Source organism: Oryzias latipes, chromosome 17 (assembly GCF_002234675.1).
Source record: "Oryzias latipes chromosome 17, ASM223467v1".
Classification (NCBI taxonomy): Eukaryota; Metazoa; Chordata; class Actinopteri; order Beloniformes; family Adrianichthyidae; genus Oryzias; species Oryzias latipes.
In genome coordinates this window covers 3,131,381-3,248,705 of record NC_019875.2, presented here as the reverse complement: position 1 = coordinate 3,248,705, position 117,325 = coordinate 3,131,381, and the positions used below count along the sequence as shown (strand labels likewise).

At 41.5% G+C, this 117,325-nt stretch overlaps 6 protein-coding genes across 10 annotated transcripts; 5 read left to right on the top strand and 1 right to left on the bottom strand.

Annotated features, from left to right (window-relative positions):
• The first annotated feature begins 320 nt into the window (after nucleotides 1-320).
• pex19 (peroxisomal biogenesis factor 19) lies at nucleotides 321-5,969 on the top strand. 2 transcript variants are annotated; one of them, XM_023965204.1, is made up of 8 exons: nucleotides 321-412; nucleotides 1,486-1,574; nucleotides 1,678-1,840; nucleotides 1,924-2,009; nucleotides 2,088-2,261; nucleotides 2,342-2,512; nucleotides 3,074-3,118; nucleotides 4,581-5,969. In XM_023965204.1, exons 1-8 carry the CDS (start codon nucleotides 349-351, stop codon nucleotides 4,665-4,667), a joined length of 879 nt encoding a protein of 292 aa, XP_023820972.1. In that variant the 5' UTR covers nucleotides 321-348; the 3' UTR covers nucleotides 4,668-5,969. The 2 variants fall into 2 exon arrangements, with proteins under 2 accessions (XP_023820972.1, XP_023820971.1); XM_023965203.1 differs by having other exon boundaries at nucleotides 1,924-2,024.
• Nucleotides 5,970-10,731: 4,762 nt separating this feature from the next.
• Nucleotides 10,732-25,370, top strand: copa (coatomer protein complex subunit alpha). The gene is made up of 30 exons (XM_004078581.3): nucleotides 10,732-10,938; nucleotides 11,248-11,361; nucleotides 11,444-11,517; nucleotides 11,634-11,714; nucleotides 12,206-12,282; nucleotides 12,375-12,484; nucleotides 13,914-14,023; nucleotides 15,256-15,355; nucleotides 15,576-15,794; nucleotides 15,912-16,062; nucleotides 16,196-16,262; nucleotides 16,356-16,431; nucleotides 16,598-16,680; nucleotides 17,210-17,435; nucleotides 17,898-18,036; nucleotides 18,389-18,551; nucleotides 18,632-18,778; nucleotides 18,924-19,113; nucleotides 19,220-19,315; nucleotides 20,300-20,388; nucleotides 20,506-20,629; nucleotides 21,674-21,757; nucleotides 21,855-21,955; nucleotides 22,494-22,640; nucleotides 22,733-22,873; nucleotides 22,966-23,148; nucleotides 23,278-23,388; nucleotides 23,472-23,633; nucleotides 23,729-23,923; nucleotides 25,030-25,370. The coding sequence occupies exons 1-30, from the start codon at nucleotides 10,899-10,901 to the stop codon at nucleotides 25,087-25,089; spliced, it is 3,660 nt and encodes a 1,219-aa protein (XP_004078629.1). The 5' UTR covers nucleotides 10,732-10,898; the 3' UTR covers nucleotides 25,090-25,370.
• Nucleotides 25,371-25,588: 218 nt separating this feature from the next.
• On the top strand, nucleotides 25,589-37,778 carry ncstn (nicastrin). The gene is made up of 17 exons (XM_004078580.3): nucleotides 25,589-25,717; nucleotides 26,626-26,727; nucleotides 26,979-27,102; nucleotides 27,349-27,470; nucleotides 28,017-28,162; nucleotides 29,546-29,690; nucleotides 29,775-29,887; nucleotides 30,504-30,650; nucleotides 30,733-30,837; nucleotides 31,090-31,167; nucleotides 32,514-32,683; nucleotides 32,763-32,865; nucleotides 33,060-33,158; nucleotides 33,700-33,787; nucleotides 33,864-34,027; nucleotides 35,576-35,788; nucleotides 36,458-37,778. Exons 1-17 carry the CDS (start codon nucleotides 25,660-25,662, stop codon nucleotides 36,578-36,580), a joined length of 2,100 nt encoding a protein of 699 aa, XP_004078628.1. The 5' UTR covers nucleotides 25,589-25,659; the 3' UTR covers nucleotides 36,581-37,778.
• Nucleotides 37,779-40,757: 2,979 nt separating this feature from the next.
• vangl2 (VANGL planar cell polarity protein 2) lies at nucleotides 40,758-67,763 on the top strand. Of its 3 annotated transcripts, none has more exons than XM_023965012.1 (8): nucleotides 40,758-40,900; nucleotides 52,936-53,289; nucleotides 54,232-54,355; nucleotides 55,586-56,193; nucleotides 58,157-58,290; nucleotides 59,546-59,681; nucleotides 63,407-63,650; nucleotides 65,491-67,763. In XM_023965012.1, the coding sequence occupies exons 2-8, from the start codon at nucleotides 53,219-53,221 to the stop codon at nucleotides 65,749-65,751; spliced, it is 1,578 nt and encodes a 525-aa protein (XP_023820780.1). In that variant the 5' UTR covers nucleotides 40,758-40,900; nucleotides 52,936-53,218; the 3' UTR covers nucleotides 65,752-67,763. The 3 variants fall into 3 exon arrangements, with proteins under 3 accessions (XP_023820780.1, XP_004078627.1, XP_011484319.1); XM_004078579.4 differs by lacking the exon at nucleotides 40,758-40,900 and adding an exon at nucleotides 40,932-41,268; XM_011486017.3 differs by lacking the exon at nucleotides 40,758-40,900 and adding an exon at nucleotides 41,309-41,424.
• Nucleotides 67,764-84,279: 16,516 nt separating this feature from the next.
• Nucleotides 84,280-106,608, top strand: LOC101169484 (nectin-4). Of its 2 annotated transcripts, none has more exons than XM_004078687.4 (11): nucleotides 84,280-84,660; nucleotides 90,085-90,285; nucleotides 91,347-91,514; nucleotides 97,096-97,374; nucleotides 98,785-98,902; nucleotides 101,204-101,355; nucleotides 101,747-101,891; nucleotides 102,118-102,193; nucleotides 102,409-102,450; nucleotides 103,771-103,935; nucleotides 105,310-106,608. In XM_004078687.4, the coding sequence occupies exons 1-11, from the start codon at nucleotides 84,609-84,611 to the stop codon at nucleotides 105,580-105,582; spliced, it is 1,671 nt and encodes a 556-aa protein (XP_004078735.1). In that variant the 5' UTR covers nucleotides 84,280-84,608; the 3' UTR covers nucleotides 105,583-106,608. The 2 variants fall into 2 exon arrangements, with proteins under 2 accessions (XP_004078735.1, XP_011484318.1); XM_011486016.3 differs by having other exon boundaries at nucleotides 101,744-101,891.
• Nucleotides 106,609-108,431: 1,823 nt separating this feature from the next.
• LOC101169233 (zinc finger protein 287) lies at nucleotides 108,432-112,765 on the bottom strand. The gene is made up of 2 exons (XM_004078686.4): nucleotides 112,315-112,765; nucleotides 108,432-109,596 (listed from the first exon to the last, which is right to left on the bottom strand). Exons 1-2 carry the CDS (start codon nucleotides 112,604-112,606, stop codon nucleotides 108,701-108,703), a joined length of 1,188 nt encoding a protein of 395 aa, XP_004078734.1. The 5' UTR covers nucleotides 112,607-112,765; the 3' UTR covers nucleotides 108,432-108,700.
• Nucleotides 112,766-117,325: the final 4,560 nt, after the last annotated feature.

Genomic DNA, 117,325 nt, shown 5'->3' with positions numbered 1-117,325 from the left:
AAATCTCTTTTTTAAAAAGGTGTATAGATATATATTTTTTTTACTTCAAGCACATTTTGAAGACAAATATTTCCGAAAAAGACTCACTTAAGTTGCAGAGCATAAAACTGTGCCACTGAACTTTTGATTGTTACGTTTTTAAGTTGATGAAACGGTCGGTGGTCACGAAAATGAGGGACAAAGCGTCACATGTTGATCCTCCTGCATGTGATCCGCAGAGAAAAGCTGTTATGCCTACTCACGCCACCAGGTGGTGCCAGATTTCGGTATGGGCTTGTGACGTAGAGTATGTGCGACGTTTTTTATAGCCAGAACGTCAATTTTGTGAGACAAAGCTGTCTTAGCATTATGGCGTCCGGAGGAGAAGAGGTGTCCGGTGGAGTAGACGCAGAACTGGACGAGTTACTGGACAGTAAGTTCGTCAGGAAGGAATATTAGGTTCACCCTTTTACGTGTCTGTCTGTTGCTAGGAAGATTTCGCTGCTTGGACACTTCTGATGACCGTGTATAAGCTTCAGGTGCTCGGTAGCAGTGACAGTTACCAAAGTATCGCTGACTGACAGCTCGCACGGGCTTCAAAATAAAGCCAGTTTAAGCCGTTTTCAAATGTTTTTGGATATTAATTGTTTAAAAAAAAGTGGATTATAGAGATATAGTTTATAGAAAATGTTAAAGAGGTGTTGTTATTTTTTCAATATTACAATATTGTCAAAATTTTCAGGAACATTTTATTGTTGTTTTTTTCCTTGTTGATTTATAAATACTTCTAATATGTCATCTGTGGTTGCTTTGTGTTACTTTTATAGTTTTGTCTTCTGCTGTATTCTTAAATGTTATTGTTCAGGTCTAGTTTTAAAATAGAAATTATTGACAAATAAGATAGATAGATATCTTAACTTATACTAGGGATGTAAAAGAAAGATACAGATGTTCATCAAAAAGGGATCAAGCACAGAGAATCGCAGTAGAATTGGTTGAAAAACCACAGATACAAACAAGTGTGGGTAAAAATGTGTTAAACTGTTCAGGAAGTTATAAATTCTTCTGATAACCATTTTTCTCACATCACATAAAACAATACATGAATAAATTAATATGACACCTTTTTATTTAAGAAACGAAGCAGCCTACAATGCAGGTTTAAATATTCATTGAATGAATAATAAATATTCAGATTGTATTTGTTTAGTCAAAAGAATTGGACTTTATCCTGTCGCCACAAAGTTAGTTGAACCTTTTATGCATCGATTCATGGACCAAATATTGAGATGCGTCTACTTACTTATCATTTTGTCAGCTTGACCTCTTCACTGCTGCTGCATTTTATGTTTATTATCTGATCAAAAGTAAAACAGACTGACCATCCAAACAGAAACTAAACAATTACTGAGCTGAAAGTATTGCTTTTTTTTTTAAGGCAATCGATCAAATATTTCATATATTGCTTGGATAATAAATGCCTACTGCTGTGTCTTTTTCCTTTAGGCGCTTTGGATGACTTTGACAAAGCCTCCTCTCCTCCGGCCCCTGAAGCTGCAGCAGCCTCTTCCTCAGCCAGCAGTGGTGCAGAGAAGGTCTGTGTCTGCTTCTGTTCATTAGGATTCAGCTGCCTTCTGCTTGGACTGAAAGACCCCATCAATAGTACGATCTTCACAAGTCTTCCATTTCTGCCTGTAGCCCCCCCTGCTTGAGGACTGCAAACTCTTTGAGAGTCTCTTTGAGGGGGACATGGCGACCCAGGCCAGGGACGAGTGGGAGAAGGCCATGTCCGAGCTGGCCCAGGAGGAGCCAGAACTGCTGCAGCACTTCCAGAAACTGTCAGAGGCAGCAGGCAAAGTCGGTAAGAGGAGTTATTTGTTGTGAATCTTTGTTATACTGAATGTGTCGGTCTTGCAGTCTAAGTTGCGTGTTTGCTCCAAACAGGGACAGACACAGCTTCCCAGCAGGAGTTCACTTCCTGTCTGAAGGATACCCTCCGTGGCCTGGCGAAGAATGCAGACAACCTCCAAGTTGGCTCCTTAGACGTAAAGGAATATTGGTGTAAAGCTTTTGAAGGAAAATAATGACAATTGTTTTGTTTTACCCAGTCTTCAGGTCTAGCTGGAGATGACCTGGTTAAGGCTCTTGAGGGTCTTGGGTTGGATGAGGGTGGGGAAGGGGGTGGAGACGATGGGAACATCCTCCCCGTCATGCAGTCCATCATGCAGAACCTGCTCTCTAAAGAAGTGCTGTATCCTTCTCTCAAAGAAATCACCACTAAGGTCTGCAGATGTTTCCTCTGAACCCATCAGACTCTGAATCCACTCTTCCAGCTTTGACCGTTGACGTCTCACCTTCACAGTACCCAGAGTGGCTGCAAGCAAACAAGCCCAGCTTAAGTGCAGAGGACTACCGCCGCTACGAACAGCAATCCAAAGTCATGGGAGATATCTGCAAGCTCTTTGAGGCCGAGGAACAGGGAGTAGAAAACAAAGAGAGAACTTTTGAGAGCATCATGGACCGGATGCAGCAGGTGATGCAGCTTTTTTCTTTTGGGACAATATTTACAATTGATTTGTTTATTTAAATTTGCTTTTTATGTTTTCTGTTTTGACATCATCCACATTATTCTGAATCATAGTAAAAGTCACAACACATCACTTTTTCGACGATCCAGCTGCAGGATGTCCATCATTTATGGATGTGATGGTTGCAAAGCTCTTTTAATATCTTTAGGGACTGTTGATGGCTAAACTGTTTCCCTGTAAAACTGATTTTAAAAAGGTCACTGAACACACACTGTTATTGCCGTTACGGCTAACAAGCAGCATTTAAAAGTTTAGATATTGTAAGCTCAAAAAATACCCTTCAAACACAAATTTCCCAGTTATTATCTTCTTACAGAGATAATAACTACATTATAATTATATTATAATTTATACTATAAATTAAGTTATTAATGTAAGCTTATTAAAAATGCGCCTTTAAGCATATCCATGGACAAAAAATGTTGTGTTTATTAGTTCAAACATGCAAGGTTTTTGGTTTTTTGGACAGGAACTCAACTGTTTTGTGTTTAATTATCTCCTTATAGCTGCAGGATCTAGGCCAGCCACCCAAGGAATTGGCAGGAGATGTGGTAAGTTTGGCTTGTTTCTTGCATTTCTTTTTTTATATATACTTTTTTTTAAATTTTCTTATAAATACTGATTTCACGCAGTATCTCAAACATGCTTACTGGTGTCTGTTAATAGCAGAGGCTCTTTGATGAACAGTGGGAGAAAAAAGGTTTTAGTCAGCCACCAAGTGTGCCACTTAAATAGATGAGAGTGTGTGTGTGTGTCATTTTCATCTGACTTTAGATGCTTGCTAATGAACACAACAGCCTCCAAACTGTCCCCAAAATGATCAAGACTATTCATTTCTTATACATTTATTTATTTTTCCAAATTAGCTCAAATAGTCTATTTTTGTGAGGCTCATTTTACCAAAACCTCCCAATGTTTTTGCTGGATCTTAAGCTCCAAGATGAGGATGTCAAGCCAGCCTGATCACAGACCAAACAATCCAATATGGATGGCACTAAAATGTGTCACATTGTTAAATCAAATGTTCTTTTGCTTCAAATTAAAACACTGACAGACTAGAACGTTAAGTCTGGTCCCTGTCTGCTGCAGAAGGAGCCACAGTAGCACACGTGTTGTGAGGAAGGACAAGTTATTTCAGTCTGAAAGTTTAAAGAATAAACTGAAGTTTGATCATAGGTGCTAAAACTTGCGGCGCCTCACCTTATGCACAGGTGCACCTTGGGTAATTTTTATTGCATGTTCCCTCATTTGTCTTTCTTGTCTTGCTGACTCCACACGTTTTAAAGAATTTTGATGGACTCTTATTTTATGCATATTTTAGCGCACAGGTCCCCAACCTTTTTTCAGGCCACAGACAGTTAATGCTGGACAATATTTTCATGGACCTGTCAGTACGAGGCTGAAGTAGACGTCTGATTTTATTTTATTTTATTTTAGCTTCCAGTTTCCCTTAACTTTTGAGGGTAAAGTTTACCTTCATCCTCTGTAAAATATCTGCAGCTGCTTTCAAATTCATTTTTGCCCTAGATTTCTTGGAGGAACCAATAAACTGTGATACAGATTTCCCCCTAACCAATAACTGTCAAAGGGAAAGATGCCAACTTCAGAAACTTTCCAAAATTTTTTTGCTGAATTTGCTACCTTCTGGGTTTTCATTGTAGTTGTTTCAGCCGTTTTAAGAAAGCAGTGGGTGGATTTTCAAAAGTGCAACCAAACGACCTGACGTGCATCAAGAATGAGTCGGATGTGGAGAGAATCCAGTAGTTTCCCAAAATAAAACTTCAGTCAAAATCAGACTATAAATAAAATGGAAGAAATTTAGATTTTTTTTTTTCTTTTTTTGTACCTACCGTCTCACAGACCGGTACCAGTCTTCAGCCCAAAGACTGGGGGCTACACTTCCAGAGGATGCAAATGATAGAATTTTAGTTCAAATTTTCAATGACTTAAAAGAAATGTCTCCCAAAATAGTTTCTGCTTTGCTCCAACTTTCCTTTGTTTTTCACCGTTTAGCCTCCAGGCTTAAACTTTGACATGGAGTCCCTGAACCTCCCTGGAGGCCTTGGAGCCGGGGCCCCGGATCAGTGCTCCATCATGTGAGGGGGTGGAGCGGTTCGTCGGGAGATTTGGTGCCGAATGGTTCCTCTGTGTGAGTCGGAGAACAACAGACGGAGAGCCAGAGGTCAGGCAGCGGTGTGACCTGACAGTCAACACTGTTGACCTTTCAGATGGGTGTGAAAACAAGCAGAGGAGCTGCTGAAATCAACACTAAATGCCAACACACATTCTCTGTAAAAATCAAAATGTGAACACAGAAAATGTAAAGATTTCTACAGTAGTTTGTCGTCAGAAGCCACGCCTCCTTCAGAGTTATTTTAGCAGAATCTCTCCAATAAGAAGAAATGACCACTGCCGCTCTTTGTGTTGTTTTTACATGGCGTTTAGTCTACTTCACAGGTTTGAACAGTGCCTTTTAACAATAACCCTGATTATTTTAGCCTCTGAAACATTGAATAATCTGCTCTTTCAGCTAAGCAGCTCACAGTTAGTCTTTAAAAGTCAATTTGCTGTAACTTTTTTTTTTTTCCAATCAACAGAACCCCAAATTAGTGTGTGATAGAAGTAACAGGTTAACTCTTAATATGCAAAGAAGTATGTGTGTTTTTGTTAATTATTTTAAAGAAGAGAGTGTTTATGAGAAGAGACATTGGAGTACCTTAGAATGAGAACGGTTCTCCCTGGTGTTCCTCCTATCCAGCCACTGATTTGGAGTGATTTTGACCCCAGAAAACCTTAACTGTGTTCACAGCTGAGATCCGTTTTGAGTGGCTGTGCAGATGGGAATCCCTGTGGAGAAGATTCCTAAAAGGTGAAATAAACACCCAGGAGTGGATTTCAAAGTGTCTTTTTTTTTTTCCTTCCTAAAAAGCGGCAGAGCAGTAAACATCATGTTGATATGGGGGTGCTGAAAGCAGAGGCCCTGCTGAATAGAACCCCCTGATGTTGGCACTTTTTTGTGACGGCTGCCGGGTTTGTTGACTGGTGGGCTCTTTTCATGGGCTGCGATTATCTCTGAACTTTTGTAATGGCTTCTCTGCGGTGTTATCAGAGGGAGAAGTCCAGAAACGCCGGGTCTTCATAACTGCAATGAAAGGGTTCCGTCAAAGGCCTTTGTCAGCTCTGCACAGAGAAGAGGTCAGATTTGCATCCAGCACAGCTAAAGGGAGGCAGCTATGGGGGGGGGGGGGGGGGGGGGGGTATTTAGACCTGTGGTTTGCAGCACAGGGAGACTGAGAGCGGTTCAGTTCTCAGGACAAATGCTCCATATCATGCATAAAATGACCTACTGGACACTTTTTCTTGTACATATAGTAATTAAAAATAAAGATATGGTACAATGTGTCTGTGACTTGTGTTTTAGTAGTTCTGCTTCTATATCAGTTTCAAATTTCAGATTGATTACATTCATTTTTAGATATTGCACTCTTGTGCATGTGAGATTGACTGCTGTGAAGATCAACACAATGAACTCATTTCCATTTGAAACACGTGCTGCATTGCTTTTATCCTAAATTCCAACCCACTGTCTAAATATATATGATGTCCGATATTTCTAGTATTTATGTAACTAAAAGGTAAATAGATTGAAATATTAAAAATGAAGAACATTGGCATCTTTTTTTAAAAGTTACAGATGATTGATGACAAAATTGATGACAGATGACAAAGTTGTGGAGATTAAAAATCATTCTTTATTTCAACAGGTGAATAAATGAAACTTTATGTCAATGTGGCATTCCAGCAGGAAGGATGTTGGATATTGATCCCAATGGAAATGGTTATGTCTGCAGAAAACCACACTGAAGCTTTGACAAAGGGGGGAAAAAAAGATAAAAGAAGTTATTTGGAATTAATTTAATAATAGGAGTTAAAAGATATGAAAGTCACAGAGATACATTCAGGACCATAAATATTTGGACAGAGATGCATTCTTTCTCATTTTGTTTCTGTACAATACCACAGTTAATTTTAAAACAAAACTCAGATGCCATTGAAGTGCAGACTTTCAGCTTTTATAAATGGGTTGAACAAAAAGATTGCATAAAAATGTGAAAAACTAAAGCATTTTTTAAACACAATCCCTTCATTTCATGGGCTCATAATTAATTGGACAAATGAAATAGCTGAAAATAAAATGGTCATTACTAATATTTGGTTGAAAACCCTTTGTTGCACAATCCCTTCATTTCATGGGCTCGTATGTAATATTGCATGGACAGGTGTGGGCAATTCCCTTGTTATGTCATTATGAGTGAAGCAGATAAAAGGCCTGGAGTTGATTAGAGGACTTGTGCTGCATTTGGAAGATTTAGCTGTGAACAGACAACATGCGGTCAAAGAAGCTCTCCATGCAGGTGAAAGGAGCCATCATTAAGCTGACAAAACAGAAAAAAACCATGCAAGAAACTGCTACAGTATTAGGAGTGGCAAAATCAACAGTGTGGTACATCCTGAGAAAGAAAGAAAGCACTGGTGAACTCAGCAACGCAAAAAGACCTGGACGTCCACGGAAGACAACAGTGGTGGATGATGGCAGAATCATTTCAATGGTGAAGAGGAACCCGTTCACAACAGCCAACCAAGTTGTTGGGTTCAAACAACCTGCAACATCAGAGTTTACAAAAGGAAAGAAAGACAAGAGACCAAGGTACCTTTTAGGAGGAGAACGAACAGAGAATAATACCCAGTTACAATCTCTCTCCACTCTGGCACATATGCCTGTCACCTCCTCTTTTATTAAGTTTGTTGGGTTGTCCCTAAGTTACACATGCGCTGACCTCTAAGGAGGAGAAACAGATAAAAACACAGCTGCAGCGATATCAGAAAACATTTATTGTAACATGTCCATCCTTTCACAGTCTTCCCACATCATCTCTGGCCCTGCAAAGTCTTTCCTCACGGATAACTGACACAGAGCGTCCTTTTATTCCGGTCTGGAAGCAGATAACATGCTGATGTTGGGAAGATGTTAGGACAATCGGTTTCCTCCCAAGAGTTTCACCTTCACCTCCCTGTGAAACAGAACTTGGACACAGACACTTCTGCAAACATGATTATATCACCTATATAGCTAGGTAATTCATTAAAGCAAATATGAGATAACTTATATACATTATTCCAACACAAGTGAACAACACTCTCCAGGAGGTAGGCGTATCAATATCCAAGTCTACCAGAAAAAGAAGACTGCATGAAAGTAGATCCAGAGGATACACTGCAAGATGCAAGCCACTCATGAGCCTCAAGAATAGGAAGTCTATACTGGACTTTGCTAAAAAGCATCTAAAAAAGCCAACACAGTTCTGGAAAAACATTCTATGGACAGATGAAACCAAAATCAACCTCTACCAGAATGATGGCAAGAGAAAAGTCTGGAGAAGGCGTGGAGACGCTCCTGATCCAAAGCACACTACATCATCAGTAAAACACGGTGGAGGCAGTGTGATGGTCTGGGCGTGCATGGCTGCTAGTAGCACTGGGACACTAGTGTTTATTGATGACGTGACACAGGACAGAAGCAGCCCAATGAATTCTGAGGTGTTCAGAGACAGACTGTCTGCACAGATCCAGGTGAATGCAGCCAAACTGATCGGACGGCGTTTCGTAATCCAGATGGACAACGACCCAAAACATACAGCCAAAGCAACTCAGGAGTTTATTAAAGCAAAGAAGTGGAATATTCTTGAATGGCCAAGTCAGTAACCTGATCTTAACCCAATTGAGCAGCATTTCACTTGTTGAAGACTAAACTTCAGACAGAAAGGCCCACAAACAAACAGGAACTGAAAGCCGCTGCAGTAAAGGCCTGGCAGAGCATTCAGAAGGAGAAAACCCAGCATCTGCTGATGTCCATGAGTTCAAGACTTCAGGCTGTCATTGCCAACAACATCAACCAAATATTAGTAATGACCATTTTATTTTCAGCTATTTCATTTGTCCAATTACTTGCGAGCCCATGAAATGAAGGGATTGTGTTTAAAAAATGCTTTATTTTTTCACATTTTTCTGCAATATTTTTGTTCAACCCATGGAATAAAAGCTGAAAGTCTGCACTTCAATGACATCTGAGTTGTTTTATTTAAAATTCACTGTGGTAATGTACAGAAACTAAATTACTGGTAAAAAGTGTCTTTGTCCAAATATTATGGTCCTGTCTGTATGCATTGATATATGTAAATATCTGCACATATAACTGTATTGATATTCCACTCCTATGGTCTCCTCTTCGAGTGACTGATTTTCTTTTTTTGTTTTTTATCTTTTTGTAATTGGTCTCTGTGTTAGATCATACAAAATCCCAATTCTAAACAGACATGAAGATAGTCCACCTGCTGCTTTGGGCTTCCATCATTGTGAGTTTAATAGGTGTGATGGGCACCTGGACAAAAACAGCAGTGCCCTTTGTCCTAAAAATGCCTTGTACTTTCAAAACCAAACAAAACCCTTGAAAATAATTAAAAGCTCAAAACAACAAGAACATTTATTATAACGGACTGTCAATGGAATATCTGCCAATGTGGGTTCATCATAGAACTTGAATGGAATGGTTTTTTTTGCCACTTGTGTGTGGCGTTTGGAGCTTGAGTCACCAAAAAAGGAACAAAGTCCATCTGCTATTCATAAGAACTGAAAATAAATAAGTTAATGATTAAATATGTACAGTACAGACCAAAAGTGTGGACACACCTTCTCATTCAAAGAGTTTTCTTTATTTTCATGACTATGAAAATTGTAGATTCACACTGATGGCATCAAAACTGAATTAACACATGTGGAATTATATACATAAAAAGTGTGAAACAACTGAACATATGTCATATTGTGGGTTCTTCATAGTAGCCACCTTTTGATTTGATTACTGCTTTGTACACTCTTGGCGTTCTCTTGATGAGCTTCTAAAGGTAGTCACCTGAAATGGTCTTCCAACAGTCTTGAAGGAGTTCCCAGAGAATAATAATAAAAATAATTATTATTATTATTGTTATAGTTGTTGTCTTTAACAACAACAACAACAACAACAACAACAACAACAACAACAACAACAACAACAACAACAACAACGACGACGACGACGACGACGACAACAACAACAACAACAACAACAATAATAATAATAATAATAATAAGGCAAGGCAAGGCAAGGCAAGTTTATTTGTATAGCACAATTCGTACACAAAGTAATTCAAGGTGCTTCACAAAACAGAAAAGTGCATTAAAATCACAATACATCATAGAAATAATCAACATAAAATTTACTTTAAAAGAAAAGGAAGAAGAAAAAAAAAAAGATTTAAAAAGAAAGGAAGGAAAGAAAAGTGCAGATAGGACCTTTCAGTCATATACACGGCTAAACAGAAATGTTTTAAGTCTAGATTTGAACATGAACACAGAAGAGGCCTGTCTTACGCCTTCAGGGAGGCTGTTCCAGATTTTAGCTGCAGAATATTGAAACGCTGATTCCCCTTGTTTAGTTCTGACTCTGGAAATCAACAGGAGGCCGGTCCCTGAGGTCCTCAGAGTACGAGATGGTTCATATGGCACTAACATGTCAGAGATGTACTTTGGTGCTCGGCCATGGAGAGACTTGTACACAAGCAGAGCTGCTTTGAAGTCTATTCTTTGAGGTACAGGGAGCCAGTGCAGAGACCTGAGCACAGGACTAATGTGATCATACTTCCTGGTTCTGGTCAGGACTCGAGCAGCAGCATTCTGGATGTACTGAAGCTGTTTTACAGCTCGTTTGGAGAGGCCGGTGAGCAGGCCGTTACAGTAGTCTAACCTACTGGAGACAAATGCATGGATAAGTATCTCCAGGTCTCGCTTTGAGATTATGTTTTTGATTTTGGCAATGTTTTTCAGGTGGTAAAATGCCGCTGATGATAATAATAATAATAATAATAATAATAATAATAATAATAATAATAATAATAATAATAATAATAATAACTAATATTATTCGTAATAATTATTCTTGCTATTATCATACAGCTTTAGGGTAAGGAGGCTTTTACACCTAGAGCTTCTGCGTGTTGTCGCCTGGTTGTTGCTGTCGTGGAGCTTTTTGCGTCAAATTTTGACTTCAAAAACTTTATTGTCCAAAACCGGAAGACAAAACGGGCGACGTGTCAGGAAAAGAGAAGGGAATAAATGGGCGAAGGCAGTCTGGCCGCCTAAGTAACCTTTGTGCAGATTCACACTTTTTTTGTTTTTTGCTTGTTTGATTTTTGTCGCAAACATTGATCTGTGTTGGATAACAACTTACTAGTGACAATGTTAACAAAGTTTGAAACGAAGTCGGCCCGTGTTAAAGGTAAGCTAACCGCAGCTAGCTACATCATGCTAAAGTTAGTCGGTTGACGTTACTTTATCATATGCTCATACTATTAATGTCATATCTGTTCACAAATGTTTATCTAAATTTAAAAGTATACTAGTTTTAAAAATATTATAATATATGTTCTGCTGTGTTGTTTAAAAATGTAATGCTAATAGTACGTTTATGTAGCTAACGAGCTAATTGCTGCGCAATTTTGACTTGACATATCTGTGATATTATAGGAAATTTTGGCAGTGGTGTTTTTTAATGCCATTAATGGTTAAATAATTTGATCCTATTCAGGTCTGAGTTTCCATCCCAAAAGACCATGGGTTCTCGCCAGTCTGCACAACGGAGTAATCCAGCTGTGGGACTACCGGATGTGCACACTGATCGACAAATTTGACGAGCACGATGGTAGGAAAATTGTATTTTTTCGAATTATAAAGTAGCCATACTTGTTAGACCCTTTTTATTCCTAACGTGCTCTTTGCTATAGGTCCTGTTAGAGGGATTGATTTCCACAAGCAGCAACCTCTTTTTGTGTCTGGTGGAGATGATTACAAAATCAAGGCAAGTGCACCGACATGGCGTGAATAAACAGCACATTCAGCACGTGACTAAGCCTGGCAAGTTGTATATTATTTTTATAATTACATATGTTAGAAAAATTATTTTGTTTCGAACAGGTGTGGAACTACAAACTGAGGCGGTGCCTCTTCACCCTCTTGGGACACTTGGACTACATCAGAACGACTTTCTTTCACCATGTGAGTTGAACCGCCACGACAGCACAAGCTGGACTTTAACGATCATCTCTGTTCCTTGATCATCATTTATTTTTTCAGTTGCCACCACATTCAAAATATTCGGTCTACTCCTGCCTTCTCTTTACTTTTTAAATATATGCAAACAGTATTGTTCTTAGTATTTATATTAATTGGTTTTGCAAATCCAGTTTTACCTGAATGCACATAGTCGCTCTTTTCTGGAGATAAATTGCAATATCTGCGCCTGATATTGGAATTGATGGCACATTCTTTTGCTTTAAACTCAATATTGCTAAGTTTACAGAGACCAAGTGGCAGAAAAACTGCAGTGGTCATGTGTTAAGAGTGTTTTTTTTTTACCAAAGATACCACCTTGTATCTTTGGTTTTGATCTTAGATTTTGAAGGTCTTAAGCAAAATTTAGTTCATTTCTAAGGCTTCATATTTCCTTTTACTTTAAAGTAACTGATTAATGTCGGCCTCATGTGTAGGAATATCCCTGGATTCTCAGTGCGTCGGATGATCAGACCATCCGCATCTGGAACTGGCAGTCAAGAACCTGTGTGTGGTACGATATGGATGCTATATTTGAATGCACATTTTTACAATAAGAGTTAAAACTTCAAATTAATTGTCTTTCCGCCTCTCTTTTTCCGGCAGTGTGCTGACGGGCCATAACCACTATGTGATGTGTGCCCAGTTCCACCCTTCTGAAGACCTGGTGGTGTCGGCCAGTCTGGACCAGACTGTGCGAGTGTGGGATATCTCTGGTGAGGGCTTGGGGACAGTGGAGCAGATTTTAAAGTGGGCTAGGTTTGGGTGTGGGGGGTTGGGAACAGAGTGGTCTAAGGATGAGCGAGAAGATGGGAACAGGACAGATCAAGTCCCGACCCTTCTCTTTCTCTCCAACTTGTAAAGGACAGATCTCTGTGGGCTGTTTGCAGAAACACCTCTTCTTCATTCAGGACAGATGTAGACCCTCAGACAAAGAAAAGCTGCAACATTTGTGAATGTAAGGCCCCACAAGGAAAGGGGTCAAACATTTACTATGTTTGTCCCAGAATTAGAAAGAAAGAGGTGTTTCTGTGCCTTTGCATGCTCTTAAAACTCTGTATTTTTCTTCCTTTCACTTTATTTTATATATTTGCTCAAAATATGTATTTTCTGATACTTGCTTTAACTTTAATGTGAAGCTGTTTAAGATAAGGCTTTGTGACTCTCTAGTCTTGGATTTTCTGTGTATTGAGCATGATTGCATTCATTTCCACTGAACTCTACCTCTCAAAAACCCCGCTGCCCCTAGCATGTGTAGCCTTCATCTCTACATCTTTGTTCTGCATGATCAGATTTTATCAAAGTAAAACATTCATACTTTTTCTCTGAAACACAATTTTTTAATAAATTTGACCTGCTTTAGAAAAAAACAAACCTATTGGTAACTACTTACCTGGTTAAGCATGGTTGGCCATACTCACTAAGCAGCATGGACATTGTCCCCCCAGTGTTTACACTTTACAGCTAACCCCCTGACAATCACATTCCAGGATCTGTTAACAATGCACGTGACTAAACCCGCCCTCAACAGTGCATGTGTCTTCAAGACCAACTAATGTTCACGTTTACCATTCAACGCCCCATCAGAGCACATCTTTACAGAGCCACCCACCCTATCCCCATCAGCCAAGTCCACACTCCACGCGCCCTCCTTGCCCCCTGGAAACATCCACACCTGCACTTGGGTTCCTAGTTTTTCCCCGTCTGTCCTCTCAGGGCTCTTGAGCGGTCTGTTCACCACATCATCTTGTTGGGTGAAATTGCGGATACAATCAGTGTTTTCTGATGGTTGTTTTGTGGGCCTGTTTGAGTCTTGGAGGTTATCACTCTGTTGTCTAGTCAAATTATGTCGTTTTCATTAAATCAATCAACTCTCTTGCAACATTGGAGATGGTCTCCAGACTCGAAAAAACCGGTTATCAGAAAGCAGAGATGGTGCTGGTTGTTTCTACCCACTGTTGGTGTCCAGACGTTCAACAGTTCAGTTTTAAGTTGGTTTGCTATCCCTCTCCATGATTTTGCTCTCGTTGTGCTTACAGAAAAGCGTTTCCTTCCCTTTTCCCTCCCTACCTTGTGCTGTGACTGTGCCTCGTTTAACATGAATATGGCTTTCCTTCCTTGCACGCTGTGCTTTGACGGTTCCAGGTCTGAGGAAGAAAAACCTGTCCCCGGGTGCAGTGGAGACAGACGTGCGCGGCATCTCTGGGGTTGACCTTTTTGGTGCCTCAGATGCTGTTGTCAAGCACGTTCTGGAGGTGAGCCGCGGCCTACATATGCAGATTTTATTAATGCTCATGCTTTGTTTCACAGTCATTTTAGAAAGAACATCTCAATTTCTCTTTTAAAAACAAGGCAAGCTTCCCTTTGACAGGTTCTCGTTTGGATGGATGTGATGTTTGTTCATTTCAAATAGGATAACTGTTATTACTCAGGGAAAGATCTACACCTCCTCTTTTAGATTGTTTTGTTTCTTCTACAGATGATGGTAATAAAGTGTGAAAACAATATTATCAAACCATCAGAGGCCTTTCTTTAGAGCTGTGATCCTATTATATCCATTAAATATATTTAAAAGGGTATTTGTTCTTAAAGTAGTAGCAAGATTGTGATAAATGTGTTATTTTAATTTCTGTTTAAGTTTTAATAGTCTGTTTCTCAAATGAACTTTAGGGGTTATTAAGATTATTGCTCTTGATGTAATACATGATAAATGGATAAAATTCTTTACTTGTATTTAAGTTTACTTAATAAGTTTCAGAGTGTAATCTTTAAAGTCCCACTCTGATGATCTATTGATTTATTTTAAAAGTGTTCCCAGTGGGTTTTAAAAAAAGATTACTTTATGCTGTTTTTTGTAAAAATATATTGAGTTGTTTTGTGGGACATAGTTTCTGCAGAGCAGCAGGAGTTTATTAGGAGTTCACCTCAGAGTTGTGGGCAGGACCATTGGTGTGGTGAAGCCTGCCCATACGTCCTGTCATCCATCGGTTACACTCTCCCACTAGCTTACAGCCCCTCACGCTCCAACTTAACATTAGCGGTGCAACAATATAATGGCGAACAATATTGTAGCTATTTGGTCGTACAGTTTAGATCCAGATTCCAGCTCAGACGAGGAAAAGAAAGACGTTCATGGATCTATTTGGATGCACCAGACTGGGGCAGAGCGGGGAGCGTCTGGGTTGCCATTGTAGCTTCTGCGTCACACCTACAAGCTTTTTCCAACTGCCTTTTTTGTGTCTACTCCTGATTCACAGCAATTTGAATGAAGAAATACTTGGAAATGTCATGTTAAGCTTCATTTTCTTCATGATTGTCCTCCATTATCACAAAAAAAACACAAAAATGTGTTAAAAACACAATTTTCACCAAAGTGGGTCTTTAAAACAATGAAGACAACAGTACTTTAGGATGAGGACAGTTACACGTCAGCTGGTTTGTTCTTTGTTGAGGAGCAGAGGGACTCATTACATTTGTGTTAATGCAGGGGCATGACCGTGGCGTCAACTGGGCAGCCTTCCATCCCACCATGCCCCTCATTGTGTCTGGAGCTGATGACAGACAGGTGAAGATCTGGAGGATGAATGGTAGGCATCTTGACAGAATCCAAGGACACATTTATATAATATAAACCATCACTTCAAATGAGGCATCAAATCATTCAAGCTGTTGAAAGATGAAACATTTTGATCACTCTTAAATTAAGAAACAGAGATGCATTCTTCCTTAACTACCTGTAAAAGAAAAGGTATTTGTTTTTGCGTAATTCTTTTTTTTAAATAATTTTCTTTTTTTGTCTTTTGTCAGAGTCCAAGGCATGGGAGCTTGATACCTGCCGTGGCCACTACAACAATGTGTCCTGTGCAGTGTTCCACCCTCGCCAAGAGCTCATCCTTTCCAACTCTGAAGACAAGAGCATCCGGGTGTGGGACATGTCCAAGAGGACCGGAGTGCAGACTTTCCGACGGGATCATGACCGCTTCTGGGTGCTGGGAGCGCATCCAAACCTCAACCTGTTTGCAGCTGGTACCATTTTTTTTTAGTCTTGTAATAATAAAGAAGGAAAGAAAAGCACAGGGTTCTGATTGCACTCTGTCCTAGATTTGAGGTGAACCTTAAAGTGTTGTGTTTTGTGGCTTTCAGGTCATGACAGCGGGATGATTGTATTCAAGCTGGAGCGGGAACGGCCTGCATACGCCGTACACGGCAACATGCTGTACTACGTGAAGGACCGCTTCCTCCGCCAGCTGGACTTCAACAGCAGCAAAGACACTGCTGTCATGCAGCTCCGCAGGTTGTTTACCCTTTCTTTTGTAACAAAAAATGTTCTTTAATTGTGTTCTTTATGTTGATCAGCTATGTTGTGGTGCTCAAAACTAAACAGAGGTAGAAGTTTGATCATTTTTGTCTTGTTTTTCTTGCCTCAGTGGTTCAAAGTTCCCGGTTTTTAGCATGTCTTACAACCCTGCTGAGAATGCAGTTCTACTCTGCACTGTGAGTACGCCCCTAAAACCACAGTGAACATGAATGCACTCACTCAGGCTGGGCTTTCCAATGTTTTTATTGATTTATTTGTGCCTTTTCCAGAGAGCAACCAACCTGGAGAACAGCACCTATGACCTCTACTCCATTCCCAAAGAAAGTGACTCCCAGAACCCTGATGGTAAATAAAGATTAATCTTCTGTGCCGTTGAAACAAACTATTTTAGTTCTGTTTGTTTTTTTTACTACCAAGTATGACACATTGTTGTTAAATTCATCCAAGTAGCAAAGTGGTTACTTGGGTAGCATTTATCTATATTTATTTACACTTTTTTTTTTTTCTTTAGCACCAGAGGGTAAAAGGTCGTCTGGACTGACAGCCGTTTGGGTGGCAAGGAATAGATTTGCTGTTTTAGATCGTCTGCACTCCGTAAGTTGTTGGTTTGCAACATTGTGACAATGTCTTGAGGAAAAAAAATACAACCTTTCTTAGTTAGTGAATATTCTTGGTACCTAAAAATGTATTCAGTTCTTTGTGGAGCAGGTTTGCTTGTGTCACGAGTCACATTTGATCTCTGGTCTAACTTTTGCGGTCATCTTTTTGTGGACACAGATCTTTTTTTAACCTTGAAGGACCTTTAGGAAGGTGAACGCCTACGCATACGTTTGCAGATGTTTAAGTGTTGAACACGTGTTGTGCTAAATTCATAGATTTAATATTGTTTTATTGCATTACACCAAACTGAACGGCTTTTTCATTGTCATGGCTTATTAGCAAAGTTAAATGAAAGATTTTTCTTGTTTTTGTCATTGTTGTTTGAACCAAATCTTCAGGAAAGTGAGTCATTGGCTCACTAACGTGAATATAGCCTCAGTGATGAAAAAGAAACATAAGATCCTGTCTTTCTGCTATTTTAGACTAATTTGTTCATTTCTCTAAATCTGTTTCCTTTCTGCAGCTTCTGATCAAGAACCTGAAGAATGAAATCGTGAAGAAAGTCCAGGTGCCGAGCTGTGAGGAGATCTTCTATGCAGGCACAGGCTCGCTGCTGCTGCGTGACGCTGAGGGCGTCACGCTGTTTGATGTGCAGCAGAAACGCTCTCTGGCCACTGTCAAAATCGCCAAGGTCAAGTACGTGGTGTGGAGCGCCGACACCAGCCATGTGGCTCTGTTGGCAAAGCATGGTGGGTGTGGACAAGAGTGGCGTCAAAAAACTCACGACTTTTCTGTTTCATCCAATCATTTGAATTGAAACTGTGATGAACTTTGAGCTCAGTTAGACGTAAACACTGGATTAGCTGAAGGGAAACATGAAGCATAAACACTAACAGTTGTTTAAATCAGAACATCTTTTTTATTTTAATGCTGTTGTGTTCAGTGCCTTGAGTTGTACAATAGAGGGATTAAGAAAAACAGACTCGAATCATAACATTATTTTTTGACTAATTATTCTCATTCAATATATCATTCTGTTAAAAATTACATCTTAATTTGATCAAAGAAGTGGAAACGTTTTCCTTTAGATTTTTAAAAAATTTCTAGACAAAAGCCCCTCAATATCCTCAGAATCTAACAACTGAGAAATGAATCTCAATGATTCTGATCTGAAGGTGAAATAATGAATTTCTTTTTCTTTTCCCTTTCAGCTATAATGATCTGCAACCGTAAGCTGGAAAGTCTCTGCAACATTCATGAGAACATCAGGGTGAAGAGCGGCGCCTGGGATGAGACTGGGGTCTTCATCTACACCACCTCCAATCACATCAAATATGCCCTCACCTCTGGGTAAGAAACACTCAGACGGTTAGTTACTGCGTGTTGAACTCAACATTTCAGAAGTTAGTCATTGATTTATGTGACTACTGGAATATCTAACATGGCAAATATAGATGTGGTTGAGAAAATTGGAGCTACTAATCAATCAGCTGATGCTGGACAGGTTTTTTCCACTGAAGCAGCTGCATCACAGTATTTTAGATGGATTATTAATTTGGATTAAATCAAACTTGTGGGTTTCTGTGAATTTAATTCAACTACCACGTTGTTTGAAGTTGTTTTCTTTTGAGAAGCTGGTACAGGAAGACAGAAATGGTTCTCAGTAAGCAGTGCAGCTAATAGCACAGTGTCTTTCCTGTAGTGATCATGGCATCATTCGGACTCTGGACTTGCCCATCTATGTGACCCGTGTGAGGGGCAACAGCGTTTACTGCCTGGACAGAGAATGCAGGCCCCGTGTTCTCACCATCGACCCCACGGAGTACCGCTTCAAGCTGGCCCTGGTCAACCGCAAATACGACGAGGTTGGTTTGCAGTAACTCTTAATGCTGTAAATGAGCCGAGACCCTCAGAAATCATCTCCTGTTATTGCCGCTCCTTCCAGGTGCTTCACATGGTTCGAAACGCCAAGCTGGTGGGCCAGTCCATCATCGCCTACCTGCAGAAAAAGGGCTACCCTGAGGTTGCCCTGCACTTTGTGAAAGATGAGAAGACTCGCTTCAGTCTGGCTCTGGAGTGTGGAAACATTGAGGTTCGTGATGGGAATTAGATCATGAGAGGATTCATATAAACAGGGGGACAGAGATGCTTTTGGTTTATGACTTAGTCTTCCTGCACCTGTCTACTCTGGGAAATGACGGCAATAGTCAGAAGAGTTGTTTCTCTGCGTGCTTTAGGTGGCTTTGGAGGCCGCCAAGGCCCTAGATGAGCGCAGCTGCTGGGAGCGTCTGGGTGAGGCAGCTCTGCTTCAGGGCCACCACCAGGTCGTGGAAATGTGCTACCAAAGGACCAAGAACTTTGACAAACTCACGTTCCTTTATCTCATCACTGGGAATTTGGCCAAGCTACGCAAGATGATGAAGATTGGTGAGTTTCTGCGTCTCTGCCATGAACTTGTTCCGTGGTAGGAAGATGCAGCCTGCGCAGTGTGGCGTTGTCGCTTATGCACTTTAATGAATGTATCTGTGTGCAGCTGAGATCAGGAAGGACATGAGTGGTCACTACCAGGCCGCTCTCTACCTGGGAGATGTGAGTGAGCGGGTGCGCATCCTGAAGAACTGTGGACAGAGTGAGTTCTTTTCTACTTCTACAAAATCATCAGCTGTCTGCAAACTCTAATCCGGATGTCCAGCCTGTTCCTTCAGAGTTTAGTGTGTCAGAACGATCAAAACAAACGTCACCCACAGTTAAAGCAATTCAAAGTGAAAAGGTTTTTACAGTACCGTATTCTGAGTTGAATGGTTGGGGCTGTGTTCACTTAGGTGGCGATCCGATTCACAGATCCAACCAGAATATTTACTAATTAATGTTATGTCTGAATGGTTACTCTATGTGTGTCTTTTTACTGGATGTATGAAAATTGAAATCTACAGTACAGACCAAAAGTTTGGACACACTTTGTCATTCAAAGAGTTTTCTTTATTTTCATGACTATGAAAATTATAGATTCACACTGAAGGCATCAAAACTATGAATTAACACATGTGGAATTATATACATAACAAAAAAGTGTGAAAAAACTACAAAATATGTCATATTGTAGGTTCTTCATTGTAGCCACCTTTTGATATGATTACTGCTTTGTACACTCTTGGCATTCTCTGATGAGCTTCAAGAGGTAGTCACCTGAAATGGTCATGCAGGCGGGCCAAAAGGAAGAAAGTAACTTGTGATTTTTGGAATATCCTTAAATTCATATTCGTCTTTTTTTAATTCTGATCTATTGACTATTTTTACACATATTTAAAAGAAATTAATTTATTCAGAATGTCTTTTTTTAATCTATAAAATACATGTTACTTTGAAATAGAGAAGCCTCACTGACACTTTGAAAGTTTAATCCTGCTCACAGCAGCACATTTGGTTTTATCTTATGTACTTAAAATCCAATGTTGCTCTCCATTTTAGAGCAATAATTAAATTGCCTGAGGTGTATTTTTTTTACTAGACTCCATTAGATTTAAAGATCGGATCTGGAATCAGTGAACTTGGTTAAATAATCCTACTCATTACAGCCCGTTGAAGGGTTAGCTAACTGTTTTGTGGTCTGCAGAATCCTTGGCTTATCTCACTGCAGCCACTCATGGGCTGGATGAAGAAGCTGAGGCGCTGAAGGAGACCTTTGACCCTGAAAAGGAGACGGTGGGCTTCCAAACGTTCTCTTGACTGCTACATTTGATGTCTAATGGTTTCTTTTGGTGCTTTCTTATTTAGAAAGTAGAAAAGCCCCTTTTCGCCGCTGATCTTGCGTCTGTGCAGGTGCCAGAGATTGACCCCGACGCACAGCTGCTGCAGCCGCCTCCACCCATCAACCCCCTGGACACCAACTGGCCTCTTCTCACCGTGTCAAAGGGCTTCTTCGAAGGAGCCATTCCAGGAAAGGGTGAGCCTTCACTTGCAACACGTGGCTGCACATGCAGATGTTTAATTATTATCAGAGGTCTTCAAGATTTTATTCATGGTGCTTTAGATCACTGCTGTCTAACCTTTTTCGGGCCACGGACCGCTTTTAATGAAGTAACAAATTTTTTTTCAAATGAAAATGCTGCTACAGGAAATTTAGTTAAAAAAAATCCAAAAACATTTAAAAAATGTAGAGACGACAAAGATTCAATAAAACAAAGTTGTAGAAGTTTGATTTGTAAGAAAATTCAATAAAAGCAACTTTACAGTTTTGTTCATAGAACACAATTACTATAACACTGAGAACTCAACACAGACTCAGTTCATCCTTCAGGGCAGAAGATTTGTCATATTTTGTTTTTACATAAATCCTGATTATCTGTATTTTAGTTTTTTACCACAGAGGAACATTTTCTGTTTCTGAACAGTGCCTGCCTTTATTCACCAATGGAAACTTCATAAATGTCCTTTTCACAAGTTTAAACAAATCAATCTTCATTCTCTGTATAATGTTTGCAGCTGGTTTAAACTTAAACTTGATGAAGATTTTAACTTTAACATCAAAGTGGATTCTAACAACCAGACGCTAGCTTTAGCCGCGTTTGACTTTAAAGGTGTGATGGATAAATGAAGCAAAATAAAATGACACCACTGTTTTCTAAATATAATCATAAACCTGAATCCACGTGTAATTGTTTGGTTTTCATTAGCTTTTTAACTTTGGGCTGCTAACTTTGCAGTCTGAGCAGCTGCTTAAAGTCACATGACGTGTCAGGACAGACAGATGTGGCGAACAGCATCCAGTCGTTCTGTCGGTATCGGAAAATAAACTAAATGGAAATAATTTAAGTTGGTGTGTGCATTTTTTCTGTCTTTGACCCGGTAAAGTATGCTAGACTCAAACTGATGTGATTTTGAACAAGCTTTATATCATCTTGTTTAGATGAATAGTAGCGCTGTGTTTTTATCATTTCTAGATTTCTGTCATGTTTACCTTTTTGTGTTCCTTTTGACACGGACAAAGGAGGCCAGATGGCTGCAGATCTGGACATGGAGGCTGCTGGTGGTGAGGGCTGGGGAGACGATGCTGAGCTTAACATGGATGAAGGTTTGTTCAGACCGAAACCAGCAATGTTTCCTCAGTCGTTCTATTTTAACCCCAAAAACATTCTTAAATTATGAAAAAACTTTCCATCTGTTTGCAGATGGTTTCATGGATGCTCCTGAAGGATTAGATGAGGGAATGGTCAAAGAGGAGGGTGGAGGCTGGGATATTGATGAAGAGGTGGAGCTTCCTCCTGAGCTGGTGAGCAGATGTGCATCATCATCTAGAAGAGCTAACATCAGACTGAAGAAGGAGTCATATTCCCACCTCTGTGACTTCATGTTAAACTGTTCACACAGCAAATTGGCCTCCTCTGTTTAGACACACAGCCCATTCGCTGCTGGACACAAAAATGTGTTCAGACACTAGACTGCATTTGGGAGAAACTCCTATCAGTATCCTCAATTCTCATTGACAGTATATTTTATTTACAATGCACGGAAGACATGGAGGATGTTTAGAGATCAGGTTTATCTATTATTTACTTATTATGCAGAGCTCTATAAAAGCGCCAGTAATCACGTCTCCATGTCTGGCTTTCTGATTGGTTTATGCAAAGTCTTAGGCAGTTATTTGAACTGGTTTTGCTGGCCGCTGCGCCGTAGAACCTCTGATCACATCTGTACATTGATTTTAACATTGAAAGTGGCCACGTGAATCGTCTCAGTATGAACGCAGATTTCACTCGTACTTTTTTGTTGAGCTTTTTTGTTTTGTTTTTTTATTTTCCCACCAACAGGATCTTCCGTCTGGAGCAGGTGGTGGAGTTGAGGACGGCTTCTTCGTTCCACCCACCAAAGGAATGGCTCCAACCCAGATGTGGTGCAACAACTCCCAGCTGCCTGTGGACCACATTTTGGCGGGCTCCTTTGAGACCGCCATGAGAGTACGATCACATCATTCATCATTTTTTATGACAGCTATGTAGAAAAAATGTCTGTTTTACATCTTACACACTAAATATCCTCCCTTCAACAGCTCCTCCACGACCAGGTTGGGGTTGTGAACTTCGACCCCTACAAGCCTTTGTTCATGCAGACTCTGTCCAGAGCCCGCACCTGTTACCTGGGGCTGCCATCGCTGCCCTGCCTGCGTGGTCATCCTCAGAGAAATTGGAAGGTGCAGATTTATCCTCATCCAAATTCTCCATGCAGCTTTTCAGAACCTAATGATAATAACAGGTCTGCATCACATCCGCTGCATTCCTGCAGGATTGTGGGGCAAAGCAAGGGTTGCCCGCCGTGGGACTCCGTCTGTCTGATCTCATCGCTCGCCTGCAGCAGTGCTACCAGCTGACCACTGCTGGGAGGTTTGAGGAGGCCGTGGAGCGCTTCAGAGCCATCCTTCTCTCTGTGCCGCTGCTGGTGGTTGATAACAAGCAGGAGATAACAGAGGTGACCCACACGCTGTGCTTAGTCTTCATGATTTCACAGATCTGAAGACATCTGTTGGGACAGGACATTTTTACATACAAACAAATCTCTAGATAATTGTAAACTTGTTCTGTTTTGACCATGTTTCAGGCTCAGCAGCTGATAACAATTTGCAAAGAATACATAGTGGGTCTGACCATGGAGACTGAAAGGAAGAAACTGCCGAAAGATACGTTGGAACAACAGAAGAGGCTCTGCGAGGTGAAGACATAATGCAACTTCAGACTCATTTGAAGATGTGATTACAATTATTTTTAATTTATTTTGCTTTGTTTTCCTTGCAGATGGCTGCTTATTTCACCCACTGTAATCTGCAGCCGGTGCACATGGTTCTTGTGTTGCGCACAGCCCTGAATCTCTTCTTCAAACTGCGGAACTTCAAAACAGCTGCTGGCTTTGCACGACGCCTCCTGGAGCTTGGACCAAAGCCAGATGTTGCACAACAGGTTGAGCTTACATCTGTTATTTTATGACCAAATCGCAAAAAAAAGGAACTGCTGTTTTCTTGAAGAGGTTAAAAGAAAATCTTCTTTTCCTTTAGACGCGCAAAATCTTGGCCGCCTGCGAGAAGACCCTGACAGACGCTCACCAGCTGAACTACGACCCCCACAATCCCTTTGACCTGTGCGCCGCCTCATTTGTTCCCCTGTACCGCGGCCGTCCTGTGGAGAAGTGCCCGCTGTCTGGAGCTTGTTACTCCCCCACCTTCAAAGGACAGATCTGCAGGGTCACACAGGTAGATGAGGACAACTACCCATTCTTTATTTTGGAAAACTCCTGGATTCTGTCAAGTCACTCAGTCGGAATTCCATCCGCTACTTTCTTAATGCGCTAAATTAAAAATCCCCTAGCTAGCAAAGTTAGCAAAAACAAAAAAGTTTCTTTTGGCAGAAAATTTCCAGTGAGGAAACAGAAGAAGAGCCGTTGACTTCTTAATGAATCAGTTACATTTAACAGACAAAAACCAGGAGTTTTTACTCCAAAAATGGATTTACTGGGACAGTTGTTTCCACAGACCATAATAATTATGCAGGACATTCAGCAACTGCCTGTCTGTTACGGGAATGCTGCTAATAAAGTTGATTACTATATTTATTAGTGACCTTTTATTAATGTATTTATCGCTCACCTTAATATGTGGACTAGGCTGAAGTTGGCATCTGATTTATTTATTTTAGCTTCCACTTTGACTGTTATGGAAAAATATTTATCTAATTTTAGTGATTCCTACAAAAGATTTAGTGAACAATTAATGTTCACAGCAGCTGCAGATATTTGACAGAGGTTTAAGATAAGTGTTACTTTGAGGTTAAGGAGGGGGTAACACTTAACTTAAACCTAAATTTACATATTTACCTATATCTCTATTTACAGGCTGGCCTGTAAATATAATGTCGTGATTTAAAAAGACAGATTATTGGTAACATGTTTATTTAAAAGAAAATGTTACTGTTTTATAACTAAAGTTGTGCGCTATCTAATGAATGAAATTTTGGAGAAAATTCTTATTCTGAAAAGTCAGAAAACAAACCTTTCCTTTGACATCTGCATGAATCACACATGCATGACGCCCACAAACTTGGTGCAACTATAATGAAAAAGAATGGATGTATAAAATATTTATAACATTTTATATCAGCTTTGAGGAGAGGGGTGCAGAAACATTTATTTAAAATAACATGACTTCAGTTTTACCTGGCTTTTAACCTACCACGCCCTCTAAGTAAAATATAGAAAGTTTACTCAGAAGCTTTTAGTTGGCCAACTTTAAAAGAAAAAAAAAAAAAAAAAAAAACATTTTTCCTGGCTTTTTTTAACATTTGATTTTCCCTCGTTTTTCAGGTGACTGAGATCGGAAAGGACGTGATTGGTCTGCGTGTGAGTCCACTCCAGTTCCGCTAAGAAGACGAGAAGATCAGAGAAAAGAGGACGGATAAAGAATTAACATTGTTTATTCATGTTTGCTCACTGACATGTTAACCTCTTCAATGTCTTGCTGTGGATATAACCCATGGTCCTATAGAAAAATCTGCTTTTGTGCAAGTGCTTCTGTTTCATCTTTGTGTTTTAAAGTCTGTAATATTCTGGACTTTACGCTTTTCTCATCTAAATCTCTCCAAATAAATGATTTACAATATGTGTATCTGGAAGAAAATCCAATAAAAATGCTTGACGGGAATATCCATGGGTTGTTTTATGTCTCCTGATTAAACTGCGAAGTTGACAAAGATGGAGTCATCGGTGACTCCTTGAACTTCCTGAATTACTGTTTCTTTATGAGATCGTTTGAAGCCAATTGTGAAAGGAAAATAAACCTAGTTGCGGAAGGAATTAATTGTTTTTTTAAACTACGGGAGGAACTGATCTGTAGCCGGCCGAACCAGCGGTGACGTAATTGTGTGTTGAACAGAACCCGGATGTGTGACGTGTAACCACTTCCTGTTGGGTTTTCTGCTGTTTCAAACCAGGAAGATGGATTTGCTGTCAGATAAATGGATAGTTAATGTGGTATTTTGCTTGCTCTTCGTGGGTAAGTCTTGTTCCTAAAATTCTTAAATGATTTTTTTTACGTGTCTGTGTAGCGACGGAGGTGGGTTTTGTTCCATTCTTTCGGCTTAATTGACTTCTTTGTGCTTGGTGTAGCTGAGGGCTAAGCTAGTTAGCATTAGCAAAACAAAGCTTCCCTGTTTTTTGGGGTGTGCTGAGCGTTTTCTCTCAAAGGTTTACTTTACAGTGTGAGATTAGCAGTACTGGCGACACGTTTATTTATGTTGGCATAACGTTATAAAGACTGTAAATCTCAGTGTGAAGGGTTATTGTGGCTGACTTCCCTTTTTGTCGAGTTACAAACTGGGTTGTCTGCCTTCTTCAGCAATAAATAGCGTGACTGCTCGTGATTTCTTGCAGCGGCCGCCTAGCTATGAAGATATGTGCCTAATAATACAGGTGCCTCCGTCCAATCTAACAATACACGAAGAAATAAATGCTTCTGTCAACATTTATTCTGCGACAAATTTAGGAAATGAAAGCGGAAGTTAACACTCAAAAGGACAGATCAGAGAGATCCTAATAATACAAAATCAACTTACTGTGAGAACATTTATTAAAGAAAACAAACACCTACTTTTCTGAATTATCTGTTAAATATTGAGCTTGACATATTGACATTTTCTATTTATTAATGATTTGTAGCTATATACTTTTACATCATTAAAATAATTACAAAGTTTAAATAAAATGTTAAATGATTTGGTGTTTTTGTGTCGTAACTCATTAATAGGACCGACTGGGATTTGGGGGATTTCTGTGGTTGCACTGCTTCTTCTGTCTTAATATATTTAAGTCTAAAGGAAAATATTAATTGTTTGGAGCATTTTTTAAATTTCAATGTCATAACTTTTCTGTTGCAGAGTTTTTAAAAACTGTTTTTCATTGCAGGTGTCGGCTCTAACTCGGTGGGAAACAAGATCTACATAGACCTGAATGAAACGTTCCCGTGTGTGCGACTTCTTAACGCAACGCATCAAATAGGCTGCCAATGTGAGTACTGCTGCGAATGAAATGCATTGAATGTTGCCAAGGTTGAATCTTGAATCTTGTTCACTTCGATGGATTGAGGTCCACTTTACGTTGTGTTTTTGTGTTGGCTCGAGATTTTAACATGAAGACACAGTTGTTCAGCTGGGAATTTCAGGGCAAATTGTATTTTTTAAGCCTCCTGCTCCAAAATGATCCACACCAAAACACTTTAAGAGAGCGTGATGAATACAGTTTTGTCTTTTGCATTTCAGCTTCCTTTGGTGGTGATGTGGGTGTGGTCCATCTGCTCGAGTCGGAGGAAAATCTGGACTGGGTCCTCAGCTCCGGTCCTAACCCTCCTTACATGGTTATCCTAGAATCCACACTCTTTACTAGGTACAGTCAGTGTTCTGTCATTAAAAACTGACTTTGTTTCTGTGTATTTCAGCTCCAATCTAGTTTAAAATGTGAACATATAATAGATTTGCAAGAAAATAGTTTGCAGCTGATTTAGCAATACTATGTGTACTGTTTTTATTTCTGAACTAACCCCTGCATTGTCCCAGTACATGGATCTTTTTTTGAAAATGATGTAACACTTACCTTGGCCGTGTTTTGTCGTGTTTTATCTCTGTCCTAAAGACCCATCATGATGAAGCTGAAGCATGGCCCACAGCGGGTGGCAGGTGTAGTTGTTGTGGAGCCGACCACAAATCCACCAGACGGCTTCTCTCCACACACGAGCTGCCCCAATGAGAACATGGGTGAGACGGAGGCTGCTGCAAGCGTGTTTCCGTTCATTGAGGTTCCAGAGCTCATCCTGTGTGTTTGGAAATGTCACCAAACCATTTATTAGGTTGGAACAGAACATCTAGAGAAAAGAGTTTCAGTGCCCATTCCTTATTTTTTTTTTTTTTTTGGTAAAAGAAAATTATATTTAAAAAATGAAGCAAAAAAGAATCTTTATGGTCAAATTTGAATTTGTAAGATCTGTCATTCCTAAACAAATTTAGGAAGATCTATCCCAAATGAAGCAACAGGATTCCCACAAAATGCAAGATCAGTAGAAAGTGGAAGTTTTTCTAAAAAGAAATTCACAATAAAAAAACTGATTTCCTGTGCTTTATTCTTCAGCAGCAGCCAGAAATTTTAATTAAAATTTCAAATTTAAAGTATAAATTATTTCAACTATTTACACAAAGAATTTTTACAGTTCATACATCAGAATTACTCTCTCCATTTGTTTGATCTGACTCTTGTTTGTGCCGTCCACTTTTAATGGCTATAACGTCTCCAATTTTTCTCTTGAGGTGTTTATTCGGAGAGTTATGGCCCCTCCTACGCCCACTGCAACGTGACGGTGTGGAACCCTCTGGGGAACGGCCTTTCCTACGAGGAGTTTGACTTTCCCATCTTCTCCATGAAGGACAGTAATGACACTGAGGTCATTCGACGGGTAAAGATGTTTGTGTCTTTAATGCTCAAACTACTACTGTTACTTTACATGTTTGATGTTTTTTTCTGACAAAAATATACAACAACCTTTGAAAAATACAGAATAATGCCATTTCAGAACACGTGAGACTTTTCACACGGGGCATTTGGTTACAGATCCGCTTCAAAGTGACACAGATTATCACCGGCTTTTTGTTCCTGCCTTCTGTGTGACAAAAGCTGCTCCTGCTTTCAAGAGCTTTCATTTTGTATTGACAGAAATCTGGGCGGCGTCGGGTTTTTTACAGTCTATCACAAACAGAATTTGGCCATACGGGGGTTGACCTGTACGTGTGCTGCAGCTTTTTGGGTTGTCCGGATCCGTGGAGAGAGAAGCAGTCGCCTCATAACCCTTGTGCTATCCTAGGCACTTTAACAATTGGAGCTGGGTCATCTAGACCCACTAGACAGTGCTCTGAACCTTGTTTCTTCAATGATTTGTGATCTTCACTGGTGTCCATGGATTACATGAAATCTTTCCACCTTTATCCACCTTTGTCATGGTAGGGAGAACACGTCAATGGAAGGGGGGGGGTCATCTAAGATAGCACAAGGGTTAAGGGGAGCGCAGGTGTGTTTTGCAGTTCCCTTTAGGCTCATGAGGCCTCCTTAAGGGACATCCTGGAAATGGAACGTACCAGTGTCGTGTGTATGACAAGTGTAGCGCGAAGTGTCTGCATGAATAATGTAAGTTACACGCACTTATGACGGACGCGTGATGCTGTCGTACGGTGTCCTTTGATCACACTCTAGTGGTTGGTGAGGTGCCTATACTGGCTCCTTAATTGCTGCACACACAGGGTGCACATGGGCGTGCAAGGCGGGAAGCAATCTTACAATCAAGGGTCGACCGCCCTACCTGTGCGCCCACCGTCCAACAAGCCTGCGTCTCACCCACTCCAGCCTTGCGTGTTGCACAAGTGTTCGCTATGACCTGTTGCTCGCAAAATGCCCACAGAACAAATGATTGTATTTGGATCACTGAGCGCTCTACTACTATAATATTTTGTGCGGGTCACCTGCGTACAGGTTTGCCCATCTTATCCCCCTTAAGGGCAGTTGCAAGGGTTTAAGTGTGAATTTTAACTTTGGGTTCTGCCTTTTGATTTTGAATTTTTCATTTCTTTCACTCATCTTGTTTGGTTGGTTTAAACTAACTTCTAGGAAGCTGAATTCTGACCTTTCAGAGATCGTTTCTTTAATTTGGTGAACCAGCTCATGTTACATTTTGTTTACACGCAGCTTGGCTTTTAGATAAATGAGAGTCTATTTTAAGAGACGACCTCTTGAAATCGGCTCAGAAAAGTTGCTGTAAACATATGTGAGTGCTCCTCCCTCTCCACAGTGTTACAGGGAGCATAACCGTGCGGTGAATGGCAGCACTCCTCAGTACCCTTTGTGCGCCATGCAGCTCTTCTCCCACATGTCTGCTGTCACGGACACAGCCACCTGCATGAGGAGAAGTGAAATCCCCTTCAGCCTCACACCAGGTACCTGCATATCACAGGGAAAAAGTTTGACTGTGGTCGATCCCCTTAGCGTGCCTTCATCATTCTGTTCTGCTTGGACTCTAGAATTCGTGTGTGACCCACTGGGGGACGAGAACATTTGGGCTTCCACAAAACCTCTGAACAACACAGCCAAGGGCCATAAGGAGGGGGAGAGTGTGGTCATCGCCGCAGTAAAGGTGAGTTTTCATTTTCATTTCATCTGGTTGGTGCATCACACAAAACATTCTCAAGAGGATTTGCTGCAGTCATGTGACTAAGAGTCATGCTGAAGTCGAGGTCCTGCTGTGTGACGTGTCATGTGACCCTGAACGCTTTCGTTTCCTCCGTTCATGGCTGTGAGCAAATGATTCAACAGCTGCTGCGCTTTGAATCCAAACACAAAACACTTTAACATGCACTCACAGGAAAACATATTTATTTAAAGCCCTGTTGCATTTTCTTTAACACATGAGGTTCTATTTCTACATACAAAAACATTTTCCTAGATTTAGAAAAAAAAACAGTTTGTTCTGTATGTTTTATTTGTATAATAAACGTTCCTTTTCCTGAACTGAAGCAAACCCCAAACCAACAGAAATGCAATTCCACTAAAGGCCGAACCTCCAGCCTCCTCCAGATTGCTCCATGTAAATATTGTCTGACATTAAAGCGGGCTGGGGACTGCTGCAGGTTTAGAACTTACCTTTATTCTTTGCGTCAGTGTGTACAGTGAGACCATATGTGTGTCTGATACTGAATAACCTGATCCAATCTGATATTAAACGCCTGCTTCTCCTCCTGTTCTGCCTGCAGATGGACAGCAGATCCTTTTTCTTCGGCCTGGCTCCTGGAGCCGATAGCACCGCCACGGGGCTGGTGGCGCTGCTGGCAGCTGCCAATGCACTTCGCAATGCCACAGCCGAGCTGAACCGCACCATCCTCTACACTTTCTTTCACGGGGTCGGTTTGATTTAAACCCTCAATGGTGAGGAAGAAGTCTTCCCATTTAATGTTCTAATAAATGGCTGACGTTTTACCACAGGAAACCTTTGACTACATCGGTAGTTCAAGAATGGTGTATGATATGGAAAACAATCAGTTTCCTCTGGATCTGGACAATGTTCATTCCATCCTGGAGGTTGGACAGGTGAGTCAGAGACCTGAACTTGTCCTTTAAGTCCCAGAATCTGACTGATTCTTCCTGTGGCACTAAAAATACTACATACTAGAAATACCTGCATGTCATTTCTAGAGCTCTTTTAGCTTTAAATGTTTCTATAAAGTTTGAAACCTTGAAAACTTTCAATTCAATCTGTGTTTGTCAGTGATTAATGCGTTCATGCAGATTCCCTTCCTGTTTTTTGTGAGACTTTCTGCACTTCTTTTTTTTCCATCCCAGGTTGCTTTGGGTTCTAACTCCAGACTCTGGCTTCACTCTGATCCTGTTTCTAGGAGAAACAGAAGCGTCAATGTTGAGGTTCGTCTCTACTCTCTTCATAGCCGTGCATTTCACAAACTTCTAAAACAGAAATGCAGTCACCTTTGTTGTAAAAGTGGATATGCGGCCTATTAAAATGTTTTTATGCTTTCATTTGTAACTTCTGACTATTTATTTAATCGGGTGATCATCATCCTCCCTGTTTATTTTCTTTAGTATTGCCTCTTTAAGATTTTAGATCACACATTCGACTGTTCCGTGGTCACTTTTTAAACGTCAAATGAAAAACAGTGAACATGTTAAAGGGCCTACGTCATGCTATGCTACACTATATCCAGACATTTGATAATAAATTACCTTTGGCACTCTAAAGAACGATTATTCAAATGAAACTGCATTTTTTTTTGCGAGCTCCTTTTCCTAACCAGAAGTAAAACCTCAATCTCTGAGGCTCCGCCTTTCGCTCCTTGTGGGCGCCGCCCATTTCATGACGTCAACCTAGAGCCGGGCTCAGCAGCGTTTCTGTGTTTCGCCCACGAAAACAAATAACATCCGAATAATTAAGAAACTACTCAGTGAAGGTACCCAAATCTTTGTGAGATGACGGTGCAGGACGTGTAGAACAAGGACAGACGAGACACGCTCCGGAATTATGAACCCAAGTCCCTTTATTCAACTTCAAAGTTGACAACTTCCCCTATATCTTCAGTCAAAGATACTATGTTTTAGTACTAATGACTCTAAAACAACACAGTAAGAGTACATCAATCTTTGTGAGGAGATAGCTTTGTCGTGTGAAAATAATTTTTGCAGTAATACATAATTAGAGCAGATATGATTATTCTATTATGAAAACAGGAAGCAGCGATGATCGCGTTTCATTCTTGCAGCTGCCTTAACCACGGCTGAGCAAACGGCGGCTCCTGCCGTGGGCAGAGCTTGAGAAGCGCATGCCTCGCTCCTGCTCCCACGGCGGGAGCCACGGACCCGGCAGCAGGCGCCATGGCGGGAGGGCTGGGTCAGTCTCGGACTCTCTTCTCATCAAGGGCCTAAAGAAATGCTCCTGCGGGCAGAAGTGGTCCTCCACCGCGGAGAAGAAAGAAAGAAAAAAGAAAGGCGCTCAGTGTAGTTAAACACAGTGACGTTCTGCTTGTCAATCAAGTGATGTATTTCATGCCGAGGATGATGATTCGCTGACTGATTTAAAAAAAAAGTATTTATTTTTATTTATATTTGATTGCCCGCGATCTCCCGACGTAATGAGCATCTCTGGAATAGACCCTTTAAAGAGAGAACGTTCGTGAGAGCCTAAAAACATCAAAGTGGAGTTCATGTCCTGTGCCTCTGCGGTCTGCCACATTTAGCTTTAACACTCTGCCTCACAGGTACAGAAACTGGTCAGTAACTTGCATTTGGCTGCCGCGGGTTTAAACATCTCCCTGGAGGAGCCGAACGTCACCCAGCCGCTGCCCCCCTCATCCTTCCAGCGGTTCCTGCGAGTGCGATCCATCCCTGGAGTCGTCATTGAGAATCACCAAGCGAGCTTCACAAACAAGTAACTTTGGGATTTTTCAACATAGCTGGTGTTTTTACAGATCTTTATCCAACTATCTGTGCGTCTGTTTTGTCTGCAGGTACTACCAAAGTATTTTTGACAACGCAGAATCTCTCCAGCTGAATTATTCACCAAATCTGACTGCAGAGGAGCAGCTGGAGTTCGTGACAGATGCTGCAAAGGTGCTGCTGGCCCCTCCCTGCTGCCACGTTACAGAGGATGTTCAAAGACAGATAAACTGATAGATGGACGTATATGTGCATCGTTTTAGTCAAGCGCACTAATTCTCTTCCTAAAAGTGGTTTAGTAGAACTGATTGACCATTTTTTGGGCCGCACATGTAAACGTAACGCAAAATTCTGCTTTTATTTTGAAGAATTTGACTGAGGTTGCGACCGCAGTGGCTCGGGGTCTGTATCTACAGGCAGGAGGTCATCCGGCAGGGATGAACACAGTTCAGGCCGACAGCAAACTGGTAAGACCTTTGGATTGGAAGAGAAACTCTGGTTATACGTGGATTAAAAGATTAAAGATTAAGTTTCATTTAAAACGGTTTTACAGATTATTGTCATGAAAAAAAAGAAGAAAAGTTTTCCATTTTGTTCTTGTGTGAAATAAAGAATCATTCAGTTAGCAATCAATTTTATTTCCATATTCTACATAATACCTCATTAATACCCATGGGCTAATTGGAAATGTATTAAATGTAGATTATCCTTCACATAATTAAAAGTGATCATATTAGTCAAAATAATGAGAATATGATCATTTCCAAATATAAGCAGAAGAATTCATTTTTTTAATATTTTGACTAGAAAGTAATTCATCTAAAATGCATAAACGTCATTTTTATAATAATCTCATATTTTTAATTTATTAATAAATTATATTTTTCATTTCTTCTTTACACATTGCCTTTTGTTTAACTTCCTGTTTTTGCTGCCATAGCAACCCAAAGTGCTGCTTTTTCTCCACTCACTCGCTTTTTCTGACTTTTCCTGATCATTTGTTCTCAGGTTAGCAAGATGCTCTACACTTTTCTTGTTCGAGGGAAGAACTCCTGGTCTGAGCAACTAGTGTCCTCGGGTTTGGCGAGCTCCCTGAGTGAGTCGACGCTTTCTAAAGTGCGTCCTTGAGAGAAAACAAAGTAGTGACGGAGATGTTTCTACTTTTTCCTCAGAGGACAAGCCGACAAAGTTCTACATCGGTGTGGATCAAGAGATGAGCGAACCGAACTTTATGGTTCAGACCATTCTTGCTAACCTGACCGGCACCATCGTCAACGTCACCAAAGAAAACTGTCAGAAACAAAAAGAGGACGAGGAGGACAATAGGAACAAGCATGTAAGACCACCAGCTGCTTCGTGTGTAATAGATGAACAAACATGTGGACCTGACAGACAGCAAACTCCAAACATCATTCAAATACCTGCTGAAACTGGTCTCTAGAAAAAAGGTCAAACATTTGTTAAATTGGAACATTTTATGCCAATGTGGTAAGAAAAGTTATTTTGCTATCGAAAAACTTTACGGAAAAGATTATTTTTCTTACAAGACAGAAAATAAGAGAATTTTCCTTGAAACAAGGTTTTTTTTTTTTATTTCCTCAAAATTCCGTTTTTGCAGCGTAAAACTTTAAAGGAACACTGAGGATGTTTTCCTCTTGACGTTTGGTTATTTGAGACATTTCCAGTTCAGACAGCGGTGTGACGGTTTAACTTGGTTCAGCAAAGGGCAATGTTTAGGACATTTTCTGCACTTTTTCACTCACCTAAATTATCTCTCCCAAACATTTCCTCAATGTTCGGTTTATCTGAACAAATGTGGTCAGTGAGGACAAAATATCTTCAAAACAAGTAAAATGTCTCATAAAGGGTTTACAACCAGCTGAGCCTCTACAAATTTTAAAGAAATGTGTGGAAGACGACAGCATTCGATAGCTTTAGACGAAGGAACAAAGTAGTAAAGTTAAAAAAGGTCAAGCACATTGACTCAACCTTTATTCGACCAATCACAAACAGTTAAAGGACAGTATGTATCACTCCACGTGGTTCCTGAACATAGTAGCTGTAATTCTCAACAATCCTCAACAATAGTTCATCTGAGTCCTGCTAAAACATTTACACAGGTTTTTGTGTGCACGTGAGGTCAGCTGGCAGAACCACAATTTATACTTAAGGCACACAGGATTATGTGGCTTATTTTCAATTTTTGAACAATTTGAAGGGTTTTAGTTGCGCCTTAAGGTTCAAAAATACAGTGAAAGTCACTTCATTAGCTCTGATTATATTTTATTGAGTTAGATTTATTCATCTCTGGTTGAGATGCGTCACAAACGGTAAAACAAATTGTTTTTCTTTCATTTATGCTGACATTTCACTACCTACTACTAAGCTGCTGCACTGAGAGGATCAATCTGGTACAGGCTGTCTTATTTTGAAAGGAAGTTATGTGAACCTCAATCAATAATTACATATTTAAAAAAAAGGCTATTTTCTCCTTATGTTTTATTTATGCCAAAAAAATAAAAGGTTAATTTATATTAATCATAATGATAACAATAAACTTAAGTTCAAACCCGTCTCTTCTTTTTCTAAAGGGTGAAGTCAGACGTTCTGGCTCCTACTGGGTCATGACCAGGGAGAAATCCAAAAAAATGTTTATGTTTTTCTTTTTTTTAATTGACTGATATTATTCCTAACAGAGAAAAGCACCAAAACCGGATCTACTCTGTCTACTGTGTTGTTGTTATACCACAGTCTTAGAATAGGGGAAGTCATTCCTCTATTCCCTTATATTAGGTTTATAGTGTGTTGGAAAATGTCTTTATCATATAACACAGCGTATTGTTATTTATTTTCTCCTCCTAACTGCCTTTCCCTCCTTTCTCAGTTGTATTACTACCAATGGGTTCAGGGCCCGCTCCGTCCCAACAGTACAGAGCGGGACAGTTTCTGTGTTCGCTCCACTGTGCGTAAGTCCCCAGCGAAGTCTCCTGCCTTCGTACTGCGCGAGTACACCTCCAAAGACTACTCCACGTGGACCGAGTCCAGATGGAAGACCATTACAGGGCGCATATTCCTGGTGGCCAGTCATGACCTGGAGGTAAAGCATCATGTGTGGCTCCTGGAAGCTCAAAACGGATCAGTGTTACGTTCCAGTCTGTTTAGTTTGGGTAAAAAAAAGAAAGGCTTCCATTTTCAGCTTGAATCCGTGCCGTCCATCTATTCTCTTTTTTATGTCAGTTTGGTTTTTCCACAGTGAAAAACTGTGGAAAAACTGGCTGCTATACATTTGTCTTTATGATGGTATAGTGTTAAGTGGCAACTGCAACAAAGGAAATGGTTTTAAAAAGATTCTTTTAAAGGCCCACTCCCAGGAAAATTATGTTTTCTGTGTTTTTTTAATATATATTCTTGGAGCATTTTTCTCATTTAAAAAGGAAATTGGCTTCAAAGCTGCATTTCTGAGTATTTCTTCATTCAAAACATTGATAATCAGGAGCAGAAAAAAAAATGCCGTTTGAAAAAGAGCTTATTTGTGACGTGGAAAATACACAAGCCCCCTGCTCAGCTCCATTCTGATGCATCCGCTTACAAAAAGATCCTCTGCAGCCGGAATCTGGATCCTAACTGTCCGGCTGGATAGCTCCAATGTTGCTGCCATTTTTGTTCCACCGGTAGTGTTAGTTTACCAGGGAGTCTAAAAGGTGGAGCTGTCAGACAGACGGATCAGAGACTCGGTTCCTCAGACCTGTTGGCGTTCCTCCTGCAGATGCTGACCCTTGGAGTGGGCGTGGCCGTGCTGCTGGTGTCTCTTCTCCTCACGTACTTCGTCAGCTCAAAGGCGGACATACTCTTCAGCTCAGGGAGGGAGCCCACCAACGCCACCTACTGATCCCCTTCTGAGGCACCACTACGACAATTACCACTCCTCCTACCCCAACCACACATGGACGGCTTCTTTTAAAAGCAGGTACACAAACAGGTTAGACTTTGCAGCAGCGAGTCTCTAAGCCTTCAACCCCATCCGTGTTCATGGACTCACTCCCGTGAGGCGAGATGTCTCCACCTGTCTGGACTGGGACGGCCTGGATGGACGTGGACTCAGCCGGGTGGGAACTCCCTGGTCAGGCACCAGCAGGCTCCGTCAGCGCAGAAGATGTTTATATTCCTTTTGTTTTTAGGTTCTTGTTTTCCCTTTTTACTGTAAGAGAATGTTTTGTTTACGGTCATGGGATGGGCACTAAACATGGAGCATTATTTTGCGTGTTTGTGTGTGTGGGTTAGCAGTGAACTGCCTGATTCTGAGTGTATGAACAATTCTGAGAGCGAGTGTGCGTCTGAGCTTTGTATGGGGATTGCAATGGTATGTGCAATACTGTAGCTGTCTTCTTTGTCAGAGTAGTTCACTTGTCAGTCGATGCTAATGATAGGAAGCCACTTTGACTCTGTGAACTAATAATAAATTGTACATTTCATATTTTGAAACACTAAGACATTTGAGGTCGAGTACAACTAACTATGGGTCCTGAGGAGATGCCATAAAGTCGTGTTTAGTCTCAGAATTTCCTGCATCTTTATGCCTTTCTGACCCACTGCTCTCTTTTCGTCAAGCAGAGAAACTCTTACGGTGATCTGACCAGAATTGATCCTGATAAACATGGAATCACAGGCGTTCTGCCAAATCTGATGTCTGGAGAGAAATGCAGTGGCGGTTCTACACTGAATTACTCCCCACTCACACATTTTCATTAAAAGAAAAAAAAACAACTCCACGATTTTCTTTTTAGTTTTTCAGCTTTATAACTTTTAAATGGAACAAGTTGACAAAGTTAGAAAGTGCTAGGGGCGGCATATGATTCATTTAATGGCTGGATCCTGCCGGCCGGATGTGAAGCGTAAGCACTAACCAGGTTCTGGTACTTTGGTTGCGCGTTCTCTGTGGATCTTCTATCACAGTGTGTGTACAGCTTTTTGGAAACGATGACGACACACGAGGTTTTAATTCGGTTGATGGGATTCATTCGGTGACTGGAATCAAACACCAGTAATGATGCCTTTATGCAAAAATAAACAAGGTTTTTCCCCCAGGACTTCCTCTCACAGTGATTGAAAAGAATTGTCCTTACGTGTTTATTAGTAGATGAAATCATGAACTGGTTAGCAAAAATGAACTCATAACTCACAGCTCATTTTTACAGAACTTGGATTTTATTCACTAGATTCATGTCTGTCTACTGTGAGTTTTATGACCTCAATCAATCAAACTTTATTTATCATTTTAAAAAGCGCTTTTCATGTGTTGCAGCTCAAAGCTCTTTACAATTACAAACGGACAACACAATACCAAAAAAAAGAGAAAAACTTCAAGCCAACAACCCCCCCCCCTTTCCTTCCTACCCTCCAGGACACATCCACCCCCCCCTCCCCATACGACCCCTCACACAATAAAGAGCCATAACTATAAAAACCAGGAGCAGGAGATCATCGCCACAGCGGACGGCAACAGGGTCCACCCCACAGCCCTGAGGCTGCCATGCTGGACCCCAGCTGCCCCTGCAGGGGCAATCACCACGGCAACAACCCCTGACCAAACCGGGAAGCCCTGCTACAAAAGATCCCCGCATGGAAACACTGGGGCTAAAATCACAATTAAAAGAAAGTTAAAAATAGATACGACGTATTACAAAATAGCAAAGTGAATGTAGCTAAATGAAATGTTTGTCCCTGCAGACCTTCATCACCTCAGTCTGTGGGGCTTTTTCTCAGTGATCTTTACATAAGTACTTTTTTTCATGGAGAAATTTTTGGTTCTTAATGATGTTTCTTCATAAATGTCCCTTTAGTGGCAAACTGGACAAAATCACAGCAGCTTCATGAATCTGTTCCATTGGTTAACGTGACTCATACTTCATTTTTTTATCTCTGGATAAGCAGAGCCAGACTTCAAACACTGCCTGGCTCCTCCTAAAAGCCCACCTGCCTTTCACACCTGTTCATTCTTGTCGTCTGAGCCCCGCCCTCCACTACTGCTGCTGTGGTTTGGTGCAGTGTTTTCACCTTCTCATCATGGTGCTTCCTCGCGATTGTGTCATCCATATTGACAAAAAAAAAATCCCAAACATGTCAACGAGATTCATGAATTTGAAAAACTCTTTTCTTACTTTCACCCTCGTATCAATAATCCTTCAGAACAGCACTAAAATTGTGGAGGTTTTTTTAAATTTAAATAAAAAAGCTACCGTAATTAACAGCTTTGTGAGGGTTTAATTAAAGTATCTCATTGCGCGTTTGAGCAATTTTGGAGTTTCTTTGCTTTAAGGGACATTACATCTGATATATTTTATATTCTACTGAAGTGCTTTTACTGATGATGACAACTGTAAGCTGTAAATGAAATCAGCTCCAGGAAACATCATTTTTGACTTCCAGATAGCAGATAGAAATAAAGCGTACGGTATTTTCGTTTGTGTGTGTGTGTGTGTGGGGGGGGGGGGGGGGGGTCAGCACTAGCAGCCACCCCTATGTAGAGGAGATTTTGGAAGCAGAGGCTTCAGATTAACCGGAAACATTGCTTTTAGAGACATTTAGGTTGGTTGAAAACGACATCATTTAAACACCAGTGGGATTGGTTTTATTTTGAAAAACAAAAAACGTCCCTGGGGACTTTAAAGCCGTAAGCGGCGTCGTACATCCCCCAGGTGAAACCCACCCCTGCTCTCCCCCCATCCCCTTCCACCCTTCGACCTGCCCTCACTGGCTGACTGTCTGCCTCAGGCCCTTAGCTCTCCTCCTCTGCCCCCACCACTCCGGTCGGAGCCGCACGCGACAAAAACCCACAGCTTGTATCTCCATAGCAACCATTTTAGTTCTTTATGTCAACCTGGGGGGGGGGGGGGGGGTGAACAGGTCCAGATAATTTTTGGAAGAATCAGCGAAAGTAAACTTTTGGGTTTCCTAGGGACAGGAGGTTTTATGTTAACCCCGCCCACATTCCTAATACGTTCAAGTGTGTGTTACATCGTTTCGTTTAGCTAAAACCAACAATTCATGTTTTTAAGTTTCACAATATCCTGGTAAAAAATGAGTGAGCCACAGAGGAAAGCCACTCTTGCAAGCTCGCTATGCTAACGCTGTTAAAAATCGACAAACTTTCAAACCAACAATTTCTTTCTTTCCGATGATGCTCAATGTGTGGGGGGGCGCTGGGTCAAAGTCACAAGGAGGTTTAATTAGTAGCTGGTAGAAAAATTTAAGATGGGGCCTCTTCCCGGGGTCAAAGGTCAATAAGATGTTGGTTGTGGTTGTAAACTTAACCCGGTGGAGTTTGTGTGAATCTTTGTGAAGAGCAAACAACACTTAGCTTCTCCCACACTGTAGGAAAATCTGCATATTTCCCACTTTCCAAAGGTCCTGTGGCCATCCCATAATAATTTCCAGACTTCCTTTGGACATGCCCGACACGTGTGTTTTGGTTACAAAAAAAAAAATGACCCGGCTCTTAAGAGATTTTGGCCTCAGTCATTTTTTGATGGTTTCTACTGTCGTGGTGTCATCTGGGGGGGGGGGTGTTTTAGTGAGTATTTTAAAATGTTTGCTCAAAGGCACGGAAAGACAAAAGAGCTACACAAGAGATACTTTTCTTTTCTTTTCTTTAAAAAAGTACTACACTTGACGTTTATTTTATTAAGTATACTAGAGTATAAGTGCAGTAAGTACAGCAAATAAACTATAGACCATGTAGGAAGTGTACTAACTGAATACTTCTTCAGACTAAAGTGGAGCATTTAAAACTTACAATACATAGATGTTACATAAAAAGTAAACTTTAACTATGCTGCCTCATTTTTAGCATAGACTAAGTGTACTTGTACATTAGAGTACTTTTACTCCCTGGATGCTGATGTGAGGACTTGATGCTTTTAGAACTCATCCAACTAACAGACGAAGATGAAGGTGTTCAAAGATGAAGAGTATTCAAGGGAGAAGGCCTGGAAGGAGGTGAAACCCCACAGAAACCAGCACAAACACACAGGGGTAGTTCTGCGGGGTGAGAGGTGAGCTGTGGCAGAACCACACCGTTTCCCAAAGGGGAGGGGGCAAAACCAGCCAGAGGAGGGGCCAGTGCGGAGCGGAGGCGGGGCCCCCGGCGCGACGGTCGACCGGAGAGAAAGTGGAGAAGTGAGAAAATACCTGAGAGCGGGATCTGGAAGAAGTAAGTAGAAATTTGTTCGGTGGGTTTTTGTGTTAAAAGGTGGACGGGGCCCCGCGTGCTGCTGCGCCGCGTGAGCGCGCGCGGACCGGGGGATGGCGGAGATCTCCGGTTTCCACAACAGCCGTCGACGGGACGCGATGGTCGGCCTGGTTTTTCGGGAACGGCAGGGAAGTTCGGGACCCTCGTCGGCTCTTTTGTTGTTCTTGAGGAGGCCACGCAGCCCCGCGGGGCGCGCGCGCGCGTGGGAGGAGAAGCGTCGCTTCCACGGATCAGGTCGGAGGCAGAAAGATGCGCCTGAGGGAAAGAGAGCGCGCGTCCTGCCTCTTTGTAGGCCGAAAGGCTTGAATTTTCCGCCTGTTGAAGGACCGGTGAGCATTTCCACCGCGCTCATTCATTTGTTGGGGGTGGGGGGTTGCGAGCATTTGGGTCATTTTCCACGGGGACGCCACCAGTGGGGCCAGGGAGTCTCCCATTGTCCCGTCTCGCGCCGCGTTCTCTGTCTGTTGGCCGCTCAGGTCCTCGCAGTAAGTTGCCCTCTTTGTGTCCACACAACACCACTGAATAATTGATGCGGTGTGACTCCGGATCCGGGTTCTTCCTGCTCCTGCATTTCAGATTTCAGGCCCTGAATGTGCAGAAATTCAAAGGGAAGCCGGAAAATGATTCTGCAGGAGCAAAACCCCATCTAGCAGGGTTTCTGTTTCAGAAATGCTTCAAGTAGGGATTTTACAGAAATGTACTTCCTTACCATCTCAAAGTGATGATTTCTATTCAAATAAAACTGTAACTCTACAGAAAGACACAGAATTTATTCAATTATAACTAAAATCCACCAGAAATCGACAAAATATGAAATCTACTTTTGGATGATTCGTTTATTAGATAGTCACTAATACTCTTGTATGTGCAGTTTAACTTTAGTGCTGACTTGGATCATATGAGTGAAACCGTTTCCATCAGTGCCAGTCTAGAAAAACAAAGAACATTTTCCTCCTCAGTCATGTGTTCAGCCTATCATCCAGTGTTTTAGACAGCAGCGGGTGGATATTTCAGTTGCCGTAGTGAAGGACTGTCCGTCCATCTTCTGAACCCGTTTTATCCCTTACGGGGTCACGGGGCCTAACCTGACCACTGTTGGGCGAAGGCTGGAGACACCCTGACAGGTCGCCACTGTTGCAGGGCACTAGTGCGCCGTGAGAAATTGCCCTCATTCACTGATCTAAAAACATTTACCATCTCCAGGATTCCAGCTCTGTGTTCATCCAAACAGGCCCTGATAAAACACTGAGTAGTTAGGAATATGAAAGATCATAAAATACTTGTTTCTTTGCGTTTATTTTATTCTAGTAAAGACACTTTGATAAGAATGACGGTACCGCGATTTAGCCGCAGCTTTAGCTCTGTTTTCGGAAAAGTCCCGCCCCTTTAACTGTCTCCACCAATCATTCTTGGAGGCTTAATCACATGTCATCAGTCTGACCAATCAGAAGTGGTTCAAGTCTTCACTTCCTTGTTCCGATTTAGCTCATAAAGTCTCTCAGTTCCAACAAAAATACCAGCTACAGCTCGTCTTTAGTGGTGTAGCTTTCCACAGAATCCGCTGTCAGACCGTGGAACAATTGAACAAAACCATGAAGCTCAGAGAAGAGAGTCTGTCTGCCCTTTTGCGGCAGTTTTCACACTACATCTCCCATGATGCATTGGTTTAAAGTGACAGCGTCTCAGCACACAACGAGTCTTCCTTTGCCGTCTTGAAACCACAACGAACACACATCAAACAGTTTTGAAATCTAACGTAACTTTTATTACATCTTTTAGAAAAAACAGCTGCAACTTCCAGCTTTTTCTGCCACAATTATCACAAAAATGCACGTGCATGTGCAGAGGGACTGTAGATCAATACAGACTAGGAGTTTCTCCTTTTTTTTTTTTTTTTTAAACTTTTTGGATGCTGGTGTACCGCAGGATTATTGTAAAGGTTAAATTGTGCCGTGGCTCAAAAACGCTGATTTAGAGTCATCAATTCACCAATGAAGCATGTGTTTGAGGAAGTCCGAGTCCCCACAGAAAACCCACACATGCACGGAGAGACCATGCTAACTCCACACAGGAAGGACCCAGCTCGGACTCTCTCCTGCTAACTTACAGCCCCTCACAACCCCGAGCTAGCATGACCGGTGCAACAAAAACGCTGAGAAATATTGGACCTGTCCAGCCGTTGAGTTTTGAACGGAATTCCAGCACAGACGAAGACAACAAAGACGTTCATGAATCTATCTGTCTGCAGGTGGAAGCATGAGGATGGAGCAGAGCAGGGAGAGCTTCGGTAGCTGCGTCACATGTTTTATCTGCTCCTGATCCATCACCATTTGACTGAAGAAATGCTCAGAGACGTAGTTTTAATCTTAGATTCTTTTATATAGGTCATTCATCGTCACATGTTAAAGGAAACTTGTCTTTTTCTTCTCTTTGGTTGCTGTTTTTTAACATTCTGGTTCCATAGTTAACAGTCATTTCTCCCATCTAGACCCACTATAGTGTGACGCAAAAAAAAAGTCTGTCGTATTCTTTTGGAAACATTTCAGTTCATTTCCCAAATGAAAGTATCCTGCATCTCACTCCCCCGTCAGCCATGGCCATCTGCAGATGGCGCCCTTAAGTACTCGCCTATATGACAAAGGGAGATGCTGACTTTTTTGTTCCAAAGCCCGTTTTATGGAGCCCTCTGCCCTTTCAACTTCTCTATCTGCTCCCGACCGACCATAAAACCTCCGTCTTTATTCTGGGAACATCGGATGTATTTCTCAGAGATTTTTGTCATTTTAGAAGGAAAAAGCTGAGCATCAACATTTTCCACTTTAATGTTTCCTTAAATGTCTAAACAGATAGGTTTTATGTTTTGTAGAACAAACTGAATGTATTTTAGCTCTGACGATGTATTTTTCAGCGTGAACCCACATCAGCCCACTGAGTTGCAGTGATTAGAAAGTTTAAAGACAGGTGAGATGATGATCCTCATGACTTTGAAACCAACAGACAGGTCTATTGATTTAAAGACCTAGTCCCATGAAAATGGGGGTTTTAACATGTTCTTGTGGCATTCTTCTGATGATGGAGGGAAGATATAAACAGAATCAAGCTCAAAATACCATTTCTGATTATTTTTATTTAGACAAAACAATTTAGTTTGAAAAAAACGTATTTGTGACGAATACGCTGGACAGGCCACAAGCTCCCTGCTCCACTCCATTCCGATGCACCCACCTTCAGACAAAAAGATCCACGATCGTCTTTGTTTTCCTGGTCTGAGCTGGAGCCTGGATCTAAACTGTACGGCCGGATAGCTACGAGATTGCTAGCTATGTTACGTTGGGGTGAGAGAGGCTGTAAGCTAGTGGGAGAGGGTGTGAAAGGAGAGCTCTCAACAATAGGGAGAGGAAGGGGGCGGGGCTTTACAACTCACAGGTGAATTTCTAATGACGTCTGCAGAAACTATGTCCTGGAAAACGACAGGCTTTTCGATTCAGGCTGAAAACAGCTTCATCATCATTAAAGGTCCACTGGAAACGCTTTGAAAATAGATCAAAGATTGATCGGAGTGGGACCTTGAAAATGCACAGTTAGCTTTGCTCAAACCCAGAGTTACACACCTGTTTGAGTTTGCTCTGGCGGTTTGCTTCAAAGTTGACAGTAGCAGTTGTTGTGTGTTGGTTTCTGTCACAGACCGTCAATCCTGTGTGCACATGTGTGTGTGTTTGTGTGTGGCCCTGTGACCATCCTCCCATGCGGGGTGTGTGTGCGTTTATTTTCACAGTTGCACATGGAGTGGAGCTGCTGATCTTCCTGACAGCTGAAAATGCTGCATGACCACTTGACTTCTGTCTGTCTTTGGGGATTGAGGGGACAAAACTGATGTATTTGCACCTTTAAGGAAACGGCTTAACAATAGTTTGAGTTGATTGTTTAAATGCCTTTTTTCTGTTTGGGGAAACACAAACAATTTGGGTTGACGTGGTCTCAGTAGCTGTGTTTCCATTACACATATGAGCAGAACTTAGCGCTCATCATCATCTATCTAAGCAGTCGTTGGCGTCTTGTTCAGGCCATGGAGCGGCGAGGTCCTTACACGTGGGAGGGGCAACGAATGAAGCCATTTTGGGAAATGGTGGTTGGTGATTTTCCATTTTCCAGAGGAGCTGTGGATCCAACAATTCCACATGACACGCTCCACTTTTGATGAGCTGTGTGATGCTTTGGGACCTCCTGTGGCGCCCGCTGTGCAGCGCCCAAGGCAACCATAAGCGCTTTGCCATCCTGTTGTTGGTCATGTGACTCATTTAGTTTGAATAAACTTTTTCCATTGCAGTTTTGCTAAATGTGTCCATTTCAATACGGATCAAAAACCACCTCCTCCCAGCGCAAAATCTCAGTTTTTCTTTCAAAAGATGCAAGTTTTTTTTCAGAATTGTTGTGTTTTCTGTGAGGCCAATTTTTTTTATTGCAAATCCAATTTGCACGATTTCAGTCGCAGGAAACGCAGTTAGTTATAGCTATTTCAAGACATTTTTAGTTACTGGTAGTTAACAGTTAAAAGTAGCAGAAAAGAATTCAAACAAAAGTGAGCTGCTTGGTTGTGTGTGTCGCTTTCACCTCGCAGCTAGAAGGCCCTGGAGGTTGCATGTTAACCTCGTCCATCTGTGGGTTTTCTCTGGTTTTCTCCTACAGTCCAACAACCATCAACGGTTCATTGGTTATTCTGAATTGTCTTCAGTTGTTCATGTGGTTGTGTGGCCCTGCAACAGACTGGTGAGCTGTTCTGATCGTACTCTGCCTTCTCCCAACAGTAGCTGGATAGGTTGTGGAACCCTGACATTGATTCGGCGGGTTTAGGCTAGGGCTGGGGATCGCCAATAATTTCCAGCATTGATTCCATTCTCTATTTTAAAATTTTTTTTTTCTATTCTTTCGATCTACTTGATTTGCTTTAATTTAATTTAGAATTTACACGGTTTACATATTTAGATCATTTGTATAGAAATACATTAATAATCTAGATATGTTACGAAAATATTCATATTAATCTGAAACAGTTCACACACTGTCACTATTATTAGTGAAATATTTCAATGAGATTGTCATCAGCATACAGTGTTACACGGTTTCTTAAACAGTGAAGCTCCTACAAAAATGTGCAGATCGTTAATATTATAAAGGCTGTAAACGAACCCATGTTACAAAAATAAATTTTCCGTCTGTCCTGGATGGTGTTTAGATCTGACCACCGGGTGGAACTGGCGCATAGCATTACACTTGATTTGAGCAGAAAAAGATGCTTTAGACCACAAATAGTTATTTTTAAAATAATGTTTCCTTAAAAGAGTTTGGAAGATTCCTTCCCTGTGAGTAAATAAAGCTGTTCATTTAGTCAGCAATGTATGTCTAGGTCAAACAAGCCTTAGCATTAGCCGTCCTATGGGAGATTCCATTATACGTTAGCATCAAGCTAGCAGATTTTGGTTTTACTGCTGTTATGTGTTCGATAACTGGAAAAGGAAAGGCACAACAGATTGATCTCCGCTTTTATGGATCAATTCCAATCAATTAATCGATTTTATCTATCAAGCCCTAGTTTAGACAATAGATGGATTAAAATAAAGTGTGTGTTGAACAACAGATTAACACAAAAACCCACCAAACAAAATGTTTTTTTTATTCTTCATCATTTAATCATTACAGAAAGCTCAACTTAATGAGTTTAGCTGTTATCAAGTTCCGCAACAACAGAATATATTCCTTTTGACCCCAACGTTTAACTAATTCCATTCAAAGTAATAAAGTATAAAACCCTTATTTTTAATTTGTAACCTGTTGGTATTTCTGTTGAGTGAAACCTGATCCACACAGAACTATAGCTGAGAAATGAGGTTCAACAACCAGAAAGGACGTTTATTGACTTAAAAAGTCATCTTGACTTTGGACTAAACGATTAAATCATTTTTAGATTTTGCTGTTGCTGTAAAATCTCAATGTGGATTTTATTTATGTATTCTAGAAGCACAAAATATCACATTTAGTTTCTTAAAACGTCTCAATTCTTTCCGTAGTACATAAATGCTGGAAGAACTGATAAATTAATCCTGAAGCCAATTGTTTTTAAACTTTAGACATGAGTTTTTTCATAACTATTGGATATATTATATTATATTCACCAGCGTTCACCATTATATTAAAATAAAACCCGAATATCTCCATTGTTCTGGTTATCCAAAGATGGACTCGCGGCCTTTCCTCTGCTGTTCTGAATGTGAACCGTATCAATAAAACAATTGGATATGACTGCTCCCTATTTATGAATAACTAGCTGTTTAAAATTAGAGATGGATGTCCATTGTACTAATGGGGAAAATCTGACTGTGCTTTAAAATCATTCCCATGAATGATTTTGCTGACAGCTTCTGAAAACCAAAAGGAAAAAGATGATTTTTTTTTTTTCTGTGTTTGACGTTTCATCTGGAGTCATTGTTAGCTCTGAGTCCGCTGTTTGGCAATAATTGCTTGGCTTCTGGGTAAAGCATGGCAGTCGGTCATGTGAGTTCCTGAAATCTATTATTAGTCTACATGGGAGTAAAACTTGATTGTTGCCATGAATGTGTTGAGAGTTTAGGCATCTTTCCCTTTGGATTAAGCTGAAGCGTCCATGTCTGAGCAGGCCGGAAGCCCAGCCTCATGCTTGTGTAATCTCAGACCACACACACGCAGACGCCGCTGGACCGGCCCGCTCTGGGATCTGCCTCTAAAGCTGAATGAGAACTGAAGACCATTTACTTCTTAAAAGGAGTAAACACGCCCGTTTGGTGAACAATACTTCTGCAGAACAATAGATGAAAACAAACGGACCTTCAGGTTGAGGATGCTGGTTAGAAACCGCATGCAGGGAGGCGTCCTGCGGTTCCAGAGCAAAATGGAGAGGTCTCCACCTTCTCTTACATTTGGGGGGGGGGTTAGCTTTTAGTTTTCTTACTGACTGGTGTCCTGGTGAGGTCCTTCACCGAGGCTAAAGGACAGAAGGCAGAAGGATGAATGAGAAACACAATCCTTCCAGAAGGTGGACCACACCTTCTGGAGATCGTATTCGCCTTCACAACAGAGACACATGCGGGACAGCAGACGGGCTTTTTCAACTTTTAGGGACATGAACAAAAGAGAGCTCTCTTCCATTTTGATTCTTCAGAATTTAGGGCTGAGTCACATGGATTGACCCCCCCCCCCCCCCCCCCCACACACACACACAGACACACACCACCATGACTCACTGAAGGTCAGAGGGTTTATTGATCCTTTGTGATTCCAAACAGCTTTTATTGGTTTTGAGGGCATGACGCTTCAGGCTCCGTCTACCTCCTCAGGCATTGGTCAGATAACGGTGTCAGCGACACAAAAGTGCAGTTAATTTAAAGGTCAGTGCTATAAAAATACCCCCAAATTTCTCTTATAGAAAAACTACAAGTCAGCTGGGCTAGATGTCCTTTACCGTGTGACCGCCGCGTTCAAACTTTCATGCCTGTCTCTATGCGTGTCTTAGAGACGGGATCTCTGATCGGATGATCGCACGTGGTGGCTACAAGTTGGCGCTAGTGTTGGGTGTTATAACCACACATTCAGCGGTATGTGTGTTTGTGTGCGCGCATGGGACTGTGATTGTGAAGCGCTATATAAGTACACACCATTTACCATTCCTGACTTTGATTATCTCATAAACCATCCGTCGTCTTTTTTAGCGCCAGCTATTCTTGGTCGTGTAATTGGTTGGATCACGACACATGGGGACCCCCGACCCCCCCACCCTGCAGATTTAGCCTGTTGCTATCTGTGAAGCCAGTGGTGTTCCATCTTAGCCACAGGTGTCCTGGGAATTATCTTCAAATGCAAACAGGCGTCTGGCAGGATTTTCTCACATGGATATTTTGGGTGAAAACACGGCCTCATCTCTTTGTTGAACAGTGTCTGCACTTTGAAGCACAGCCAGAAGTGCTATAATTGCTTAATTATTATTTTAATCTGGGTAGAGGGATAATGGCTAAACCCACACAGGATGGTGATTGTTTTTTTTTCTTCAGTATGACGGAAGGCCAGCTCTAGCTAAACATCCACCACATCAAAATGGTCATTACATATCATTTGGTGTCTGCTTGATGTTTATGTCATCTCGGTTTGTTTAAATCACCTCTTTTTGTCTACTTATTTATGTCAGAGGTTAGAAAATAAGTCTGGAGTTAGAGAATTTACATTTTTGAAATAATTAGTGACTCTCACATTCAGAGAACAGGTTTCTTTCATGCGGTGTCTCCTTCAAAGAAAATACTTTTTGGCTTTAATGGTCTTTTTGAGGGTTGCTGCAGAGGAACTCTGGTAATGATGCACCGCTCTGAGACGATTACTCATTTGAACTTTGTGGTTTGGAGTAAACAAGTCATTGTGGTTTTGCCCATGGCTGCAGAGCTCCTGACCCGCCTCTGATCTGGTGAAAGTTTGTTTTCCAGTCCTGGATGAGGGAATGCGTCCAGAGATGAGGTCTGCCTCGGCTCCACACACGTGTTCACACAGTGTTCATGCCTGAAGGGAAGCCAGCTTTAAACAAAGTCTGATTGGTGGGGCGTAGAGGCTTCGCTCAGTGAGCCCAGAAGAGCTTTACTTTGCAGAGCGATGACGGCTAATGTCCCCCTTCATTTCCCACAGAGGTCCGATTGAAGGCAGCAAGCCCCGCCCATTCTTCAGCTAACTGGCATTTGACAGTTCCACATCCGTCATGCCACCACTTTCTTTAAGGCCATTTTAGTCCAGTGTGGAAAGCTGACTGGCAGAGGGCAGCATAAGGTCAGGTTTCCACGACAACTGCCAGCTTCCACAACCCCCCCCCGCCTCCGTTTAGGCGACCTCTTTCATCGCCATGGCAGCAGAGAGGCCCTCTTTTCCCAGGGGATGGGGGGCGTAAGGAAGGGAATGTGAGCCAGTGAGAGGAAGGAAGAGGGCAAATAAGTTTAGTAAAAACATGGTAATCCAATATGGCCGCCTTTGTGCGGCAGCTAGCTGGCGTTAAGGCTGCTTCTTGAAGAGGAGATACAGTCGTGTGATGATTAACCTCAGCAGAGACCTGGAAGACACGATCTGAGCAAACAGCGAAACCCAAGCCTCTGTTTAGGGGGTTAATGGGGCTTAGTGTGGATGGATCACAGCGCTCAGACTGTGGGAGCAACGTTCCCACAGTGGGTGATAAATACCCACTTAAAAGGCTGTTTCACTTCACAGATGAGTTAGAAACATCGCCCTCTTTTACACTCAACTTTGTGTTTTGTCGTAAAATGGCAGTAATTGTGTGTTGCATCAGAAAAATCCATATTTTTTGAAGCTCAGAGAAACAAGCACATCTTCTCAGACTCTGGGGACCAATAATGGCTCCACTTTTCCTTCCAAATCAAATTAAGAAAATTGGATCCAGAAAGGAAATTCACGGAATTTTCCTTCCTAATTAGAGCCCGCACCAAACCGATTAAATCATGACACTTTGTGAAAGATGCTAGTTCAATGTCCATAATGACAAACCTTCTGTTTTAAGTTAAAAACTTTTAACATAAAGACAGTCTTGATGAGAATTGGATATTGAGTTAGAGAAACAACAAAGAAACCTTTTCATTTGAAGGCACACAGGAATCATGCATTTGATGTCAGTGGGTCAGTGAAGGCATCAGGCTGGATTCATGTGTTGCACATAGGATTTGATCTTGCTTGGACTTTAATGAAACCTGTGTGCAATGACATGTTGATAACATTTCTTTTTATTTCTTCTTTGTATTTTTGTTTAAATAAAAAGCCCGATCAAACAGTGACCTCAGTCGAGTTTCCCAGATGACGTGTTCTTTAATAGGGCTGAAATGAGTATCTGAATTGTCAGATGTTTGCAATCTGTTCCCAGAAAAAAAGTATTTGTTGCATCCTAGTTTGCTTATTTGCAAAATGTATTTATAGAGTAAAAATACACTTCAGACAAAGTAATTATCATTCTCATGTTGGATTTTAAAGATCTAAACTACTCAAACTGAATGCTCTACTGTCACTGAATTCAGTAAATCTTCACGGCCAAGTGTTGTTGAAGGCTCTCATTTTCAAAATAAAAATATCAGACTGTTGGACTGAATTTACTGAAATAACTTCTCAAAAAGAATTTGTTTTAAATGTAGTCAACAATCTGAATAAAAAGGATCATGAAAATGACATTAGGACTAGTAGGAAAATCCAACGATCAATTATGTAATGTCACAAGACTGACTGCTAGCATGGTTGAGATGCCGTATTGGAACCATTGACTTTATATGAAAACTGGACTTAGTGACTCCTCCCCCCCTAGCGTTCTAAACAGGAAGTATCCGCTGGCTCCAAGAGGCCAAAATCCCGTAGAATTCAGACATTTTATTAGTCAGATTAACCATTCTCCCTCCGATACCTTTTTTCTTTTAACACCTCCTCAATTATCTTGTTTTTATGATATTTTTTTCTGTAGTTCAAGTTATTCAAGATATAAACTGGCCAATCACATCCAACGTTCAAAATGTTTGACATATTATCCTGACCCAGCTTTAAAGTGGTAGGGGCGTGGCCTTCCAGTAAGCTCACTCCTGATTGGCGAGAATGGTTGCTATAGAAATGATGACTCAGGATCAGTCATGACTTCACTTGGCTCCAACATGGCGTCCATATTAGGAAATAATAGCGACTGCATGGACTTGTTTTGGTTGGAGCTAGAAGCAAACCCTTCTGTGACGTCTTACTCACTCAGTCCAGGTCTCATATACAGACAATGACCACAACACATCTGTAAAATCTAAATTTGTTGTGCGGGTTTTTTGGAAAATTTTGAGGATGGAAAACTTCATTTTCAGGATTTGTTCTTAAATGATCCAAAACAAGATTAACCACGACGCTGACAGAAAAAGAGAAAAATACGATTTTTTTTCTTCCCAAAATATTGTGTGAGTTTATCTGTTATGTTTTGCTGATTCTGATAAAATGATGGTGTTAAATACATAGTTAATTTTTATAGATCCAGTAAAAAAACGTATTTTGCAACCATTCAATCATAGTAAATTCAATGGTAAGAACCGTGGTTTGATCTTTGAATTGTTGACCTTGATTCATGAATGGAACCGAACCGGCACCCAAGCAACAATCTGAAGCCATTTTATTTAACATTGTTGTGAATATTTCTTACAAATGAATGTAATAGGTTTTCCTCAGGTATAGGTATTTAGTTCTGGGTGTTGGTATTGAACCTTTTGGAATGATAACCTGCTCTAGTTGAGACCCTATCTTTGTATCTAGAGATGGACTCCTAACCTTTAGTCTGTAGCTCCATGAACATGACCCTCGAACGTCTTCCTTCATTTTTAGTTCATGCTCACCTCTGAGTCTTTGGTCAGAGATTCTCCATGACCACATCTTCAGGAAAACTGCGCTAGGACTCATTTGAAGACATCTAAGAGATAAACAGCTCTGTGAAGTTTAACATTTTTTTCTTTGACTTTGTGTTACCTTTAAAAATATACCAATGCTGATTTTAAACTCATTTTAGAGCAAACCTTGAGTAGAAAAATCCCAGTGTTCCTTATATATACCGGATATATTTATTTTTGACTTGTAAGAGGCCTAAAGTTGAGCTGTAGGTAAAAATATCCTTCAGAAAACATTTGAATGGGTTATGAGGGCAGAATATGACCATGAGGCTTATCATCCAATTTGAGCTGAACCACGACGTCAAACCTGGAAATGAACCCGGACAAACGCAGCCTTGGGGGAATGCGTGTTTGACTAGATGGTTTGATAGCAGTTTGCAACCTAATGCAGGAAGTTCAGGCAGGAAAAGAGGCTGAAGGTTAATCCGATTATTCAGTTTCAGTTCAGTCATCATGCTTCGTTTCTGAGGGTCTTGTTGCCGAATGATCGGCAGAGATAAGCTTGAATTCTGCTCTCTTTCTTTCTTCCAGATCTGGAGAATCTCTGCCTTCCCTTTGCTTGGACTCTCCCACCCCTCTTCCCTCCTCCTCTCTGTAGCCTCCCCAGCTCCCCGGCCTCCCTTCTCCTGCTCCCTCCTCATCGGCCTCCAAGATAGATTCCCTCAGGAGCAAGGTTGACCTGCTCAAGCTGCCCCTGGCTCTTTCCACCAAGTCCATCTCGGAGCGCAAAAGCCAGCTGGGAGGAGTCTCCGAGCAGCACGCCAAGGGGGGAGGAGGTGGGGCCCGTAAACCCCGCCTACTGCTGGCCCGCGACATGGACAACGAGTCGCAGTACTCGGGCTACTCGTACAAGTCCTCCCACTCACGAAGCTCCCGCAAGCACAGGTGAGTAAATCAGGACTTCAAAGACGAGAAGCAGAATCAAATATTTAAATTAAAATCACACGTATGACGCTCCTCATACTCCGAGGCAACACCGACAAACAATCTGCACGGAACGTGGATTTGAGTCGTTTATCGGAGCGGTTCAGGGCTTTAGGCGTGCAGTTTCTCGCCTGCTTTAAGCAGAGGTGATTTATTAGGTTACATTTCAGCCGTGAGCAAAATGACAAACTGAACAAAAGATTGCAACTGTTTAACCATCAAAAGAGCTGAAGGACTGCGGTCAAGGTCTGCTGCAGCTGAACAAAAGGGAGCTGCAGGATTTCTAAACATCCTGTGATGGATTTACGGTTATGAAATGAACTCTTCTCTGTCTGACATTTCACTTCAGTTCATTATTTTATCATTTTTTCATGATTCAATCACTTTCTGATAAACCTGGAAGGCCACGCTCAATGTGAAAGTCTTGCGGACAGAACATGTATGTACATGTGTGAGCGAGATCTGTGCTGTTTTGTTTTTCAGTTTGAAAACTCTTTGCTGGTTTGAGCTCAGCCAAATACGAAGAAACGAGAAAAACCTGCACTTTTCCTTCAACACTCCTCTAAAAAGAAGAAAAGACACACAGATCATTTTTACTCTTCTTCTTAAAAGAAACTCATTAGAGTATTTTAACCCCTTTACAGCTGAATTTATTTCCTGCAATAAAAAAAATCACTTATGTTTTTGCTTTCAAATAGAAGCTAAATTTGGGTAATTTAGGAGTTTGTTGCATAAAACCTAAATCAAAACGCGAGAAACAAAAAAATAAATGTTTCATTGCAGAACGAATCCTCAATTTTTGCTCATTAAACAGCCAACACCAGAGCACTATAGGCGCGAATGCGTGAACGAAAGGGCTGTTCACCTGCAGTACCTCTGAAAATCCTTCTTTGCCACCCTTAGGGACCGTCGGGACCGCCACCGCTCCAAGAGCAGGGACAGCAGCAGTCGTGGAGACAAATCGGTCACCATCCAAACTCCGGGAGAGCCGCTTCTGGATGCAGAGTCCACCCGTGGAGATGACCGGGTCAGCGGCTCTGACGTTTCCCTCTGAAGGGCCCATGTCATGCTTTTCTCAAGCCTTTCAGAGTCAACTACATGAGCAGATATTACCTTTGGCACACTAAAGAAAATATCCAACAGCATCCCAACTTTTGCAGAGATGGATGTGCATATTGTGCAGATAAAGTTAAAGCATTTAGCCCATCACCGCTAGCTCCACACAGAAAGTGGGCGTGTGTGTTAGTCTGGGGGCGGAGCTGGTAGCACAGACTCTTCCTGGAAGGGGCTGTTCCTCCCTTTGTGATGTCACACTGTGAGAGCCCACTCGTTTTGGTGGATTGGGAGGGGCTGGTGTTCAGAGAGCAGGTTTTTAGAGGAATGCTCACACATGCGTGAATGGATCAAAATACCACTTTGGGTTGTTTTCTGTGAGGAATGAACATAATAATACACTTAAAAGCTCAAAAAGTTGACTTTGCATCATAAAGACCCTTTAAACAGAATTATTCCCAACATTAACCACTGGTTAGGCTTTTGTACTAGTTGCTGTTAATGCAGAGACGTCAGTCCAGGTAAGCAGAGAGTTCCCCGTCTCTAGTCCACGGTGAAGGAATGGGGACCTCCCAGCTGTTTTAACAGAGGAGGTGTCGTGGATTGATTCCCACTGACCCAGCAGATGTTGCCTTTTCTCTCTCTAAGTGGGCCCTCGCCCTCTCTCAACAGCTCAGTTGTGTTTCATCGGAGCAGTTGGTGGTTTTGTTTGAATCCTGTCAGCGGGCAAAGAGCAGGTGTTGACATTTGTGTTCTCCTCAAAGACTTGAGAGCCTTCAGCTTAACACCAGAGAGCGGCTGTCTTTGAGGAGGCAGAGGAGACACGCTAAAGCAAAGAGGGGCTCTTTGAGTAAATAGTGAAGGGCTGTCGGTGTCCGCGGTAAGCCAAGCTGTCACCATTACTGGCATGACACTAAAGAGCATTATTCCTTCTAAAGGTTTCGAGACGATTAAGGACATTTGTGACTGAAAGTGGGGATTAGACTGTTTCAAAATGCTTTAAAAAGGATCTCTATAGAAACACTCCTGGGTTTTCTTGATAGAAAAAGGATTTATTGCAGATTTGATTCAGCGTGCTTAAATTCCAAACCCGCGTGCTTACTGGAAGGCCTGTTTTCACAGACAAAAATGGAGTAAAATTTCCCTTTTTGAAGGATTTGAACACGTTTGACATGTTTTTTTGTCCTTTGCTATTCATCTTCAGGACGATAACTGGGGGGAGACGACCACTGTGGTCACAGGCACCTCTGAACACAGCATCTCAAATGAGGACCTGACCCGCGCCACCAAAGATTTGGAAGACTCCACCCCTCTGCAGTGCAAGCGTTTTATTGGCCCGGTGCTGGGAGGCTGCCTGAGCTTCTTCGCTCTGATCACGCCTCTAGCCTTCCTCATCCTCCCTCAGGTCCTGTGGCGCGACGACCTTGAGGTCTGCGGGACGCCCTGCGAAGGCCTCTACGTCTCGCTCGCCTTCAAGCTCCTTGTTCTCCTCATCTCCTCATGGGCGTTGTTCCTCCGTCCTCCCCGCGCCACCCTGCCTCGGTTTTTCGTCTTCCGCTGCTTGCTCATGGTGCTGGTGTTCCTGTTCGTGGCGTCCTACTGGTTGTTCTATGGCGTGCGAGTGCTGGAGCCCAGGGAGAGGGACTACAGGGGCATCGTGGAGTACGCCGCCTCCCTTGTGGACGCCCTCCTCTTCATCCAGTACCTGGCTTTGGTGTTATTGGAAGTCCGACACCTGCAGCCAGCCTTCTGTCTTAAGGTGGTCCGGACCGCAGATGGAGCCAGCAAATTCTACAATGTGGGCCACCTCAGGTTTGTTGTGGACTCACGGTTCCCACTTCCTGGAAGTTTACAGCTGAATCATTGCCGCTCTGTGTTGAAATCACTAGTTTTACTCTCAGTAGCACATTTGCAGTTGTTGTATTTTCCAAACTATAAGTCGCACCCGCCCAAAAAAGGCAAAAAAGAAAAGAAAAAAATCATATACGAGTCTCACTTTTGAGAGAGAAGTAAACAACCCCACAGAGCTCGGTGTGACTCTGTGTTCACACCGAGCTCATCAAATTTGCTGCTCGACGCTTGTCCAAAAGCGTGTTTCTTGACCCTTGTGTTATCTTGTGGGGTCCTCATGAGCCCACTCCCAACGTTAATTTGGAGACACGTTAACGTTGGGAGTGGGCTCATCAGGACCCCACAAGATAGCACAAGAGTTAAACGAGACACCTGGCCGCATGTGGGAGGAGCTACCATCATCTCTACATGGAAGCATGGACTGTATATTTCATGCATGGAAGACCTGAATGATGTTGAGAGATCAGGTTGATTTAAACAAACATCTGTAATCCCGTCTGGGTTCATGAGATCATTCAGAGACTCTCCCGGTTCATCTTCATCGTCTTCTGCAGGAGCTGCGTCAGAAATACGGTGTAGGTACCAAAAGTATTCCACCTGCAATAACGGTTCGTGGTCCTGCCACCAATGATGACGTCACTACGGTAACACTGCTTGGACAAACTACATAGTTACGTAGGGTCTAGATCTGCTAGGGCTCTATATAAATTCTTTCCCTCATAACTAAAAATGCTATTTTGAATTTTAAGGTGTGTCTGACATAATTGTTTGTTACACCAGATCTATAATAGAGAGACACATTGGCAATATAAACTTATTTTTCCAACGTGAGTAAATGACTGTATGAGAAACAATATTTATTTATGGTGTACTGTCTGGTTTAATTGGCCTAAAAGTTTACATTTCTTTCTTTTTTAAACACATTGAAAGCATTAATATACTAATTACAAAAAAAACAGCACAAACACCATATTTTTATGTTAAATTTTATGTATTATTCAAGTTATTGAAACAAACAACCAACCAAAAAACAAAGCATTAGCACTAAAACAAATGCTAAATGTCTTGAATCCAGTTTTCTGCTGGTCTCCACAGCTGGCCACAGAAGATACGCTGAAAGTCCCTTGTGATACATGGGGGGAGATCTTCATGGACAAGTCATCCATGTTTCTCACGGATAACGGTGTTGGCGTGTAAACTTGCGGACCAATCATTAAACGTCATCTGACCAACGTATAGCCAATCACATAATGTGACATCATCATCAATCGCAGGACCACGAACAGTTATTGCAGGCCGGATACTTTTGGTACCAACAACGGCTGCTGTCAGCGCTACTTCTGCTTCCCTGTGACCCAGTTTGACAATTTGCTGTCCCACATTGGTCCCAGGAGGGGCAAAAATATAAATAATAATGTCTCAAAGCAAGAAAAGAAGTGTTTCATGAAGTTCAGGAGGACAATGATTAGATTTCCCTCCGTTTTGACTTTGGAATCCACCTGCTGATCAGACTTCTTCTGTGTTGCTGTCAGTAGTAAATACGGGTGCACACCCACCTGCAGTGCCCTCTGGTGGTGGGTAAATAATGAACCCATTTATTTCTCAAAAAACACATATATGTGCAAGGAGCACGTTAGTGCTGTTCACGTGAGAAGTGATGGCTTCTTGGGTGGTGTAGTTTGTGGGGGCACTTGTGCAGCACCTGCACGCCCCGTGCATGCAGCATCTTTGCACGAGGTCATTAAGGTGCACCTTACTCCTCTGATAATACATTTTTTTATTTATACTCTCAGCTCCTGGTGCATTGAGTTTGTTTTAACAGACTAAAATGATCCTAAAAGGTCGGTTTAATAGGATTTGTCTGTATTTTCTGCACATATAGGAGTTTGACTTTCTCAGTGATGCCACCTTGTCTGTGTTTCAGCATCCAGCGAGCGGCTGTCTGGGTTCTGGACCGTTACTACAGCGACTTCCCCGTCTACAACCCCGCCCTGCTCAACCTGCCCAAGTCCATTCTGTCCAAAAAGATTACGGGCTTCAAGGTTTACTCTCTAGACGGTAAATGCCTCTCCACCCAGAACTGTTTTCTGCCGCTCAGCTTTATCTGAATCCACCTGTGATGGTTTAGATGTAACCCGTGGTGTCAGAATCCAGGCCTCGGAAGGTCAACATGTTTTTCAAGCAACCTGCCATAGAAGCTGCTCATTAGCTAAACACATCTATTTCATGTACAGTATTTTCACGACTGTAAGGCGCACTTAAAAGTCTTACATTTTCTCCAAAATGTGTGGAGCGCCTATGGTGCGGTGCGCCTAATGTGTTGTGTGACTTTGGTTAAAAGGATGTAGGAGAGAACAGCATGAAAACGGTAAGGAGGGAAGATAAGACGTGAAAGAAAAATAGAACAAAAGTGCAGGTGTGTCCACTTTGCAGAAAAACAACGTTCTGGTAACCCTGAAAGAGCTGCCTGCAATGAGACACAATTATGAAGCACAGTTTGAACTGCAAGCTATCACACTTTTACTAAGACTGGGAGGCAGCGCCGGGCCATTATTTATGAATGGATTGTAGATGCTAACGTGTGTTGTGGGATGAGTGTGCTAAAACCGGTGTGTCTGAGCGATACATACAGGCGCGGTCAGTCGTTGTTTTGGAGTTGAGAAAAGTAATAAAGAAAGCTCCTCTAGAAGAACTGAGACTGGTTCTTTGGCTTAACCCGCTCTGGAGGCTCTGAGGGCCTGAACGAGGGGGGGTGAACCCCGGAGGAAGATCAGCCTTTGGCCCCGGAGAGAAGATCTTCCCTGCGTCTTCCAACCACGGGTCGCAAAAGCCAGCATCATTCCTGAGGAGCCGCACGGCGACAAGACAGACTCTGACAATGACTAAAGGGAATCTGGCATGTTTGATAGAAATTCAGCCCAGCTGTTCATTTCAGATACAGACGATGAGGACTTTGATGGATTTTTGGATGCTGATTGATGACTGAAAAAAGAAATCACAAGCAACTCCGTTTTGCTTCCACTGCTTTTTTAAAACGCACCCCAGCCTGCATGTTTTACTGTATGTTTTATGTGCCGGTGCCCTAAAACCTGGTGCGCCTTTTAAATTTGTTAAATACAGAAAATTACTTATTTTGCGCACTATAATCCAGTGGGCGTTGAGAAAAAACGTTAAGCAGAAGAAGATAAGGCAGGATTTCTGGAAAACCAGCAGGAGGGCGGCCCTCTAGGCCTGGAGTTTGAAACCCCTGGTGTAAACCGAATGCTATGCTTCATTTCTCTTTCATCTTCCCTCTGCATTTGATGTCTTGCAGAAAACACAACCAACAACTCTACAGGCCAATCGCGAGCCATGATCGCAGCTGCTGCCAGGAGGAGAGACAACTCCCACAACGAGTACTACTACGAGGAGGCCGAGATGGAGCGCAGGATACGGAAACGCAAAGCCAGGTCAGACCAACACACGCCGATCAGTCTGCATTCAGACTAAGAAATGTCTGATCAGATGGAGGGAAAACTCAAATCCTCTGTAAGAAGCACGTTTTCTAGAGATCTACTGATCTTCCAGTCCTTCATTTAACCTCCGTCAAGACACGAGCATAAAGGTGTGACCTGCTGCAGTCTGCAACATGGCTTATAACCTTTTCCAGCACATTAATTCAAGCTATTTGACTTCTCCTTATATAACTTAAGGTGGTCCTGTTTCTACATGCCCTCAGTGTTTTGGCTGCTGGGAAATAAATCAGTTTGTCATTCTGTCAGTGAAACGTCGGCGTTTGCAGCAACATGATTGGTGCTCTGTTAAATGCAGGAAAGCCCACAGTAAATGGCAACCCGCCACGACACTCCAGCACCACAAATATGCTTCATAGCAAGTTTCTGGCTGTGTTTAAAGCCACCTGAGGGGTTTAAAAAAAAAAAAAAAAAGGTAAATAGCAGCGTTGCTGTCTGCTCTACACACTCAAACAGCAGAAAAGGGCTCGTTCAATGTTAAATCTTGAGTTTTGAAATGTCTTGGTGTTGGTTTCCAATCTTAAAATGATTCCAAGATATTTTTACAATAATGAATTTAGCTTTTATTTAAATGTTTTCTGGTTATTAAAGCTTTTTGTGTATGCGCTTTCAGTGTGTTCAAAAAACCTATTGACCCTGCCTTGCCTTAACCCTTGGGCTATCTTGTGGGGTCCAGATGACCCCACTCCCAATGTTGGCGTGCCTTGGAGGCACTTTAACATGGGGTCATCTAGACCCTGTAACGTTTGGAGTTGGGTCATCTAGACCCACTATACAGTGCTCTGAACCTTTCTTCTTCAATGATTTGTGAGCTTCACTGGTGTCCATGGATTACAACAAATCTTTCCACCTTTATCCACCTTTGTCATGGTGGGGAGAACACGTCAATGTAAGGGTGGGGTCGTCTGGACCCCATAGGACAACAAAGGGTTAAAAAGGTAAAAAAAAAAAAGTGTTCATTGTGTCACAAAGCATTTAAACTCGTTTTCAAGCTTAATGTTTATGTATAGGTAGTGCGTGCAATGCGCTTGTAAATCCCTTGATTTTGTCCCCACCAGGGACAATAGCTCCTGAGATCACTTGAGCCCACAAACTCCTCCTACTCCACATTAAGGTGGCGGTTCACGAAGGGCTGGCGAAGGAAGCTTCGTCCATATGGTTGCTTGGCGCTCCATGATGCCACGGTCGCATATAGAACTGCCACCGCGTGATGGCAGAATCTTCAAGATTTCATGCCACCATCTGATTTTTGAAAATCCTTGGCGTGGTCATGAATGAAGATGGCGGCGGTCTGTCAGGCAGGGAAGCCACAGTGCGGTGGCAGAGCAATCGCTGTACAGCAGCAGCCCTTATTGGACAATATGTGAATGTCTCCGGACGGCGGCGTTCCATATGACGAAACCCAGCAAGGGCAAAGAAAATGAAGGTCCAAGCACAGCAGGAGTCTTCATCAGATGAAGAGCATCAAGGCCGTCTCTCTATTTGTGTGCTGGACCAGTTGGGCCAGTTGAGACGGCTCATGCAGGTAGAAGAAAGTGGATAGATTGATTTTGTTAAAAGGGGGCAAACAAAGCAGAGAGCCGCTTAGCCCAGCAGGTGGAAGAATCAGCCAGACACAAGCTGTGTCAGTTCAAACAGAGCAAAATCTTCAACAGCAATGGGAAACAGGAAAGGATTTCTCATAAACGACCATCAACTGGGATTAACAAAGACACAACAAAACCAGCAAGCAAAGGAAAGAAAAGAATGGAAGAGAAAAAAACTCTGATCTTCTTCATGAAATGGCTCAAATGAAGAAAGGTCATGAGGAAAGGAGCGCCACCTTTGACCGATCCCAGAAGCAGATGGAAGAACTGAAAGACCCTTTCAGGGAAAAGGTCACCATAAGAAACCATTTTGAAGGTGTCTTGAAGGAAACAACACCAGCAGATGGAAATGATCAAAAAAAGGAGTATCGGATGAAAAACATTTGATCTAGGCCTTAAAAGGTCCCAACTGGAAACAAAACATCAAGAGACAAAAAAGAGAAGGCATCAGAAGGAGCAGTGGGAAACAGAACTTTATGAAACTAAAATGTGAAAGGATTTCCCTTTAGTTCCTGTTTACTTGTTTGGTTGAACACATATTTCATTTACGCTTGATTATCTTGCCAGAAATGAAAAGAATCTGGAAAACTTGACCTGAACTGTTTAGTACCAGCTATTTAATTCTGAGTTACACTGATGGAAGTTTTGGCTAAAGATGTTCTGGATCCATTTGAGGTCAGTGAATCGGATTGATCAAACTGAACCCATATCGACTGTGAATCGGATCATTAAAATGAATGGTTACACCCCTACTATACACTGGTTGGTGTGTAGTGACCTGCAGTCTAGAGCGACTATTCCGTGAACCAGGAGTTGGTGTTTGGCTCCTCTGGAGTCTCTACCAATGCCCTTCTGGTCGTTCCTCATGTGTTGGTCGGTTTATTGGCCGGTAGTTGGATGGGACTGCACCCTTTGAGGGATCCTTCTGGATCAGGATCGTTAGCCCTTCCGTTAACCATTTGTGGTGAGTCCCATCTCCAAGCAGCTGGTTGATTTGTGCTGCCAGGCGCTCATGGAGGGCGGTGAGTTTCTTTAGCCAGTGTGTCATGTCAGCGCCCGGGGAGACTCTTTTTTTTTTTGGACGTCTGCCCCTGTGATGGTCACTGGATCCTGTTCAGGGGGGTTGCTATAAGTGCTGTCATGCGATCCATTTTTGTGTGCGACTAATCAATCATGACAGACTTCCCACTTTACTTTTACACCACCAAGAGGGATTTTGGTGTTAACCTCAAACAATAAAAAAGGTCCGGAGTGCTCTAATTAAAAACATGAAAAAACCGCAGGAACACTTCACTACGTGCCACGGGGCGGCCGTGGTGCAGCGGCAGGGGAAGGTGCGATTCCCACCTTCCCCACCCATGTGTTGAAGTGTCCTTGAGCAAGACACTGAACCCCACTTTGGTTCTGGTGGGAGGTTGGTGTCCATGTTTGTCAGAAGAGTGTGTCACGGGGGAATGGGACTGTGACGGGAAAGTCCTTCCACAGTTTATCACAGCGGTAGAAAAGACAGGTGATTTTATAGTTTCCTTTAACGTCTTGAAGCGGAAAAGAAAGAGGGAAGCTGGGGAGGAAATGACAACATGAGGACGGGACACTGGAGGAGCTGAACTAGTTAGACTTTGTTTTCATTAAAACAAACTTTTGCTTCATCATCTGGAAGGAAGAGGCCAGCTTTGCCTCTGAAAGGATGCTTTGTTTATTTTCTCGCAATGATCACTTTCCTCAGAGAGGAGATGGCGAGAGTGGAGCCCGCTGGAGCTGTTACCATGACAACGTGACGCAGCGTGTTTCTAATGGTCCATTTTTGGTGAAAAATGATTCAACCTTGAAAATATGACAGGACTGAAGTTCTAATAATGTGTTTAATATTTATTTTTTTTGTAAATGGCATGGTCTGGCAGTTTCCAGGGCTTCAGGGACGGGCATCTGGCTCCATCTCTTGGCCCCTCTGTCATGTCACTTCTCTTCGAGCCGTCTTGAAAATCGTGAAATCATTATGACAACAATGAACTTGCGGATACAAGCTGCCGTTCTCACTGACTGACCATCATGGGCGGGAATGTGGCTGTGCTGCAGGTTGGTGGTGGCGGTGGAAGAGGCCTTCACGCACATCAAGCGTCTTCACAAGGACGAGGCCACCTCGTCCCCTAAACACCCCAGAGAGGAGATGGACCCCCGGGAGGCGGCCCAAGCCATCTTTGCCCCCATGGCGCGAGCCATGCAGAAATACCTGAGGACCACACGGCAGCAGGCCTTCCACAGCATGGAGAGCATCATCTCCCACCTGCAGTTCTGCATCACGCATAACATGACGCCCAAGGCAGGTTCCCCGTCGTCTGCTAATTAAATACTCATCTGTTTTATTTATAGAGTGCAGTAAAGTTTATTGATGTGATATTTAGAAGAAGTTTGATATTTCAGAAGTTTGAGGGAGACGCAAACGCTTAACAACAATATATTGTGGGGGAAAACGACTAGAAGTGTAGTTCAGAAAAAGACAGTCCTGTATTCTTAAAAACACAAATCACTGCCGAGTATTAGTCACCAAAAAAATGCATAATAAAGAAGAAACAATCCTAAATAAGTGGCGCTCCTGAACAAATCCGCTTTATATTGTGCTCACACCAAATGTGATTCACGCGTCAAATTAGAATCTGCTGCCTCTTTTTCAACACATATCATATTTGATGCCTAATGCGTGTCCAAATATGTTCCTACACTAGACACTCCCATGTGTGGGAGGAGCTACCATCAAATATTTGGCCTCATCACTACAGAGAAGCATTGCTTGTAGATCTCATTTGCATGGACGACACTGATGATGTTGACAGATCAGGTTTATATATTTTGAAGAGCTCCACAGAAACATCAGTAATCACGTCTCCATGTCTGGGTTCATGAAGTCATTCAGAAGTTTTTTTTCTGCAGGAGCTGCGTCTGAATGACGGCGCTTTCAGCAGTACTTCCGTCTCTCTGGGACCCAGTTTGTCCTGCATTTGTCCAAAGAGGGAAGAAATAAAAAGAAAAAAAATAATGTCTTGACACGAATAAGAAAAATATCAAACGTTTTGTCCAAATTCCTTCCCTACTCACTACATAGTGTGTTCGCCATTTTCTAGTGCTGTCCCAATCTACTATTCCAAAATCCAGTGCCCTAGAAATACCCTAGAAGTCTCTGTGAAAAACCAGTGTGCATCGATGCTCACCAGACTGCCGAATATAGACCACAATGCATTGCGTTGGAACAACTTTTGTGAAAAACTTGTTTAAATTTTTTTAATAAAATATAATCGTTTTAATCATCAAAACACAGTGGATTCATAAATAGTCGTTAAATGTTCGTATTTAATAGGTTTTTACTTTATGAAATGAATGACGTAATATTCGCCCTTAAAAAAAAAGATTACTGAGCATGGTGTCCGGATTGCTTTTAAAATCCATGTTCACTACATAGTCCCCCACTATCTATTTAGTATTTAGGAAGTAGGTTGGGAAGTCAGACAGCCCATGTTTTAGTTGGACGGCACTTCTTCTGCATTGCTACGGTGCCCTCTAGTGGTTGTTAGCGGGAAAATAAAAAAATATATGAGCCTTTATTTGTTTTTATTTTTTAAATCGTATATAATTCGCAGCTCTGGCCAAACTATGCAAAAAAAAAAACTCAACTTATACTCCAAAAAAACCCATAAACCCATGACTCAAAAGGCATGTTTCTATCCCGACCAGGTTAAACTGCTGTTCTCTTATTTTTTATGTTTTTAGGTTGTAATGGTGCGATTTGCATTCGAGTTTTCAGACAGTTTTTTATGTTAAGTATGATATTATGTAAAGAACGTTTTCACAGAATCAAAACCTAAAGAACAATGGGAAAAAGTAAAAAGTAACCAGTCTAACTGCCTGAAGAGAATTTATTCTCTCCTTTTGCTTTGGAAACTGTTATCAGAGGTTTATATTTCAGTTGAAATGACTGGACATTTTTCAAATGTACAGATTTTCTATTTCTAGTTTATTTATTACAGTTCAGAACATGTTATGAGGTAACAAATGAGAGACAAGCATGTTTCTTTTAGGTTAAATGGGTTGGAAAATCTCCTATAAACTACATGAAAGACGATAAAGGCACATTTTCTATAAATGACCTCCAGCTTCGCTCCTTTCAGGCTTTCCTGGAGCGTTACCTGACCCCCGGCCCCACCATGCAATACCAGCAGCAAAACGGCGGAGGGCGCCAGTGGACTTTGGTGAGCGAGGAGCCGGTGACCTCGGCCCTGCGTCAGGGTCTGGTCTTCTCTCTGCGCCGCCTGGACTTCTCCCTGGTCGTCACGGTGACGCCCCTCCCTTTCCTGCGGCTCGGGGAGGAGTTCATCGACCCCAAGAGCCACAAATTCGTCATGAGGCTGCAGTCGGAGACTTCGGTCTGAACTGCGTTCGGCTGATGCTCCCCTTGTCTTTTGCTGTGTTCTGCCGGAATAAGAAAACATTGAAGAAGAGGAGCGCTTAGAATGGCCGCCGCTGTCAAACTGTGATCAGGAGAGCGAGCGGAGGCCTGTTCTCCTCACACTGCTAAAGCCGTTGTGTCCTGAAGGGGACCTTTCTTCCTCCTTCCCTCATCATCCGCTGAACGGCTGACTGGAGACATAAAGTATGAGGGGGGTTATAACAGCAGTCACCCCCCCTCTCTGGTGTCTTACACGCGCCGACCGACTGCAGCTCTGATGCCTGCTGGTCCTCCACTGTGGCAAGGGCTTGCTTTTGTACCAGAGGGACCGCTTTATATTTGCTTTGAAGAATGTAGCAATATGTCTTTTTTGATGACTGTTAATAAGAATGGATGTACATTCCTAACCTGTTGCTGTCCGTCACTCTGTTCACTTCTTATGCAGCTTCTGGTCACACAGACATGATCAGCAACACTTTGGGTTTAGCTGCAGCAAATGTTTGACCCTGGAGATGCTGCTTTCCTCTGGTCACCCAGCAAAAAGCGGAAGTCTCCCCTCACTAGGGGGGGTCCTTCCTAACGTTGCTCTTACGTTTTCACCAGAATGTCCGTCACCCGGATGGAGCATGTTGGCTTTACCAGAACAAAGGGACATGATGTTTTTTTGCTGATCAACTCCTCCATTGTAGGGCTTTGAATGTTTAAAGGAGCTCATTTGAAAAACGTGCAGCTCCACTTAAAGAGATGTACTTTCAAAAATCAAAGTTTGTTCGTCTTTCAGTTAGGTTTATTAGTGTGATTAAAGCAGACTTCTGGATGTTCATCCCAGCTCCGCTTCGGCCTCTGAAACCCCTCAGTGATGCTTCATAGATGAAAAGAACAAACATCACCTCCATGGGAATTTTTGCAATGTTATTAAGGCTTTAATGGGTTTTTTGTAATCAAAATGACCACGTTCTGCTTTAATGTTTGTGATGCCTTTATTTAAACACAAAATCTCAAATTATGTCATTTATGTGACGGTTTAAACAATGACCTTTGATATTCTAAAGACAAAAAATACCATCGTTTGGTTTTTTTTTTCAAAGTAAAGTTCCTAAAGAATTCTAATCAAGACTTACATTTTCAATTTTACTTGTCTGAAACTATCCAGTACTTTAATTTGGCAACTACAAAGAATAGTCAGTGTATTTAAAAACTACAGGATGAATAAAGATGGGAATCACAATTCCCTGGAGAGTCACCTGAAATCACAAAGTCATTCCACTTAAGGGCTAGTTTTGACTTTATAAAAGATGCTTTTGGAGTCCTTGTGTTTTCAGTTGCTGGATGTGGTAAACTTCCTAAAAACTAAGTGACAGTGCACGGTTTCACTTCTCTGTGCAAAATGACCACTTAGCAAAACAGGGACGAATGCAAACAGTCAGTAGTCCGAGCGCCGTCCAGAAACCCCTGTGACACCAGTTTAAAAAACCCGCTCAGAGCTGATGTTTCCCACTGTTTACCTGCACTGTTCAGTGTGCATCCAGCAGAGCAGACGTGTGATTGTAACTCCTCTGAGCTGCCGCTCTGCTGCCGGCGCCGCGAAGCAGCTTTCCTCAGCCTTACTCTGCAGACGAGAACACGCCAAGGGCTCCTCTGTCTCACATATCCGACGGTCTGCTCAGCCTCAGCAGGACTGCTCTCTTCCCACTGGAGGACTGGGTTTGGAAAACCCTTTAGATGTCTTTCCAGAAATGTATTCAGCAGCCCCAGAGTGTTTGTTGAATGACCTGAATACTTTTGAAAAAATGCATGCTTACAAGTCATTTTGGGTGCATTTTTTTTTTTTTTTACATTTTTTAAGGTGCCTAAGTTATGATGATGCAATTTTCTGAATGTTTTTACTGAAAGAAGAGAAGAGGCTTGTAAAAAGTATTTGTAGGTCTGTGTTCACTTTTGTAACTGTAGTTTGTATAGTGTTTTAGACATCAATAAAACCTTCTTTTCCTTAGATGAGATGCCTTCTTGTCTTTTTTGCTGGAAGCGGATTGCAGTAAAGCTCTTTCTTTTAATCAGATGATTGTTTTGTTGAGGAATTTTGGTTTATTTTTGGTTTAGTGTTGAGTTCTTCAAAATGCCTCAGTGGCATTTCACAGGAGGCTTTTTTTAGAAGCCTTTTAGGGGAACTACTCTGAAGGGAGGGTGGTGGTGATGAAAGAGTGGTTTAGCAGCCTCAGAACGGACAGAGAGCCTCGCACTTCCTGTTTGCAGCCGATCAGAGTCTTCCTCAGAGGGTGACATCCTGCTGGCAGCCGTCGAGGGAGCAGCACAGCAGACCCGCCACCTAACCCGCAGGTGAGTCCCGTCCCTGGGGATCGGCCCATTCGGCTCTGGTGGATCGTTTAAAGGTCAGGATGTGCTTCTGCTAGAAACCCGTTTGTGTTCCGCAGAAACCATGACGGGCATGATGGGATGTTACATCCTGGATGGATTTCTCATCCTCTACGGGATCGTCCTCACTGTCCTGTACTTCAGACTGAAAGTAAGAGAACTCACACTTCTGCAAACAATCAGACCAAAACAGACAAAGCGCACGATTTTTACTTAAGACTTCACTTTGTATCCTGACATTAAGATCTTCTGCAACATTATATTAATGCCACAATCATATTATCAGTGAGTGAAGTCATAGAATTTGTCAAAACTGTTCAACAAAATGATTTTTATTTTGGACAGATAACCAACAAGTCCCCCACCCGACATCTTGAGGTAAGTTAAAGCCGTCCATCTGTCTTCTTGTGGGGGGATTTCTTTTGGGTTAGACTCTGAGCTTTGAAAGTTGCTGCCCGCAGTGTTGCACCCTCCGCCTCGTACATCTTTTTTAGAGCCTACTTCCTCCGACCATTTCCTGTAAACAGAAGCTGACCACCAAACTGCTTTGTCTTCAGCATTTCTCTGCCCCACTTTCCATCTGAGCTTCTCATGTCAAGCTGCACTTCCTGCAGCTTTTCTGAACTCATGCAGCCCAGGGATGCTCGCTCACACCGTCACCCATACGGCTTTAAAGAAGGGCAGTTAGGCAATGTGCTGTGGTCTGCTGCATTTATTGTGAAATGATTGTTGCTTAGTTACTTTTTTGTTTTGTTTTTTGGTGTTTCCATCCCACAGAAGCGGCCCGCTGATGGAGGCATCTATGCGGTGAGACTTTTCATTCTAATGCTTAAAAAGACATTAAAAGGGCCACATGAGGGGAAAGTGACAGCTTTCCGCCCGGTGGATGGTAAAGGACCTTATTTGTCTGTTTTCTTTGTAAATTCATCTTCTGTGGCTGGCTGCCAAAGAATCACACCTACGCTCAGAGCAGGAAATGTTCACACTTACGCCGGGTTTTTTTTAGACTTTTGCGTCAAAGGCTGCTGTTTGTGTCCTGCAGGGTCTGACCTCCCCCAGCACTGATACGTACGACACCGTCAGGACAAATAAAAAGCTGATGGTGTGAGGAGCGTAGCTTCAGGGCCATGAAGATGCTGAGCAAGGATCCCAGCTTCAGCCACTCTGCTGTGAATGTGTGCAGAATCTCTCCCGTGTCTGTGTTTGTAGAGTTACCTCTTTAATGTCTTTGCCGTTTGTACAATGACCATTAAATTTATTGAGCAGCTTCCTTATCAGGACTGTGTCTGTGATTTTTCCTGTGCTCCACTCAGCTCACAGCTGCTGCCATCAGAGTTTCCATGAAAGCAGAAGTGCGTTTTCTGTTCCGAAGGCCTTTATTTAAACCTCAAACTCAAAAAGTCTGTTGCGTGAGATAATTTGATGACAGAAACCAGCTTTCTATTCAGCTCAGCTCTCAAAGTAGTCATGGGGTTTCAATCGTGAGAATGTTTGAGGATTTTTAGAAGGACTTCAGTCTCAGAGTCAGGAGGAAACTCCATTTTTGAGGATTGCAACACATTTCCGGATGATTAAAGTGGAAAGATTTTTTGAAATTCAGTAACCCTGAAAATGAAAACAGGTTAATCCTCAAATATTTACTCACAGTTAAAGTTAAGACATTTTTCCAGCGAGACTCTGTCATTTCTAGCTTGGGCGGTGTGTGTTCAGCACACAGGGTTTGTGTGAGCTGCAAAGCAGACCTTCCTGTGTAACAAAAAAAGGCAGACACATTTCCTGTTTGATTCAAAATCTCTCCTACAGATCACTTCGAAATATTAAAGTTTGAGTGGTTGTGAGCGTTTACGTTTAGGTCTTCTGGGGACTTTGTTTGCAGATGTCCTAGTTTTTTTCTTAGTTTCCCATCTGTTGTGTAACCCTTGTGCTATCCTAGGCACTTTACCATTGGGAGTTGGGTCATCTAGACCCACTAGACAGTGCTCTGAACCTTTTTTCTTCAATGATTTGTGATCTTCACTGGTGTCCATGGATTACATGAAATCTTTCCACCTTTATCCACCTTTGTCATGGTAGGGAGAACACCTCAATGCAAGGGGGGGGTCACCTAAGATAGCACAAGGGTTAAACTGAGTGTTGCCTGCTGCAAGACACCATGCAGGCAACTTTTAAGTTCTTTAAAGTTCTTTTGTTTACCCTGTGAAGGACGGACGATCTGTCAGGGTACACCCCGACTCCACCCAACTGCAGCTGGAATAGGCTCCAGCAACCCCAAAAGTGACTAAGCTAGTTTAGAAAACGCATGGATGGACGGATATTCGTTATTTTAAACATTTTCACTGAATTCAATGAAAAGAACTGATTTTTTTTTAGATTGAGGGTCCCTGCAAACACTACAAAGAAATACAATTTTTTACCTTTGAATCCATTTTAAATAGTGTCACTTATAATTTCCCTTAATTAGTTTAATATTGTTGGGCACAGAAATAAACAAAACACATTTTAACCTATTTTTCCCAAACTCTTTTTCTGCCTCAAATCAGAAGTTCTTCACTTCTGGTTTCTGGTTTGTTTTTTATCTGTTGTCTTATTTATTTACACTCCCCGTCCACTCTATTTGGTCCACCTTGCTAGTACTGGGTTGAATCGCTTTTGCCTTCAGAACTGCCGTAAATCATAGAAAAAAGGTTCAGAGCACTGTCTAGTGGGTCTAGATGACCCAATGTTAAAGTGCCTAGGATAGCACAAGGGTTAATCTTTGGTTTCAGAGATTCAACATGGTGTCAATCTCCCGTTCCACCACATTCCAAAGGTTCTCTATTGGGCTAAGATCTGAAGACTGGAGAGGCCGTTTGAGTCCAGTGAACCAGAAACTGGTCTGAGATGATTCCAACTTTATGACATGGCGCCTTAAAGTAGCCATCAGAAGATGGAACACTGACCAGCAACAATACTCAGGTAGGTGCCTTTGAACCTCGCTCCATTGGTACTAAGGAGCCCAAAGTCTGCCAAGAACATATTCCATATTCTGAACCGTTGATACAAGGCAGGATGGATCCATGCTTTCATGTTTTTTTTTTTTTTAAACTTTATTTTCAGAAATTTTATGATACAAACTTAAACACACGAACCTACACAGTAACCCTCCCACCCCACCCCAAAACATAATAATATTAATAATGAATAACTTTAGAACAAAAAAAAAAAAAAAGAAAGAAATTTAAAAAGGAAAGAAAAGTGTACATCCATGACAGAAATTTTCAAATGTTTTTCTCTATTCTATCTGTATAAAAACAAGTACCCAGGCATATTCAAACACTTATAGACCCACACAGATACACACACTTATGTACGCATACCTCTATATCTTCACGTTTAGGTTATTAGGCTAAAACATGCAAAGAGGCTTCAGCTTAGACTCACATTTTTAACATAATTTGTAAAGGGTGTCCAAATTTCCATAAACTTTTCACAGCTTTTCTCCCTGCTGTATCTCAATTTTTCCAGTTGCAACACAGAGAGCATTTCTCTAATCCAGCCATTAAACGAAGGAGGTTTATCTGATTTCCACTGGAAGAGGAGAGTCCTACGGGCTATTGTTGTTGCAAAGGCAACTGCCCTCCCTTTGAATTTAGAGACTTTGACTTCAGGGGGCAAAACCCCAAAAACAGCAGTGAGTGGGGAGGATGGAACCTTTGTCTCACAAATCAGTGAAAGGACCTCAAAAATATTTGTCCAGAAACTCCTCAGTGAGATACAGTTCCAGAACATGTGTCCTAGAGAGGCTGGACTTTGTTTACATCTTAGACATGAAGGACTGACATCAGGGTAGATCCTAGAAAGTCTTTCATTTGAATAATGAAGACGATGTAACACTCTAAATTGAATAAGACGGTGTCTAATACAAATAGAACAGGTGTGAATCCGTTCCAAGCAGAGTTGCCACGATGTTTCTGAAAATGTAACATCAAGATCTTTTTCCCATGCCAGCCTGGTCTTGTTCAATGAAAGTGGTTTAATACCCTGGATCTTGTTGTAAATTTTAGATATGTTGCCCTTTGTATGAGGGTTTAAAGCAAGTAAGTCGTCCATGGTGTCAATGTGGCAAGCTTCTGAGGGATCAAAATATTTATTAACAAAACTTCTGAGTTGAAGGAATCTGAAAAAGTGGGATCTGGGAATATTGTATTTTTCATGTAGTAATTCAAAGGGGCATTAGATTTCTTTTGGAAAAAAGGTCCTTCAAAAATACCAGCCCATTTTTGTGCCACATCTGGAATGCACCATCGATATGGGACGGTGGGAAAAGGGGATTATTAACTATGGGAGAAAAGAGGAAAGACGAGTAAAGCTAAAGTGCTTTATAAACTGAAACCAGATTTTTAGGGAATGTTTTAAAACTGGATTAAAAATCTGGGGATGTGAAATATAGGGATTGGGGAACTCACAATTGAAACCAGACCAACTGTTGACATGCTATTTACCTCCATTTTAGCCCAGGCTGGACCCTGGCTACTACCCCATGTGGAAATCCAATGTGGTATTTTACTAATGTTTGCCGCCCAGTAGTAAGATATAAAATTAGGTAAGCCTAGACCTCCGGCAGATGTTGGCATTTCCAGAAACATATTTTTCATTCTTGGAACTTTTCTGCACCATATGAAAGATGAGATCATATTATCTATTTCCCTAAACATTGTCTTTGGTATAAAGAAAGGGATCATTTGGAAGAAATATAAAAAACGGGGGAGGACAGACATTTTAATTATATTTACTCTCCCGGCTAAAGAGATAGGTAATGAAGACCAACTCGTCAGATCTTCCTTGATTTGTTCTGACAAATTCTTTAAGTTGAAATGGTAGAGGTCTTTGTAATTGTGTGTAATTTTAACACCAAGATAAGTAAATTCTTCAACTCTTTTAAAAGGAAAGGGGGTATAATCTATTGTTGCTGCCAATTCATTGATTGGAAAGAGGTTACTTTTGGAGAAATTTATTGTGTAACCACATATTTTACTATACGAGTTTAGTATGTTAAAAAATGCTGGGATTGATTGCTTGGGGTTAGATAAATATACTAAAAGATCATCTGCGTACAAGGAGACTTTATGAATTTCATTATGTCTGAGCACTCCACAGATCCTGTCATCCATTCGTAGGGCAATGGCCAGAGGTTCTATGACCAAATTAAAAAGAAATGGTGATAAACAGCAGCCCTGTCTTGTTCCACGATACAGCTGGAAATAGTCAGACGATGTAGAATTAGTACATACTGAAGCCATGGGTGTAGAATAAATTGTTTTTATCCAGGAAATTACATTCTGACCAAATCCAAACTTTTCTAGAGTGGCGAAAAAAAATTCCCATTCTACTCGATCAGATGCTTTATCTGCATCTAGTGAAATGACAACTTCTGGCTGGTGCACGGAATGGGAAGTGTGCAGCACATTCAGCAGGCGGCGCATATTATAGAATGACTGTCTACCCGGTATAAAGCCTGATTGATCTGGATTTATTATTTTAGGGATTACCGATTCAAAGCGACGAGCTAATACTTTAGTGAAAATTTTATAATCGCAGCACAGTAGACTGATGGGCCGGTACGAGCTGCACTCACATGGATTTTTTCCTTTTTTGGGAAGAACAGTGATAATTGCCTGGTTCATAGTTTGTGGCAATTTTTTAACCGTGTGGATTTCCTCAAAGAGTTTACATAAAAAAGGGGACAATTTAGAGGAAAATGTTTTGTAAAACTCTGCTGGTAGCCCATCTGGGCCAGGTGTCTTACCGTTTTGCATAGATCGTATCGCTTGTACAATCTCTTCAACTGAAAATTTAGAGTCCAATCTGGCTCTGTCCTCAGGGCTAATCTTCAAAAAAATTCTGGATCTCGGACAGGCAAGCAGAAACTTGGGAAGTAAAAAAGGCTTGAATAGAATTTTTTAAACTGGTTATTTATGATCATAGGCTGATTGGACCTTTGTCCCTGTCCCGTATCGATCTCACTTATAGTGCGGCTTGCAGAGGATTGTCTAGGTTGATGGGATAGTAGTCGCCAATTGGCGTACTTCTGGTCTACTACTTTAATTTGTTGGGACAAATCTGCAAGGCGGCGACCATGCTCTTTTTTCTTATGAGCTGCAAAAGAGATAATTTGTCCCCTGAGATAAGCTTTCAGTGCCTCCCAGATAGTAGTAACAGACATTCCAGGTGTGGTATTAATTTGAAGGAAAAAATCGATTTGGTCTGATATGTATCTTTGGAAGGGTTTATGAGACAATAACATTGGATCCAAACGCCATGTGCGTCGAAGTACTATGTTTTCTGGGAAGGTTAGGTCAAACTGAACAGGGGAGTGATCAGAGATCACTATACTATGATATTGACTATTAGTTATTAAAGAAAGGAACCTTTGGTCAATTAGAAAGAAGTCTATTCTAGAATATGATTGGTGGACAGGCGAATAGAATGAATATTGTCGGGTAGTTTTATTGTTTTGTCTCCAGGGATCAAATAGTTTGTAGGAATCCATAAAAGATATGATTGAGTTTGCAGATTTGGATAATTTAGGTGGGAACTTTGGACTTGATCTGTCAACCTCTGGCTTCAAAACAAGATTAAAATATCCACCTAATATTAAATGGTGTGTGGTTGTCACAGGGAGGTTAGAGAAAAAATTAATAAAAAATTGTGGATCATCCCAATTTGGGCCATAAACGTTAGCTAGGATCACTTCCATCCCAAACAATTTCCCCTCAACTATGACATATCTGCCTTTTGTGTCAGATACCGTTTTTGTCTGTGTAAACGGCACACCTTTTCTGATTAGTATGGCTGTACCTCTAGATCGATTTTCATATTTAGAATGGTAGGTTTGACCTATCCAGCCTTGTTTTAATTTTGAATGTTCGTTTAAGTGTAAATGGGTTTCCTGCAGAAATATGATGTCTGGTTTGAAAGTTTTCAGGTGGGAAAAGACTCTTCTGCGTTTAATAGGATGCTGTAAACCCTTTACATTCCAGCTAATAAAACGAGTTGGATCCGAGGAACCTAATTTAGGTTTACTCATAAAGCAATAAACAAGGAGAGAGATGTGTCTGACATGGAGTACAAAGTAAAAAAATAAAAAAATAAGATAAAAAAGAAGCAATAAAAGTGTAAAGTAAAAAACAGTAATGTAAGATCCCCAAATGAGTGCCGATCTCCCCAGAACAAAAATAACAAAGTAGTGGAGATCGCATCCACATTCCCACTACACGGAATGTTTGCACTAAAGTGTTCAGGGTGCACTAGCTCACCTGCTAAGCGGAGCAGAACAATAAAATTCCACCCAAATAAACAAAAATTTAAGTGGATAGAAAAAAGGCACGCATAAAGATACAACCAAAGCCTGCAAAAAAAAATTTGGGAACCTTTTTACCTGATTAAGCCTCTAAACCAAGATAAATATATATGTGTGCATATAAACACAGACATGAGCACAATTCCCTTTTCAAACTCACATAATGACAAAGAACGTATTGTAAAGCTGTAGGGAAAAGAGTATATGCTCGAACATTTGAACAGAGTTGAACTTGTTTTAAATAACTTGAACTTAGTTCAATGCTGCACAGTCTAATACTCTTCAAATGCGAATGTTGCGTTCTTTATCATCTGCTCAGCGTTGTTTGATATTTTGAGTGATGTATTTTTGGGCTTCTTCTTGTGAGGAGAATGTTTTTTCCTCGCCTTTGTAGGTGATTCTGAGCCGGGCTGGGAAGAGGATCCCAAACCCCACGCCCTCCACCCCACGAAGCTGCCTCCTCACGTCATTGAACGCCGCGCGGTCTTTTGCGGTTTTTGCAGTGTAGTCTGGAAAAACTGAAATAGCCATACCATCCATTTTGATCCGCTGTTTTTCCCGTGCGAGGCGAAGGATGTTTGCACAATCCTGGAAGTAATGACAGCGGGCCACGATGACGCGCGGCGGCTTCCCCCGCCCCGGAGCCGGGAAGAGAGCGCGGTGCGCCCGGTGTAGGTTTACAGCCAATCAAATAGTGTGACGTCATCATTGGTCGAAGGACCCCGAAGGACCCCGAGAACATCCGGCAACCCGAGAACATCCGGTACCCACACCGTATTTCAGATCTGACCGCGTTTATGTCCGCTCTCACAGATGCCAACTCGCTTCCCAAAACATTCCGGACTTCTGTTTTAAGAGTATCCACCAGGTCTTTCCGAAGGGATGACAGAATATCCTGCTTAATAACTTCGGTGTGGGCCGCTAAGGTAGCCGCAGCTAGTTCCTCCTCACCTGCGGGGTCTTTGCTGGTGGGGGCTGCAGGCTGGGTCGGTGTGGCGGGCCTCACCTGTAAAAGAGTTGTCTGCTTTCCTCTCGATGGTTTTCCAGACATTTTAAGTATTTATTTCGTGTCACCGCAACTTTAAACAAAGTCCAGGCTAGAATTTACTCCTCAATCGTGCCAAGAACTATACTTTAAGGCAATTATTCCGCTCCGCTCCGCAAAACACGTCTCACTCCATGCTCTGTCAAGCCACGCCCTGCTTTCATGTTTTTGAGTCCAAATTCTGACCCTACCATCTGAATGTGGCAGCAGAAATAGAGACTCATCAGACCAGACAACTTTTTTCCATCTTCTATGGTCCAGTTTTGGGGAGTCTGTGTGAACTGTAGCCTCAGTTTCCTGTCTTAGCTGACAGGAGTGGTGCCTGGTATGGTGTTGAGCGTTCAGAGATGCTCTTCTGCAGACCTCGGTTGGAACCAGAGGTTCTTTGAGTTCCTGTTGTCTTTCTACCAGCTGGAACCAGTCTGGCTGTTCTCCTCTGACCTCTGACCTCTGGCATCAACAAGGTATTTCTGCCCATAGATCTGCCCCCCCATTCTCTGTGAACCCTAGAGATGGTTGTGGGTGAAAATCCCAGTAGATCATCAGTTTCTGAAATCCTCAGACCAGTCTGTTTGGCACCAACAACCATGTCACGTTCAAAGTCACTTCAATCCCCTTTTTTCCTCATTGTGACGCTCGGTTTGAACTGCAGCAGATCCTCTGGACCATGTCTACACGCCTACATGCATTGAGTTGCTGCATTGTCATTGGATGATTAGAAATGTGCATTAACGAGCAGCTGGACAGGTGTTCCTCATGAAGTGGTCTGTAAGTGTTAATATAACTGCCGATGTCGTCACGCAGGTACCTGTCGGCTCTGCACCTCCGGCCGCGTCTCCTCCTCCCCTGTTTACCCCGACAACGGTGACAATCAGGGACTCCATAATACGGAAGGTCCGCTTCTTTAACGCGGTCACTCACTGTTTTCCGGGAGCCACAGTTCTGGATATTCTGGAGAAACTCCCAGACCTGCTGCGATCTCTCCCTTCCACAGTCAGGAGGCTGATTTTACACGTCGGTTTTAATGACACATCTTATCGAGAGTCTGAAACGACTAAAAAGGCGTTCATCAGACTTTTTAATTTTTGAAACTCCTGCCCATTGACTGTTTTTGTCTCGGGACCCCTCCCCTCCCTCTCCCGCGGCCAGGGCCGCTTCAGCAGGTTGCTGAGTCTGAGCTCCTGGCTCCAGTCTGCTTCCAGCCTAAACAGATTTGTGTTTATTGACAATTTTAATCTTTTCTGGAACAGAACCTCATTTTATAAAACTGATGGGATTCACCCCAGTCCACTGGGCAGCAGTATTTTAGCTGCAAACATCAGACACTCTGTCCAGACATCACTGGCCCCCATCATGCCCGCACCAGTCCAGACCCCCTCCTCATCCGTGCAGACATCGGTCTGTGGAAGTGACTGACTGGACGTGGTATCACCCCCCCACATCCCCCAAGAAACTGCTTCCATTGACAGTGCTTCCTTGCCACGACCTGCAGCCCCCCCAGTCTATCCCATTAAGACCATTATTACAGGCAGGTCTTCCATGAGGAAGAGTGCTGGGAGAAAAGCAAACACTAACTGCCTTCGTCCACTAAAGGCCCGTACACACCGGGACGAATATTCGCCAGGCGTTATTCGCCAGCGTTTTTCGCCACGTTTTTTGTGTTCACACCCAGGCGATTTTCGCTGACGATGAGTGGAGTGAACATGCAATTTCATTCCCTGACATTAGATGGCGCTTAATGTAAAACAGAAATACTCCTGTACACAAGGTGGCGCTGCGCAACTTTACGCTTCTGAAACTCACTTTTCACTCAGAAGAAGAGAGCAAGTATTTACACGCTTGTCAGAATCAAACAAAGAAAACATGAATATTTCAAGCACCAGTAGCTCCAACTGGTGCTTGGTTCGGGGATATTTTAGAATGTCCGTCATTATTTCTTCGCGGCTATCTTCTTCGTTGGTATATGCGCTCAGCAAGGCAGTTTTGTGTTTGAGCGCCCCCAAGTTGTGTTTTACTGTAACTTCAGAAGCTACAGACACGTGAGCAAAAGCGCCATTCTCATTGGTCGAGTAGATTTCGACGCGACGCGTCGAAAAAAAAAAACGAACCCGAGGCGTTTTTTTTTTTTTTTGACGCTTTAACGCCTGGCGTTTTTTCGCGTCGGTGTGCACACGCTCGTTGGTGCCCTTTGTTTAGTCACGAGGCGTTAAACGTCGGCGAAAATCGCCGGCGAAATTCGTCCCGGTGTGAACAGGCCTTAAAGGAAGCACCAAAACCAGAGGAAGCAGCTTCCACAACCACTCCCCCCTCTCTTAACTTGGCACTTTTGAATATTCGGTCGTTGTCCAACAAAACATTTATCATAAATGATTTTATCCATGATTATAATATTGATGGACTCTTTTTAACTGAAACATGGCTGAGCACGGATGCATCTACTGTTCTCACAGAGGCCTCTCCCCCCAATTTTAGCTTTGTTTTTTCAACCAGGGAGGGCAAAAAGGGTGGGGGTACTGCATCTATTATGTCCAACTCCTTTGCAGTAAAGCAGATTGCATTAGATGAGTACCCCAGCTTTGAACATCATGCCTTTGTTTTTACCAGCCCTCCAGTTTTATGCATCACAGTATACAGACCACCCAAACCAAGCTCTGTTTTTATTGAGGAGTTTTCTGAGTTTTTAGCATCTGTCCACACTTCCTTTAACATGATTTTAATAACAGGTGATTTTAATCTGCATATAGACGGGAAATTGGACTATTGCACTACTCAGTTCTTGGACTTGCTCTCCTCTCTTGATTTTAAACAACACGTCATGCAGCCGACTCACAACAGGGGGCGCACTCTTGACCTCATCATCAGTCATGGTTTACCTACCAGTGTGTCCACTGTTGTGGATCTGGCTGTATCTGACCATTACTGTGTGCTTTTTAACATCACTGGTTTTATAAAGCAAGAGACCTCTGTGAGAACGGTGAAGAAACGCTACTTGACTCCTGAAGTGGTCGAAAAATTTATTACATCTGTTCGCTCCCACTCTCCACCTGTCTTGCCGGCCCCCTGTGATCTACTCGTTGAAAATTTTAACAGTAAATTAAAATCCAGTCTTGACTCAGTTTCTCCTCTAAAATCTAAAAAGATAAGAACCAAAGCCACACCCCCTTGGAGAACTGAGGAAATTAAACAATTGAAGAGACGTTGTGGATCTGCTGAAAGACTTTAAAAGTATATAATCAAACCGTAAAACAGACCAGAAATTCATATTTTGCAAATATCATTTCTGTAAATAAAAATAACCCCAGAGTCCTTTTCACCACAATTGAATCTTTACTTAACTCAAATGTGAACAAAAACACAATGCCAGCCTCCGCCTCATTGTGTGAGGACTTTGCAGACCACTTCAGGAGCAAGATTGATTCTGTCAGATCTGACATCATAAATGGACAGAAAGGCCTTTTTATTGGAAATGATGGCTTGATCTTATCTGAGGAAAAACTGGACAGTTTTGACCTGGTTGAAGCTGCAACACTTGGTCGAGTTTTCTCCCAAGTTAATCCAACGACCTGTTTTTTAGATCCCATCCCTACATCACTTTTAAATCATCTTACGGGTTTTTGGGAGGGAGATTTTAAATATCATGAACTCCTCTCTACAGACGGGTATTTTTCCTGCTGCCTTTAAAACGGCAGTGGTTACTCAAGAAAACTGATTTAGACCCTTCAGTTTTTAATAACTACAGACCTGTGTCCAACTTGATATTTTTAAGTAAGGTTTTAGAAAAACTTGTTTTTATTCAACTGAATGAGCTTCTCTTACAAAACAACATTTTTGAGATAAACCAGTCTAGCTTTAGAACGAACCACAGCACAGAGACAGCCTTGTTAAAAATCGTTAATGATGTCAGGTGTGCCTTGGATTCAGGTCATATCTCAGTACTAGTTCTACTAGATCTAAGCGCAGCTTTTGATACTGTTGATCACCTGATCCTTGTAAACAGACTTAAAAGTCTTGGCCTTTCAGGGACTCTTCTCAAGTGGTTTGAATCTTATCTCATGGAGAGAAACTATGGTAAGCATGGACACACACTTTTCTGGGGTCCATGAAATTAATTGTGGTGTGCCTCAAGCTTCCATCCTGGGCCCCTTGCTTTTTAACATTTACATGCTTCCTCTGGGGAATGTCATCAGGAGCCACAACATCAGTTTTCATAGCTATGCTGATGATACCCAGCTGTACATAACTATGTCTCCTGATGACACAAAGCCAATAGAAGCACTTTTTAACTGTATTTTAGATGAGAAGTTATGGATGGCAAATAATTTTCTGCAGCTCAACCAGGAAAAAACAGAAATTTTAGTTATCGGTCCTGAAGCCAAGAGAGAGAAACAGTTTCTAAAGTTAAAAGAACTTTCATTAAGTCATTCAGAAACAGTCAGAAACCTGGGCGTTATTTTTGACTCTAAGCTAACTTTTGTCCCACATATAAAACAGGTGGTTAAAACTGTTTTTTTTCATCTTAGAAATCTGGCTAGAGTCCGCCCACTGCTCTCTTTTGCTAATATGGAGATGCTAATGCATGCTTTTATTATGAGAAAAGTTGATTATTGTAACGCCCTGCTTGCTGGTCTTCCAAAAACCAACATTAGGAACCTTCAGCTTCTCCAAAATTCCGCTGCACGACTTCTCACCAAGACCAGGAGGCGGGCTCACATCACCCCAATTTTAAAATCCCTGCATTGGCTCTCCATATGCTTCAGGATTGATTTTAAGATACTTTTAACAGTTTTTAAATGTCTTAACGGTCTTGCGCCTTCTTATTTATCAGATCTTTTAGTAAGATTTGAACCCTCGCGGACCCTGAGATCCTCTGGCTCTGGTCTGTTCACCATTCCAACTGTAAAAACTAAAACCTATGGGGAGGCTGCATTTCAGCACTATGGTCCCCGTTTATGGAACAGTCTGCCAGAGGACCTGAGAGCCGCAGAGAGCATTAATGCTTTTAAGAAAAGGCTTAAGACCCATCTTTTTAACCTGGCTTTTAGCTAATGCTTTACTGCTTTTATGTATCTATTCAGTTATTTATTTATATGTACTTTTTATTTTATTTATTTATTCATCCATTTTATCTTGTTTTATGAACTTGAATCTGATTTTAACACGTTATTTTAATTTACCTTATTTTAATGTTTTATTGTTTTTATCAATATGTTTACTTGTTTATTCTCATTTTTATTCATTTTTATTTCCGGTGCTTCCTCAGCTGGAACCTCTCCCTCTGGGTCGGCTACTGTTCAGCCACTGCGGCTCTAGATGGGGACCTGCATCACCACTTAGCTGTGGTGGAGCGGTCCCCGCCTGTGAAGCTGCATTTGGCTGTCTATACGGCTATTCACGGAGGGGGAGGTTCCAATTATCAGCGTTTCCTGCATCCTGTTTTTGTGCTCAGCCTATTTCTCATTGTCCTTTGCCATCAGTTAGGGGGTGGGAGGTGTGAAAGGAGTGGGGGGCTAGGTTTGGGGAGGGGGCCCCATTTATTTATTTATTTTTATTTATTTATTTTTAAATCGTCAGTGCTTGTTTTTATATTTTGTTGTGTTTTAATGTAAAGCACTTTGTGTTATATTTTTATATGAAAAGTGCTTTATAAATAAAGTTTGATTTGATTTGATAAAAAAAGTATCAATATGGATGGTCAAACGATAACTATCTTTACTCAAAATCTATGAATTGTCTGTTTTTTGTTCTGAAATCCAATTTTTAAAAAGAGAAAGTTAAACACTTATAGAAAACTTTTAATGTAATTTGAACTTTATTAAATCTCTGTTAGCTACTAAAATTATTTACTTTTGTGCAAATTTGTGCATTTATTTAATTGTATTCATATTTTTTTCTATAAATAATCACACAAACTGAAGGATTCTTCTTGCTAACAAAATTTTAAAAATAAATTTACCAGTAAAAAGCAATACTCTGAACTTCTGTTCAAAATATTGTGCTGCTCCAAATATAAGCTAATAAACAGACAAATAAAAAATAAATATACAACACTTAATGATAAATGAGCTAAATACATTTTTTCATGTCCTAAATGAGTTTTTTAGAAAGCAAAAAACAAATAAACCTACGTTTTTCAAAATATTCCGTACAGACAAAGAATGATTGTTTTATCAACATTTTCCTAAATGGATTTTTAAACCAACAGAACTCCAAACAAGCTTATGGTGTGCAGCTCTGAAAGGTTAAGTGTAACACGACAAGTCCCACTCAGACTTCACCTTTGAACTGTTGCAACGAGTCAGCCTTTTATTGTGAAATAAAGCAGCCTGGAGAAAAACTTTCCCGTGTGTGTTGCTGGCAACGAGACCGCCACTTCACACAGCAATTCATCCATCATGACTCATGTCCGGCTGTGTTGGTACACCTGCAGACAGAAGAATCAGAGGGACGGATCTGGAAACATGACACAACATCCAACGTTGGGCTGAGGGCATCAGGACATCAGAGGTGCTGCTTCTGCTGAATAGAAAACCTGCTGAGATTCCTTCTCCAAGTCTTCAGAAATAGTCTAAAAGTTGCTTATTGTTGCTTGTAGCTGACAGCGTCAACAGGAAAAGTCGCTGACATGATGCAATCTCAGATAACACTAGAGTTATTTTTGGAAAACTGGAAAACAAAACTGCTCTTTCAACTGGTGTTGCTTTCAATGACTCCAGGAAAATTCTAGGTTTTATGAAGTAGGAAGTAATCACGATAGACATGACGTCACAATGGCAACAGCATGACTTTTCTTTTTTTGTGTGTGTTCAATGGTGGATTATTTAGTTCTTAGGTTGTTTTCTAAGTTGGTTTAGTGGTATATAATATTCATAAAAGGTTGCTTTTATAGCACTTTTCTACCTTGCTTTAAGGTCCAAAGTGTTTTACAGTCACAGTCTCACTCACCATTCACTCACCATAAACTCGCCATTCACTCACCATAAACTCACCATTCACTCACCATTCACTCACCATTTACTCACCCATTCACTCACCATAAACTCACTCACCCATTCACACACTGATGGCTATCACTGGTGGTTCCATAACCACAATGTGGAGTTCAGTTTCTTGCTCAAGGACACTTTGACACATGGGCGATCAAAAAAAAAGAAACAAAAATGTTAAAATCCCAATGAGATTTAATAAGCTATTTTTCAAGGGAGCCCCAGAGTTTGAAACTGTTATTCACAGTCTCAAACTGTTCATTGATTTCTGACTAATGATGTGATCTACCATTCAGTTTGACCTATTATTCAATAAAATCATTATAATATGCAACTGTAAGGTCAACTAAGGCTATTAATTTTTAACTTCAGAGTGTCATTTTTATCATCCAATTTCAGAATCTATGAAAAATATATTTGCCCTAGCTTCCTTTATGCTCATTCTTCTGTTTGTGTAAATGAAGGAAAGTGGAGAAAAATCCAGGAAAGAAAAGTTTCTAATTAACTAAACAAAAAGAAAGCATCACAAGTTTCCCTTTTTTATTTTTAAGAAGACATTTCTCTGTTTTCCCCACAAAATAATTAGAAAGTGGTTTCAAGGAGGGGCATAATGCAGGAGTCAATGAAAATGTTAATAAAGATCATTTCTAAATGAATTATTACAGAATAAACAAACAAACAGGATGAACTTGAGTTTCCAAAGCAGAGAGCCGCCTTTTGGGCGTGTCCACCTGATTGGTGGGCGGAGCCAGTCCCCAGGTGTAGCTGCTCAAACCAGTGAGTCGAGACTGTTCGTGTCACGCGGTCGTGTCCGCGTTAGAGGAAAATCCCGCTCAGTCCAACTCGATTTCTTATCATTCTTATGTCGTTGTTTTTCCTCATGTGTCAGCTTTGGATCAGCAAACTTGAAGCTGTGTCGCAGTCTGAGCCTCTCCAGCTCCAGCAGTGAGGGATGATTGGGTTTTTAATGCAGCAGCATACCTGTGTGAGGGTTAAGCCGGGAAACACCTGTTGCTGAGACAGACAGAGGCGCGTGCAGGCTCCGCGCGGCGATCATGTCCGCTTAAATCCGCATTTGAAGCTTTATTTTGGGACTGTAGATGGAGTCGATCCGGACACCTGCAGCGGTTCTGGCGCTGCTATTCCTGTCAGGTAAGTTTGCTGTTTCAGTTCAAAGCCTGTTTGACTGTGCATCATGCATTTGAGACGATGCTGGAAAAGATTATTCAAAAGTTGTGGCAACATTTGCACACGTCCTGAACAGTGCTGTTTTAACTGTTAAATAAAAATATGAATACTCTATTTTCCAGCTTTCTTTGATGTTATTTAACTACAAAACGCTCATTGATGTAATTTTCTCACAGATAATTAAAGGACAGGTTTTTAAGGGAAGCTTCTTTAAGGCTCAGCTTTTTCAGCTATGTATGTCCTCAGCTTCTTATGGATTTTTCTGAAAGGGTCAGTTTTACCCAGATGTGTAGAAGGTGTTCATGAACGTCAGCACTGCCTCCACTCTAATCCAGTCAGTTCCATAAATTCAGATTTTGCTTTGCTTTTCCAGCCCTCACTGAGGAGAACTAGTGAGCTCTGACCTGTCTTAATTACAGTTCAGGCTGAAGGTACAGCTGCCTGGGAAGTCTGGAGGGTTTTTGCAGCCTCCTCCTGCAGATTAGTCAGGATCTGTATGAGGCTGTGGTTTGTACAGAAAATAGCTGCCTAAATTCAGTCAGATAATCTATGATGATTTGAAGTTTCATTCATCTGGATTCCTTATTTTTGCTAAAAGAAGAAATTGTCACTGTGATCCACATTTCTGTAGCTGTTTATACATGTATTTGATCCTAAAGATCTACTCCGATCATCTTTTAAACGAGAAAACAGCAGTTTTTCAGGACATAGTTTCTGCAGAGCGGCAGGAACTATGTTAGAAATTCATCTGAGTTGTGGGCGGGACTTTTGGTGCACAGCAAGTCCCCCCCCCCCTTCTTCCTTTTACCCATCTATTTCCACGCGCTCCCACCAGCTTACAGCCTCCACACCCCCAACATAACCTTTGCGGTGCAACAAGAACAGCGAGCAATATTAGATCTGGTTTTGATCCAGATGTCAGCTCAGACGGGGAAAACAAAGACGTACAGGGATGTGTCTGTCTGTCTGTCTGTCTGTAAGGGGACGCATCAGAATGGAGCAGAGCGGGGAGCTTGTGGTCCACCCAGCATATTTATATACATCACAAATGTGATCTATTTAAAACTGCATTTATTTTCATCTGCTCCCGAATAAAGAAATACTCAGAAATGCAATTCTAATCTTATATTTCTCCATCAGAAAAAAGCCACAAGAACATGTGAAAAACCCCATCAGAGTAGGACTTTATCCATCTGATTAGAATAAGATCTAGCTTAAGACAGGCAAACGTGTGAACATTTGTTTGTCTTTTTCTAATCTTTTAGTCACATTTATTTGAGTTTCATTGTTTCCCAGCCTGCATTGTTTGTGAGGAAGGGTTTACCCCGCCAGGCCTGCACAGAGCGCTAACCCAACCCATTTAGGATCAACTCAAACCCCCACTGTGTGCATGCCAGACTCCAGGAAACTTGTGCAACCCGAGTCCCAGCAGGAAGTCTGAAACTGTGCGACAGGGCCTTCAAATCAGACACTTCCATCACACGTGCCCAAATACCATCGCCTGAGTGGCTTGGAGATCTGTGCAGGTGTGGAAATCTGAGTGGCTGAGGAGAATGTGGTTCTGGCACATTCTGCTCAGGAAGATGGGTTGTAAGACGTCGGTCAGTGTGGTTGTTGGACCCGTGACTGCCTGAAATGCCACTCTGACAGCTTTGTTTGCACATTTTTGTGGAGACGAGTGGTTGAATCAGCTGAAACTGTGCTCCGCTCCACTGAGAAGGGCAAATGCACTTATCAGGCCATTATTTTCACTGTCAAACACAGGCGTGATAAAATGACTCTGCGAGCAGGAAAAGCTTGTCAGGCTGCATTGTGACTGCTGAGGTGCACTAATGTTTGTCTTAAGTCTGTTGAACTGTCTGCTTCTGGCTGTTGGTTTCTTCTCACACTCCCTCGACTTCAATACTTCTTTCAGTCTTCTCCTAAAATCAGCTTTTATGGTGAAAATCGTTTTCTCCTAAACTAGGCCACCCACACTGTCCTCCGTTCCCAGACATACTTTTTCTCTTTGGCCTTGTTCCCTGAATGTGAAGGGTTTATGTGGGCCCATGACCCATATTGGCATCTTTGTAATCATTGATTCGACTTGTGAATCAGTAACCACTGAAATCAGGAAAAAACGGATTTATCCCAGAAATCAAAGGTCAGATGTTTGGCTTTTCCTGTTTGAGTTGTGGATGTTCCTCTGACACGCCTGTCTGTGTCCCACGGCTGCGTGTCACCACCTTAACAAGGTCTGTCATTAATCAGCACCATGATGGGCTTGTCAACAGCGTTGATGGGAACTCTTTGCTATAGCGGCTCACAGAGATCCACTCATTGTGATGTTACACAAAGAACTGAGTAAAATGGTGAAAATTTAAACATGACTTAAAAAAAACAGATCGTTGAGTGTCCTAAACTTAAAAAAAAAAAGTTCCGCTTCCTTCGGTAACAACAATGTTCAGATGTTCTGTCCACACTACAGTGTTTGTGTGTGTTGGTCAACCAGGAATTTGAATTGCAAACTAAAAAGATCTAAAATTACAAAGCTGCGTAAATGCAGCTCCACTACACAACTGAAAATGATGCAGATTTTTCAGTAAATATCAGACTAACATTTCCTGATCCTACAAGTCTGTGAGGTTTTTAAGGGACATTTTAAACCTTAATGAGAGCATGTGAGTGCTGAACATGTTTCAGTACAGTTTGTGTACCAGTTTCTGCAAGTGGATCCCATTTCTTTTGAGTTTTCAATGTTGTTTGCATGAAGAACCCTTATTGTCTGGAGCTTCCTCACCTGAAAAGTCAGACTTTCATCTCCCATCAGCCCTTGCTGTAACTCTCACTTTGGAATCTGAGAGGCCTTTTTGACCACAGAGGAGATATTTATGGAGCCATGCTGCTGTTTAGTCCGTTGGCTGGAGATGAGAACTGGACTGAGTGTGATGTCACCCATAGAAAACGGTTCACCTCCACCTCCAGCCAAATGACGTCAATTCAGTTGCCATATTTTCGTGATATGGACGACATCTTGCTCTGACATGGCGGCAGTGATTGGTCCAAGTCGGTCTCTTTCAACAATGCTTTGGCAACAACTCTCGCCAGTCAGGAGTGAGCTCGTCCACGCCACTTACACATCTGTCAAAGGTTTCAAATGTTGGACGTGAGACCACATTTTATGGAGGCGTCGGATTGGTCAGCTTATAACTTGAACAACTTGGACTACAGAAAATGTATTTATCCACCCATTTTCGTAACCCGCCACATCCCTTTCAGGGTCACAGGGTTGTCGGAGGTTATCCTGACTACCACTGGGTGAAGGCGGGGCCCAAGCACTCCCACACACACTCACACATGCACACCTAAGGACACTTAGGCTAATTCTGAACTGCTTCCTTATCCCTACAGCTTATCCTTACCCATACATTTGTCCCTCCAGAGTTGGAAAAATTAGTCTTCATATTCAAACGTTACTACTGCATAAAGAAGTCATCGATAATCATCGGTCATCTACGTTGGATCCATGTTGGACATGTTTAATAAACATCAGTTTAATAAATAGGAAAAAGCAAAAAAAAAAGTCACATTTACATCTATTGATAAAATACTTGCATTTAAATGTAAACTTCTGTGCTTCAGACCCACCCAAGTGAAAAAATGTTTCTCCTCTGCCCACAAGCGTGATACGAATCACTCTACTGGCAGAGAGAAACCCACCCTTAAGTCTGTACGGCTCCTCCTTTCACTCCATACTGAAAGGTCCCAGCTGGGAATCGAACCTTCTCATTGTGAAGCGAGGATGCTAACCACTTCCACTGCACAGCCACAGAAAAAAAATCATTAAAAAATGCGTTCTGACAAATGGAATGAGTAACAGCTGTTTATTTCTCTTAAGTCTGTGGGATTTTGGCTTCTTGGAGCCAGCAGGTACTTCCTGTTTGGAATGCCAGGGGGGAGGAGTCACTCGGTCCAGTTCTCATTTACAGTCCATGGTTTACCTTGAGAGCTTAGCTGGTTAGCCGTGGAGCTTCTGAAGAACCTGTTGTTTGCAGAGCCATGTCAGTTACAAGTTAATCCGTCAAGTCGTGCATGTTATACACAATGTTCCAGGTGAACAGAGGTTCAAATATGATGTCCAACCTTTGGATGCTGTTTGGGTTCAGTTTTCCTTTAAAATAACTTCATAAAACTTAGAAGAAAAAAACTACAATTATTCATAAAACGCCTACGTTTTTGTGAGCATAGATACAAATGCTTGATTGCAGTTATCTACAGGTCATCTGTGCTATTGAATAAGGAAGTCGAGGTGGCATCAGTATCACGACGCTAAAATGTCAGTCATGCTTTGAGATTCTCTTTCCCCTGTTTAGATGGTTAAGATTCCCCAAGATTTCCCAACCGTCTTTCTTGCATAAGCTCACAAGGATCTTAATTCTTAGACTAAATCAACAAAGTTCTTTCTTGATTTCTTTTTCAAAATTTTGCTGACTTGCACTGTGACTTGTGCAGAAAAATGTCAACATTTTAAAAAGTTTTAGAAAACGACATAAGAGTATGAATGCAGGTTTGATATGTTAGAATCTACTGGATTTCAAGCACAAACTCTGGTTTTGTAAATTTTGGTCACACATTAGCGACCGTAAAGCTCTCTGAATTACCTCTAAAGGTGTGACACAAACAAAGATGCTTTGCTTTGGTCACGACGACCACAGTGATTTTAAGTTGGAATAAAACACGTGGCCTGTTAAAAAGTATGAACCTTTTTCCCTCCAACTCCCTCACTATTAATGACTAACTGCTGTCACACCAAATCTTTAAGCCCAGTTTGATCCTAAGAATAGAACGCTGCTCTATGTGGAACAACGGCCATGTGCGTCTAACGTAGGCGTAGTTCTAGCCTATAGAAATATCAGAACAAAACCAAAACGTGTGGAAAATGGATGACACAAGTGAAACAAAGGCGATGACTGTGTTCACTTATCGATAAGGAAATGGAGATGAATACAAAAGCTCTTTTCTTTGTGACTCTTTAAGGCTGTCCAGCAAACGGCACGTGTGCTTTTCAGAAAGGGCTTCCCTCAGGTTTGTTTATTTTCAAGGCTTTCATCTGATGCGATGAATAATTTGATCTAACCCTCCCTCTTTTTAGCCTCTTCTTGGCCTCTTAGCAGGCTTTCTCTGTTGTTGTGAAAGAGGCAGAGCCGGTTAAGCAAACTGGCATCACTTTTGTTTGTTAGCCAATAAACAAAGTTGTTTTTGTCGAGTTAGGCGGACCAGAATCATTTATAGAAGTTTAATGCTTAAAAAGGTGCTTTGAATGTGAAATAATTGGGTTTTACATACATGATCCCACTTATCTGCATTTCCCGACTCCGATCGCTGATCCCGATTCTCTTTTCTCTGCAGTGTCGTTTGTTCAGGGGGGCTTTGTGGAGCCGCTTGAACCCGTCACCTTCTTGCGCTCCTTGACAGAATCTCAGACCCGGCTTCCATGTCATTATAATGTAGAAGGAGAGGAAAAAGTGGTGCAGGTCACCTGGCAAAAGGAGCTTCCAGGTGGCAGCAAGGAGCAGGTCATTACAGCCCACTTCCAAGATGGCCACACAGGTAAATGAGCTCTTCACATTTTTGCAGACAAGGACAAATAAAGTTTTATTATTAGCAAAAAGCTTCTTTGTGTTCAGTTGATGTAGTTTACATGTGATTACTGTTCTGACATGCATGTTGGCACCAACAGTTTTGATTGAATGTCTGTTATCCATAATCAAATGTGAACATCGCATATGTGGCTTTATTTGTGCAAATCCCTGAAGGAAACATAAGTGTGTTAAACTTTTAGGTTTATTTAAAAAAAGCTCCCTTTTGTTTGTTAAATATGAAGAAATAAAATCTTATTAAAAAGTCTTCATGTGCTGACGTTGCTCCTTTTGGATGTTCTGGCTGCCTAAATGCAGTGTCTTCTGTAAAAGTTTATATGGTTTTTATATATCCTTAAATCTGAACTTTTGTCACGTTTTAACTGTTAAGTCAAACCTTCTTTTTTTTCCCTTCTGGTTTTGTTTTTTAACATGATCACAGGCTGTAATGATGCTTTTCATTAAACCTTCAACTGCAGTTCAGGAAAAACGCACCAACAATAACTCAAGTTTAACCAAAAAAAAAAAAAGGAAAACCCAAACAGTTTTATTTTTATTAGAATTGCTTTTGCTTTCCTTGCATTAAATTGGATTTACAACAAAAGCCTTTATTTATACTTTATAAAAAAACAGATTAAAGTGATTTTGTTCCTGAAGTTATGGAAATCTTAGGCTAAATACATAGTAAATTAATAACATTACTAAATAACAGTGTGCACATGAAAGGATATGATGAAATTATTGGTTTTATGGTCTGAAAGTTGGGTGCAGCAGATATTTAATGGGTTAAACATCAGGGTTATCTGATGTGAGATCACAGCAGGAAAGGAGGTTGTTTTGCTCCTGTATTATTTGTCTGGAGGGTGTGTGTGTGTGTGTGACGTCTCTAGACTGGTTTATTTTCACAAAGTCGTTTATTTTCTTATCTCACTTTAAGCTTTTTACCAAAGGGGAATAAGCTCCCTTTATAATGTCTGTTTGGGCTTCAGAAAACTGCAGGTAATGGGCCTAAAGCTGTTTTTGTTTTGCCAGAATTTGGGCGTTACTCCGGCCGGGTGAAGTTTGAGAGCAGCCGCCCCATCGCCAACTCCGCTCTGTTGATCCCCATCACCGAGGATTATGATGAGGGCAGCTACATCTGCCACATCTCCACCTTTCCCAATGGGAACTTTGAGAGACGCATTAACCTCCAAGTCTGGAGTAAGTGGCATCTCGTCTTACGTCTCTGTAATCCTCAAAGCGCACAGGAAGAGCCGCCGATGCGGGAAGATCAGCAGGTTTGCTAATGTGGTTAAAATTATGCAGCAAGTTCAACAGAAAACAAAAAGGTTCAAAAACTAAACTTATAAGTAGATTGTAAATGATCACAATAGGTGTGAACTCTTTTGTCACAAACACGTGGTGAAGGTTTTGCTTTTGTGTAACACGGCTGTCCCAACACCTTCAATCTGATTTAGTTCCTAAAGATGAACAAGATGCTTTTGATGAGAGTTTAGCGATAAGTTGGTGAGGTAAGACGGATCAAACTTCACAAAACAAGCATAAATGATTCTCATTTTTCTCTGAAAAGCACATTTCAGCTTTTAAATCATAGTACTGTGATGCACGACTCGCTGCTGGGTTCAGAGTAGCAGAAATCATGGAGCACAGAACTTCTAAGTCGGCGATAAATGTGTGCACTGCCCATAATACTGGGAACCTTTCACACTTTGACTCATTTCCCTGCTGTGTTTGTTTCTCAAGCGTTTGCCTTCACAGACCCAAAGTACAGCCGTGGTGTGAAGACTTTCTCTGAAAGAGGCACCCGGTGAAGAACAGGCTGTGAAAGCCTTAGGGGCTTTCTGTTGAACTTCAACCCCCCACAAAAATGTGTTTTGGTTGTTTTTTTGAGGTTAAGCCGTTACCTGTTACTGTCAGTTATTCTGTCCCTCAGCAGTCCTGGACGGCAAGGACAGGATTGTTCTCGCGATTCTGCTTTCTTACTGAGCCTTCGAGCAAAAATGTTGGAGAAACCACAAACTGACAGAAATTTGCACACACCCAACTCAGGGAAAAAAAGGGGGATAAAGCACCCAAAAAATGAATGGGGCTTAAAATCTCTTATGTTTCATGAAACACGCCAGCAGCTTAAGTCTACAACCACAATCAAAGTTCCCTTGACCTTTCAACCTCGGGAGAGGGCCACAATCTTAAATTCACTACATAAAAAAAATCCCCTTTTGTACCAACTAACACTTGAGAAGTTGTAGATGAACGGACTTTTCGTGGCGAGCTCACTGTTCACTGTTGCTCACACTTTTTTTTTAAACCAGAATATTGTGAAAATGTCATACATGAACTTTTGCTTCAAACCAAATGAAACTATATGAAATACAATAAGAACATATTAGGAATATGGGCGTGGTTAACGAAAACCTCAAAGAAAATCCCAACATTACATTTTTCTGATTTTTCTAAAGATTACGTAGACCTGTTCATCACCCCCAGGTGACTAAAACCTAAAATGGTAACTGTAGAGGTAAAACAAACAGAAAAGTTGCCATCCGGAAATATTTTTTTCATCAATTGGCCATGAGAGGCAGAGATGGAGAGGAATGTGCGTGTAGCAGCCGCTCTGCGTTTTGGTGACTGCTGGTCCTACAACACTCTACACGGCTTTATAGTGTCAAAGCATCCTTTCCAAAAGGCTTAAAATGTTAAGAACAGTTTAAGGTTCATGTTTTTATATTAAAAATAAAGAACATTTCTACCTTAATAAAAGTACAAAAGCAAAGTTTCCTTAACTTATGTTGGCCTGATATTAAACAACTTCAGGTCGTTCGTCAATTCCTAAAGTGTTTTTTACTTTAACTGATCCCAAAATGAGTGTTACATCTGCCAGGAGGAAAGTTTTCAGGCACGTTAACACAACTCAGGTGGAACTCGACAGCGGAACAGCCGTGTAGGGCCGATGGTTCAAGTCCAGGGAGCATCAGGATGAATCAAAGGTGTGACAGATCCTTCAGCCTGACCTTTAACCCCACTGAAACTAGTTCAGTGAGACCAGGGTGCCTCAGTTCATCCTCCAGCAGTTCAGGTACTAACTGAATGCAGAGAAATGTCTATTTGACCAAAGAGCAGCAGGGAACAAAAGACAGCTATTCAGAAATAAAAGCCAACAACCGCATCACTGAGGAAAACACTTTGGAAATCTCTCGCTGCTTATTATTAGTATCATTAGGAGGTAAAGTTGCTTTATTAACATGATCTGGGAGGCTTTTCTTCATGCTGCGGGCAGCTGTTGTAAATGCAAAATATTTTTAGGCAGTTTGATCAGCTCAAGTGTCAAAACAAGTCGAACTAATTTCTTTGCCAAATTAGGCAGTCGTCAGGACTGTTCTAGTGTGAAAACATCCAGATTCTTTCCATCACTTGAACTGCTTTGACTAAAGACTTTTTAATTTGGAATAATGTCCATAAAATGCAGAATCTTTATTCCGTTTATGGCATTGTCATGTTAGATTGAAGGCAAGAGAGGAAGTAGAATTCTTTCTTTTTAAGTGGAATTGAACATGAAGCGTTTTCTACAGCTGAGTGTGTGTGAATCCACGTCCAGTGAAGATGTTCTGGGAAGTTGATATTGATACATTTGTTTGTCTCATTTAGTTGTCAGTCAGTGTTCGTTCATTCATCCACTTGCCTGAGCACGCCTTCATGTAGGCGAGGCAGCAAAAGAAAAACAGATGAGTAACCGACGACCTTCTGCTCTGCATGATCCCCTGTTATTCTTTAACATTCAGCTATAAAATGTCGATTTCAACACATTTTTATTGATGATTCTGTTATTTTGTTGTGAAAAATATATTTTTTCCCAGCAGGAGTGGGAGCACAGAACCCCTAAATGAGTTTAGTTATGACTGGCAGCAGCTTGTTCATTAACACCAGTGGAAAGACTGACCTTTTTTGTTTTTAGGTAGTCATTGTGCGCTGAGTCAAAGTCGTGTTCAACCAGTTTGTGACGTGAGGAAAAAGGAAACAAATGTTGAAATGTAAATGATTCAGGTGACATTTGAGTGTGCTTGTTTTGAAACACAAAGCAGATTTTTCTTTAGAAAGTCACTAATTAAATCAAAGGAATGCTCAACAGGATGGTGTGGAGCTCGGTTCCCACCAGAATTTACCAGAACCACCGGTGAGGTCTTTATGAATAGTTATGTGTCCACTTCATGTGTTGGTGTACATTTATTTATGCAGATTAGCTTTAAACCTATAATATTTATGTTTATAAAACATTTTCAGACCTTCAGAAAGTTCCAGTTTTTGGTCCGAATCAGGCGAACAGAAGGACTAAGTGGGTTGTTTAAAGTTTAAAGGAAGTTCTACAAAGGAGAAAACTACACTAAACGATTTTAAGTGACAATTATTTAAAAACATCTGATAAAATCGAAACCAGAAACAAAATGTTTGTGAAAGTTGAGATTTTCTCTTGTACATCTTGATCAGGAGATAACAGTTGGTTTCTGTTAAGGATTTGCACCGGTATCGGTTTTAAAGGAGCATTTGGATCAAATTCATAATAAATCTAAGCTCTTAGTTTTTAAAACCAAGGGGGCAGATGGGGTAAGAAGAGTGGTTGAAAGAAATGATGCTTTCTTCATATTTAGTTTATACTTTTACGCTCCCTCTATCTGCATGAGATCCTGGCAAAAGCATCACAGTAAACTTAGTTTGACTACGATGACCACGGCGTCGCAGGTCCTTTGTTTTGTAAACTGTTTAACAGGATTTGGATCACAGAATCACTCCAAGTTGGAGTGGCACAACAATTCAAAGTAATTCACTATAAAAAAGACAAAAACCACAAGTGGAAAAGTTGAAACTCAAAAATTATACATGATTAAAATCACTTTAAATGCCCCTCCATCTATATATTTTTCTATTTTTAAAATTGATCCCAGTGATCATTTAATTATGATTATGCGTTTTTGGCTTAAATGAAAAAAAACCTGTTGTTTTTTCAAGACTTAGTTTCTGCAGAGCGGAACAAGTTTCTTGGAAAATCGCCTCTATGTTTTTTGTTGGGAGTGTTGGCGCAGAAGTTAACCTCGGCTAATTTCCCATCAACCCTCTGTTTACACTCTCTCCCGCTAGCTTATAGCACTTCACAACTCCAAGCCAACATTAGCGTAGCAAAAAAGTAGTGAGCAATATCGGAGCTATCTAGTCGTACACTTTAGATCAAGATTCCAGCTTAAAAGAGAAAAAAAAGGCGTTCGTGGATCTATTTGTCTGCAAGTGGATGCATCAGAATGAAGCAGAGCAGGGAGGCTTTGACCCGCTCAAAGCTTTTTCAAGCCGCAGGTCTGCTCTTGATCCATCGGATTGAATAAATAAATACTCAGAAGCACAGTTTTATTCTTAAATTATTTGTATAAATGTCCTGCATCATAAAAAAGCTACAAGAACATGTAAAAAAATACTAAAAACACACTCTACATTGAGTGGGTCTTTAAAGATTGAGTGCAGCACAATGAGCTCAAATTAATAGTTTTTATGATGAACTGTTAAATTTTAGCTCCATAAAACAAAAATGCTGCTTTTCTGTTTTCTCTGGAGCCCCTTACAATATTACAATTGTTAGGCTTTTTCATGTATTATATTTTTATTGTCTTAATGAAAAAAAAATCAACAAAAAACAGCTCCTTGTTAGTAAATGAACAGGAGATTTGTAAAAGTACCAGAAACTCAAATTTGACAATGTTAAAAAAAAAAAAAATTGATTTTTTTTTTTTTTTTTTTTTCTACATAAACAGGGGTTATTATATAACATGACAAATAAAAATCTATTGACAGACAGCCAGAAGCGAAGCAGAAAGAGGTGTGGTAGAGATCAACCCTGATCATCAGGAATGTATCGGTTGGTGTTTGTGTAGCTTGGCAACTATTGACCTGATGGCATCTACAGTAGTGTTGAACAGGTGACCTCTCACTGCAACAGTCATGAGCTGAAACTCACACCAAACAGTGGACATAGATGTTTCATCACAGTTCCAGGATTAAGTCATTTTATGTTCTTAAAGTCTTCAACTTTTACCTTATTGCTGCAGCCTCATGTAGGAGGTATAGAGGTCATGTTCGACGTATCACTGAACTCTTAGTATTTTCCCATGTCCTCAATCTTTGTTTTCTCCTGCCCTACATCCTTAAACCGCTTTGTTTTATCTCTGGATTTCTGGTCTTATTTGAGCATTAGTCTGGCTTTAATAAGCTTAATGTGCTCCCACATGAGAAAAAACCCAGCTCATTGTCATAGTAACTCATCAAAACAAAAACATCTAGAGGACTAGAAGAATTAATGTAAGCTGGCTTACAGTTTGACAAAAAGAAAAGGAAAATCTCATCAGAAAATCTCAAAGCTGCAGGAAAACCTTCATGAAGCATGGCAGGGTGGTGCTTACAGTTTTAAAGTTTTAATGTTAGAATCCTTACATTCCTAATAAAATTACAGGTGAAAATAAAAAAACAGCTTAACGGAAGTATTTTTAGTACATTTCCAGTTTTTCTTGGATTTCTTGCATTATACATTGCTTTAATGTTTTAAGCCAGATGATATCAGATAAACTGCGGTCATTGTCTTTTGGCGAAATATTCAGATTAACTCTATATTTAAAACTAGAACTGTTTTTTTTGAGTGCCAAATTGATAAAATTCCGACCATCGTGCAAATATTATGGATGAGGGGAAAAAAGGCGAATTAAATACCAGAAGTTATGAACTCTCTGCATTCTTCCTCAACGTCTAGCATTACCCATCTTCTCCCTGGATCCCGTTACTCTGGTTGAGGGCCAGTCGTACCGTGTGGTCGCCTCCTGCAGAGCGGTGGGTCGCCCCGTCCCCCGGCTGTCTTGGGACACGGAACTACCGGGCCAATCGCAGAACCACACCAGTGAGGGCGGAGCCGTGTCCACTCACTACTCGCTGCACCCGCTGCGCTACATGAACGGGAAGAAGCTGGACTGCCTGGTGTGGCATCCAGGCCTGGAGACACCGCGGAGGATCCCGAACAAAGTGGAGGTTCAGTGTGAGTAGAGCCGACCCTGTTCTCATTCTAACGCTGACACTCTTCATCTGGTGAAGTGAAACGGTTGTATCCAGTCTGGATACATGCCAACAGGCATAAAAAAAACATCAGGTTAGAAAACACAAGAGCTTTTCTGAAAACTGCAACCAACACAGGAAGACACTGTAAAATAACAACTTGAGAGATGACCTACAAAAGTATATAGTATAAGTATATAGTTTTTGTCTTCATTTGTCAAGCTTTTCTACCGTTGGGTGAAACCGAAGAGCCATTATGTGCCTGAGTGCAGCTTAATTCTCCTTTCTGTGTTGCATATGTGTTATACACTGCAGTATCGACATACATTGTGTAAATCACACAATGTATGTCGATACTTCCATCGTAAAGAAACCACTCGAAACGTCCGCCTCTGAATATTTTGTTTACATGCATAACCCCGTAACACACCTTTGAGGGAATGAGTCTGGAATGCTGCTGTGAAAAACAAAAAACTGCAGGCAAAACACAAAATGACTTTCAACAAAGACGTACGGTTGTTGGAAGCTAGACGGAGATGTATTGTTTTGAAAGACAGAGAGCCTCCATCAATAAAGGTCATTAACGTTGATCTGGAACAACTTTTACCCTGAAAACCTCTGAAAAGTATTAATACTTTTTTTCAGTTTTCAGGCATTAATATGAGGTGCCGTTTCGGATAATCTGGGGTTGACCCCGCAGTCGTGCACAACTTCAAAGTCAGTTGTGGTTGGTGCGCTAATTCCAAGCCTGCTATAACTTGCAGCAAGTGCATGTTCACTAGTCCTCTCCCCTGGGCTAAAAGCCAGATTTTCAAGACTATCCTGTTAAAAGTACATATTAGCTTGTGAACCTTTTTGTATTTTCTGTTCACCTCGGCAAAAGTGGATGAAAGAATGGAGGCTGTGGCGATTTGGGCGATGGGAAGCTGAGCTTTACCCCACAGCTGGGATAAGAAAGACTTAATTTGATGAACTAACTGTTGCCCCCCAGCAATGGTGTGTTCAGACGAAAAAAGGAGTCATATTTATGACGACTTTGTGGTTGTCAGTGACTGAAACCAGATGTTTTAAAAATGGTTTAAATGATGAATCGACGTCTTTTGATGGCGTGAGAAAGGGGGGGGGGACTGGCGGTGGTGACTGTACTATTTTAGAGAGAACTGCTGCCAGCAGCAACACCAGACGCAACACTTGCACAAGTTGAATGATGGCATTGAAAGGAAATCTGGGCTTAAGTACTGAACTTTCATCATATTTTTGATTTCTCTTCACTTTGGCTTGTAGGCATTTCACAGATTTGACTTTCAAAACGGACAGAACTGTGCATTTATTGTCGTTTGTGTAAAAATAGAAAATGGATGCAACTGCTGATGCTTAGGTGTGTGTTTGTCAGACCCCCCAGATGCCACCATTTCCTCTTCCACTGATCACTGGTATGTGGGTTTGGAGAAAGCGGAGCTTACGTGCAAAGGTGGGGGGTACCCAATACCCCACAACATCACCTGGATAAGGTACAGTCATGACATTTTATTGTCTACTAAGACAGATGTACAACCAACATCGTATGGCTTTAAGAAATATAAGTCAATCCACGTCAAGATTGGTCTTTGTACATTGCAAAATTCCTCTGCGTATGGCACTGGAAAGTGACTTAAAACACAGGGGCCCTAACCAGCAGCCTGCATTTATGCATGCATGCATGCATGCGGGCTGCGTGTCTTTCAGTCTAAGCATCTCTGTTGGTCAAAGTCTGTCAGAAGGAAAGCAGAGCTGCTGCTAAATGTGAAGTTAGGAAATGTGGGTGGGGTTAAAGTTTCCAGCGAGGATGTGAACAACACAAGGAAGAGCAGGAGACGCGTGCTAAGCACTTAATCATAGTGTCATGCTTTAAATATCATAATGTCTGGTAAAACACAGGGTCTGCACTTTAATTAGAGACGCTGTACCAGTTATTACAGCGATGCGGGTGCGAGCTGTGATTGAAAGCCGGGTGCTTAGAGAAAAAAAAAATTCATCTACGAGTCGGCGTTGAAAACGTCTCTAAACTTACCTTCATACCAATGTGCTACACAATCTGCTGTAACGCTTAAGGTTTTGGACACCACAGTGACTGCTATCTAATGTTGTTTTTTGGAGAAAAAGGAATTTTTTTCAAACAATATGTTGCCTCTGGTTTATTTTTACTAGCCATCACCATGTCTGAGTCCACAAGGGCGAATACATGCAGTCACGCGTATTGTGATTTACAAATGAAGTTTATACAATAATCATAATAGTTTGGAAAGAAACAATATTAGTCTACTTTTGTTCAGTGTTAAAGAACTCCTTACTCTTTGTTAGACTAGTTTTAGAAATCAAAATGTAGAAACTTAACGTCCCACTCTGATCGTCTCAGCACTGCAACAAAAATGGCGAGCAATGTCCGAGCTAACCAGCCAAACAATTTTGAGCCAGATACCAGGACAAACGGACTAAGGAACAGCTTTTTCCCACAGGCAATCACCATACGGAATACACATACTTCCACAACCTACACCCCACTCTGACTTTTTACAAATGCTAAGTCACTGACTACTACACATGTATGCAATATCTTGAATTCTGTGCAGTAACCGGATCTCTGTACAATAACACGCAAGATTTACCGTATATGCTGTGCTCATAGCAACTGAACTCACTCCATTCTATTCTGTCCATACATATTTATTATTTAACTGTCTCTGTACATATTGTACATTATTTTGTTAGAGATGTGAGTACAGTATTTCTATTTTATTTTATTTATCTCTATCACTCAATGGCTGCTGCAATTTCAGTGTATCATCATGTACAATGACTATAAAAAGATTCTGATTCTGATCTGAAAATGTAGACGTACATGGATCTATTCATCTGCAGAGCAAGGAGCTTGTGATTGTACTTTGTATGTCACAGCTACAAACTTTTCTAACTGCATTTTTTTTTTGTCGGGTCCTGATTCAAATGAATAAGGAAATACCCAGAAATGCAGTTTTAATCCAAATTTTCTCTCTCTGTCTCTCTTAAAAACACAATGTTCATTGGAGTGTGTCTTTAATTTAAATCCAGAATCCTGTTTTTGTTCTCCAATGCACAGCAGCTTTGTGCTGCTGCACACTGACACACCCACCATTCATTCGCTGCAGAACGGCGAGGGCTGTGTGGTGGTGATATAACACCGGCACTGATCAGAATCTTTTTAGCTTCTTACTGTGACGTTGAACTCCTTAAATGTTTCCTTCTCAACCCCAATCCGCTCGCTGGATCAAACCTCCAGCCTTGAACATAAAGACCAGAGAAGCTAGGTGGGACTTTGAGAAAAGTAACCTGAGCTCACCTCACTCTTTGGGTGGGGGCAGTAGAGTAGAACTAGGGCAACGCGACCCGTCTCTGTGGAGTTGATCATAGAAAGGCTCCTCATTGTTTTGCCTGTGATGTCCCAAGCTGGACATGAGGGAGACTCTGTGTTCAGGTTTGCTTCTATCCCCCCCAAAGACCTTGTGTTTTTTTGGTTCGTCTGGCTCTGTGGGTTTAGGTTTTGGTTTGTCGTGTTTTCACTTTTATGATGTTTATTATGGAGCACATCCTCCATGATGCAAGCTCATCAAACATTGCATGGTGCTGCTTAAGAGCCTAAGGTTTTAACACTGGAATGCAGCTTTGTCTTTTTCATTTTTCATTTGCCAAAATAAGCAACACTAAATCTTCCGAGCTGTGAGTCACGGGTTTCTGTAACCTTTACCTCTCTGACACTTCAGTGAGTTTATTTCCTTTTGTCCCTTGATAATGAACAGGAAAGGAGACCGTCTTCCAGATGGAGCGTCAGTGATTGGCGGAAAGCTGGTGTTTGGGCGGGCCCTCCATGCTAATGACAGTGGCGTCTATGAGTGCATTGTCAAGAATACTGTTGGAGTGGGAAAAAATGAGTATTTCATAACCATAACTGGTAAGTGAACTTTTTTTTTCAGCTAATGGTGGAAAAACGTCTCAACTTGAGTCTGTAAAAATAAGAGTTTAATCTTCTGATGGAAAAAGTGGATGCTGTTGTGTTGATATGCTGCTCTCTTGTGGTGAATTTAGAGGACGAGCAGAGCTGGACCCTTTCCAAAACGTTACATTATCATGGGTCTTCGTTTCCATGATTCTATTTTTAAAAAAAAGAGCTGGAACCAGAATTTATGTTAAAAAAAAATCTATAGTCTATGAAAGTTTGATTTTTTTTAATGGAATATTGTAGAGTAATACACTTTTCCACGATATTCTCATGAACTAAGACAACATGTTGCATTGATTTAGCTCATGTGAGAGATTCATCAGATGTGTCATGTATCCAGCAGAGCAAAGAGGATTCTTTCAGGGGCCCGACAAGGACAAACTACTGTTGATCGTTGTTGGCGCGGCTGCGGGAGTGGTGGTCCTGATCCTGATCGTTGTGGTGGGGCTGGTCAGCCGGATTTACAACAACAGAACCAAAGATCTCCAGTGAGTTTCCTGCTTTTAGCTGAGCCCAAGACATTCAGTGAAAACTGCGCCCATTTTTCTAGAAGAGCTCTCCTAGACGCAGTAAATTCTGCGATGACAGCTCACCTGTCTATGTTTGTTCTGAAGCTGCTAAACAGTTGATCGCTTGACTTCTTCTCTAAGAATATACCTCCAGACACCTGTTTGTTTCATTAATCCTTCAACTATGCTGTCTGTTCTTTCCTAGGGATCAGCTAGAGACCTTCTCAAGACATGCCTCCCTCAGGAGAATAAACTCTGAAGACTTTGACTTGAAATCTCGGGTATATAAAAAACCAATAACCTGCAAACTTGAAACAAATGAGCTCGACACACCCAGACCACTTGGATGGCGCTAAAGCAGCAACGCCTGCGGCTGAAGTCCATGACCAAAGGCGGCTGCAGCTTCAGACATGTGACTCTGGGTGTTGATCGCTCATCCTGATGGATGCCATCTTCTCTGGGGGAACTCACCGTTCTTCTGTCTTTTGGTTTCCAGAATGAGCTGAGAGTTGAAACTCGGTCAAGGAACAGCCTTTTGGTGAGTTTCTGAGTCAAACTTTTACAACTTTGAATGCAGAAGATAAAAAATGAACACAATTTAGTAACAATAACTGAATTATGAGGATTTTCTGTTTTAAGTAGGTTCTAATTTCAGAAAAGTTAGAAAATAAACGAAAAGCTCCCAAAATGTACTATAATAGCATTTTACATAGTTTGTCAATTAATGATGGGGAAATAAACATTATTGTGAGCTGTAATTAAAATCCACAGTGCACCATAGTCCTGATGGGGATAAAACAGGGAACATATGAAGTAGGGCTGTGAAAGTCTGACAACACGATGCGTATCGCGATACAATTTACAGTCTTCCCCCTCCTTCATGACGAGGGTTACGCTCTAAAATAGACTCTCAATAGATGAACTTCATGAAGTAGAATCACTGATGTTTTAAGGCTGTAAACCTCCTCACTACACACTTAATACACTTTTCTCAGACACACACTTTTTCACACTTTTCTCTCGTTTAAATAAACATTTCCAGGATTAGAGAATGAAAACAAAGATGCTGTTGAACATTTATGTAGATTTGAGAGCGGCACATATCTGCACAGATTGATTGACAAGGTCTCCGGCCAATCAAGACGCAGAACAGTGTACTGCTAAAAAAAAAAAAAAAAAAAAGCATGTAACATTTTTTACAGCAAGACTGCATAAAATGAGCGGCAATATAGTGAGGGAGAACTGCATCCCACTGTATCCAAAGACTGGAACAGAGACGATGTTTTTGCACATGCAAATGGCTTTTCCCAAGCAAGTTCTAAGTGCTTTTCTTATGACAGATTATGAAACAACACTCCACATTGTCTGGTTTCCACAAACAAAAAGTTTTCATTAAGTTTGATTAAGATTGTAAAGTGCTATTTATTCCCAGCACTGCTTAAATGTATTTTATGAGATTGCACATGCCGGCTGGATTAGACGACCAAACAATCTCCAGCAATCTGCCTGTTTCAGTGAACTGGTAGGTGTCATTGAGCTTTGGAACAACCACCACCCGAGCAATGGGCCAACATCTACCATGAGATGGTTCATGTAAGATCCTGATGCTGCTGAAGGGGGTTCAGTGTGCAGCGCTGCCAACTAGTAGTTGAGGGTTTACGTGGGACGCAAAAGCACTGAACTATACATGTTTGCCTTTAAATATTTTTTCAGCATCATTTGAAATTAACACCAGGATTGTCGAATAAAATACATAAACTTAAACCCAAAGATGGGCTCGTTGTTGGATCAGTTCCCATCACATGTTTGTATGAAAAAGACGAGGACTGCCGTGAAACTCTGACCCTCGTGTTTGCAGGAGCAAGGTCACAGAGGCAGCCACTCCACTCTGAATGGGAAAAGGGGCCATCCAGCTATGGACGATCTGAACCGCCCTGTCGACTATGAAGACAACAGAGAATACATGCTGAAAGCAGAGGAGTGCCAGAGGAGGATGGAGTTGAAGTCCAGCAATATGTCTGTGGTATGTCAGGTGAAAATGAACCTTGACTGTCGTCGTGATGTAGCTTGTTTTGGTCATCACTGAACCACGATGGTACCAGACATCGTGAGTCCTCATACCCGTTGGGATTTAAAAACGCAAAAATGTATGTACGTGTTTTTAAATGATTGCTGCCTTTTAGGGGTATAACAATTAGGGATTCGATTAATTTCATAATTTGTGATTGATGATATGATTCATAGTCGATGTCGGGTCATTTTGAACGATCCAATTCACTGACGGAATATCAGTCCAGAACATCTTTAGCCAAAACTTTAACCAGTGTGACTCAGAGAGTAATAACTTGTACTGAACAGTGGAGGTCAAGTTTTCCAGATTCCTTGTATTTCTTGCAAGATCATCAAGTGTAAATTAAATATGTGACCAAAAAAAACAAGTTAACAACAATTAATGACACATTTTAGTTTCCTAAAGTTCAGTCCACTGTTGTTTTTCCACATCCATAGAATCCAAAGGGAACATTCTTAGAACATTCTAGACAGTGGATGGTCACATGACTTTATCCAAAGTGTTTCCACACATTGGACTGGAATGACAGACTGATCAGTTTTCACATGTTTTCCACTGGTCGTTTTACCATTTTAGTTCATTAAACCTACCATGTCTGAATCCAAACTGTATTTTCTAAAATCCATTTATTTCATTTTAAACTGTTTCATTATGGTATAGGTCGATTTGATTTACAACTTGCCTCAGACAGATCTGGTTGGATCGTAGGAAAATAAATGGATTCATTGTTCAACCCCAGTACATAAAGGTGTGTGTGTGTGTGTGTGTGTATAAATGTGAATTTTGATTTATGTCTGTGGCATTTTTTTCAACTTGATAAGTTTCTGTGTAAATTGTTTTTTTCAGTTCTTTTTAGATGAACTTCCATAAGTATGAAGCTCCAGCAAAGTTCTTTTTGATTAATATTTATCTTTGTTAAAAAGAGTAAAAATGTTACATTTTAAGAAATAAATTAACTTAAAAATGTATATCTGTCCACCAAACAAAACTGAAAATAACCCTTTTCACTTCATGTTGGTGACATTATCTTCTACATTTCATTCATTTTTTATTTCTATTTAAAACAAATAAAATTATCGAATTTAATCAAATGTGCATTAAAAGTTTTGATGTTTACAATGTTTCAATCAATTGTATATAGTAAATTAAACCTACTGTGGCTCATTCCAAATGATATTTTCCAATATTGATATAACTGAATTATTTCATTTTATTTTATAATGGTGCCTCAGATCAGGTTGGATAGGAGGAATACAAGTTGATTTATCAGTCAAGTCATATGGTCCTAACAGGAGATGGTAACTGGAGTTTTTTTTTGTCTTCCAGGACTCTGGTATTACTTCATCTCTGGTTCCTGTGAAGCCCCAGCAGGATGAGTACGCTGCACCGAACGAGTCGGACCTGGGCCTTCTGCAGGAGAGAGACTCTCCTCTTGAAGGCGATTTGGGTTCCTACAACTCCACAGAGGAGGAGGAAGAAGGCAACCGGCAGTACATAGCATCAGCTCTGTCCCGATGTTTTTACACTACAGATGGAACCCTCAGGCCGAAACCGCATTCCAACGCCATTGTGCTGCAGCTAAGAGAGCAGATCATCTGAGTCTGACCTGACGATGGCTCCGACCTCCCTCCTCCTCATCACCTACTCACTTTGAACACAGTAAAACTTTTGGAAGAAGCTACAGAAGCACAAGTCTGCATATCGTTTATGAAATTTAAGTGTTTACCCCTATGGTTTATCAAGTGGGAGGTGTTGAGTTATTTTGTGGATCTTTTTAATGCCGCCATAGCTGCAGGTGGAGGGGTGATGGGGGATCTGCAGACAAATGAAGAGCAACTCTGTCGTTATTTAGTTTGGAACGTCCACGAGCGGCTGAGCACTTTCACTGAACGCAGAGGCTGTCCTTGGAGGGGAAAGGTGTCTGAATCCTGTTACAAACTCTGCTGCATGTGTGGGCGGACCAATGAACTGCTTCCCTGCTGCCTTCAGTGAGGTTTCTGCTCGGGTCACTCAGGAATTGTGCATCGTTTACAGAAAACATGCTGACCAAATCACTGGAGTGGAGCTACTTTCTTCAAGGATCCTCCTGTGGACAAAACACACCTTTTTTTTGTTATTTTAGTGCACTAAATGGGAAAGTACTGAACTGCAGCTTCATATTTCTGTTTGGAAGAGTTGAACTACTGGAGGGTCTGAAACCTGCAGCGATGGAAGGACGTTTTAAACCAGCTGGATGAATGGATCAAATGCAACCAAACTGTCTGCTTTTTCAGTTTTTTGGAAAGTGAAAATGATCAACTGCTCATTGCTGGAACTTAGAAATAGGTGAAAACAAAAGAGGTGGCATTAATGTGCTCATATTTATAACTACGTTTGGAAAAAAAAGGGGGTGTACTTTCAATAAATTTGTTGTTTATCTTTATGAAGTGTTCATCACCACACACTGAATGAACTGTGAAGGCTTCCTATTATGAAGCACTGTCAGGTGTTGGATGGTTTTCTATGTTTTCTTTAAAACTCCTGAGTCATGTTTGTTTATAAAAGCACAAACTCTCATAAAAACTGTTAATTTTTTATTAAAACCTGTGCCGCCTCGCAGTTGACAGTAAAACATTCGTGACAACAGTCTGGATTTTGTATTGTTGACTTTGATCTGCATCCTTTCTGTAAGAAACTCATCCTAGGCACTTTACCATTGGGAGTTGGGTCATCTAGACCCACTAGACAGTGCTCTGAACCTTTTTTCTTCAATGATTTGTGATCTTCACTGGTGTCCATGGATTACATGAAATCTTTCCACCTTTATCCACCTTTGTCATGGTAGGAGAACACGTCAATGTAAGGGGGGGGTCATCTAAGATAGCACAAGGGATAAAATGTAAATCTATCAGAAGACCAAATAGGAAAACCTAGAGTTGGAGCTGATGCTGCAAAAACGTGATGCTGTATCATAAAACCAGCTTTCATTCATGATGTGCTGTGAAAGGTAAGCCAGGCCTTCTGATTCCCTGTTCAGCCCGTCGTAAAGGAAACGCCGTCTTGCTTTCTTCAGACATTTGCTTGCTAAAATACACCCCCACGTAAAAGAAAAAGCCCAATTCCTGCATCTGTGTCAAACTGTTTCAGACCCATGCCCATGAAAACCAGGTTTTTTGTGTTTTTATTTGTTCTTGCTGCATTTTTCTGATGGACAGATAAGAAAATTAAGCTTAAATAGCATTTTTGAGTATTTCATTCAGTTTTGTAAATCAGGAGCAGACAAAATGCTGTTTGTGACGAGTTTATTTGTGGTGTAGAAAATACGCTGGGGGGCCACAAGCTCCCTGCTCTGAGTCATAAACAACTGGGAAAGGAAAAGGGGCGGGGTGTCTCTGTGGCAACACTCCTGCCCACAAAATGGAGGCCAATTTCTGATTAACTATCGCTCTGCAGAAACTGTCCTAGAAAACAAAAGATTTTTTTATTTAGGTTAAAATGGAAAAAAAAACAAATGTAAAGATGATTGGAGTGGGGTGTAAGTGCAGTTCTGCTTGTTTCCTCTTTAAATGCAGAGCTAATGTAAATGAAAGCCGAGCTGTTCTGGTGAATAATTTCAACTTTAAGGTGTTTCCTTCATTCTTTCACGGGAGCTCTTAACCCTTGTGCTATCATAGATGACCCCCACCCTTACATTGACGTGTTCTCCCTGCCATGATAAAGGTGGAAAGATTTCATGTAATCCATGGACACCAGTGAAGATCACAAATCATTGAAGAAAAAAGGTTCAGAGCACTGTCTAGTGGGTCTAGATGACCCAACTCCCAATGTTAACGTACCTAGAATAGCACAAGGGTTACAGGAGGGTTTGGAACGGTGAGCTACAGTCCTTTTCTGCTGTTTAAACCCCTAAACGACTGTTAAAACGTGTTTGTTTTATATCAATATTGAAGTCTTGGAACTACAGACTTAACTAAAAAGACCAAAGCTGACTTTACAAATGTTTCAATTAAAAGATGCATTTTACAGCTCTGTAAAACGAACACAAACTTCAACAATGAGCACATTCTGGTATTATTCAGGATCACCTATCATTTAACACTATAGTGGGTTTTGATTGGGGCGAGGAAGATGGGGCCTTTAGATGTGAATTCCCTATCCTTCTCTCTATTGCCTCTACTGTAGGGGCATTTGGAGCTGCACTGGTGTCTGAACCTGTTGTTTTGGGGCGACTTGGGGCTGGGTATCCCACTGCTGGAACGGTGATCTGGAGGAGAAACTCATCTCTGAATCCCAGAGGTTTACCTTTAAATGTAATAAGTTTTTGCACGACTTCTTAAAGTTAGAAACGGGATATTCTGTATTTTCCCAGCGCTGGCAGCCACATCAGCCATTCATGACATCACTGATTTGAAGACTTTTTGTTATAACTCTCCGCTTGGAGGGCTTTAAGTAGGAGTAGAGAGAAGCCGTAGAGGTAGGGAATGAATGTTTATTTGAACTGAGTGCCTGTTAATAAGCTACAGTCAGACCCAGCAGTGGGAACGTCCAAGGAATGGTCTAAATGTTTCAGACCAAAGCCAAGTTTGGAGCTCAGAAGTCCCAACTTCATCTCTTCACAATCACTCCATGACTAAACATTTTAGACACATTAAAATTGGGTTTTAAAAATGCATTTGTTAATCTAAACTTCAACGACTGTTTTCCAGTTTTTGTCTTTGCCGATGCCCCGCCCCCGGAATCAAACTGCGTTCTGACTGAGCGCCTCCTTGTGAGTCCGCTGATGGGTGCGCAGGTTGCTCCTCTGGGAAAAGCTTTTGCCGCAGGTGTCGCACGTGTACGGCTTCTCCCCCGTGTGAATCCGCTGGTGGATCTCCAGGTGGCTGACCCGATCAAAGCTTTTGCCGCAGAACGGGCAGATGTACCACTTCTCCTTGATGCGTCGACTGGCTATGGTTTTGTGCAGCTCTTGGTCGTTCAGGAGAAAGAATCGGTTGTCCGTGTGGAAAGGGGGAACGTTCTTACTTTGCTGCTGTTTTTCTAACAGAAATCGGACCGACGTTCCTCTCTCGTGGTGATTGGTTGATTCTGCGGGTCTACTTGGTTGAGTTTGGCGGAAAGTGCCAGAACTTCTGGACTTGCCTGAAACACACTGGACAGCTGTGTTCTCACCGACAGACCTGTCAGAGCTAACCGTCTCTGATGAGCTTTCTAAAATGTCCAATGCGTTTTGAATCAGCAGGATCTCAGAGTCCAGGTTTTGCGACGGCTGCTGCGGCTCCAAGTAGCAGTCCGAGTCTTCTGCAGCGTCGCTGTCGCCCACCACAACAGACGACCACAGCTGAGTCTCCAGCTCCTGCTCAGCTTCAGCTGCTCGTTGACTCTCCTCCATCTCGAGGTGACCGTCCAGACAGACCGACCGCTGCTCCACGATCTGGACATCGTCCTCGTCTTCCATCTTAACTGTTAGGTTTTCGTCCTCTCCGTCCTCGGTGGTGGAGCCGTCAGCTTTGAGCTGCTCGCTCTGCTTCTCCACCGTGGGAGGAAGCGGTGATGTCCTTGTGTTCACTGGGGAGTCGGCCTGATCTCTGACGCTCTGGTCAGAAGGGATCGCCTGGACTGGTTCCACTGGAAGGTCTGGAATTCAAAAGAATAAACATTTTCCAACTTCTTCAGTGAACACATTTTACATTTCAGAACGTACTTTTGAGCACTGTTGCTAAAGCGGCGCTCTGGCGTGAGCAGATGAACGTCGATTAGCTAACGTCTGCATGTGGAGAATGAAGACTCCTCATGCTCAGATGCTCCAACATCCACACAAGAAGTTTGGAACATTACACAACAATGATCTTTTTTTCCTACGGGATAAAGATCAGAAACATCTGAAAGCAGCAGCAGGACTGTTGACAGGAGAAGGATGTCCCTGCTGCCTAACTACTAAAACTTTGCAGCACGGGATCATATAGCGTCCTGGACTTTGAAAGCAATTCAGACACCATGCTCACCACTTTTGCTATGTATTTTATTTTTTATGCATTTTGCCACAACCCACTTTGTAAAAAGATCCCTGGCTGTTAGAATGAACCTGCTGCTCCACAACTGTGTCTCAGACCAGCTGGAGTCTCGTAGCTTCGTGTTTGCAGGCAGGGAAGCTGCTTTGGTATAGTGTGCGGTCCGGAGAAGGGTTCGGACCGCACACTATACCAAACCGTTCGGCCGCTCTGTGTGAGCGGGCTGCCGGACTCAGGAGAACCGTGTCTCCTGGGAGATTTGTGTCTCCAAGCAGAGAAGCGGCTTTGGGACGCTGTGTGCGGAAGTGGAGGTGGCTTTTGAATGAACGGTCCTGAGAAACAGAGCAAACAATCATGTGAATTTTTCCAGTCAGGTCCAGACAAATTAAAGTCTGATCTTATTCCAGTGTGAGTTCTTCCACGGCTAAATGTTGTTGGCACATATTAACCTAATCCTAACCCTTCTTCCGTGTCCGTTCTGCCAAGAATAAAGCACTGGCTACATGGATTTAAAAAACAATAAACAAACGTGAACTTAGTAATAATTATAACAATAATAAAATCACGTTTAGAAAATCATCTCACTCTGTATCGGAGCTTTGTTTGTTTACAACAGAACTCATAACTTCTTCTACGGTTGTACCGTAATTTGTCCGGACTAATCACTATTTAACACGTCATTGGACCAACGTACAGCCAATCAAATAGTGTGACGTCATCATTAGTCGCATGTCAAACAGTTTTGATTCCCACAAAAACCTATAAATACACACATTTTACAAAGACTACTTATGAATCCACTGTGTTCTGATAATGAAAACCCGGATGGTTTATAAAAACAAAATAAAATCAATTTTTACCACAAAAATCATTTAGCTGCATTGCATTGTGGTCAATATTTGCCTATCTAGTGAGCATTGATGCACACTGGATTTTTGCAGTGCCTTCTGGGAAATTTCTAGGGCACTGGATTTGGAATTGGAGAATCAGTCACACCTGCAAAATGACCATGCCCTGCAGTGAGTAATGAAGCACACAACCGAACTGTGCAAACGCTCAAATTGTGTCCATGGAATGTGATTACTAAACAGGAGTGACACAGAGGGGGAGAGGTCACAGGTTCAGTTCCTGCTTTTTCCTGGAGGTCTGCCAACATCAGTGAGTTAATAAGACTTGAGACTGTGAAGCACCTTGGGCTTTGAAGTCCCACTCCAATCAGCTTTTGGTCTATTTTCAAAGCGTTCCCCGCTGTCTTTTAATCGTGATGGTGCCGTTTTTAGATCCAAAAACCTGTGTCGTCCTCTAGGACATAGTTTCTGCAGAGCGGAAGGCGTCATTAGGAATTCACCTCTGGGTTGTGGGGGGGGCTGTTGGTGCTAGGAGTGCCAGAAACAAACCGTATGTTACACCATGGAACTGAATCGGGAGGAAAGGGAATGGTTGCATCCATGCTGCATTTCAGTGTGTTTACGTTGAAAGTGTCAAACAATTGGGCTAAATTTAAGAAGGATTTGGATTTATTGTTTTATTAAGTTACATCAGGCTTAGTTTGAGACAACTGAAAGGTTCGTACTAAATTCAAGTTTTTTTCTGAATTTTCAGTTTTTTGTTGTTTTGTAATCCTTGTTTTTTTTTAACAAATAAAAAAATTAACTGACCCAAAAACCAATGTATGAAGCGAATCGTCCTAGTTGATGCAGAGCAACCCCGCCCCCACTTCCCCTCCTCGTTGCTTAGAGCTCTTCGTTTACTTGCTCTACAGCTCCTCACGCCCCCAACCCAACACTGCAGGTGCAACAAAAATGGTGAGAAGTACTGGAATTATCCAGCCGTAGAGTTTAGATCCAGATTCCAGCTCAGACGGGAAAACAAAGACGTTCATGGATCCATTAGTCTGCAGGTGGATGATCAGAATGGAGCAGAGCAGGAAGACTGTGGCCTTCAAAATCATTAAAGAAAAAAGGTTCAGAGCTCTGTCTAGTGGGGTCTAGATGACCCCACTCCCAACGTTAACGTGCCAGAGGCACTTTAGTGGGGTCCCCTGGACCCCACAAGACAGCACAAGGGATATAGGGTTTACTGTAGGGCTACACCCCAGATGAGAAGGACTCAACAGGACAAAGGATGGCATTTAAAGCCTAATTGATTTGCATTTTGTTGCGTTCTGGTGTCCAGAGTCTGCATTTTGACTAAATTTCCCACCAAACTGGCTCCCTTTAGGGAGTCATGTGCGAAGGAACCTACACATGATAGAATAACAGAGGTCACGTGTTTCATGGTGAAGTACAGCTGTAGTAATTAACGCGTGAGGGAGCAGTCAGAAGGTTGGAGGTGTCCTCCTTACCATCGCCATGCGGGGGCAGCTGCTGCTTGTTGTTGTTATACTGATCTTTCTTTGGAAAACATTGTGACTTATTTGGAGTTTTCTCGGAACCGGACAATCCCTCGTTTTCCAGCAACTTGATCTTACGGTTGAGCGCTACGATTTCGCTTTCTCTTCGGCGAAGCTCGACCTGCACGAGAGCAAAGCTGTCCTCCCATAGTTTGTTGATCTCCAGCACGGCTGCTTTGGCGAGCATCTCCACGATGGAGGCTAACTTGCTCTGGAAAGCCACAGACTTCGTCATGTCTCCCATCTCCGGACCGCTGCGACGCGGGTCACGTTCTCCGCACCTGGACGTCGAGGACGAGGCGCGCGCGGCTGCGGCTGTTTCACATCACAGCTGCTGCTTTGGGTGAAAAACATGGAAGTGTGTTACAATACTGAGAGGAAACTGTCATGGTCACGTGACGAGAATCTACGGCGCCTCAAATGCGCCAAAAAGATTTCCGCGGTGTGTCGTCTAAAAACATGACGGTTACTCAAAACATAAACAAATAAATATAAAATAATAATATATATAAATTATAAACCACGTATACAAATAAAAAAGATCAAAATGAGTCAAAATCTAAAGAAAAGTATTGATTTTGTTTAAATTTAACTGCAACCTGATCTTCCAAGCGTTTATTGTTTAAAATGTAATTCTTCTCTTTAAAGCATCCTCAAGCCTTAAATAAGACGATTACCAGACATCTTTTAGGATCAAAAGACAGCATAATCTATTCCAATGCTTCAAATAATTTGTCAAAATAGTTTAAATTAATTTAAATACACTAAATATACACTAGAGGGCGAAAGTGTTGCATAAACTAACCCCTGATGAGGTTGTGTTTGAAGGTTCATTCATGTTTTTATGTAAACAAGACTGACTGAAAAGCTCTGCTTGTTTCTGTTTTTACGGGGTTCTTTAGCTGTGAAACACTACATTCGTCTTCAGGATTTGTTGATCATGCTGCTTTAACAGTTTATCTTGGCTTTATGCCAAAACAAATAAAACAAAGTGACAAATGCAGATCGAAGTTATTAAAAAAAATATATTCTATAGATAGATCTATATCACGTAGATATATCCATCTTTATCGATATATTTATCGATACAGATATATACATCTGTATCTATATCGCCAGGGTAGCTCGAACTTTCACGCAGGAATCCAGGGTTTGATTCCCGGGGGGAATGAACAATTAGTGGCATAATGGTGAGCAGTTAACCTCACCCAGTGAGGGTCCATGGGCAAGACCCTTAACACCTACCTCATAACATGAGAGACAATGAACCACATGTCGTCCCGTCTGTTTTAATGTGTTATACCCAGTTATTTTGTCCAGTTATGTTTAATTTCTGCATCATGAGTGAGAGAGGGGGAGGGGATGATGAGGTTATTTAGCACCCCTAGTGCAAAGATTGGGTACATGAACTGAAGTTACAGTTAGATTCATGATAAAAAAAAAATGCATGGGAGATATTGTAATGAGCCACATTGTTTAATTTATTTTAACTTTATGCATGGGAGATATTGTAATGAGCCACATTGTTTCATTTATTTTAACTTTATAAAAATGAGAAAATCTGCAGGCTCTAACTTAGACATATGAGAATTCAAGAAGAACAATACATTAATATGGAAAAACGTTTAATTGAATTGGAGTAATATGACATTTAGTTAGATAAATGTGTACATTTGAGTTGTATAAACAACTATTGAGTTGGATAGATGTAAGAAATTAGGTTGAATAAATTTAACTCAATTGCTAGTTACCAATTGAATCAATTCATTTAAGTTTTTTAAGTTGTGTATATATATATACACATCACAATGTAATTGGAAATAAGACCAGAAACTGGTGCATTTACTCTGTCCGTTATTTTTCTCCAAGCAGAAACTCTTTTTTTTTTTTTTTTGCTGATGAAGCCGTATTACTTTTTTGAAGGGCGTATAATCTTCATATGCCATCATTAAAATCTCAGTTTCCGTCTCACTAAGAATAGGGGTCTCTTTTGTTCTCCACACATTTCAATGGTGACTCTGGAAATCGGCAATCTATTGAGAATGTCTTTATGTACTTGACATGCACGTGCATTAACCCAGGGTTACCAAGTCCAGCGTAATTACGCCAACTCATATCTGGTCTTTTTGAACCGACATACCCAGAGTAAGCAAGTTCAGGTGGACTTCAGCCAGAGTTCAGGGTTAAAGTCAGGGTAGTTTAATCTTGCTTTCTGGAATACCCCCCAGACCCACCAAGGCTAGAAACTGAACAGTACTGGAAAAATATCTGGGAGAAAGAGACAGCAAATAACAGCAATGCCCAGTGGCTGATCTCTCTGAGAAAAGGACATAGGAACCTCCCTGAACAGAATCCAGTAACCATAACAGTGGCAGACATCCAAGAAAGAGTCTTAGGTATGAAAAACTGGACATCACTGGGCCCTGACATGATACATGCCTACTGGCTAAAGAAACTCACCGCACTCCACGGGCAGCACAAATGAACCAGCTGCTAAGAGATGGGACTCACCCCGAATGGCTAACGGAAGGGCAAACGATCCTGATCCAGAAGTATCCCTCAAAGGGTGCAGTCCCATCCAACTACCAGCCAATAACCTGTCTCTCCATAACATGGAAGCTCATGTCAGGCATCACTGCAACCAAGATTAATAGGCACATGGATCAATACATGAGTAACACACAGAAGGGCATTGGTAGAGACTCCAGAGGAGCCAAACACCAACTCCTGGTTGACAGAACAGTCGCTCAAGACTGCAGGTCACGACACACCAACCTGTGCACAGCCTGGATTGATTACAAGAAAGCCTATGACTCAATACCACACACATGGATCACTGAATGCTTGGAGCTGTACAACATCAACAGGACTCTAAGAGCCTTCATAGGAAACTCAATGAAGCTGTGGAAAACCACCCTTGAAGCCAATGGGAAGCCACTTGCACAAGTGTCCATCAAATGTGGGATATACCAAGGTGATGCTCTGTCCCCACTGCTGTTCTGCATAGGTCTGAACCCCCTCAGCCAAATAATCAACAATACTGGCTATGGATACCGACTCAGAAATGGGGCCAACATCAGTCACCTCCTCTACATGGATGACATCAAGCTATATGCTAAAAGCGAGCGTGACATTGACTCCCTGATCCACACCCATAGGATCTACAGTACTGACATTGGGATGTCATTCGGGCTCGAGAAATGCAGCCGGATGGTGACAAAGAGAGCCAAGGTAGTCCACACAGGGGGGATCTCACTCCCAGAAGGAACAATAGCAGACATTGAGGACAGTTACAAGTACCTTGGAATTCCGCAGGCAAATGGCAACCTGGAGCAGGCAACAAGGAAAGCTGCAACAGCTAAATACCTCCAACGAGTAAGGCAAGTCCTGAGAAGGCAGCTCAATGGCAAAAATAAGACCCGGGCAATAAACAGCTACGCACTGCCAGTTATCAGATACCCTGCAGGAATAATAAGATGGCCAAAGGAAGAGATACAGACCACGGATGTTAAAACACGTAAGCTCCTCACCATGCATGGAGGGTTCCATCCCAAATCCAGCACCCTAAGACTGTATGCTAGCCGTAAGGAAAGAGGCCGAGGACTAGTGAGCGTAGAAGCCACTATCCAGGATGAAACATCCAAGATGCATGAGTACATCAAGCTCAAGGCCCCAACTGACAGCGTGCTCAGTGAATGTCTCAGGCAATGGAGAGCAGAGGACACAGTGCTGGAGGACAGATCCTCATGGGAGGACAAACCCCTGCATGGGATGTACCACCGGACCATAACTGAAGTGGCTGATATCAAGAAGTCCTACCAATGGCTAGAAAGGGCTGGTCTACAGGACAGCACTGAAGCACTCATCCTGGCAGCTCAGGAACAAGCCCTGAGCACCAGAGCAATAGAGGCTCAGATCTACCACACCAGACAAGACCCAAGGTGTAGGCTGTGCAAAGAGGCGCCTGAAACAATCCAGCTATATCTATCTATCTATATGTATATCTCTATCTATCTATCTATCTATCTATCTATCTATCTATCTATCTATCTATCTATCTATCTATCTATCTATCTATCTATCTATCTATCTATCTATCTATCTATATCTATATCTATATCTATATCTATATCTATCTATATCTATCTATCTATCTATCTATCTATCTATCTATCTATCTATCTATCTATCTATCTATCTATCTAGCTAGCTAGCTAGCTAGCTAGCTATCTAGCTATCTATCTATCTATCTATCTATCTATCTATCTATCTATCTATCTATCTATCTATCTATCTATCTATCTATCTATCTATCTAGCTAGCTAGCTAGCTAGCTAGCTAGCTAGCTATCTAGCTATCTATCTATCTATCTATCTATCTATCTATCTATCTATCTATCTATCTATCTATCTATCTATCTATCTATCTATCTATCTATCTATCTATCTATCTATCTATCTATCTATCTATATCTATATCTATAAATCTATCTATCTATCTATCTATCTATCTATATCTATATCTATAAATATATCTATCTATATCTATATCTATATCTATATCTATATCTATCTATATCTATCTATCTATCTATCTATCTATCTATCTATCTATCTATCTATCTATCTATCTATCTATCTATCTAGCTAGCTAGCTAGCTAGCTAGCTAGCTAGCTAGCTATCTAGCTATCTATCTATCTATCTATCTATCTATCTATCTATCTATCTATCTATCTATCTATCTATCTATCTATCTATCTATCTATCTATCTATCTATCTATCTATCTATCTATCTATCTATATCTATATCTATAAATCTATCTATCTATCTATCTATCTATCTATCTATCTATCTATCTATCTATCTATCTATCTATCTATCTATCTATCTATCTATCTATATAAAACTACTTATGTTAAATAACTCATTATTTATTTATTATAAGTTTTTAAAGTGACAAC

What these genes read in the sequence shown, in the direction of transcription:
- pex19 (XM_023965203.1), top strand. Translation starts at nt 349, where the DNA reads ATGGCGTCCGGAGGAGAAGAGGTGTCCGGTGGAGTAGACGCAGAACTG. An exon ending in CCAGCAGTGGTGCAGAGAAG is followed by an intron (nt 1,575 to 1,677) that starts GTCTGTGTCTGC and finishes TTCTGCCTGTAG; the next exon opens with CCCCCCCTGCTTGAGGACTG. An exon ending in TCAAAGAAATCACCACTAAG is followed by an intron (nt 2,262 to 2,341) that starts GTCTGCAGATGT and finishes TCACCTTCACAG; the next exon opens with TACCCAGAGTGGCTGCAAGC.
- copa (XM_004078581.3), top strand. Translation starts at nt 10,899, where the DNA reads ATGTTAACAAAGTTTGAAACGAAGTCGGCCCGTGTTAAAG. An exon ending in ATGCAGTTCTACTCTGCACT is followed by an intron (nt 16,263 to 16,355) that starts GTGAGTACGCCC and finishes TGCCTTTTCCAG; the next exon opens with AGAGCAACCAACCTGGAGAA. An exon ending in TGGAGCTTCCTCCTGAGCTG is followed by an intron (nt 21,956 to 22,493) that starts GTGAGCAGATGT and finishes TCCCACCAACAG; the next exon opens with GATCTTCCGTCTGGAGCAGG.
- ncstn (XM_004078580.3), top strand. Translation starts at nt 25,660, where the DNA reads ATGGATTTGCTGTCAGATAAATGGATAGTTAATGTGGTATTTTGCTTG. An exon ending in GAATCCACACTCTTTACTAG is followed by an intron (nt 27,103 to 27,348) that starts GTACAGTCAGTG and finishes TCTGTCCTAAAG; the next exon opens with ACCCATCATGATGAAGCTGA. An exon ending in TTCAGGCCGACAGCAAACTG is followed by an intron (nt 33,159 to 33,699) that starts GTAAGACCTTTG and finishes ATTTGTTCTCAG; the next exon opens with GTTAGCAAGATGCTCTACAC.
- vangl2 (XM_023965012.1), top strand. Translation starts at nt 53,219, where the DNA reads ATGGACAACGAGTCGCAGTACTCGGGCTACTCGTACAAGTCCTCCCAC. An exon ending in CAAGGTTTACTCTCTAGACG is followed by an intron (nt 58,291 to 59,545) that starts GTAAATGCCTCT and finishes GATGTCTTGCAG; the next exon opens with AAAACACAACCAACAACTCT. An exon ending in CGCATAACATGACGCCCAAG is followed by an intron (nt 63,651 to 65,490) that starts GCAGGTTCCCCG and finishes CGCTCCTTTCAG; the next exon opens with GCTTTCCTGGAGCGTTACCT.
- LOC101169484 (XM_011486016.3), top strand. Translation starts at nt 84,609, where the DNA reads ATGGAGTCGATCCGGACACCTGCAGCGGTTCTGGCGCTGCTATTCCTG. An exon ending in GAACAAAGTGGAGGTTCAGT is followed by an intron (nt 97,375 to 98,784) that starts GTGAGTAGAGCC and finishes TGTGTTTGTCAG; the next exon opens with ACCCCCCAGATGCCACCATT. An exon ending in GTATTTCATAACCATAACTG is followed by an intron (nt 101,356 to 101,743) that starts GTAAGTGAACTT and finishes TCATGTATCCAG; the next exon opens with CAGAGCAAAGAGGATTCTTT.
- LOC101169233 (XM_004078686.4), bottom strand. Translation starts at nt 112,606, where the DNA reads ATGGGAGACATGACGAAGTCTGTGGCTTTCCAGAGCAAGTTAGCCTCC. An exon ending in GCTGCCCCCGCATGGCGATG is followed by an intron (nt 109,597 to 112,314) that starts GTAAGGAGGACA and finishes TTTGAATTCCAG; the next exon opens with ACCTTCCAGTGGAACCAGTC.